The sequence below is a fragment of the Diabrotica virgifera genome, chromosome 10 (genome assembly GCF_917563875.1).
Source record: "Diabrotica virgifera virgifera chromosome 10, PGI_DIABVI_V3a".
NCBI classification, from domain to species: Eukaryota; Metazoa; Arthropoda; class Insecta; order Coleoptera; family Chrysomelidae; genus Diabrotica; species Diabrotica virgifera.
The window spans coordinates 15,227,869-15,366,663 of record NC_065452.1 but is presented as its reverse complement, the minus strand read 5'-3'; the positions used below and the strand labels follow the sequence as shown (position 1 = coordinate 15,366,663).

General features: G+C 33.0%; 1 protein-coding gene across 1 annotated transcript; it reads left to right on the top strand.

The window, feature by feature from the left end:
• Positions 1-52,255: 52,255 nt before the first annotated feature.
• LOC114336531 (membrane-associated tyrosine- and threonine-specific cdc2-inhibitory kinase-like) lies at positions 52,256-104,833 on the top strand. The gene is made up of 6 exons (XM_050641411.1): positions 52,256-52,291; positions 72,867-72,981; positions 77,179-77,666; positions 99,004-99,184; positions 104,490-104,632; positions 104,696-104,833. The coding sequence occupies exons 1-6, from the start codon at positions 52,256-52,258 to the stop codon at positions 104,831-104,833; spliced, it is 1,101 nt and encodes a 366-aa protein (XP_050497368.1).
• Positions 104,834-138,795: the final 33,962 nt, after the last annotated feature.

The following is a 138,795-nucleotide window of genomic DNA, read 5'->3' as shown; positions in this document are numbered from 1 at the left end:
GTTCAGCTGGACATAGGGAACATACATTGTATATATTTAGATACATAAATACATACATTGTTTTATATTGAGATACTTGTGGCAACTGAGCTCTCTCGATGACAATATAGTTTTTAGCATTAAGGGGCATTAACCTCAAAATTGACAACTCATTTCGACTGACACAAATAAACGTCAAAATATGACAATGTAGTAGCTAAATATTTTTGGCCTAAGCAAATGAGAAAACTGTTTAGTTTTGAAATTAGTTTTTAAATAAAAAATACTTTGAAAATTAAAGTAAAACTACCTATTAACTCATTAATCATAAACTTTGTTTTTGATTTATTTATGGACAGCCTTGCTTCAAAAGTCACTCATTCTATTCGTTCTAACAGCTCTATTGCACTAAAAACTCGTACTCGAACAGAAGCTTCAACTAACACAGGTTAGCGCAGTTGCCACAATTCTCTCAATGTATATTCCCTATGTCCAGCTGAACGATTTACGTACTGTTTATCATACCTACTAGTGACGTCATTAATCTGGGCGTGATAACGTAATTGATGATTTTTTACATGAGGATAGGTATCGTGTGATAGATCATTTGAAACGTTATTTAATTCTCTATTTAGTGATACAAACACAAACGTTAATATAATTATTTATACAGGGTGTCCAAAAATTTGTTTTGAATTCAATTAATTGAGACAAAAAGAAGAATGTATTGTTGTGGTTTGGTCAAATGTAATAAATTAAATAAAATTAAAATCAAATTAAAGAAATCAATTGAAGAAATTAATATGATATCTCAGGGCTCTTTTACTAATCACAAACAAACTTGGCTTCAAAGTATTTTTTGCTAGTTGCCTTTGAGGAAAAGGGATAGACAATAGGAAAATAAATTTACAACAAATTTATGAAATTATAAAGCAAAAGTTATATTTTAAACTCAATCAAATATTAAAAGTAAAAATTTTGGATAAACAAGCACCATATACAATGATTAGCATAATAAAATTTCAAACATCCATCAAATCATACATCCAAAATTATCAATTCAAATTAATTAAACTTATATCCAAATTAAAGATATCTTAATTTTTGTGCTTCACAATAAATTATCATTTATTTTAATTCTCAATAAAACCAACAAAATTAATAACTCTAATTTAATCTAAATAGGTGGTCGTGATTGATAATCTCTGTTTACTAAAATGACGAAACTAACCTTTGTCTCCAAAATTGATGACTTCCTCTCACTCTCCTTTGATTGTGTCCTGTCCACCTTGCTCGTACTTTTCAGTTTCTCCGAATACTCCTGCCAATTCCTATGCTCCAAATCTTGACTACATAAATAAACCCCTTTCTCTCCAGCCACAAGGATGTCTCAACTAATCGACTGGGTCCAGTATAAAACGATACATCTGTTTATTACTTACAGCATGTCCGTTATTTCTTCTATCTGCTACCACAGTTGGAACTCCTTCCACCACACACAAATACAACTTTTCACAACATATACTTTTTTTCAAAACTTGGCAAGTTAGTACCGTCGTCTCCGCAGACTCTGTAGTGTACTCCTCCGGTATTCAATTCACAATGATCTTTCTCGCTCATGCTCATGGCAAAACTCTATCAACTTCAAATCTCCCACTTCGTTTTTTCCCTCACCCAATCAGCAGGTATCTCTATCCACACCACTTTTACTGTCCTCTCAAAAAACCCAACTTTCACCATCAAATAATTCGTAAGCAATTCTCAATAAAGACAAATTAACATTTTCAAATTCTACGGAAAAAAGGATAATTACCTATTCTCCCCGACCATTTACTAAACCTATTCTTTTGCTTTTGTGTAATCTTTTCATTGTTTCGTGGTATGCCGTACAATAGAAAGTTCAACGTCAAATGTTTACAAATGTCTTATCTAACTAAACGGTAGAAAAACCAATATATTGTTTCATTCTCTTCGGGGAATGTCTTTAAACCGAATACGATTTACTAATTCCGAAAAACACTTTCTAAATCTAATGCTTAAATAGTATAATATACAGGGTGTTGCGATTTCTGTTGGTCGGTGATTTGATTTTTGTCTTGATATTTTCTATTTTATTTTTGAAAAATTTGGAAACCTCAATAGTATGTAGTTCATTTAATTCCCAATACATTTTAGTGCTCTCAGAAAATAGAAAGAAATGTTTATTTGACAAATAAATATTGTTTTTTGCTTACTGCCATCCACCTGTCTCTTAGCAGTTTGAACATTGAATTTAAGCGAAAAGCAATGTTTATTTATGAAATAAACATTTTTACCTGTTTTCTGACAGCAGTAAAATGTATTTTGAATTAAATAAATTACTTACATTCTTCGTTTTGTGACAATTAATTTAATCAAATTTTTTTGAACACCCTGTATAAATAACTATGTTAATGTTTATATTACTGAATAGAGAATTGAATACCGTTTCAAATGAGCTAGCACACGACTCCTATCCTATTTAAAAAACTGACGTCACTAGTATGATATACTTGCCAAAAACTCATAATCCAAAAATAAAAATCGACCTGTTTCGGGATTTATTCCCAAAGTCGCCAATTCTCGAGAAAATTAATTTATTCCAACCTAAACGTCCTCAATGTATTTATGTACAGATATTTTATTGATTGGTATTTAAAATACTCTCCAACCAATCAAATCGTGTGAATATACATGTCGTTCTAAGTTCTGTCTAGGATGACTTTGACATTAGACGCCTTATGTCAAAGTCATCCTGGATAGGATTTACAGCGTAGTAGTTAAAAATTAGGAATTACCATTCTAAACGAGACCTACAAAATACTGGCCTACATTCTTTACGATTGACGGTGCCGTGGCAGTTAGTAGTCATTCGCATCGGGTAAAAATTTTTGGAAAATATGAAAATATACATTGTTTTAAGCTATTTTCCCGAAAAAAATTTGCGGATTACTCATTCATTGAAATAAAAATCAACTTTGAAAATTGGTTTTTTCCATACATATCCTTACTAATTTCAGACATATTTTCACCAAATAGAAGTGTATATTTTATCTTTGTAGGTACTGACCTTTTATTTATATCTTATTAATGCATATTAGTGCGGTATAATTCATTATTTTTATTAGAATACTGGATTATATTGAAGATATTATAATCCAACAAAATTTTAAATTCTCTCTGCCAACATTTTTGCAATCAAGTAATCAAGTTCACAACACAAAATCACAAAATGTTTATGACATTTAGATCGACATTCGACAACGACTGTGCTAGGTTGCCAATTTTTTTCGTAGGGTTTTCTGTTTCAAATAGTGATGTAATTTAAATAAATCAAAATATCTTTGGAATTTGAAAATTTGTCAAAACAAGATTAGTTGTCATTCACGTTTAGTATCGAAAAATGGATGTAACTTCTTATTTTGATATTAATAATATCACACAAAAAAGCGATTTAGAATTAATCCAACATTTGCAAAGTGTTTGATTAATTAAAAAACAGTTTGTGCAAAGAAAGACAGTGTCGCCGTTTATGTACGGTGAGGTCAATGAAGAGATACAAATTAAACTATGTTTTGTTTATTAGGGTGGGTTGTGATTGCGCGCAGCGGTCAAATACCTCCTGCGGTTCTCTCACTCTATTACCCGTAAGTTAGGTTTGGACCGAAGGGTTAGATCTTCCTCCTTTCTGACCGCTGCGCGCAATTGCAGTCTGCCCGTTTAATTATTGTAAACTGCCATTTATTATGTAAACTGCCATTACCATTTGTCAGCTGCCAATGTCAACAAAAAAAGAAGAAAATGTCATTGTCAGCTGTCATTCTCAACAAAAACTGTCATTGTCAGCTGTCAGTGTCAACAAAAAAAGAAGAAAATGCCATTGTCAGCTGTCAATATCAACAAAAAAGACTCATTGTCAGCTGTCAATGTCAACAAAAAAAGAAGAAAATGTCACTGTCAGCTATCAAAGTCAACAAAAAAGAAGAAACTGTCATTACCATTTGTCAGCTGTCAATGTCAACAAAAAACGAAGAAACTGCAATTACCATTTGTCAGTTGTCAATGTGAACAAAAAAGAAGAAAATGTCGTTGTCAGCTGTCAATGTCAACAAAAGAAACTCATTGTCAGCTGTCAGTGTCAACAAAAAAAGAAGAAAATGTCACTGTCAGCTGTCAATGTCAAAAAAAAAGAAGAAACTATCATTACCATTTGTCAGCTGTCAATGTCAACGAAAAAACTGCCATTACCAGTTGTCAGCTGCCAATGTCAACAAAAAAAGAAGAAAATGTCATTGTCAGCTGTCAATGTCAACAAAAAAACTGTCATTGTCAGCTGTCAATATCAACAAAAAAAGAAGAAATTGCCATTGTCAGCTGTCAATGTCAACAAAAAAAACTGTCATTGCCAGCTGTCAATGTCAACAAAAAAAGAAGAAAATGTCACTGTCAGCTGTCAATGTCAACAAAAAAGAAGAAACTGTCATTACCATTTGTCAGCTGTCAATGTCAACAAAAAAAGAAGAAAATGTCATTGTCAGCTGTCAATGTTAATAAAAAATAAGAAAATGTCATTGTCAGCTGTCAATTTGTAACACAACACTAAATGCCAACAAAGTTGAAGAAAACTGTATTGTTAAATTTGAATTGTTTAATTACTGCATAGTAGTGGCACTAGCAATAAATATAAAAATTAGGTATGTCACACTTTAAAAATCCCTAGATTTCAAAGATAAATCGAGAAAAAATCCCTCCTGTACCGATGCCCGTACGGTCCAGATTTGGTTAGGTTAGGTCCATTTCCCCACAAAAATGCGTCTATATTTGTTACTTGTAAAACTAAACATTGTTATAGATTTGGCAACATCCAGCAACGTCACATGTAATTATCAATATGGCGGTCTAAAAAAGTGTATAAAATCCAATTTTCAAAGTCTTTTATTATTTAAACTAATGGATAATCCGCAAATTTTTTTTTTGAGAATAGCTTAAAATAATGTATATTTTCGTATTTTCCAAAAAATTTCTCTCATAGCGGATGACTACTAACGGCCACGGCACCCGATTGACTATTGGGATATTGTGAAAACATAATACTCACTTACCAGTGAGGGTTTCGCAAAGACAAGTCAATTATCAATCAAATATTCCTTCTAAGACAAGCTTTGGAAAAAACATATGAGTGTGGAATTGATACTCACCATTAGTTTGTAGATTTTAGATGTGTCTATGACAAGCGTAGACGGAAACGCACTATGCAAAACAATGATAGAACTTAATATCCCAATCCACTTAGTGAGATTGGTCTCTCAACAGTCGAGTGTAAGGTTAGAGTACAGAATGGAATATCAAGAACTTTCCAGATACAAATAGAATGTCGACAGGGAGATAACCTATTGTGCTTTCTATTCAATATTGCCCTAGATAAAGTTATTAGAGCGTATGTGGATGACATCGATATCATAGCAAGAAGAATGGCGGCTCTGGTCCAATCGTTCACGGCATTAAAAGAGGCATCAAAATTTACGTTAATACTAATAAAACAAAGTATATGATGGAGAAAAACAATAAGCAAGTAGCTAAACCCGAAGATCTAACGGTTCGAACATATACTTTAGAAGGGTTAAGAGAGTTCATATATCTAGGCTCACAAATCAACCAAAGTAACACAATGACTGCAGAAATCCACATACTCATATATCTAGCTTTTAACATCAGACATAGTCACAAAAAGAACGAACATAAATATTGATATACAGAACAGATAAAATCCTCAGACATATTTATAAAAGCGTGCAGGGGAACGGATTATAGCGTAGACGCTATAATTTTGAGCTTTACGGCCTTTATAGCGAACCTAGTCTTGGTAGGTCCATCAAAATAAACAGGCTACGGTGGCTAGGTTACTAAGAGAGGATGAGCGTGATAGAGTTCTCGAAACACATGTACCTATAGCCTATAACCAAAGACCGGAAGGAATGAGGAGAAGAGGCAACTCCAGAACACGATTTAAGGACCAGGTGGAAAACGACTTACGATTTAAGAGTACGAAATTGGAAAACCAAGGCGAAGGATAGGAAGAAATGGAAGTTGATTAAAGGAATTTTATTATTTATTTATTAAAAAAAACTTGCTGCCATACTTTCACCATGTGAACAAATCAAACCAGAGCTCAGACGTTACCTGAGGCATATTAGTAAAATATTTTAAACATCCATGCTTAAGTCAGCATTTTCAACTGATGTTTCCTTGACGAATTACTTGTATAGGGCTTTGACCCACATATTTTTATAAAATTATATCTTGGTGGTTAGCATGTTTTCACGTAAGCACTGATGATGATTGGTAAACTGATCGAAAACTAGTTATGTGATTGTGATGTAGCCCTTTTTATTAGGGATTTTAAATATACCTTTTATAAAGGATTTTACTGTTTTTTATTTATTAGTTAAATTTTACAAAAATTATCGTATATGACGGTTCTATCAACTGTCTGCTTCATTCATACGTTAGCAGACAGAATTATTAATGAAACAAAAAATACGTTAAAAAGGTTGGTAGAAATATATTGGCTTTTGTATTTACTACTTCATCAGTAGGTAGGTACTCAATTAAATCTTTCGCTAAATTTACAAAAACATGGGTTACTTTATTGAGAAAAATAATTTAAAACATTATCTATGTTACTTTATATTTAATTGGTTTACATGTAAGATTTTATTATTTTAAAAATGTAATTTTTAATTCTTTTGAAAGTTAGTCCTTAGTCGATTCTAAAATTTTGAAAAAAATGGGTGAAGTGACTGTAGATGGCAAGATGATTGGATCCCCGTCGCATGGCGACGGGTAAAATTACTATAGTTCATTCGCTTTCAAGATGAGCTAAGACGCCAGTTTCAGATGCCTAATTCGTGGGTTTTTCGTGTCGTCGCTGCTTGTCATTGGTTAGAAATTAATTTATAATATAGAATAAATTAATTTCTAACCAACTACACAACCAGCGACGACACAAAAAAAACCCACGAATCAGGCGTCTTAGCTCATCTTTAAAGCGAATGAACTATAGTTACTAATAAGAAGGTGAAGCAAAATTTTGCCGAATAACAAAAAATTACATTTACAGTGAAAAAGAGAAAACTGGAATACTACGGTCATAGATGAAATACAGTGCGCCGGAATAAATGTTACCCCCCCCCCTTAATAACTTATTTATTTCTAGCACATAAGCAAAACGCTCGGATAGGTCGATTTGTAAAATAATCAAAGTATATTATAACATCAATGTTTCGAACTTTACGCGATCCCTCTTCAGGTGACAGGGAAAACTTTGATTTTTTTAAATGGGAAAGTACATCATGTGATAGCTCATTTAAAAGCGTTTGAAATAGTGATTCCAAAAATGTACAATACTTTAAACCTTTTTAAGAGTGTAGGCGCAAAATTTCAATAGAATTGGTTTAAATTCGAATCCTGAAAAAACTAATAAGTATTTTTGAAAAATTGAAACGCAGAATAAAAGATTACATTGAAACCGAGGGCTGAAAGTCCCTTAGAATAAACTAAAAATTTCTTTTGAATGATATATTTGAAATTAAAAATCCGACTAAATTTTCATTTTTTTTCACCCCCGTGACTTATTAAAATAATCATTATAGAAGTTCTAAGGGACTTTTGACCCTCGGTAATACAGTAGTATTTCATTCTGCGTTTAAATTTTTCAAAAATACTTATGTATTACTTTCTCAGGATTCGAAAAAAATGAATACATTTCAAAATAATTCGACCGAAATTTTGTACCTACGGTCTCAAAAAGGATTAAAGTATTATACATTTTTGTAATCAGTCTTTCAAAAGCTTTTAAATGAGGTGTCACATGATGTACTTTCCCATTTAAAGAAATCAAAGTTATGACTGTCACCTGAAGATGGAACGCGTAAAGTTCGAAACATTGATGCTATAATATACTATAATTATTTTAAAAATCGACCTGTCCGAGCGTTTTGCTTATGTGATAAAAATAAATAAAAAGTTAGTAAGGGGGGCAACACTTATTCCAGCTCACTGTATAACAAATATGTGTCTCCAACAGAAACTTGTCTTTTTAGGTAAGTGACAAAATAAGTACAGAGAGAAGAACGTAAAACCTACCCAAATGTTTGATCTGATATGTGTGTAGAGTTACACTAGTTAATAAATACGACTCGTAATGATGATAGCCAACGTCTTCAATGGATAAGATAATAGAAGAAGAAATATGTTATTAATTAGCTGCAACCAACAGGAAGGTGGTTAAATATTTAAATATTTCTTGTATTTTATTTAATAAACATATTTTAAAATTTTTAGTTTGTTTCAATTTTTTACCATACATTTAAGGTACCTACATCAAGATCCACAGTTATATGTTGATGGTCATATAATTCAAATACCCAGTTTTAAAAAATATCTTGGTTGCCATATTATTGAATAATTAGATCCAGATGATAAAGAGATAAAATGTAGAATCGATATAGCCCGCACAAAATTTTTAAAAATGAGGTCATTCTTTTGTAATGATAACTTTAACTTCGAAAGCGTAGGATTAAATGATAAATTTGGTCAGTCCTCTTATACGGTGTCGAAGCTTGGACATTAAAAATATCCACCATTAATCGTTTGAATGCCTTTGACATGTGTCTGCACAGACGTACACTAAAAATACCATGGACGGCTATGCTGACAAATAAAGAGTCCTATAGATACAATTAACAGAGCAAATGCTACTCGCGAGCTGCTTGATAATATCAAATGTAGAAAGATGGCCTATTTTGGACACGTGGAGAGACCGATATATAATATTCTTTAACTTATGATGTGTAAAATCGAAGGACGTAGAGGGATTGGTAGAAAACCGGCCTATTGATTGAAGAATATCAGGGAGTGGACTGGCATAAAGAAAGCATAGCAACTATTTAGAATAGCTCGAGACAGAGACAGTTTCGCCATGTTAATCGCCAACATCAAGGGGACTTGATAGGGCACGTTAAGGAGAAGCGCTACTAAATGTTGCGTATAAAATACTTGCAGTAGATATATACATATATATATATATATATATATATATATATATATATATATATATATATATATATATATATATATATATATATATATATATATATAAAAGATAAAATATCAAAAAAATAGATGGCATAGGAGAATATCAATATGGATTCAGAAGATTATGCAGCACAGTAAATAAAATTTTTCTGCTGCGCTATGGGAATTTGGGAAATATAGAGTAGAAAGAGTGTGAAATTGTCATAACCATCAAAACAAAAAAATTAGAATATCTAGGACATGTAATGAGAAATCAAGAACGTTGCGGCCTTCTCCAACTGATTCTCCAATGGTAAAAGAGGACCGGGAAGAAGACGCATTTCCTGGCTTCAAAATTTATGAAAATGGTATAACACGACTACCACTGAACTGTTCCGCGCTGCGGTAAATAAAGTCAAGATAGCCATGATGATCGCCAACATCCGGAACGGATAGGCACTTTAAGAAGAAGAGTGGCCCTGTTCATTGACTTTAAAAGGCTTTTGACAGTAAACGGAAAGAAAATATACAAAGCACTGCGTGAAATGGGAATTGGTGAAATATTAGTAAGAATGCTAAAAGAAATATCAAAGCAAAAGTTTGAAATCAGCGAGGGGGTGCGACAAGGAGATCCACTGTCATCACTGTTGTTCAGCATTCTTCTTGAAATTGTCGTCAAAGAAGCCTGAATAAACAGGACATGATGTGTATATGAACGAAAATATCAACGCCTAGCATTTATTGACGATATACACATACGTTAGATCTAGAAGGTGATTCAGTGAAATGGTATGATTTCGCAACGCTGCAGATGATAAAATAGAGGAGCCACGGTCTTACGACGTAAAGTGAAGTAAACGTTGTAAATCTAGAGAATGGGAAGTAAGGGAAAAGGGAAGTTTAGTTATCATGGAAACGTGGTCGAGTGAACAACGCGCATTTGCTGTGAAAGTTTTTAAAATATTAAAGAGGTGTGAAATTCATTACACGCGAGTCGTCGCAGGGATCTTTGAGGGCTCGCGTGTAATGAATTTCGTATCGCTTCAATATTCTGTGGTGTGCGAGCATTTCTGACACTGCCACCTCTTTTTTGTGATGTTGAACCACTGCTTTCAAAGTTCCTAATCCAAGTCTTAAAGCCATGTTAGACGGAACTGCAGCGCGGAAATGGAAGTGTAAACGAAACGCTCGTTGTATACGCACAAAATTTTCACGATTTTTGTAATAAGCTTTCACAGCAAATTCGCGTTGTTCACCCGACTACGTTTCCATGGTAACTAAATTTCCAACTCTCTAAATTCACAATATTTACGTCGCAAGCCCGCGGCTCCTCTATCTTATCGTCAGCAGCGTTGTCAAATCGTACCGATTCACTGAATCACCTGTTATTTAATAAATGTCTCCATAATAGCAAGATCCCTAAAGACTGGAGCGAAAGTCTAGAAATACTCTTACACAAAAAAGGGAACAAATGTGACCTACAGAATTATAGACCTATATCGTTGCTCAGTCAAGTATGCAAACTATTTATGAGAATTATTAACAACCGGTTGACCTACAAAATGGACAATTACCAATCGGTGGAACAGGCTGGCTTCCTCAAAGGATATAGTAGGTAGGTACATGTGACCATCTGCTGACAATGAGAACATTGATAGAGAAGGCAAATGAATACCAACTACCCGTATTTCTTGCCTTCGTAGACTACGAAAAGGCATTTGATAGTATCTAGATGTGGGCCATAGAACAAGTTATTATCTAATAATTGTAGAATAGATTCGAGATATAGGCAACTAATACATAATATAGGTACCTATATGAAAATGCCACTATGATAGTACAACTAGACGAAAATAAAAATCCCATCCCCATTAAGACAGACGTGAGAAAAGGAGACGTACTATCGCCAAAGCTTTTTAACCTAGCCCTAGAAGACGTCTTCAAAACGACAAATTGGTCAACCTATGGCGTTAAAGTTAATGGCAACAAGCTAAACCACCTCAGATTCGCTGACGACATTGTGATTATAGCGAGCTAATTCGAAGAATAGCAAATTATGATGGAGGAACTTGCAGGCAGCTCCCAATACGTGCGTCGGCCTAAAAATGAACATGAGAAAAACAAAAATAATGACAAACAAAGATACCCCAGACGTATAACTATAATAAATGGCAGTGAGATAGAAAAAGTCCAGGAATATATCTACCTAGGCCAAATCTTGAAACTTGACAAAGAGAACCAAAGTGCGGAAATGACTAGGAGAGCAAGACTAGCATGGGCAGGATTTAGAAAACTTAGTTAGATACTCAAGAACCGCAAAATACCCCAATACTTGAGGAGTAAAGTGTTCAACCAGTGCATCCTTCCTATCATGGCATATGGATGTCAAACTTGGACCCTAACTAAGGCAAATATGAATTAACTAGCCACAACACAAAGAGCAATGTTAGGTATACGACTGTCGGATAAAAAGAGGAACGACTGGGTAAGATCAAAAACAAAAGTCGAGGACATAACCACAAAAGTTGCCAAACTTAAATGGAGTTTCGCAAGCCACACTGCTAGACAAAAAGACCAACGTTGGAATGCAACAATACAACACTGGAGACCTTACGAAAGTAAAAGACCGAGAGGAAGACCACATATGAGGTGGGTTGATATCAAAAGAGTAGCTGGAACAAATTGGAAATATGTTGCTCAGGATAGGGACCGATGCGATGGCAGGAGTTGTGAGAGGCATATGTCCAAACGTGGACGATAGAATTCTAAGAAGAAGATACCCATACGTTACCCAATGAAAATGCTTTCGCATTCCGTAGGGGAGACCGGGGCTAGTTGTCACAGTTTTTGGTTCTGGCTCTCTAACTCACACACTTTATTTTTTTAAACCAAACTTTCTTCAAACAATGAGTTGATATGTAGGCTACCCATTCATATTTTTTTAAAATTGTAGGTACCAGCAGTTAAAATGGTAAGGTAGTTTAACCTGCGACAGGATTTGTGTGACAACCTGCCCTTAGATGGGGCATGTTGTCACAGTACCTGGGGCAAATTGTCACAGTATTACAAAAATAAAACAAATAAGAAATAAAACGTTTTTATGCAAAGAAGAACTCACAAACTTAGAAAGAACTACATATCGTCCTCCGAGTCACAATTGTGGCACACATAAAATTGGTTTCCATTGGTGCAGTCTGTATATCCCCATTGTTTTCATGCTGTACATTAGTTCTAACTTTCAATATAAGCACTATAAACTTAAGAAGTAAGAATAATTTCTTACTTCAATAGATGTTAAACCAAAGTACATATCAGAAGCTTTTTTCAAATATTTTTCTAGTTCAATTTCTTCCCTCTCACAGAAAGCGAGTCAAGATTTTTTGTATCCCATTTAGACAGTTCTATTGGTCTCTGGCGTTCTTTTGATAAATCTTGCTAAACTCTGATAATGTATACCAAAATCTCGTTGCTGCTTTTATTTTATTTCTTATCTAATAGATATTATATATTCCTCATTTCTTACAGCTTCTGCTGCTCTCAAGAAAACATCCAAATGTGGAATAACTCGATGGGTTTTTCGCTTGTATGTTCTAACCATCTGAAAGTAATTAGGCATCAGAAGCAATAAAAATTGTTTATTACATTATTTGTGTAATATTAAGTTCTACCGAGCCGCTAACAAAAGCAGAGCCTGAGCAATAATTATGATATTTGTAACACGGATTATCGACAAAGTACCCAGACAGAGAGTGTGGAAAGTGCTAAGAGAGAAAGGAAACAATAGATCAAACACTTTCACAGTAACAGGAGGACTAAGACAAGGCGGAGCTCTTAGCCCAACGCTGTTTATATTGTTTATGGACCAAATAATTAAAAGATGCACAATAGAAAGCAGAAAATTAAATGTTGGACACAGATATCTTCGTAGAGTAGAAATATCAGAAGGAGTGTTTGCAGACGACTTGGTGTTAATTGCAAGAAGTGAAAAAGATTTACAACACAACATTGAAATATGGAACAGAGTATTCATCGAAAATGAAATGGTAATAAACAAAAGCAAGACCAAAGTACTACAGATCGGTGAAGAGAGACAGGAGCTAAGAATAGAAATTGAAGGAACACAAATTGAACAAGTGAAAACTTTCTCTTATCTAGGTGTAATAATTAACCAGGCAGGCACTCAAGATGCTGAAGTAAACAATAGAATAGACAAAACAATAAAGCTGTACCATACAATGAATAAAAAATTTATCAGTAGAAAAGAAATTTCAAGAGAAACAAAAATAAAAGTGTTCAAATCAATCTATAGACCAGTACTAACCTTCGGCAGCGAATCTTGGGTCTTAACAAACCGACAAAAAAGCAAGATCCAAGCCATGGAAATGAAGTTCCTGAGAAGAGTAAAAGGCGTCACTAAATTAGACCGACTACGGAATGTAGACATAAGAAGAGAGTTAAAAATACCATCCACATTGGAGTATATAGAGCAAAGACAATTATGTTGGTGGGGACATCTACAACGAATGAAAGAAACTAGACCAGTTCGAAGAGTATGGGAAGCAAAAATATCAAAAAATAGGAAGAGAGGAAGACCCAGACAAACATGGGATAAAGCAATAGGAGCCATTCTGCAAAAGAAAAGATCAAACTGGACAGATGCCAAAGCGATAGCACAAGACAGAAAAGAGTGGAAAAAATTTGTATATAGATAACTGATACTTTTATAGAATTAATGAAATTAATTTTAGAAATGTAGAATTAGATGTAAAAGTGTAATTTGTATATTTGTAAGTACCTATGTAAAACTAGACATGTTAATTTGGTTAATGTTGCAACCCTACACCATTGTATGGTAGAAGGGATATGATTATATATGTAACACGGATTATACTCTCAGAACGGCAACACTATCGTTGTGTAAGCAAGTAGGTACCTGTAAAACAATAATTTTAATCCTGTAGGTATTAAATCGCTTTTTCACAAATATCCACGTTTAGGTACTTTTGAAAAATCCATAAATGATGCCTACCCTGTATTCTCCACCAATCTAACTTGATTTTAATACGTTTTAAAATCATTTCAACAGATTTAAATGCTGCGGGGCAAGTTGTCACAGTGACATCTTGTCCCGTGTAATTTGTGACAACTAGCCCCACATAAGCTTCGGTAACTTAATGTCAAATCAAAAATATCATATCCAAATGAATAAATATACCTATTAAAATATGCCTACATATGTAGTCTACAAGATTGGATTTACGGGCGTTTCGCCCCCGCCGTTTCGCCCCCGCCGTTTCGTCCCCAGCCGTTTCGCCCCCGAACCGTTTCGCCCCCGAACCGTTTCGCACTGGAACCGTTTCGCCCCCGGGATTTTACCTGACAATTTTAACTAGTTGTATTGAATTATAAATACAAGGTTAGTAATACATTTACCTATTGATAATTTTTTGATTGTTTTTCTTTTTAGAAGTGCTTTGTTACACATATTTATAGTAGGTAGACAGGATTAATACATAATTTTTCTCAGAAATAATTTTACATATTTACTTGCACAAAGGATTTTGTTCTCAGAAAACTAATTTTGCCTTACTTACAATATACGGATAAAGTAAGGATTAAGATAAATTAGTATTAAGATAAATTATTATTAGGGGATTTGTAAACATAAATTTAGTAAGGGTGGGTTATTTAAATCAATTTGGTCATTCAAAAGATACTGAGAGGATTTGTTTTTTTTATTTAAAAAAATCGTCAAAATACATATAATAGTAACAGAGATACATAAAAAGAAGAAACCTCATCAAGTCAGTCAATAAATATAATATAATAAATATACATATTCCAGAATAGTTGCAACCAGAATATTTTTTGTAATTTCAAAATTCAAAGTTTTACGCAATTCCACGCAAATATAATCAATAATTTCACGATTTCCAAAATCTTCAGGTATATTTTTGACACGAGCTGATATTGCGACATACTTTTTATTTCGTCGATTTCCTTGATTTCCAGCAATCAATTGTATTATTTCGTAATTATGAATATCTTGTTGTTTCCGCAAACATCCAATAAAATGAAAAATATTTGGAAATTGCGATCCACATGTTTCTTGAAAAGCGCGGTGCCATCCTTCCACGGTGTTATTTGTGCGATGTTGGTCGTTAAGAGTGCGTTGATAAACATTCCAAAGTTGAGGTGGAAACGTTGGAATTTGACGTCCACGACGCAGTCTTCTGCCAATATATGTATCAATGATCACTAGGTAAATGTATTACTTACATTGTATTTATAATTCAATGCAACTAGTTAAAAATGTTAGGTAAAATCCCGTGGGCGAAACGGTTCGGGGGCGAAACGGCTGGGGACGAAACGGCGGGGGCGAAACGTCCGTATCCCACAAGATTGACAGTACCCATTAAAATACATTTTTCTTACTTGGTTTCACAAATTCTCTCACAGAACGAGATGATTGAATATTAAAAATTTTACATAAGAAACCTCAAAACACATTTACACAAATAAGAGAAATAATTACTGGCCAATCTCTGCAATATTTTGTGTGGAATTGGTGATGAGTAAGACGTTTCGAGTGTAGATAGCACAGCGTGTTAACTTCACAAATAAGGTAAAAATTGGCATTGTGACAACTTACCCCTGTGACAACTAGCCCCGGTCTCCCCTATCTCATACTTCACTATCAGAGTCATCATCATCTGAATGATCTATGTCTTGTATGTGAATAGTTAGAGACACATAATTGTCATACCTCATCCACAACTTTCTGTGGATGAAGTGCGACCTAGTTTATAAGGACTGAATAATTAAACCTTCCGTATGTCTAATACAATTTTCCCGTTGTTCTGTCTTTATTTGTTCCAACGATTATTTTCATAAACTAAGAACGCTAGCATCACCTGTTGTTTTGCATGCATGCTTGCCATATTGTTCCTTTTCTATATCCCAAACCAACTCAATTTAACAATGACAGTGGTAGGGTGGACGTCAAAGAACTTCATGGTGATATTTAAGAGTCATTTACCTATCTACTTATTTGTTGATATCTAACAAATGGGACAAACCCACTGCCACTGTTAAAATTATTCAAGACTACAACATCAAAGCTATGGAGCTGAATTATGGGTTTTAAGAAAGGCAGATGAAGAAAGATGGGAGAGGAAAATTCTCCGATCAATTTACGGAGGCATAAATACACAAATGGGATGGAGAAGAAGGACAAATAAAGAGTTGGAAGAGCTGTATATGGAACCAAAAATCACCGCAATAATAAAGGCGCATAGAATAAGATGGCTGGGACATGTGCAAAGATTGGAAAACCATAGAATAACCAGGATGATATTGAACAGGAAACCAGTAGGGAAAAAAAGGAGAGGAGTGGTAAGAAGAGCGCAAGAGAAATTGTAACAGAAGAATATGCCATGAATTGTAAAATGAGAGCTATATATATATATATATATATATATATACCTGAAATGGTGGATGTGTGAATTGTTCGTAAGGGGATTTTTCCACATTCTCTATTTCATTTGTTTGATTTAGTTACGTTTGGTCGGTAAACCAATAACTTAGATCTTTTGATCACTGAGTGTGTTTCAAAGATTTACATCTTTTGTTTTTTTTTGTTTTTCAAACATATATTTTACTTATAGTAATTAGGGAATTAAAACGTGAGGCTCTCATGGTCAGATTATGCGGCGTAGATATACACTCCTGCTATGTCTGGGTCTCGAATGTTGTTTTTTGATGGAATGTGTCTAAAGATATTCAACCTCTCATCTTTATTGATAAGCCCAGAGAGGTTGAAGAGGGCGAAACACATTTCTAAGAACAGGTGTTTGGATCTTTGATTCTATTCAAGAAATTTTTCCCAACCTGAAATGGTGGATGTGTGAATTGTTCGTAAGGGGATTTTTCCACATTCTCTATTTCATTTGTTTGATATATATATATATATATATATATATATATATATATATATATATATATATATATATATATTTATATGATGTATTTCTTAATAGACAAATTAATATTGTATATTGTAGATATGTACTTATAGTAAAAAAAAATGTAAGTAATTGTGTTTTTCACGCCCAGGGCCTACATGGTCTGTTGAGCAAAATAAATAAACAGCATCAAAGAAATATATCTACAATATATCTATAAAATTACAAATTAATAATAATAGTCTGCCGTTTTATACCGCTAACGCGGCTTTGGGATTATATGTAGCAGGGCAGTCTGCTATATCTAGGGTCTACGGTATAGGTAGGTACAAGGAAGGTAGCAGGGCCAGTGCTACACTTCAACAGCCTATTATTAGGTACCCGTGGTTTTACCGAAGGTAAATTTTTATTCCACAAGAAGTAGGAAACAAATTGGAACCAAAAAAGAAATACAACCTAGAAAGCTTACAACAAACAAGCATAAGAACGCTATACGAAAAGCGACTGGACGAGAAACTGAAAGGACAATATACATTTATAAATACGGACCACCTTCATACACATATAACACAATGTATACACAAAGCTGCATATGAGGCATTGGGGGAGTATAAAGACAACATAAGAAATAAACCATACTGGTGGGACTTAGAAATAGCCACCGAAATAGATGATAAGAGAGAAAAGTACCGGAAATATATGAGTACACAGAAAGATTCCGATAAGGTTTTATACAAAGAAGCACAAGCAAGAGTGCGGAAAAAAATCACACAGAAGAAAAACGAAACGTGGACAAAAAAATGCAATCAACTTAACGCCTATATAGGGGGGACAAGAAACACAGAGAGCTGGAAATTCCTTAAAACGTTGAGAACAGATACCAAAAGGGATATAATAACACCGATTACTCTGGAAAAGTGGGATGGCTATTTCAAGCAGTTACTAGTAGAAAATAGAGAAGATTTTATTAAAAACGAAGATCACGAAAGTTTCAATGTAATTGTCAGTGGCTCACCGATTCGGTTAAGACTGGAAGAAGTACGAAATGCATGCAAATCCCTAAAAAATAGAAAAGCGTCAGGGCCTGGCGACATAGCACCAGAACTGCTCAAATATGGTAGCAACACCCTGTATGAATACCTAAGAGATCTATTTAATATATGTATGAATGGCGAAGTCATACCAAAAGAATGGCAATTGTCTGTAATTTCTACAATACACAAGAAAGGCAGTAAAAATATATGCGATAATTACCGGGGAATATCTGTCACAAGCACCATCAGCAGAGTTTACGGAAAAATTATCAAAAATAAAATAGAAGAAGAATACAAGGACTTAGAGGCCGAAGAGCAAGCCGGTTTCCGCGCTGGCAGATCCACCACTGACCACCTATATTGTGTAACACAGTTAATAGACAAACAAATAGCCTACAATCAAGAACTGCATTTAGTATACATAGACTTAAAAAAAGCATACGATACTGTACCACAAAGTAAACTTTGGGAAGCCCTCGAAAAAACTAACATTAGTCTGAACCTCATTAAAACTGTAAAAAATCTATACCAACATAATATAGCAAAAGTTAAGCTAGGCAAGGAAATCTCGTCAGGATTTGAAGTGAATAAGGGTCTTAAACAGGTATTTAGAGCAAGTTTTGAAATCCTGGAAAAAGAAATGTAAGAATATGGGTATACCGCTAAATGATGATAACATGCTATACACTCTATGTCTTGCGGATGATCAGATTCTTATGGCCCAGGATTATCACGATATTGAATATATGACCCGAAAAATCATAGAAGAGTACCGGAACTGGGGTTTAGAAGTGAATACCAAGAAAACGGAATATATGTGCGTTGGAGGTATACAGCAGGATCTAGCGTTGGAAAATGAAATAACTATTAATCACTGTCAGGAATATAAATACTTGGGTCTTAAAATTACACAAGATGGAACGTTGGACAAGAATATCCAAGAAAGGTGCACACAAGGAAGGAAAGCTATCGCATTATTGAACAAAATCCTATGGGACCAAAGTATCTCCAAAGAAAATAAACATAACATCTATAACAGCATTGTTAAGAGCATTAAAACATACACCGAGAGAACAATTTCTTTTCTCCTAAAACACCGATTTCTTTGAGCAATATTTCTTAAAAGTTAACATATCCTATTAACTTAAACATACCGGTTCACATATGAAGAAACGAGTTTTTTAAACACAACTCAATAATTTCTTACAGATAATTTCTTCATTACTAAGAAATGCATTAATGGTTACATTTAATTTTCTTATCCTAAAGTTTTTATTTCTTAAATTGAAAATTGCAAATATTTTGTAGTATAAGAAATATAATGTTAAGTTAATCCATATTTATATTTGTGAACAAGAAATTTTTTTGCAGTCAAATAAATATTTTAAACCACAAGAAATAATTCTTCAGAAATACCCTCTGTAGTAACTGTGGTTATAAAATAAAAACTTTGTCATTAATGCCGAAATGTTACTTGCAAAGAGAATTTCTTCCACAAAAGAATTGCGCAGATTAACTATTTATGATTTAGGGCCGATTGTTCAATTGGAGATTATCTTCAGATTAAAAATAATCTTCAATTAAACTTAATATTGCGTTGTTCAATGCAAGTTTAACACTTAACCATCTGTTAACAAGAGATTATCTTAATCGCTCAAAAACGAAGGATTAACGGTGTTAACTAAAGATTTGTAACCTTACTTTCTGGTTTTAAATTAAATATTTTCAAGAAAATTTCAAATTGGAACAATCATAGTTATTGCACTAGCTAGGTATATGTATGTATTTTGAATTGTTCTTTCTATATATTTTCAGTCGTAAATAAGATTTGCAGTAATAATGCAGTAATAATCTATTACAATTTCGTGTCTCTAATAATAATGGCTATTTCTCTTTTATTTTGATGACAGAGATATGACAGAGGACGAATATTTCTTAGCTGTTTTTAATATAATATTTTGACTTCAAAAAAATGTGTTTCTTAAAAAATTTATATTATTATAACCCAGTGATATGCACATATAGCCAGTACAAAAATAACTTAGATCTCTCAGTGTATAGGTACTTATGCTTTCTACAAATTTATGCATGATAATTATTAATTATTTATAAATACATATTTCCAGAAGTTTGGCTTTTTTTCATTATGTGTAAAAATCAGGTAAAAACAAATTGGAAAAACTTTTAATGAAATTTTTGTGAAGGAATAGGAATTATTTTTATAAGCTAAAAAATTAACATTACTATTTAAACATGTTTTTTTACGCTGTTGTTGCTGATGTTTTTTTAAGTTAGCAGTTGTACTTTTAATACTTTCTTCCATTTTAAATATGTTTAATAATGTAAATTAAAATCTCTGTCAGTAGTAGTTGACATGTACTAAACACTAAATGTCAAAAATCATTAACTTTATAACACAGAACACATTTTTATGTACAATTTTCATGATAAAGTTTGTTCCAAGTCGTTAATTAATAACTGGCAACGTTGTCGCCGCTTCAGTACTCGGGTTTAATAAATCCGAAAGTTAACTAACATTGAACAACTTCTTAAAAAATAATCTTTAGATTAAATTTAATTACGGTTTACTTAATCCATGAGTTAACTACTGATTGAACAACTGGCCCTTAGTCGTCAGTGTTTGTCAAGATGGCGTGATATGTTCATGTTCATATAGATGGATTTTTGATTTATTGGTGTTCTTTAAAAATTAACGGATATTTTGAAGATACGTACATACATAGGTATTAAATAAAAGTAAATTGAGTAATTTAAGATATAATAATAATATTGTTGCGTATCCGAATGGTTAAAAAAGAAACATAATAGTATCTTTATATGCTTTTTAGGTATAATGATGGACGACTCTGAAATAAAGGAGCTTATTATTCTAACTGGGAAATATGCCACAATTTAAAGCTGCCAGAATGATATAATATATAGCTTCAGAACAATATTAAGAAAGGAGTTATTAACCAACTGCGGGGTCTTCCAAAAATGGTAGAACTTCATACATGTAAGTACCTTTTTAAAAATGTGTATACTTATGTATCAACTATAATAGGTTTCTTGAATGTATCGTCTTCTATAAAAATATACAATACAACGCTATATTAAACATGGCGGGTGCAACGCTGAGGATGTTTTCTGTTAATTTATTTGAGATAAAGAAATCAGTTAGTCTAAAAGAAATATATGTTTATGGTTAAGAAATGTTATTGCCGAAAACCGTGAATTAGTTAATATGTATTAAATGACTTAGATGTAAACTAAGAATACTTTCCCGTAATAAAATTTCTTAATGAATAGGTATGCTGTCTCTTTTAGTTATAAAAATTAAGAAAATTAGGTACATATTATTATGTCTGCTTCAATGTTTTACATTGTTTGTATTTTCCCTCTTGTTTTAGCTAAACAATGTTTATTGTGTGACTTAATATTATACAGATACCTAAATAATTAATACTTCATTAACAAAAAGAAAAAAATAAACAAAGATATGTAGGTTAAATTATGCCATGTTTGAAATAAATATGATTGATTATTATTAGTATTAATAGTTCTTATGTGGGGCCGTGTATTTGTTTTTTTTTATTTCCTAAATTTGTTAAAATAAATATCTATGTCTTTATAAAAAAAAATTATTAAAGTTTACTTTTTCTACATAACGATTTTGTTTTAGTGAATTGCTGATATACAAAGTGCTTTAACAAAAGAAGGAAAATTTGAGGAAGTTGGATTTGCCTCTCCATCCTTTTATTGTTGTGTAGAAGCCAGTGGTTTAAGAGTGGAGAAAATATTTGTATGTAATAATAACGTTTTATATCTTGTTTTATTAATAAATAATGATTTTACCTTAACACAATGATTTATTTTGCCGTATGTAATATCACTTTATTTTCAAGAAATATTAACTTATCTCTAAATATACGTTTATCTCTGCAAAATATATTTCTTAACATTAAATACATTAATTATTAATAGTAAAATAATAATATTCCTTACTAAGAAATATTATTGCTCAGAAAGAATAGTTTTGTTATGTGTAGAAAATATATTTTTATAACTAATAAAATTAATTAACATCAAGTCCAATTTCTTTCTGATAAATGGGTTTGAAGTTTGCCAGAAAGTGATAGTTCAATCATGTTTAAGATATATTTCTTTGGCTATAGTAGAATTTATTTGAAATATTTTAGAAAATTATATCTTACATACAAAGATATATTTCTTAGGCAATATGGCAAGTCGATCTTTCTTAAATATTAATAAACTTTCTTTATGTCAAGAATTTTTTTCTCTCGGTGTACAGCAGCGAAGTTTGGCCACTTAAAGAAAAATCCGAAAATATGCTCAGAACAACTGAAATGGACTTCTGGAGAAGATCTGCTGGTATATCAAGAATCCAAAAAATCAGAAATACAAGAATATTGGAGATAATGGATGTAAAGCATACAATAATGGACGATATAAAAACAAAGCAACTAAGATGGTTTGGCCACGTACAACGTATGGAAGACGACAGATTACCCAAGCAAGTGCTAGGATGGGCACCAAAAGGACGGCGGAAAAGAGGAAGACCTAGGAAAAGCTGGATAGAAGGAATCCATAGGGAAATCAGAGAAAGAGGCTTGAACGAAGACATGTGCTACGATCGAGAGCAATGGCGATTGGGAATCGGAAGACGTCGTAGAACGTTATAAACCGATTATATATATATATATATATATATATATATATATATATATATATATATATATATATATATATATTGATGTGATCTTGATTATTGATATGAGATAATATTCTTATTTGTCATTTAATTTAATCAATGCATTAATAATAATTTAATTAATTAACCAGATCACATATCAATATGTTTTCAATCTCAGGGCGAATTATAAAATTAATTACTTACTCTCGTGGCTTCTAAGTATTTCTCAATGGCTCCTAATCGGGATAGGAAAGAAAAGAGTAAAATAATACACACATATGGGTTACAATTATAATCAAAATATTGTTTATTTTATTTAAATGGCAATCACTGCTTAATATTTGCTAGATCTTATTATTCTTAAAACATAACATTTACAAATGGGAATCTTATTTCCTTTTGGTTTCCAATTGAAAGTTTTTATTAACATTTAACTATTAGGATTTATTAGCAACAATTCTATTTAAGTTTGATGAAGCTTTTCTGATATTATTTATTATGTTCTTCAATTTATAATGTGGTATTTAATACGAAAAACCCATACATTCATGTCCAAACAAATGAGACTGACCTTTTTCTGGTGAACTGAGAATGTCTTCACACAAGACCCGTTTCCTGCTATCCTTGGCTGCGATCAAAACCTCGTCCTGGCTTTCAGTAATGTTCTCCTTTGAAAACTAGCTCGTATAGCTCTCGTTCCTGCTTCTGTCGTGATGCTGTATTCTACCTTTTTCGAAACTGCAATCAGCTACCGGGACACTCTTGGCTCAAGGAGGTTCTTTTACTCTCAACCTGGCCTACCTCTCGTTCCACGATAGATACTCCACACTCACGGACCTACACCGGCTTTCTCACTCTCCGTACACTACCGTCTACTACTGGACTTCACTTCTCGACAGCTCAAAACATTCTGATCTCTATTTGTCATTCATTCCCCTACTTTCTAAATATCCCTTCCATATTCACAAATCAAACTTCCACCACCAACTCTCATTCGCAGTATTCCTCAAAACCAATTTTTAATCTTTCTAAATATGCTTAATGGATTTCCAAAAAAATAGTTAATTCCCATTCTAAAATTACTTTCTACTATTTACAAAATTTAATGACCTATTATCTACTTCAAATGAGTCTTATTTAGCAATGGCTAATGATCGAACCTTCCGCGAACAACGATAATGGTACGCGCCATTCACTTTGTTTATTCTCGGCGCATTGTCCCGAGTTCCGTAAGCTTTTTCTAATCACTTCTTAAAATTAAATATAACAATTTGTTGTATACAGGTTGTTCTAAATTTATATGCCCGTGGTTGAGAAAATTGAAAATATTTTATATTAAATTGAATTCTGTTTATAATTATCAAAATTTAATTTTCATATCAAATAGAAATATAACAATATATATATATATATATATATATAAAAACATGAGATGTAGATCCTTGAAACACACTCAGTGATCAAAAGATCCAAGGTTAATGGTTTGACGACCACTCGTACGAATCAAACAGATGAAATAGAGAATGTGGAAAAATCCCCTTACGAACAATTCACACATCCACCACTTCAGGTTGGAAAAAACTTTTTGAATAGAATCAAAGATCCAAACACCAGTTCTTAGAAATGTGTTTCGCCCTCTTCAACCTCTCTGGGCTTATCAATAAAGATGAGAGGTTGAATATCTTTAGACACATTCCAATCAAAAAACAACATTCGAGACCTAGACATAGAAGGTGCGTGAATCTACGGCAAGTCCGACAATGACAGTCTCAAGTTTTAATTCCCTAATTACTTAAAGTAAGTAAAATATATGTTTAAAAACATGAGATGTAGATCCTTGAAACACACTCAGTGATCAAAAGATCCAAGGTTAATGGTTTGACGACCACTCGTACGAATCAAACAGATGAAATAGAGAATGTGGAAAAATCCCCTTACGAACAATTCACACATCCACCACTTCGGGTTGGGAAAAATTTTTTGAATAGAATCAAAGATCCAAACACCAGTTCTTAGAAATGTGTTTCGCCCTCTTCAACCTCTCTGGGCTTATCAATAAAGATGAGAGGTTGAATATCTTTAGACACATTCCAATCAAAAAACAACATTCGAGACCTAGACATAGAAGGTGCGTAAATCTACGGCAAGTCCGACAATGACAGTCTCAAGTTTTAATTCCCTAATTACTTAAAGTAAGTAAAATATATGTTTAAAAACATGAGATGTAGATCCTTGAAACACACTCAGTGATCAAAAGATCCAAGGTTAATGGTTTGACGACCACTCGTACGAATCAAACAGATGAAATAGAGAATGTGGAAAAATCCCCTTACGAACAATTCACACATCCACCACTTCGGGTTGGGAAAAATATATATATATATATATATATATATATATATATATATATATATATATATATATATATATATATATATATATATATATATATATATATAAATTTTTATTCAGGCTGAGTCGACATGGGGCCTATAGACATTTAAAAATTTCTAGATGTTTTCGCCTGTGCTGGGTTTCGAACCTCGGCCTACCTGCTTGGAAGTCAGACATGCTACCGCCTGAGATACCCGGATCAATAAAATTACAAATTAAAAAAAAATATATGAATATGAATAGTTCTACTTAATTTAATTTACCACCCCCCCTCTTACTATGCTTATTTTGACATAATATTTTGCTTATTTATGCACTTTAAAAAATGCAATTATGCATTTCGACCCTTTTTTCCATATCACTTATCCAAATGGACCAAATTATGCAATATTCCATATTCCTATGATGATCCACTCGTCAAATATTTTAATAGACAATATGACTAACAGGGGCGTAACAGAGGCCCCCGCAGCGTGAAGCTTGCGGGGGGCCCCAATCGCTTAGGGGCCCCATCTTATCATCTGATATTATGTAAAAATCTGTTATTGCTATATTATTTTACGTTGTGTGTTTAAAATTAAAAACGTAAATTTCTAAATAGACGTATTTGCCAAGTGAATCATCTCATAATATCTAGAAACTTAATCCCTTCCGGCCTACCGAAATTTTATGCTAACGACAATAAACTAAGGTAGGTGTAGGTAATATGGCCATGTACGGTAATATGGCCATCTAAAAAATTTCCTACTATCTTTATGTTTAAACGATAGAAATCTTGATATTAGCATAGTAATACACATTTGGTGCCGAAATTATTAAACAGATGGTGCCACATCCTGTATACGTCTGAACAGCACGTCATTGTTGTGAAAACTCGCCATTGTAAAAGGTGGTTATTAATTCCATAACTTTTGAAAAAATCTTAACTGGTTCTAATAGGTAAGTTTTTATTATATTAATTGTATTTACGGGTTTCATAGACCTTAAAAATTATGTACATGTTCTTATTTTATTGTATAATTTTAGATTTATTATATTTTTTCTTAGACAAATATCAAAATACAGTGTTGAGTAATAAGGCCAGGTGAAAAGTAGGGTTATATGGCCATGGCCATATTTATATTCCTGTGGCCATATTACTCTACAATAAATGTTTTGCTTGCTGTATTGATTGATTTATTTTGTTACAGAAATCAAATGCCCCAGTATCAGTGCAGGGGCCTACGAGGCAACTGGACCGAAGAAAATTTGGCAGCAGCTTTAAGAGCGGTGGAAAATGGTAGGTACCGCAGTTAACACAGCTAGTCGAACATATAACATCCCAAGGCGGACACTTCGACGATATTTAGAGCAGGGAAAGCAAGTAAAGTCTTGTCTAGGGCGACAAACTATAATTACAAATGCCCAAGAAGCAGAATTAGTTCAACGCATTATCCGTCTTTCGCAAATTGGATATCCACTTACTGCAAGGGTACTGTGTAAATGTGTATATCGGTTTACAGAACTCAATAAAATCCCAAATCCTTTCCAAGACAGAAAAGGAATAGCTGGTCGTTATTGGCTACGTGGTTTTATGAAGCGCAATCCTCAAATCAGACCTAGGAAAGCACAAAACTTAAATCCGGCTAGGGCACAAAAACTTAATAAATTCATTGTAAAAGATCATTTTACTAAGCTGGAAGGTATTTTAAGACAACTGGACATAATAGATAAGCCCGAACGCATATATAATGTAGACGAGAAAGGTTGCAGGTTAACACTTCACCACCAGCAGAAAGTTTTAGCGCAAAAAGGTGCAAGAAGAGTACATGTTGTTGCAAACGAACATGGAGAAAGTGTTACCATTGTTTCGTGTGGTAATGCTCTTGGTACAGCAATCCCTCCAATGGTGCTTTTTAAGGGTAAACGTAGTAAACCAGAATGGGTTGACTCACTTCCTCCAGGTGCTGTTGTTCAAATGACTACAAAAGGCAGCATGAATATTGAAACGTTCTCAGTTTGGCTTCAACACTTTTCAAAATTTAAGATTGCTGGTCCATGTATTATCATATTTGATGGTGCAAGATGTCACTTGGATCACACTATTGTAGAAACTGCCGAAAGATACGAAATCACTCTATATTGTTTACCTAGTAATACTACTCACGAGCTCCAACCAATGGACAAAGCTGTATTTAGAGCATTTAAATATTACTGGGATGATGAAGTTATGAAATATTATTCTGTCCATAGGGATCGTGTTATTACTAAACAGAGATTTGGTGCAATTTTTTCGACTGTTTGGGACAAAACAATGACACCATCTAATATAAAATCGGGGTTTTCTTCAACAGGAATTTATCCGTTTAACCCAGAAGCTATCCCAGAGATAGCGTTTGCTCCTAGTACTATTACATACCAACATCAGGAAGATAAAGAGAATGTGGCGTTGTCAGAAACTAACGTTGATAATAAAGCAGATGATTGTATCCCCTCAACTTCAGGCATGCAACAAAAATATTACCGTAGTCATTCTACTTTGGCATTACAACCGAAAAATAGCTTAAAAGAACTATGTCTGGACACTGATAGTAGCAACTCCTGTCGTCCCTCTACTTCGGGTATTCAATCGAAAAATCGTCCGAAAAAACCCTTTCCAGACACTGATAGTAGCAACTCTGACTCATCCTTTAGTTTGCATGACTCTAGCAGCGATGAAGTTATTGATTCAGAAGACGATCAGAGTGATTCCCTAAACATCCAAAATACTTCATTCACAAGTATTCTCGAAACACCTGAAAATGCAGCAATCAAGAGCACTAACAAGAAGCCTAGAAAACTAGCAATCAATAGTCGAGCTCAAGTTGTTACTAAAGATTTATTCGGCAGCTGTATTAGAATAAGCGATTCAGAAAATATCGAAGCCAATATGCATACCATAGATGGTAAAAAAGTCTCATCAATGCTCCAAAAATTACCAAATCCAACAAAAAAATTTAAGGCCTTGCCTGCTAAGAAAAAGGGAACAAATAAACAAGATTCTTGGTTCTGCAAATTATGCAAGGAAGACAGAATGATAGATATGAGACTATATACCGTATGTAGCAGTTATGTCCACGAAGAGTGCATGGGTCTCACATCTAAAGACAAAATTGATACATTCTTATGCCCTGATTGTGAAAAATAAGATAAAATTAAGTTTCTGTACTGTATTTTCTTAACATTTAATAAACCTATTGAGAATTCTGAAACTATTTTATTGTATTACGTGTTAAGTTTCATAATTAGATATAGAAATTTACTTACTGTAAAGTGGCCATATTGCCGACACCATGTTGGTAATATGGCCAATGGTAGTATTTTTTTAATTACGTCATAAATATCGTATTTTTATCAATTTTAGAAAAATTATACAATAAATCTGTATATAGATAACTCATGTAACTATAATAACAGTTACTTTTTAAAAAACTTATATTGGGCCATAAATACAGGCAAAAGTTCTTAAGGTGGCCATATTACCTGCACATACCTTATAATGCTTTGTACGTGACTATTGCAAGATTTGAGGTTTCAATTTGCCAAAATGGGTTTTCTCTTTAATCTTTACCTACGTTTATTATTTCGATACAATTATACAGAGGCGTAACAGAGGCCCCCGCAGCATGAAGCCCCAATATGTCAAGGGCCCCATCTTGTTGTCTAATATATGTAAAAATGTTTTTTTATATTAGCTGCATACATACGTTTTTTAAGCAGTGCAGTATTGAAAATGAAGTCCATCCGAATTAATAAAATTGTAGATATATTCGCTGGTAGTAGATAGTGCACGAAGAAAGTTGTTCATCTCATAGAATAATACTAATGTAACCATTTAGTAATTTTTGTTCTACTTTATTCTATAATTCTATACCAATAAAGATGAAAAATGTAAGTCGTCATAAACAATGCATGAATAAGTACACCAATAGCTCAGTAAATGACAGTTTTGGAGTGAAATTAACAGCGTCACGACGGACGTATTTGCTTGACAATTAAGTCCAGAAATGTATAAATTGACTAATTATAAGCAACTTCTATAGAGTTTCTTTATCTGTGCTAATACTTTTCAATCATTTGTGAGTGAAAATGTTTATTAAAAAAAAAACAACGTTTTCAGACGGGTTTTTCGCAAATAACTCAAAAATAAGTATTTATCGAATTAAATATTAGATATCGAAAAAATATTTGTAGCAAAAATGTAGCTTATAAGATATGAGATTCAGAAAATGGTGTACTTATTCATGAAATCTATCGACACAGTAAAAACACAGTTGAAGCCCATGAAGAATTATTCTTATTTGTCCAATTCCAAATCGAATATTTCAACCTGAAATAACCAAAAAATTAAGCAATTTTCGGGAAAAACTCTTAAAACTTTTTTAAATGTTTCAAAAAAGCTTTATTTTTATTTTTTATAAAAGTTTCTAGCACCAAAACTATACGAGTTACGCTCAAAATAAAGTTGACCCCTTTTTTGGTAAAAAAAATCGTGAAAATCTGCCCCTATTTCGGACCCCAAATAAAATTTATCATTAGCGCTTTACCATTTACTTTAAATATTTATTGTTTATATGATCTGTAAGTTTGACCGGTTCGAAGTTTTTATTTTTGAAAAAATTTAAAAGTTTTGTTATTTTGGAAAAATGCCTTTTTTTCAAAATAACTTAAAAAGTATTAGTGATACGAAAAATCTCAAAGAGTAAAGAAATGTAGGTAGGTCTTGCTTTTATAAATATTTTGGCTTTATTTTGTTTATCTGTATGACAAGAATTGTTTAAGACATGGCTGTTTAAAATTTGCATATACTCGTGATTAGTGACTCGGTCAAGCCCTTAAACTGTAACCCTTTTAAAAATAAGCACTTTGAACCGGTGAAACTTACAGGTCGTATAAAAAAGTTAGGTAATTTGTAAAGCGATAATGATTAGTTTCATTTAGGGTGCTAAATAGGGGAGATTTTCACAATTTTTTACCAAAACATGGGATTAACTGTATTTTGAGCGTAACTGGCTTAGTCTTGATAATAGAAACTTTTGTAAAAAATAAAGTTTCTTTTAAACACTTTAAAAAAGTTCTAATGAGTTTCCCCGAACAGTATTTTATTTTTTGGTTATTTCACGTTGAAATATTCGATTTGGAATTTGACGAATAAGAAAAACTTTTCATGAGCTAAAAGTTTTCTTTTACTGAGTCGATAGACTTCATTTTTGTTTCACTTTTTTTATAAGCTAGATACGTTTTTGTTAACAATATTCTTTTCGACTGAATACGTACTCTTTGAACTATTTGCGAAAAATCGCCTAAAAACGTCGTTTTTTTGGTGAACAATAAACATTTTTATTCGTAAATAACTCGAAAAGTCTTAAGTTGACCACTTCGGTGGTGAACTGAAAATTACACGGTATCGCCATAGTTTACGTTGATTTACTGGGCTGTAACACATATAGGTATTTGTTACACATGTCGCATTGGGTAATTTTTTAAAGGGGGCCCCATTTCCAATTCTGCGGGGGCCCCGACGGAGTTTGTTACGCCACTGATGACTAATGTTTCACCTCCCGTTAAAACTTTCGCTATAAATTAACTTCCTACTTCCTAATCTTTGAAGATTTATTAGAAAAAATGTAATATTATACAGGTATACAAGGTTTTAAACAATATTTTTAAATCCTTTTTTAATTTAATATAACTAACTTTATAGCATTTATACATTCGTTATAGACAACCAACAATACACTACTGCCATGGATCCAAATGCAATAAGACAATATGACTAAGGTTTCACCTCCCGTTAATATTTTCGCTCTAAATTAACTTCCTAATCTTTGAAGATTTATTAGAAAAAATGTAGTAATTTAACTTTATAGCTATTATAGATCAAATATTGTTAAATACTGAATACAGAATATAAATAGGTATTACCAAATTGTAAAGTCGTATTTCATATGCTTTTCTTTGTATTCTAATGATTTATTTACATCCTTTTGTAAATATTTCATCTTTATCTTTTTAAAATGTTCTTGAATTCAAATAATACAAACATACAACTGAAATAATAACATTTTTATATTAGAAAACAATATGACTAATGTTTCACTCCCCGTGAAAACTTTCATTGACTGTCACTCGCGTGAAAACAAAGTAAGCTTTGAAAACAAATGAGCGTCGACCAAATGAGAACAGAACACAGAACTGCCATTCTGAATTTTAGAAAAGTTTACGTTTTAGAGGAAGGTAAGTCATTTTATTGTTGTTATTCAAAAAATTGTTGGTAAAAAGTGTGTTTTATACAATTATTTAAGTTTTTAAACATTATTTAGATATCCCTTTTCAATTTAACATAACTTTATATCATTTATAGAATACCGATATTTTGTAAATACGAAATATAATTTTACCTATTATCAAAGTATAAACTAACGCTTTTTCATAAGGCTTCTCTTGATATTCTAATTATTTTTTTACATTTTCTCCCAGATATCAGTTTCAAATAGTTTATCTCTATATTTTTAAAATATTCTGGAACATAATTATTTGTATGTTTTATTTTTCCTTAGTCATGTATAATTTCTAGTTCTTGATTATTATTTGTAGGTACAAATAGGTATATTTTTTCAGCATTTCACTCCCATTTTATAACATATCTATTCACATACATAAAGTGTACACTGTATTATTCTCTTTTTAGGCAATCACTATTCGAAACTAGTGTTCATATTAGTAATACATAATTACATAGCACTGAAATACTTACTTTGTCAAAATGGCTGACAGCAATGGCAGAAGATCTAGAAAACAGGTAAGGAACCAATATATTTAATAAATAGAAATAGGTATCTATAAAGAGCAAGATCAATATACAGGGTGTGTCATTAATAATTGTCCATATAGAAACTGGAGAAACCTTAGCACAAAATACGAAGATTTAACCTAAAACACTTATATAAAATGTGTTTCCTTACTGAGTTACAGGGCGTTTTATCTAAAAATTTAAAAACTATTTTTGCTCAGCATTTTAAAACTATTCGACGTATCCTTTTCATACTTGGCAGAAAGTGCGACTACTATACACTCTACTAAATTATGATAAACACACGTTTCTAGCTAACACCAGAGGCGTACGACAGGGGATAGTGAATGGTTGACCTTTCTCAAATTATACGCCACTGGAGGAATTACTATTTTAGTGCCATTTTTAGATTCTCCAATATTTTCTACGTAAATGATATACTCTTCATTGGTAACGATAAAGTTATTAGTTTTCGAGATATTTGAAGTTAAATATGAAACGGCACAGTTATTTTGATTTTATGATATGATTCATATCATATGAGGCGTACGACAGGGGATAGTGGCTGGTTAACCCTTCCCAAAATCTACGCCACTGACGAAATTGCTATTTTAGTGTAATTTTTTGATTTTCCAATACTTTTTATGTAAATATTATACTGTTCATTCGTAACGATAAAATGATTAGTTTTCGAGATATTTGAAATTAAAAATGGAGCGACACAATACATTAATCAAAATAACCATGTCGTTCCATTTTTAACTTCAAAGATCTCGAAAACTAATGACTTTATCGTTACGAATGAAGTATGTTATTTTGATAGAAAGTATTGGAGAATCCAAAAATTGAACTAAAATAGCAATTCCGCCAGTGGCGTAGAATTTGGAAAGGGTCAACCATTTACTTTCCCCCGTCGTACGCCTCTGGTAATAGCCAAAAACGTTTGTTTAACATAATTTAGTAGTTTGTACAGTACCTATACTTCCTGCCAAGTATGAAAAGGATAAGTCTAATAGTTTTAAAATGCTGAGCAAAAATAGTTTTAAAATTTTTAGATAAAACACCCTGTAACTCAGTAAGGAACCACATTTTATTTAAGTGTTTTAGATTAAATCTTCGTATTTTGTGCTAAGGTTTCTCCAGTTACTATATGGTCAATTATTAATGAAACACCCTGTATACCAACCTAAAATGCTTTAGCATTTATTATTTAAAAAAGTCTGATTTTTATTAAAGAACATTTTGGTATTATGTATCAATTTTTTTAATATACTTAAGCTTAAGACTACACTATATTTGAACTCTATACAGGGTGTTTCATTATTTATTTATTTATTAAGCTCAACAGGCGAACAGGCCTTGTAGGTCCAGGGCTAAAATGTTTACATTTCTGATTACATTTTACTTTAGTCTTATAAATTGTATTTAATTGAACTTCAATCTTTGTATATGTTACAGTTCAAGTTGATTATCCAAGTTGACTTTTCCTAGTTCGAGTCGACTCAAACGGCTGGTTTTAGTAAAAGTTGATTGTAAATATAAAATGAAGATTTTTATTCAACATTTACTAGTAAAAGTAGACTCCAACTAGTTAAAGTATACTCTTCCCAATGCCATTTAGTAAAAGTTGATTCACACAAACAACCGATTCTAGAAATTAAATGTTACTGTATATTATGTTCAAATCGTGATATTTATAGACCAGGCTGTATCGTCGCCCCGATAGGTAAATTATTCCAGTTCGATTTTTTTGCACAAACTTACTCAAAAAGAGGTCCTTATAACGAATCCACAGGGTGTCAGGTGGTACCGTAATCGAAAAATTGTTTAAACAATTTTTTTTAAACAAATTCACAAAAAAATTCACTTCGGACATTTTTTTACATCATTTGGGTCATTCGGAGCAAAAGAGGTCTTTTGTGATTTTTCTGTAAAATTTATTGTTCTCGAGTTATACGCGATTTAAAATTTGAAAAATGCGAAAATGACCATTTTCAAGGCTGGCTTAATAACTCAGTTAAAAATTATTATTATGAAAGGCATAAAGTCACCAATCAAATTTTAACGACCCCCCCCCCCCCTCCCCCTACAAGGTACTGAAGAAATATTTGTCATTATTGTATTACTAAGCTGTTATTTTTAATTATAAACAATGAGCGCTAGGAGCGTATTGAGGCGGCTGTCAATGTGAGTGCGACTGAGATGCACCATTGGACGCTCGGAATGGAGGGTCTTACTTGCACTCACATTGACGGCCGCCTCAATAGGCTTTTAGCGGTCATTGTTGATAATTAAAAATAACAGCTTAGTAATAAAATAATGACAAAAATTTCTTCAGGATCTTGTAGGGGGGGGGGGGCTTTAAACTTTGATTAGGTGACTTTCTGACTTTCATAATAATAGTTTTTAATCGAGTTATTAAGCCTTAAGAATGGTCATTTCGCTTTTTTCAAATTTTAAATCTCGTATAACTCAAAAAATATCAATTTTAGAGAAAAATCACAAGAGACCTTTTTTGCTCCGAATGCCCAAAATAATCTAAAAAAATTTGTCCGGAGTGAAATACTTAATTATTTATAAAACAGTTCGTGAAGTATGCTTTTTGCGCACGCACGCGATGTTTAGAGCACGAGCGGGCCGAGTGCTATACATCGCCTAATTGCGCAAAAAGTACTTCACGCACAGTTTCATACAATATTTTATTTGCCAAAAAACAAATAAAAAAACTGCAACTCTTCGTCACTGGAATACATTCCTATTTTACAATTTTTTAGAACTTTGACATTTAAAAATTAAAACTTCTGTCAAACCACAAAACTGTCAAAACTTTTTTTGTAATTTATTGCTCACATGTCATCACCATGACAAGGCGAAAGTTAAGGATATTTGAATATATGAAAGTGTGCTAAAAAACAGTGCGAAAAAGTAAATCCCATTTAAAATACATTATTACTTCAGGCACACTTTAATAAACCCTTCATGTACTGCTATCTATATTTACAATTTTCACACAATAAAAACTTATACATAATATGAGGTAGAGTAGATAAGAATTATTTTTGTGAATTTGGTTAGCAAAAATTGGTTAAACAATTTTTCGACCGCGGTACCATCTGACACTGTGTATTTGTTATAAGGATGTATTTGTTTGAGTACCTAAGTTTGTGCAAAAAAATCGAATCAGAATAATTTACCTAACGGGGGCGACGTTGCAGCCTGGACTAATAAGTAGTTGAAACGGTCAAAACAAAGAGACGCACACTCATCAAAAATGCACGTGAGATTATACTCGTATAAATTGTATAATCTACTTTTACTAACAAGAGTTAGGAAGAGTCAACTTCAACTAGTAAAAGTTGATTTAAATTTTTCAAATCAACTTTTACTGCTCGTTTCAGTTGGAGTTGACTCGAACTGGGAAAAGTCAACTCTAACTGAGAATCAACTTGAACTATAACATATACACTCTGTCGCCACCTCCCTCCGTCCATCTATTTTTGTCCAATGCTAGTTCTTTCCATCTCTCACTGTTACTTTTCTTCAGGTCTTCGTACACGTTGTTCTTCCATCTTTTTCTGGACCTGCCTTTCCTTCTCTTTTGTGTTGGTCTTCGTGAGAGTACCATTTTTGGCATTCTTTTACTTCCCCTTCTCTCGACGTGCCCCAAATATCGTATTCTCTGTGCTTTGTTCGTCGTCGTGATCGTTGGCCCTTTATATAGTTCTTCCAATTCTTTATTGGTTCTTCTACTCCACTGACCTTCTATTTTTATACTTCCATATTGCTCTTTGCATTTTTTCTCTTCCATCTTTCCAAAAAGTCTGTTTCTGACTTTTTCAGCAACCATGTTTCGCATGCGTATGTTACTGTAGGTCTGATAATACGATAATAGTCTTACAAATTCTGATTTTTGTTTTTCTTGATACATATGTGGATTTCATTAATGTGCGCAATGCTCCATACTTTTTATTTTCTTTAGGCATTCTTGCCTTTATCTCCCCTTCCCCTTCCTCATGGCTATTTTCATGTATTTTGGCTCCCAGGTAACTAATTTCATTGGCTCTTTTGAACGAGCATGTTTTTTCTCCATCTATTTGTACTATGATGTTATATTCTTTTGCTTTTTGGATCTCTTCCATTATCATATACTTTGTCTTTTCTTCATTTATTTTAATATTTCTGCTATTGCTTGGTTTTTGTTATTTTTCAGGCTCCTTATTTTGTTCTGTATTTCTTGCTCTGTGGGTATTTCTATTGCTATCTGATCATCTTCAATTTCATTGTTTGTTTCCTTTTGTACTTCGCTCTTATTTAGCATTCTGTTAAATAGTTTTGCCAGTTTCTCATTATTTTTTTCCGGCTCATTTAGCAGTATCCCTTTATCATCCCTTATGTATGGGTTGATTTACTGATGGGTGTTTCATTAATAATTGGAAATATTTTGACTGTAGATACTTGGGCTCAAAATATTAAGGTTTAACCCAAATCACCTAGTCCAAAATTGAAGCTGGGAGCTAACTCTTTGAAGATGGCGCTTTGTCATTTTTTTTAAATAAGTACCTCCAGAATGCTTCTATTTAGAAACACGAAGACTGGAACGCCTATCAATGATTTCATAAATTGGGGATTTCTAGAACACGCCATAGGCGTCCGTTTTTGGTAGGGCAACGGTTATTTTGTCGCATAGGTAACTTTTTTTTCTTTAATAAGCATTTTTGACACTGGATTAAAAAATTGTGAGGTAATCTGGTACTAAAAGGTACTCTAGCTTTAAGTCGGTAGGATATACCTCAGGTTACACCTAGGCTAATTTCTCACTTTTTTCTTTGCTGAAAGTAGGCATACATCATCTGCGTATTCAAGATCTTCTAATTGTTCAAATGTATTCCAATGTATCCCAGTTTTACCGTTGCTGCTTTTTCTTATGGGTCAGTCCATGACAATAATAAAAGATTCATAAGAATTTATCCGGTATCCCATAACTTTCTACTATTTCCCACAAGTTTTCTCTGTGTAGGATATCGAACGCCTTCCTAAAGTCAATGAAGTTTAGTTTACTTTGCCATTACACTGACTGCTCGATGATCATTCTGAGCGTGCAGATCTGGTCTATAGGTACCTACATGACTTATTTGCTCGGAATCCAGCTTGATTTGGTCTTAATTTTTGGTCTATTTTATTTTTCATTCTATTAAGCATGATGTGGGTCATTATTTTACTCGCAACACATAACAGGGTTATAGGTCTCCAGTTCTCGCACTTAAGGTGTCGCCTTTTTTCGGGATAGTGATTATAATGCTTTCTGTCCATTCTTTTGGAATTTTCTCCAATATATTTTCAAATAGTTTATACAGTAAATGTGTCATTTGTTCAGTGTTTACTTTAAACAGCTCACCTACAATATCATCTGGACCTACAACCTTTCCCTTTTGAGTTATTTTATATTCTTTATTATTTCCTCTCGGCTGAAGTTGGAGACATCAATATCTAACGGTTCCGGGTTTTCTTCTTTCTCAATATTTTCTACTGAATTCACACTGTGATTACAAGTCGGTGAAATACTCCATCCATCGTCTTACTATTTCTTTTTCTGCTGTTAGTACTTATTTGATTATCTTTATCTCTAATATGTGTGTTATGTGGAGTCCATTCCATTTCCTGGCGAGTTTTCTTGTGTTTTCATAAAGTCTCCTCATATTTATTGTCGTTTTCTTACACCAGGGAAATAAGGCAAAAATATACCATGTTCGGGACACTTGAGCAGCCAGGTTGCAAATGGGTTTTTTGGGTACTACACAAGCGCGGCTCCTCCTTAGGGTCAATTGGTCAATGACCCCCCTAAAATAATCTCATAAAAATACCAATTTTATTAAAAATATCTTTTATCTAAAACTTCACTCTGAAATATAAAATTCTCTCTCAGCAGTCTGCATTGGCAAAACAAATATAATAGATATAATAACGTCGCGCCTCGCGCTATACACAAGCCCGTGGCTGGGCCGTATTTTAAATTGTCTATATACAGTTCTTATGGCTTATGGACAAATGCATGTAAAATAGAAAAGAGACGGCAGATAGCAATTTCGTGGGCGAGAGTGGGAGTGACCTTTCCGTCGTATACCTCTAGTAGAGTCGACGGCCTCACGTTTAGTTAGTTACCGTCTGCTGACCGCACTTCACGGCAGGTCTATATCGATCGCGGCGTATTTGCGTAATTTATTTTGTTTTGTTGGATTTTTTTGTGATTGTAACAAAAACAAGATGAGTGTTGTTGACGAAATAATTGCCTTAAAATCTGCTGGAACACTAAATTATGAACGGCGGCTTGAGAAAAAAGAAAGTGGTCGACCAAAACCAAACATGAATTTAAAACAAACAACAAAGGATAGGGGTAAGGACATTCAAAGATATTTTAAAGAATCAATGTACAATTTGTGTGATTGGATTTGTGGCTGCAGTGTGAGAAATGCATTTTTTTGCTATCCGTGTTTACTGTTTTCGAATGACGCTGTATGGGCGAAAAATGGAGTAACTGACATTAAGCATTTAAAAGTGAAAATTACAAAACATGCCTCTTCAACTACTCATATAAATTCATCAATGAGTTACGCAAGTTTAGGACGTGTTAACATAAGACAGCAACTTGATAGTGTATATCGTAAATCTGTGCATGACTTTAATGAATTGGTATCTAAAAATAGGTATATTTTAAACAAACTAATCGACTGTGTAAAATTTTGTGGAGTTTTCGAAATTGCATTGCGCGGTCATGACGAAAGTGACAGCTCCAATAATCGTGGAATTTTTCTGGGCCTTATCGATTTTGTTTCTGAACTGGATTTAATGTTTAAAGAACACATTGAAAAAAGTACAGTATTTAAAGGAACATCGAAAACAATTCAGAACGATATTTTAGAATCAATGTTAGCCATTGTGCATACTCATATCATGAAGGAGATTGGCCAGACAAATTTTGTGGCCATTCAAGTAGATGAGACCACAGACAGCTCCAATAAAACGCAGATGATTATCATATTGCGATATGTATTAACTGGTATTGTACATGAAAGATTTTGGAAATTTGTTAACCCCCTAGGTACTACAGCACAACATTTAACTAATGTAATATTGGAAGAACTTCAATTATTAAAAATTAATGAAGCACCTGAAAAATTGATTGCCCAAAGTTACGATGGTGCATCAGTCATGAGCGGTAAACTGGGAGGAGTACAAACAAAAATTAAAGAAATATACCCAAATGCACACTTCATTCACTGCTATGCCCATCAATTTAATCTTATCCTCCAAAAAGCGGCGAGTCAACACAAACCGATAAAAATATTTTTTGCAAATTTACACGGATTTTCGTCCTTTTTCGGCCGATCTCCAAAACGTACGATGGTTCTGGATAGAGTGGTTAAAGTAAGGCTACCTAAAGCTGCGCCTACTCGATGGGCTTTCAATACAAAATGTGTTGAAATTGTATACACTTATAAAGATGATTTAAAATCTTGCTTAGAGGAAATTATTGATGAGGAGCAAGATGGTAACAATATAAATCAAGCAACTGGTTTAAAAAGACATTTGGAAGATGAGCATTTTTTATTTTGGTTAAATTTTTTCCATAAAATAATGCCCCATGTTGATATATTGTTTAAACAATTGCAAATGCGAGACATTGATGTTATATCTGTCAAAAATTGTATCCTGTCTTTTAACAACAATATCCAAATAATTAGAAATACTATTTTGGAATCAGAAGTACCAAGCACATCAACAGCAAAAAAAAGAAAAACTACTGCAGAGGATCCAAAGCGACGAACTGCACTTGAAATTTGTGATATTATTATATCTGAAATAAATCACAGGTTTAGTTTCAATGATCATCTCATGATTTCACAGTTATTCTACATAGAGAAATTTGAAGCATACACTACCAACTTTCCGCAAAATATTTTAAAAATGGTGACGGCTAATTATCCCACAGTGAATATTTCCAAACTAAAATCGGAACTTGAAGTCTTATATTGTCGTGAGGATTTTCGCAATAGTGCTGGTGCAGTAGCCATACTTCAGCTTTTTATTAACATGAATTTGTCTGAAACATTTTCTGAAGCAGTGAAGTTATTAAATATTTTGTGCACACTCCCTATGACAACCGTGGAAAGTGAGAGATGTTTTTCTACTTTAAAAAGAGTAAAAACATTCCTGCGTAATACGATGGGACAACCTAGACTTAGTGCCTTGTCTATGCTGAGCATCGAGAAAACGCTTGTCAAGAGCATTCCAAATTTCAATGAGAAGGTCATAGACTATTTTGCAGAACTAAAGGATAGAAGAATTGACTTAAAATATAAAAATATTTAAAGTAAGTTTCGTTTTAATAAATTTACAATTTATTATACTATAAATATTCCTATCTATATATCAGTCAATAACCTGTTCATACCATTTTTCCTATATTTTTTAAAAGATTTACTCTAAAAAAAGACAAATTTAATTTTCGGAAAACTAGGGTAAATAGTATTGAGTTTTATCTAAGTCTGTATTTTTTATCTAAAATATAAATGCTAAAAGATCTTTTAAATACTTTAAAAAATCAACAGTTTGAAGTTTTCAAACCAAAATGACCCCCCTGAAGATTGACCCACGAGCCGCCGCTGGTATATACCTATACCATTATAAATACAAAAATGCCCGTCACAGTTTGGACGAGAAATTTAGTTATTAACAAATAAGGGTCAAAATGGGATTTTTTTCGTTTAAATCGCTACAGGTAAAAAAATAGGGTATTTAAGTATCTTATTTATAATATTTTTCTTTTAGTATATGAGCCAAGGTTTAAAATAGCTCTTTTTGAATTTTGGTCCGATCATTGTTGCTTCGGATACTGCAAAATAAAACTAAAATTTCGAAAATAAAAAATTTGCTATAACTTTTGCTAAAATGAATTTAAGACTTTCATATTGCATGAGAAGTTGAGTCAAACAGTCCGCACAACGCACAAAAAATTTTAAGACGATTCGTCAATTAGTTTAAATTTTATTCAATTTGTTTATCGCAAAGAGCTTTTTTTTCGCAATGTTATTGTTCAGAAAATAATAATGATAGGTATAGCAATTCTGTGAAAAAAATATGAAAGAACAATAGTCATATTTACAACGCGTTTAAAAAAATCATTAAAAAGTCGTTTTTATCACTCAGAAAATATACCTATTACTAAAATAGAGTCATTTTTGGCTTATAAACAATTTGAATAACTTTGTTAATATTGATTGTAGGCTAAAACTACACTGGGATTTGAAAAACTGATATTTTTATACGAATTTTCAAAGAAAAACTTTTCGCCTAGGTTAATTACGGTCAAAGTTAGCCACTTTTTTTTATTTAATTGACGGCTACTTTGTTTATAATAATTAAGCAACCTAACTTGAGCTATTTTGAAGTTGAAGATATATAGTTTATAGTTTATGTCTAAAAGTTTGAGTAAACTTTGAACCTCAACAGAGTGGTTAATAAAGTTTTAAAAGTGGCTCCGAACGGAATTAATTCGTGGTCGGTGGAGGGGAATTAATAAAATCCGTGCACGCAAAAAATGAAATTGATTCTGCAAACATATGCTGAGATTAATATCGCCGGAGCTTGTTGATGAATTTTGATTATAATTTTTTTAATTTGTATGTACCTACACGTAGTCTTATAGAGTACCTACGTTATGTACACACATCCCCATCTAACATTACAAAATGTTAGGGGGAACTCCCCTTATCACTCAGGGATATGAAAAATAGATTACGACCGATTCTAAGACCTACCGAATATACATATATAATTTCATAAAAATCGGTCAAGCGGTCTCGGAGGAGCATGGAAACTAACACTGTGACAGGAGAATTTTATAGATGTAAATATATAGATGGCTATTAACAAATAGGGGTTGGTGATAAAAGAGTGAAAATTAAGGGTTGAATTTATTTTTTAATTCTACATCATATAAAATTAAGATAAATAATTTTATCCAAAAAAATAAAAAAAAATGTCAGGGGGGCCTTATAACTTATGGGTACAAAAAATAGGTTAAAACCTTTTCTCCGTCCAATAGGATATGCGTGTAAAATTTCATAAAAATCGGCCAAGCCGTTTCGGAGTAGTATGGTAACTAACACTGTAACAGGAGAATTTGATGTATATAGAAGTAACTGCGAATTAAATAATAAAAGTGGCTAACTTTGAGCCTAATTAACCTAAGCAAAAAGTTTTTTCTGAAAATTCGTGTAAAAATACCAGCTTTTGAAATCCTAAAGTAGATTTACTCCATAGTCAATATTAACAAAGCTATTCAAATTATTTATAAGTCAAAAATTACTCTATTTTGCTAAACTTTTTTCGGAGTGATAAAAACGACTTTTTAATGATTTTTTTCAACACTTTGAAAATATAACTATTTTTATTGCATGTGGTTTCCACAGAATTGTTATATCATTATTATTTTCTGAACAATAACATTGAGAAAAAAAAGCTCTTTGCGATAAACAAATTGAATAAAATTTAAACTGATTGACGAATCGTCTTAAAAATTTTTGTGCATTATATGGAATATTTGACTCAACTTTTCGTGCAATATGAAAGTCTTAAGGCCATCTTTGCAAAAGTTATAGCACATTTTTTATTTTTGAAATTTTAGTCTTATATTGTAATTTTCGAAGCAAAAAATGATCGGACCAAAATTCAAAAAGTGCCATTTTAAATCTTGGCTCATATGCTAAAATAGAAATACTCTAAATAATATATATATAATTACCCTATTTGTACCTGTAGAGATTTAAACGAAAAAACTGCGATTTTTGACCCTTATTTGTTAATAACTAAGTTTCTCGTCCGAACTGCGACGGGCATTTTTGTATTTATAATGTACTAATTAGGTATATAGTACCCAAAAAATCCATTTGCAACCTGGCTGCTCAAGTGCCCCGACAAAAACCTTGTTTCTCGGGACTATCTGTGCTACTTCGATTGATAACTTACTTTGTTCTCCTCATATCATTATTTGCCGCAGCTTGTTCGGCTTTTGTTGCTAAATTACAGTAGTATGTTCTTTTGTCTTTTCTTGAACTTTTCTTGACTTGGATGTTTTTTCTCTTGTATTCCCCTTTTAGTTCATCGTTTTTTCTTTTCTTTGTTGTTAATATTTTTTGTTTAATTTCTCTTCTTTGTACAATCTTGTCCCAAGTAGGGGAAGGGAGGGCAAGACGGAAGGCTTAACTTTATAATGTGTAAAAGAATAAAACAACGTAATACAAAACTTTCATTTTAATCATTCTTGAAAAAGACCTTATACAGTTACAAAAGTCAGCCATTAAATATTATTAATAATAAGTAGAATTTTTTTTATGACTAATTAAAAAATAATGTCAAAAATTCCATCTTGCCCTTACCCTGAGGGCAGGATGGAAAGCTTGTTCGGGCAAGATGGAATGTAGAGGAAAGCACTACATTTTACAGTTTACACACATAAAACTGCCATCTTCTGTGTCGGTACACAATTCATGTGCTGTGCTCAACCATTACATACAGGACATTGTACCCAGTCCTCTGTGGGTGGTTTCACATAACGTTCACCACATACACAGAACACATCATTTTGTGAAGACTGTTCTAAATGTTTTACAATATTTTTAACTTTTTCTGTTTTTGTCCCTTTTCCTTTACCTTTTGTTTTATTCTCGCAAGTTCCTATTTCCTTGCTTTTATTTTTGCCTAACTATTATCTTCCAACTTGCCCTAAGTTGTAATTTTCCATCTTGCCCATATGCCCCTTTCCAATAATAATATCGATATTTTAAAAATGCTTTATTATTCCTTTCGTCTCTAAGCGTCTACACTCATTAGCTGACCTGAACTGATTGAGCCGTCGTTTGTAAATGGAAGAGGTTCACCTGCATCTGTGTGAGTGTGGATCCGGGCGCTTCATTGCGCAGTTCGGGTTTTATAGGTAATTTCTATCTTGCCCTATCCTTCCATCTTACCTTCCTTTCCCCTATCCTGTGAAATCCATGGTTTATTGTTTCAGAGTGTTTTGCCAAGGACGCATTCGGCGGTATCTTTGATACCTAGCTGTCTTTAAGTTTGTCCAGGATTCTTCGATATTTTCGTTAACTATTTATTTTCCTCCTATATTATTGTCGAATTCCTCCTGGTATCTTTTTCTTGTTTCTTCATCGTCAAGCCATTGCGTGTTGTATCAATCTGATCCTATTGTTATCCTTGTGCTTCTTTTTGGCAGTTAATCTGACATTCAGTTTTGCTCGTACCTACTAGTGTGTGGTCTGTTGATGCATCTGCTCCCCCTCTACGATCTTAGATACATCTAATAATGAGCTTCTTCATCTTTTTGCTACACAAGTATGATCGATCTGATTTTGTGTTTTTCCGTCAGGGGATGTCCGTGTTGTTTTTTGTATTCTCTCATGAGAGAAAAGACTTTCACCTATAACAAACCCCTAACAGAAATCTATTAGGTATCTAATATCTAATTCTCCATTTTCATTTCTTGTACCTATGCCCTCTGTGCCCATCTCTGTTTCTATATCTTTATTTGCTTCATAAATTTTAGCGTCCCAGTCTCCCATAAGTATGAAGGTGTCTCTCTTATGTTTGTTCAGTAATTTGTCATATTGTCCTGTAAGTAGTTGTTCATAGAAAAGTTCTTTCGTTTGTAGTTCTTTCTCATTGGTGGGGGCATAAACATTTATTTATAATTGTGTTCTGAAATCTTGTGTTGAATCTTGCATAGATTATTCTATCTGATATTCCGTCCCATTCTAGTAACGCGTCAGAAGCTTCTCTATCTAGCATAAATCCTTCACCACTTTCATAATTAGATTCGTTTCCTTCTTTACCAGAGTACAAAATCGTTTCTCCAGAGTTTAATTTATATTTTTCTTTTTCCTTCCATCTTATTTCACTTAGTCCTAGTATCTAGATTTTGTATCTCTTAACTTCACTTGCTATTTGCAATGCTCTTGTTATATCTCTCATTGTGCAGACATTCCAACACCCTATAGGTACCTATATTTTGTTTTTCTCGTGTTCATTTTTCTCGCTGTGTTCGTCATCGTTTTATCCGACCTGTTTCCGAGGCCATCAGTAGATGTTTCTTTAGCGATCGTGGGATCGTGTCCTTTACGTCAGGGGTCACCAATTAGCGGACCGCGGTCCGCATCCGGACCGTGGGCTAGTCTTGTGCGGACCGCAAATAAATTCCAAACTTAAGACAGGTTGTACATTTTTTTACATAAGAAACAATTTTTTAAACAAATTCAAAATTAGATACCTTTTTCTCGAAAAATATATTTGCAGGTTTTTTGGGTGTGATTTTAAACAAAAAAGATCTCATCATTTTTCTGAAAAGTTGATAGTTTTCGAGTTATAAGCGATTTAAAGTTTTAAAAATGCGAAAATGCGTATATCTACGCATTTTTGAGGCTTGAAAACTCATGTGTAGATAATTTGGTGTTCAGGTTGGGGAGTGCCTAAATTGTAGCTTATGCATCCAATTTAAAGATTCTAACGAGAAATCGGGGCTTATTTCAATATAGACCGTTGTTTTATAACTGCTAGATAATCGTCGCGCGTCGCACGTATACCTACATATTATACGTACCTACTTACGAGAAAAATTCCCAACAAAAACTTGACATTTATTAAAATTTTATAATATATTATTGACATAGTTTTTTAATATTTAATTATTCAATTAATTATTGCCAATGTACTAATTAAATACGCCAATCATATAGTGCGATACGCAGCGTATAGTGCGACGCGCCGCCGCGACTGCTTAAGGGTCGAATATACGCGCATAATTAACAATTAAAAACAACTTGAATGTTTAAATCTCAATTTAGGCACTTGACAACCTCAAAAATAATAATTTACACATGAGTTTTCAAGCTTCGAAAATTCTTATTTTCGCATTTTTCAGATTTTAAATCACTTAAGGTGGTATCCCTGAAGATTGGTTAAAGTCCGAATTCATAACCCTACCAAAAAAACAACGCCCGAAAAACTGTAGCGACTATAGAATGATAAGCCTTATGAGCCACACCTTGAAAATCTTTCTACGTATCATCCACAGTAGAATCAGAGATAAATGTGAAGAAGACCAGGATGAAATACAATTTGGCTTCAGAAATGGACTGGGAACCCGGGACGCACTCTTTGCACTAAATATGTTATTGCAGAAATGCCGAGATCAAAGGAAAGACGTCTTTGCTGTATTTATTGACTATGAGAAGGCCTTTGATCGAGTACAACATCACAAATTAATTAAAATATTAAAGGATAAAGGAGTTGATAGTCAAGATGTACGAATCATAGAAAAATTATACTGGCGTCAAACAGCGACAGCTTGCATAAATGGAAAATCAACAGAAATATGCAAAATACAAAGAGGTGTCAGACAGGGTTGCATACTGTCCCCACTGTTGTTCAATTTGTATTCAAATAGAATATTTAAGGAAGCGCTGCATAATTTGGAATGGGGTGTGAAGGTTAATGGAATTCTGATAAATACAATCAGATATGCAGACGATACAGTTATTTTAAGTGATGATATGAATGGATTACAACACCTTTTAAATGCCATTGACACAGTGGGAAGAGAGTTTGGCCTAAATATAAACTGTTCAAAAACCAAATACATGGTATTTAGCCGTTTGGCCCATCAAGATTCACGGTTATAGTTGATGGTCATATAATTCAAAGAGTACCCAGTTTTAAATATCTTGGTTGCCATATTACTGAACAACTAGATCCAGATAAAGAGATAAAATGTAGAATCGAGATAGCCCGCACGACATTTTCAAAAATGAGGTCATTCTTCTGTAATGATACCTTGCAACTTCAACTTCGAAAGCGCATGATTAAATGCTACATTTGGTCAGTCCTCTTGTATGGTGTCGAAGCATGGACATTAAAAATATCCACCATTAACCGTTTGGAGGCCTTTGAAATGTGGCAGCACAGACGTATTCTGAAAATACCATGGACGGCTATGCTGACAAATGTGGCAGTCCTTAAGAGAGCAAATGCTACCCGCGAGCTGCTTGATAACATCAAATATAGAAAGATGGCCTATTTTGGACACGTAGTAAGGGGAGACCGGTATAATATTCTTCAACTTATTATGATGGGTAAAATCGAAGGACGCAGAGGAATTGGTAGAAAGCAGGCCTCTTGGTTGAAGAATATCCGGGAGTGGACAGGAATAAAGAAAGCAGAACACCTATTTAGAATAGCTCGAGACAGAGACAGTTTCGCCATGTTAATCGTCAACGTCAAGGGGACTTGATAGGGCACGTTAAGAAGAAGAAATCACTTAAAACTCGAAATATCAACTTTTGAGAAAAATGACAGATCCTTTTTGTTTAAGATGACCCAAAAATGCTGAAAATATGTTTACGAAGACATAAAAGGTGATGTTTTGAGTTTGTTAAAACAATTTGTTAATCAATTTCTGCCTGAAAATTTCGTCCGGCACACTATCTACTGATTTGTTTATAGGCGATATGTTTTAACAAAAATCCGCAAAGAAACCCAGTCAGAACAACCAGACACAGGTGGCATTAAATCTGGACCCCGGAAGTGTCATAGGTTTTCGAAACGGACCCTCGGTGAATATCAAATCAAATCAAATCAAATTTATTTAGTCCTTTTACGCTGTAAACATACAGATTGGACGTGTCAAAATATATAATACGTATAATATAATAATAAGTAATGAGTTAAGTTAAAACTAAGAATAAGAATAATTACTTACAATTACATGTAAATATAAAATATAGTGTGTTAACATACACAACATACACATAGTCAAAACACAGATAACAATACAAAAACACACATAACACAAAAAACAGTGATTATAAATAAATTACACTAGATACACTTAGTTCATAAGGCTGTCTTTAAATTCCTGAATGGAATAAAAACATCCATTTACCAGTAATCTTTTAAGTTTTTTCTGAAACAGAGTTGTTGAGTTTGAGCTCTTTAATTGTTCTGGTAGTATATAACGAGATACCTGAGTATAAAGGTGATTTTTTTGAAAAATTGTGGTATATTTTATTCAAATTAAAATTGTCTTTATGCCTGGTATTGTATGAATGTAGATCCGAAAATTTCAACAAATTATATCTCTTCTTAATTCTTAAACACATGAAACTAATTTACAGATGTAAATAGATGGGACTGTTAAGATTTTAAAATGTCTAAAAGTACCTCGACATGAAGTTCGGAATGGTAAGTCGAATATTAGTCGAAAAATATATAAATAATAATTTAATTAATAATTTAATAAGTCGAAAATATAATTGGTGATCCCTGCTTTACGTGATAGGGTTGCTAGCCCTACTCACAACCCTGCTCCTTTTTCAGCCGGGCTTGGGACCGTCCTAGGCGGAGTTACCTTTACTCCCAAAGTCCCAAACCAGACGGGCCACAGACGTGGATCCACAGAGTGGCTGAAACAGGCGATTTTCGGACATCTTGGATATTAGCGCACCCTAATGTGTCTGTGTAGATATTGGCATTGGATCCGACCGTCACATGTAACACCGTTGCCGTATCGTCTATTTTTTCATACTATCACGTTACAATGGGAAGACGAAGTCGATGAGGATGCCAGGAACTTCCTGGGAACGCGTTCATGGAAAAGAACAGCGGTAAATCGAAATGATTGGAGAAGCTTGTTGAAGGAGGCCAAGGCTCGATTTGGGCTGTAGTGCCATTGGATGGATGGATGGATCACGTTACAATTTTTTGTGATATTATATTTGTGTGTGAAATGTATCATTTTTGTGTATTTTATGATCCATGTGCAGTTCTTTCAACAAGTTTAATACTATTTTTCACAATGCTTCTACTGTCAGGCTTTGTTCTTCCCCTCTTTATAGATGATTTTCACTAATTATTTTTATATTCTAATAAGCGTCAATGAACTTGACAAAGTTATCACGAAGGTTGTTATTGTGTATGTATCTCAAATTTAGAGAAAGCTGTTCCACGTGGGATATGTCGGTCATTTCGTCAAATATGACAGAGTGATAATTTGCACTTTGAACCTGATTCATTATTTGTTCAATTATTTCTTCACCACAAGATGTTATCAATTGATTTTGACTGGTGCTACTAATGTATGTTGCTCGAGAAGATGATGTGGATAGGTGTTGTTTAAGAGTCTTATTTTCTGATGCAAGTTTAAACCTTAACAATTCCCCTCATTGCTAGGTACAGCATCTTCGTCTAGAAGCAGAAGGCTATCATCACGATGGCCTCTTAGAGGAATATTTTGTCGACCTAAGAACACTATAAATGCTACTATTGGTCTTTCTCTATTTTCTTGTACCTGTTTAGACCTCTTATCTGAGACTCTATCTCGTTAATGACTTACTTTTGTGGGTTGCGATAACTTTGTACAAAATCCAGCCCAATCTGAACGCACTCCTTGTGGTATGATGTTTTTTCATGGGTTTGTATGGCTCCGTACTTGACAATGAGTTTGGCGAAACATGTTAAAGCTTTCATGACAAGGCTTTGGGCTATCATCCCTTTATTGTGACCATATTTTTCGTTAGAAGAATAGAACGCAGTACTTGTAAAACAATCCCCTTTGACTGTGCGAAAGTACCAACCCATTCCTTTGTTCTAAGTGCTGGTGACCCAAGTAATGCTTCATTTCTTTTTTATTCTTTGTGTGTACAGAATATGGAAATTAATACGATTTTGGTGGCTGCCAAGGTGGTTATAAAAATTGACTCTTTATAAGAGTATCAATATTTTGATTTGCAAAACATCCTATGTTATTCTTGAAGCTTTCGTTACTGCTTTTGTTCAATTCTAGTCCAGAAAACATATTTATCTCCTGTTTTATACATATCTATATATGTGTTTGAAACTAAAAACATTTGAACTGGAAATATTTAAATTTATATTTCTTTAAATTCTCGGAGGGGGGCATGGCCCCAATGGCCGCCTCCCTGGATCCGCCCTTGTACATTGGATGAATTTGAACTAAGCAAAACAAATAGGTATATATTCACAATCTTGTTTGTTTATTTATGTTAAATAGTGGGGTCCCATTCTAGGTCAAAAAAGGATTTATTGTTTGTTGTTGAAAACAAAACGATAATATATCAATCAAAAGGGGGTTGCAAGCTAACATGTTTTTCACTTTCACTCGGTTGTATCAAACTATTTTACGGCTGTAGGATACCAGATGTACTGGTTGATTTTTGTGTGCTTCTTTCTGTGATATAGTTGTTTTTGTCTGGTTCTTTTTTTTTAAAGAAAAGTTACCGCATTTACCAACAGGTTATTAGCGGCATTACTAGATAAACAAAGGTTAACAATGATTTTTAACAAATAACAAATAGCTAGATTTGGTACAAAATATTGATTTAGATTAGATAGTAAGTCTTTCACTGGACAGTTTTCTCCTGATAAAGCTGGTAGGGTGTTTGGTAGATTGTTTATTGAACGTTCACTTTGATATTTTGGACCCTCAAATGACCAATCACTTTTTGTAAAAAAAAAAAACGTTTTGAGATCATTACATACACACTTGCGCACTAATTCAGATTCCGCACTTGATTGCTGCTTTACGAGTACTTCTGTCTGCCTCTTCATTGCCGATAATTCCTATATGTGATGGGATCCATATAAATTTCGGAGTCGTGTTGGTTTCTTGTGCAATTTGTAGTCCAGTTTTTATTAGTTTCTCTAAAGGACTTTTAGGATACAGATGCTGTATTGCAAGGAGAGAGTTGGGCGAGTCGGTGAGAAACATAAATATTTAAAAGGTTTGCATGTTTTAGGGCACGATACAGAGCAAATAGTTCGTTGAAAGTAAAAAGGAGAATATAACAATAGATAGAAACCAGCTGCTAATCTATGATGACTGTGATGCATCACTTTCTAATCCGGAGCTCACCTCTCCAAGATGAGCAAGTATTTTTTATTCAAGTTGGTCAGCCATGTTTTTATTGATCTTTCTTTTAAGTAGGGACGGATTTTCTTTAACATGTCACTGAGACCTCTCAAATCAGAAGTGAAGTCATTGATTTTGATTATGGGGTTCCATAAGCCAGCTATGCTCTCTAGGAGGTTGAATAATTGATCACAGTTCAGCGGAAATGGTGGTTCGTGATTATTGATAAAGGTTTTGGCTGGATGTAACATGCTAAAAATGGATACATTCGAATGCGTTGTTTCTTCAAGTTTAGATGTCTTTGGTTTCTTTCGAGTTGCTGTAGGTTTTGGTACTACAAATGGGTTTTTTTGAAGTGCAATATCGGTTTCTGGAGAGGCGACTTCACTTATAGAGCGTTTTAAATGAGTTTCTTTGTTTTCGGTCACTTCTGTATTTACATTTGGAAATTTTGACTCAGTATGTTGTGAAAAGGTACTTTGGTGTGATGGTGTGGTTGGAGCTTGATTAGATTCAGACGTTTCAGGTTGGTTATTCGTACTGGTAAGGGTTTGCGTAGGAATTGATGCTGTTACTGTTTCTGCAGCCGAATCGGCTACAGTTGTAGTCTTTGAAGTTATAGAACTTTGTGGAGTTTGTTATGTCGCAGATATATTTTTAGGTTCGGTGCAGGCTGCTGCCACGTGTCCTGGTTTTTTGCATTTGAAGCAGACGTTTCCATCTTGAGAAATGAATATTGTGTAGTTTGTGTTTTCGAATGCTATTGTTACGGCGCTTGGGATGGTTAAATTGTGAGGGTTAACATATACTTGCCGTCGAAAGCTTAGGATATGGCTATACTCGGGAAGATTTGCACCGATTTTTAGAAATGTTATGGGAGATACAAGATGTAGACCGATTTTTTGCAGTTCTTTTTCAAGGACATAGTGTGGAATGGACGGGCATACTTGTGACATAACAATTCTTTCGGCAGGTGTTATAAGTCGTCTAGCCTTTAAAAGTTCTCCTCGGATAGTGATTTGGCCATGGTTATCTAAAAACTCATCTAGGATATTTTTGTTCGCAAGATAAATGCAAACTCGGTTGTTGGAAAGGCGGGAGGCGAAAATGATATTTTTAGGTTGAATAATGTTACCAAGAGGGATTAGGTAGTCATGAAGTGGAGTATTTTCGATTGAACTAAAGACTAGTGCTAGCTGTCTAGACGGAAATTTAAATTCATTTGTCACTGCTGAGTAGCTTTTCGGTGAAATTTGGTTTTGTTGAGATTGTTGATCCATGCTTGCTTCGGTGGATATCGTTTTAGAAGAACAGGTATCACCCGCAAGAGTGCGGCCCTGTCCCCCTATTGGGAAAACTGACTCCAGTTTTGTCAGTATAAATCGCAATAAAATTGAAAATGTGTTTAAAATGTTACTGTTATATACAATTATTGTATATTATAATACAATGAAATATTTATTATTTCAAAAATTTACGTGAAAAGTCGATAATATGCCATATATCACTTACTGATTTTTTGTTATGTACCACTTTCACAAAAACTTAACTTGTATATAAATAAACTTTTATTTATATTTACTTGTTGAAACGATAAATTTTCTGTTAATTGCTTTTTGATAACTACCTAGCTCGTCTTCGATACGATGTTAACGGTACGAAGGTTCAAACTCTTCTCTTTGTCTGGTTCTTCTTAATTCCATTTATGGAGTTTATTTAAGTATTAAAGTTATTTAAGTATAAAATTTTATGAAATATTTAAAACTATGGACATTACAAACACTGATTTTAACGAACACCCTTTTTTTAAAAAACAATTAGCCGGCAAGTTTTTTAATCATTTGAACAAACTTTTTTTCTCACCCATTACATTACACGCCGCACCCTTCCAAACGATCCACTTCGCAGCGTAGTCGCCGGCGTTAGAAAATCGCCTGTTTCAGCAGTGGCGTAACAAACTCCGTCGGCCCCCCCCCCCGCAGAATTTGAAATGGGGCCCCTTTTAACCCGGGAGCAGTCGCGCCGTGGAAAAAATCCAACTTTTTATCATTTTCCGTGATAACTTAATGAAAAATTTTGCAACATAACTGTCAACTCGAAGAAGATTGTAGTAATGAGTAGGATTTTTTTTTAATTTTTATATTTCATTTTTATTTTTTTTTTGTGGAATTTATGGCTTTGGTGGGCACCAATTAGTTTTAAAATTGTTAGAAATAGATATTTTTGACATAACAAGCAAACAAAAATATTATAAAATTGAACTTTGTTTTAAATTCGTATTGTTAGATTTTGTTCTACGCGCGATTGCTTACGTGACAGAAGTGAGCGCGACTGCTCCCGCGGTAAACAATTACTAAATACGACTTATTTAACAAAAACTTTTTTGTGTTAGCGTTATCATTCACTGTTCATAACAACTTACATTTTTCATCTTTATTGGTATACAGACCCATTCCAAATAAACAACTTCTTTTGTTGTTTTCTGTACAACTTACCTACAATACATTTAATAACCAGCTTTAAAAATAGTAAATGTTAAAACAATTCTTTCTTGATTTCTTATACAGTGTATTTGCGTAGCTTGGAACCTATGGGAAACTTTTTTATTACATATCTATTTTACGAAAAAAAAGTTATTCTTCATAAAATGCTCTGCATGGTATAAAACTTAAGTTGCAATAATCAGATATTAAATTTTATTGATTTTATACGAGGTATATCAAAAAATATTAATTTCGCTCAATAGTACCTATACCACCTTTATATTTTACAATATTGAAAAATGTTATTATAAAAAGTTGTTCGCAATTAAAAACTATGTTTAATATGCAATTATATCATTCCAGTTGAAATATTATGAACTATAAAGGTACTTAACTCTTAGAGAGAAATTCATATTTTTCGACATACCTCGTACTTATAAAGTTGGTAAAATGTGATATAATAGGTTTGTTATAGCATGTAGTTTTGTATGGTTTGACACCAGATTATTGTACTGCTTTACTGCGCATGTTCAATCCACAAACTGGCAACAAACTGTTTTTTGCTAGAACGCTTTTTTATCGGAGTAAATACCGTGGTAAATACCAACGTCAAATTGTTTGTTTTATTTATAATTTTGAGGTTAGAGTAGAAACACATTTTTCTTATAAGTATCCAAATTTTCAAGATTTATGCTAAATACTAAAAATTAATGTTATAAACGTAAATAATGGCAAGTAACATACTCAAAACATATTACTTTAATTTAAAATTTGTAAACGTCAAACAAAGAATTCCACTGCGCAACTCACAAACTGAAAATCCTAACAAAATCCGCAAACTCTTTTGACCGTTTTAAGCCAGTTTCCGAATCAAAATTTACTTTTGTTAGAACGCTCGACTAGTAGTTTCAAACTAGTAATTTGTGTGCTTGAACGCCATTAAACACATGGGCATATTTCTGATAGTTTTTCTGATATTACGATTGAATCTTCGTTTTGAGATAATGCAGAGCTTTTTATAAAGAATCTGATAAGAATTTTATAAAAAAAATTTGCGTAAAATTAAAAAATTAATAATAAAATAGTTATTATAATTGTAATAAAATGATGTTGGTTATCGGTAATTTGAGAAATATTTGGAAAAATTAATTATTTATTTACAAGGATGTAATTACATATTAAAATTAAAATCGTATATTGTTAAATATAAAAGTACTTTATCCTTGAGTTAAATTCCTATTTTTTGACTTACCTCGTATAAAATTAATAAGCTTTGATATCTGATGGTTTATCTGGCTTATTTTGTATCTCAGATTTAAGACCATTCAGAGCATTTCATGAAGAATAACTTTTTTCGTAAAATTGATAATAAAAATGTTTCCCATATGGTTCGAAGCCACGCAGACATACTGTATAAGTGCTCAAAAAAATTTATTTTGAATTTTCAAATTGTAATGTTTGACAGGGCCGTAACTACCATTGGGGCAACCGGGGCAGTGCCTCGGGGCCCCCGCGATTGTAATCGCGTTATACTGCCTATAGGCAATATAACGCGATAAAAACCTACATTATAGCCGAAGAATGTAAGTAAAATTATATGTAGTATATTTTTTATGAAAACAGAAAAGATGTTAGATTGATGGTAAATATTTAGCTTAAAATAATGTGATTTCAAATTTTTTTTTGTGTTGGTCAACTAAAATAGCAATATGTAGGTAGGTACAGAAAACTTCAGTCATTGAGTACATTAATATGCGTTTTCAAGTGGTTAAATATTAATGTTTCCGGACTCCTTCTGCTGGGTGATTAACCCCAGACCCCCCGGTAGGGGGCCCCAGATCACGTTTGCTCCGGGTCCCCAACATCGTACTTATGGCCCTGATTTAATGACATATTCGAATTCAGCATAATCAAAAAGCAAATAGAAACATTTTTGAACAAAGTAAAATGATGAATTCACCGATGTCTTTTAAAATTATTTAATATAAAACAGTTTTATTGTTTAAAGAATTAATAAACAATTAGAGGCATCTGTGAGTAGAACTTTTCACTTTAAGATAAGTTATATAAACTAACAAAAAATGTCTTAGAAAAATATAAGCTTGTTTGATTTTCCGAAACCAAAACAATGCAAGTTTTTCTACATTGACTTCCCTAAAGCGTAAGTGTTATAATTTCCTTATTTTACCGTTTATCTGTTGAGAGATTGTCCAATGATTACACAAGAAAAGTCGTCAATAATTGTTAAATAAATGCGTACCAAACTGATGCAACTATAACCGTAAAACAACACAAACATAAATAACATTCAATGCAAACAACCAATATGAAATTACTGGCGATAGTATTGTATTGTATCGAAATACTAAAAGTAGGTAAAAAACAGAGAGAAAGAAAACCCATTTTTAGATTTAAAAATATTGTTCCTAAATTCGGCAAATTGCAATTCTAATATCTTTCAATAGTCACGTTCAAAGCATTATATAATTTATTGTCGCTGCCATAAAATTTCGGTAGGCCGGAAGGGATTAAGTTTCTATATAGATATTATGAGATGATTCACTTGGCAAATACGTCTAGTTAGAAATTTTTACGTTTTTAAATTTAAACAGACAACGTAAAAATAATATAACAATAACAGATTTTTACATAATATCAGATGACAAGATGGGGCCCTTAAGCGATTGGGGCCCCCCGCAAGCTTCATGCTGCGGGGCCCTCTATTACGCCCCTGTGTTTCAGCCACTCTGTGGATCCACAGAGTAGCGCTGCAGAGTGGTCCGTGTGGTTTGGGCGTTACTCACACACCTTTAAAAAAGTTCACATAACAATACATTTAGCAGGTATTGGTTAGTGGTATGACCAGTAATACACAAAATGATTGATTCACCAATAAAAATGTACACTTAAAACCAGTTTCACTGGCTAGTCAGCGAAAAACCTGTTTCAAATTTATTTGACTATAATACATACACCTAATAATACTGTATGTACCACCTTTTGGGTGTTATCCATATTGATTTGAACGAATCACGTTGGCAGTTACTTATTCTGGAATTATTTTATGTATCTTAAAAAGGAAACTATCTACAAATTTTTGTCAATTCAGACTTTAAAGAGGGTCAAAGTAAGTAATATGAAAATAAAGGTGAAGACCGGTAAATTATATAGAAAAGTCACAATTTTTCTGAAAAAGAAAAGAAAATCGTTTAAAATGGGGTTTGTAATGTTAATTTTGTTAATTTCTGGCTTAATTATTGCAAAAGTAGGGCAATCCCGGATTGCAACGAACGAAATGGCATAGATGCCCTAGCGGCAACTGCTAGCAAAAAGACTAAGTTTTCACTATAATGGCATACCTATAAAACAACATAATGCTATTCTACATCCCACCAGAATGAAAACAATGGAAACCTTCTCTGGATACACCTCCGAGGCTTCTACAATTTGCAAGTCATAAGGATGCTGAGACTTAGGAAGATGAATGAATTCTACAATTTACAATTCACGTCCCATCTGCTCAGCGCGGTAAAGTTCCAACGAGTGCTTGCTGCACTCTCTGATTGGACTAGAGTATGGTTCGGCTGTATTTTCGTTTTGCAACGAAATTGAAAATGTTTTAGACTAAGAGCCGCTATAGGTGAAATTTCTTAATCATTTTAGGCACGATGGGACCCTATAACTTAAATAGTAGAACCTAAAAGAAAACGTTTGAACACTGTGCCGTCACTTTTCAGTGGCACATGCGTCGACAGTGGCGCATCAAACTTTCCACTTCTGGACGGGATAAATAAATTAAAAGTTACCCTCCCTTACTAACAGAATTAATTATTTTTTATTTTTTTAAGTTCTATGTGATTAACACATAAAATTCAGCGTAATTTTAACCCACCACCCCCTTCCCCCTACCCCCACCATCAAAAACTTCATTTTTCGTTTTTATTTTTTTTTGGTGGGATGCAATCAATTTTAAAATTTCAAAAAATTCACAAGCATAGCTGAGGATTTTATAAAACATGCCTATTTTTTATAGACCCATAGGCAGAGTGTACATAACCTCAAAAAATTTAAAAAAACATTTTTTTTCAAAAAAGCGTATAACTTTTTTTGAGGAATAGCTACGGGTCTAATTTTTTCTTAATTTTGTGTGTTTTATCAAACACTATATTTTTAATTTTTTTCAGATTTTTCTGTAAGGCTCCCCACCTTCAAAAATCCGAAAAACTGTTTTTTGGGGGGTTTTGGGGGATTTTCCCTATTTTATAGACTTCATAATATATCAAATCAATTTTGTTTTTATAGGCTACATGTAACTTGAAGTAAGTGAGTCCTTTAGAATATTTAAAAATCAGAAAAACACGTTCAAACCCCCCAAAACCCCCTTAAAAAACAGTTTTTTGGATTTTTAAAGGTGACCAGCGTTACAGAAAAATCTGAAAAAAATTAGAAATATAGTGTTTGATAAAATACACAAGACTAAGAAAAAAATAGATCTGCAGCTATCCCCAAAAAAAAAGTTATATACTTTTTTCCAAAAAAAAAAATTTTTTGAGGTTATGTACACTCAACCTACAGGTTATAAAAAATAGACATGTTTTATAAAAGCCTTAACTATGCTTGTACATTTTTTGAAATTTTAAAATTGATTGCATCCCACAAAAAAAATAAAATCGAAAAATAAAGTTTTTGATGGTGGGGGCAGGGAGAAGGGGATGGTGGGTTAAAATTACGATGAATCTTATGTCTTAATCACATAGAACTTAAAAAAATGAAAAAATTAAATTCTGGTAATAAGGGAGGGTATTTTTTAATTTATGTATCCCGTCCATAAGTGGAAAGTTTGATGCGCCACTGTGACGCATGTGCCACTGAAAAGTGACGGCACAGTGCTCAAACGTTTTCTTTTAGGTTCTACTATTTAACTTATAGGGTCCCGTCGTGCCTAAAATGATTAAGAAATTTCACCTACAGCGGCTCCTAGTCTATTTATTCATTTTTGATTTACATTTACTCTGATTGGAGTACGAAGGGAACCATTCTCGTTGGAACTTTACCGCGCTGAGCAAATGGGACGTGAATTGTAAATTGTAGAATTCCCTCATCTTCCTTAGTCTCAGCATCCGTATGGCTTGCAAATTGTAGAAGCCTCGGAGGTGTAACCAGAGAAGGTTTCCATTGTTTTCATTCTGATGGGATGTAGAATAGCATTATGTTGTTTTATATGCCATTAGAGTGAAAACTTAGTCTTTTTGCTAGCAGTTGCCTCTAGGGCCTAGGGCATCTATGCCATTTCGTTCGTTGCAATCCGGGACTGCACGCTGGGGTTTGTTTTGGTTGGATCAGAGAGAGCAGCATATGTGCCTCCTGATGAGAGACTAATAAGTTTCGAAACTGGTAGAGGTGCTTGCTGCACTCTCTGATTGGACTAGAATATGGTTCGGCTGTATTTTCGTTTTGCAACGAAATTGAAAATGTTTATTCATTTTTGATTTACATTTACTCTGATTGGAGTACGAAGGGAACCATTCTCGTTGGAACTTTACCGCGCTGAGCAGATGGGACGTGAATTGTAAATTGTAGAATTCCCTCATCTTCCTTAGTCTCAGCATCCGTATGGCTTGCAAATTGTAGAAGCCTCGGAGGTGTAACCAGAGAAGGTTTCCATTGTTTTCATTCTGGTGGGATGTAGAATAGCATTATGTTGTTTTATATGCCATTAGAGTGAAAACTTAGTATTTTTGCTAGCAGTTGCCTCTAGGGCATCTATGCCATTTCGTTCGTTGCAATCCGGGACTACACGCTGGGGTTTGTTTTGGTTGGATCAGAGAGAGCAGCGTGTGTCTCTTGATGAGAGACTAATAAGTTTCGAAACCGGTAGAGGTGCTTGCTGCACTCTCTGATTGGACTAGAATATGGTTCGGCTGTATTTTCGTTTTGCAACGAAATTGAAAATGGTTATTCATTTTTGATTTACATTTACTCTGATTGGAGTACGAAGGGAACCATTCTCGTTGGAACTTTACCGCGCTGAGCAGATGGGACGTGAATTGTAAATTGTAGAATTCCCTCATCTTCCTTAGTCTCAGCATCCGTTATGGCTTGCAAATTGTAGAAGCCTCGGAGGTGTAACCAGAGAATGTTTCCATTGTTTTCATTCTAGTGGGATGTAGAATAGCATTATGTTGTTTTAAATGCCATTGAGTGAAAACTTAGTCTTTTTAAAAAAACTTTAATTCCGCGTGAGAATTGGGACAATACCTACCACCAATTTTCAGCTTTACAAATTTCAAGAAGTTTCACTTAATAGATAGATATTGCAAAATTGAAATTGTTTATCCCAGAAAGCTTTTGTCTATAACGTTATTATGCGTATCTAAACTCATAATTTAGATATTGAGTCTACATGAATTCTGAAAGCAGCAAATTTAAGATAAATTTTATATTATCAAATTAAATCATTTAACTATGTACCACTTATCTAGAGGAAAGTAACCAAATATGGAATAGTGCCCTAATATGGAATTCCTTGATTTCTCCGAAAATATAAGTTGGAAGCGCACTACAAGACCATCCTCTATTTCAGTCGCTCTCTTTATTATCGTATTCACACCTCTGTGTCAGATGCGCGAACGATACGTGTCTGACAGGCGCGTTTTGTTTTATCGTCTCGCAGAAAATTTCAAAGGTAAATATATTGAACGAGTATTATTGGTTATTATATTATTCATGAATACAGAATTGTTATGCTATTGCGTATATGAATAGTACCTTTATTTTGATATTTTATGACCTTCTGTAATTAAAACATTACGACTTGAAAAAATGTTGATATTAGTTTGAACTAATGTACAAATCCTAATATGCACAGTCGTTGGTGCCCAATTATGGAATAGTGGATTAAGTGTAAAGTGTAAGTGGGCTCATTATGATTGTGCTGGTCCAGAGTTTCGTACATGGATCTGTGATGTCTGCAAGTAAATTAAGCTACTTCTTTCATTTGTCACAATTTTCTTATTTAAATTTATTTGATCTCAGATGTTTAGGTATGTCTATTTTTGTTAATGATGGTTTATGCCTATATTCCATATATGGGTACCTATTCCATATTTGGTTACTCATTTGGGATTTTGTTTTCTTGTTCGATTTTTTTTTAATTAAGATATTTAATAGAAGGCTTTTAATTACTACATAAAAATGTATGACTGATGTGTCATAACATTAAATTGTTTTCATTTCTATAAAGGTATTATTTTATATCCCCAAAACAAAATGGTATTCCAGATTCCATAATGGCGACTTTTCTCTATTAAAAAGTTTATTAAGTTTTACAAAAGTATCTAGTGTGATTTTAATCTTATAAGTATTTTAAATAACTGTTTTCAATTTGGTGCTTTCAGAATTCATGTAGACCTAATAATTTATGCATAATAACGTACATAAAAGCTTTCTGGGATAAACAATTTCAATAGTGCAAAATATTGTGAAATTTCTTAAAATTTTTACAGCTGAATATTTATGAAATTGTTCCTATTACGAAACAAAATTAAAGTTTTTTATAAACTTTTATAAAAGTATCTATTTAATAATTTTTAAAAAATCAACTTTTGTCAATAATTCAGATTCAAATTAACAAAAATAACTTTATCAACCCTTATTTCAAACGATTTCTCCACTTTTTGAGTAAAATTTTTTACTTTTAGTAGGTCTAAATAAAATTTAATTACTAAAGATCTTCACCTTTAATATTTAAAATCAAATAGCGATCTTACATAGTTTTTATATTGTTTATTCTTAAGTAAAAAATGTTTTGATTATTACATAAGTATCTATCTATCTATTATTGTCACCAAATTTACCAAAAGCAGTTGTTAAATACTTAGATACTTATATCAAAAAGTGTCGCTTATCCACTTGTCACGAATTTCTCTGATCTATACATCTTCTTCTTCTTCGTCTAGCCATTCACGTCCACATCTGAACATAAGCCTCTTCAAGTCTTCCTTTCCATTGTTTTTTTTTGTACGCTACTTGTAGCCAATTTTTCCCGGCAGTCCTTTTCAGATCATCTGTCCATCTGATAGGAGGTCTGCTTCTGGGTCTTTTGTGTTGGTATGGTCACCAGGTTAGAATTGTTCTGTGCCATTTGTTTAGATCGCTCCTAGCTACATGTCCAGCGTATTTTAATGATTTTTGTACCACATTGGTGACTTTGGTTTTCTGTCTTATCCATGTTTATTTTCCTGTCCTTAAGTGATATGCCTAGCATTGCTCTTTCCATCGCGTGTTGAGTGACTCTGAGTATATTCATATTCTTTTTTGTGATTTGTCCATGTTTGTGCCCCATATGTTAATATCGGAACACTGAACCAAAAAAGTACGTAAATATAATGAAAAAACCATTGATTCAAAAACGGTGAGCATTAATTTTCGTCCAAAGATCAGTATCTTTGGTCCAATGTAAGTAGATACATGAACTAATGCCCAAAAACATTAACCAATAAAAAGTTCGTTAATATTACGAATCGGATACATTAACCCAAAGAATGATGTTCGTTAGATTAACGAATTAGTTCATTAATTCTATGGACATTAGTTTTTAAATTGATGAATTAGTACGTATATTCAATGTATCGGTACATTGATACAATGAAATATATGCATTATTTTAATGAATGAAATTATTGAAGTAAAAACTATTTTACATTGCTTCGTCGTGTGTGATTACGTAGCTATAATAAAATATTTACACTAAAATAATGAACGTTTACATTGATTTAATGTGTTAAGACATCGATATGATGACATGTGGTTACTGTCAAGCCATAAATAGGAAACGGAAAGTAGGAAATAGAGTTGATGAAAATAATGCTCAAAATAAGTTTTAGAAGTTTTAATATAACTATAAACAGGTAAACTGAGTAACATACAAATAGTTAATAAGTAAACAAAGTGACGACTTAATCTCTACATACCTAAGTATTACAAATAATATAGGTTGAAGCAACGATTTTTTGCAAATTCTCAAATTTTAATTAAGTATCTATAGGTTTAAAGAAAAAACACATATATTTTTAATTAATATACAACTTTTTATAATTTAATTTGGAAAAAACTGAATAACTAAATATATGTAGCAGAAATTGCTTCTTCAAGCAGAAAAACTTTCTTCAAGCAAATTTTTGTTTCTCTAAAAGTATATTGTATATAACTTGTGTAACTATTTTTCTGGATTTTCTTTCAAAGCTTCAGATCTTATACGGACATTTGGAAAAGAGCAATTACCTTGTATTAAAAAAAATATATAATATTCAATAAAATTCCAGAACATTTCTGACTCGGAAGGAAAATCCAGATTAAATAAATAAAAAATGGACACCTGATATTGTCGAAATATACATATATCCCTCTGGCAGTAATTAATAGTTGAATGTAATTTTTCTATGATTTCAAAAATGTAATAATGTCTTACACATCTTGCTGGGTCTTCCCGACGTACAAGAATGATTCCTGGGATCTCTGATGGTATATTTTATTATATTTGTTTATCCATTAAGATTTTTTTTAACCATTTTATTAGTTGGCACAAAATATCCATGTAGAACCCAAAGAAGAACTGCATGTTTGCCATCTACAATTAATATTAATAATTATTATAAAAAATAGATCTAAATAATGCAGGTACATATAGTTGTATTTTTGGGTGCCATTTTTATTACAGAAATATTTTAATTTATTCTGAAAAAAATTTATTTTGGTACTACCGACTGCGACTGCAGGAGTTAATAATATTTTTCAAGTATTTATGGTTTAATCACATAAAGATTTAATTTACTAATCTTTTATATTTATAGGATTATACCATTTAGAAATATTTTTAAATGGTTCCTATTTTCTTTTACCTATGTGTCGAATTAGCTTTTCAAAAATTTACAGAGAACAAAAATTAATTAATACTAGATAAGTATCATTGAATAATGAAATATTTACCTTCCGTAATTTCTTCATGGGTAGCCTTTTCAAATAATATTTATTTGTTTTTCCTTGATATGACTTTCACACTAAAGAAAGGAAATAATTATTTCGAAATTGCTGTCCCATCCATCAAAAGTCAATTTACATTTCCAAATGCCACTCCAAAGTCCATATCAATCTGCAAAAGTAAAAATAGAAATACAACTTTTTTACAGAAATCCAACTTAATAATTTAATAATTGTTAACAATATATGTAAATACACACCTTAGAAAAATCAACCAAATCGCAGAACTTTTCTTCTTTATTAATGTGGTCTGTGCACGTTGAACAGAAAAATTACTAGTGCCAAACCAGTCTTTGGAGTCTGCAGTGTTGATTCACTTTGTCACGTGACTTTTTGCACCAATAGAAACATTTATAACATTTCAAGAATGTACAGGTTTATGTAAAAGATTATTGCTACAATGTATTGATCACTGATTCAGGTATATTACATTAAAACAATGATCTCGCTTCATTAAATTGATGTACTTTTACATCAGTTCGGTTTACTTTAACAGAATTATATTTTATCTTAAACATTAAATCAAGAAATGCGTTCATTGATTTAATAAACGAGGTCATAATTTAAAGAACACTGTACATTAGTGCAACGTTTTATATTCATTAATTTAACCGCATCATCCTGATACAGTACAGTTTCATATATATATACAATGAACAAATTATTAGTATGTATTATGAAAAAAGTCATTGGATCGATAAAACGATTCATTGAATTAATGATTCTATTCATTATTTTTTAATGAATAGAATTACATTGTAATAATGAATATGGCCATTACTTAATGACTACGTGTTTATTGTATTAACGAAATTTTAATTGAACCAATGTAAAAAAAGTCAATGATTGGCGTTCATTGGTACTATGTACAATATTTTTTTCAGTGAATAATGCATTCATCACAAACTTTAGATCGAAGATGTAGTTGAATTTGTTGATTTCTGAGTACCTATATAGTTCAGTTTGCCGAATGCTGCCCATGCTAAATTTCTTCTTCTTTTTATTTCTTCCGTGTGAATTTTCCTATTTAGTATTATTTTTTGTTCTAAATATACAGTGATGAGCTCGTTAATAACCGTCAAAATAGCGTAAAAGATGGAAAACATAATACATTGCGAAACAAAAAGAGATGAAACTAGTGGAGGTGGAAATGATCGTTATAAACGTATAAATTAACATTACATTACATAGTTTCTCACCTTTAGACGTCTGTGACAGGAGTATTTTATAAAATTCTACTGCCACAGTGACAGTTGTCATGCACCTCTGATACGTGTAAAGGTGGGAAAGTAATGCAATTAGTTAGTGCAACTAACAAATTTAATGTTAATTTATACTAGAGATGCATCAAGTCAAACTAGTTTGATTTTACTCAACAAACTTGACTTGACTTGAAAATCAAACTTTTTGTATAAAAAAGTTTGACTTGACTTGATTTCGATATCTTTAGGTTTGACTTGAATTCAAACATCTTCAAACAGTTTGAAAAGTTTGAATATTACGCAACGTGTTTATTTGTTCAGTGGCGGATCAACGGGGGGGAGTAATGGGTGGGGGAGGGGTAGGGGAAATCCCCCAATCCCAACAAGGTCCAAAAAAATTTTTTTGACAAATTTCAATAAACAGAAATGTATTGGCTGATATGATATTTAAACCTCAGACAGACAAATAAAACCCAATAAGCGCGCCAGTTAGGATAATAATTATTAAGAAAACTTATAGCGTTTTATAGTATGATACAATTGATCCAAAGAATGGCATAAACCAGACATCCAAAGTGAAAGTTATCATTTAACACCAAATTGTTCTATATGGTCCACATAATGTTCAGAAAAAAGTCACACCATTTTGAGCGTAGGGTTTGAAGGGAAGAGGGGGGAGAAATCGGTAAATTCGTAGTTTTTTACGTTTTTCGTCAATATTTTTAAAACTATGCGATTTAGCATGAACAACCTTTTATACAAAAATGTTCTACATTCAATTTGAAATAAAAAAGGCCCATTGCATAATCCTTCTAAAATGAATGGTTCCAAAGTTACGGAGGTAGTATGTATAGTATAACTGGTCAAAAAAAGGCCTAACCCAAACATCCAAAGAAAGAGTCTTCCTCCAACACCAAATTGTTCTATATGGTCCACATATTGTGCAGTAAAAAGTTACACCATTTTGAGCGTCCGTTTTGGAGGGGAGATTGGGGAGAAATCGGTAAATTAGTATTTTTTTTTTTACGTTTTTCGTCAATATTTCTAAAGCTCTACTTTAGCGTAAACAATGTTCTATACAATTCTACATAAAATTTAAAATAAAAAAGGTCCTATATATAATTGTTATATAATCAACGCTTCCAGAGTTACGGAGAGTGAAAAGTGGAGGTTTTCGATATTTTTTGGGCAATTGATGATGATTTTGGGTGGTGAGGTTGACGTTTCTTCGAGGGCTTATCACTAACATGCCACTGAAATAGCAAATTTTATTTACAAAACACAATCCTGTTAAAGAAAATTTCTTTCATCAGTAATAATATTATAAATTTCCCAAAAAATATAAAAAGTATCGAAACTTCCACTTTTCACCCTCCGTAACTCTGGAACCGTTGATTTTATAACAAATATGTATAGGACCTTTTTGTTTTAAATTTTATGTAGAATCCTTTAGAAACCGCATAGTTTTAGAAATATTGACGAAAAACGTAAAAATCGCCGAATTTACCGATTTCTTCCTCCTCTCCCCCCAAACCCGACGCTGAAAATGGTGTGTGTGACTTTTTTCTTACCATTATGTGGACCATATAGAACAATTTGGTGTTGGAGGATAACTTTCACTTTGGGTGTCTGGGTTTGGGTCTAGTTATAAGTTATACGATACTATTAATGCATATTTATACATTAATTTTTAAAACATTTAAACCCAACATTTGTAGCCTGTCTCCGAAAGAAATTTAAATTGTAGATAAATGTAGGTAAAACCATATAGACCTGGATCCCGCGTACCAAAAAAAAGTTGATTAATAGCAAGCTGAAAATTTGTTAATAAATTAACGGTGTCTAGTCAGACAAACTTTCATGTATGGGAACACTGGAACAGGGGAAATTTTAATTGTGGAACAGGTTAAAAATTTGGAACGTCAGACTACGTAAACGTTCCATGTATTTTGTCGGATAGAACTTCCGATTGATTTGTTACCCTTTCATTAAACTCTCATGCAAAAATCAGGCTGGTGTTTATCACCAACTGGGCATTTTAATGAGTGGAACATGAAGAACATGTCAAATGACAGGAATCATGTTGGTTAGTAATAGCAGTCTGATTTTTGCATGAGAGTTTAATGAAAGGTAACAAATCAATTGGATGTTATGTCCGACAAAATACATGGGACGTTTTCGTAATCTGACGTTCCAAATTATTAAACTGTTCCACAATTAAAACTTCCACCGTTCCAGTGTTCCCGTACATCTAAGTTTGTCCGACTAGGCACCGTTAAGCTATTAACAAATTTTCGGTTTGCTATTAATCAACTTTTTTTGGTACGCAGGATCCAGGTCTAATAACCCAATGGTTAATTTTGAATTTTAAAGAAATACCAACAAATATACAGCAATACGTTTGTATTGTATTTTCGAGTGAACTAGCAGATTGGTATGTAACCAGATGTTTTTATAACTGGCCCTTAAATGCCTTTTTTTAATAAAAGAAAGTCATAAAAATTCCAAATTATTTTATTTTGAGCTGTCCATTGAGACACATGTTACTGTGCTTGACTGCTAAATACAAATTTTAAGATTTTTTCACTTGAATACTATTTTGTCCTATTGTAACATGAGCGGAGGTGAGGGAGCAATATAATACAATCCAGGGGTTCTATGTAAAATATAAACGAAAGTTGAAAAGGTGGAAGATTGTGATTCGGTAGTTTTTTTTATTTAAGTTAAAAAAACAATGTTACGTAATAGTGATGTAACGAATATTCGTATTCGTATTCGCATTTGGGAATATCCGCATCTTTTTGCATATTCGCATTCGCGTTCGCATTCGCAAAATTTGTGCGAATATTTTGCGAATATGAATATCAGAGAAGAGAAATAATAATTTGAAAATAAAGTTAGATTAATAAAATCAAAATCCATTCTCTTTCTCATCTTTTTTATTAAAAAAAGGTAACTTAACCTCGTATAATCAGATTATCAGCCTTCACGTTGTTTTATTATTTGGCATAATGTAATAAAGCTTAAGATTCAGATTGATTTACACTAAATATCAATTAACTTCTCATTACAAATTTAGAAAACATTTCAAAAATAAAAACAAATTAAAAAAACTGAGCATTCGCATTCGCATCCGCATTCGCGAATGTCGTTATTAGATATTCGCATTCGCATTCGTATTCGCAAATGTTCAAAAAATGACATTTGTTACATCACTATTACGTAATGCGCTGTTCGAACCATCCTACCCCCTCCCCGTGTAACGCGCCGTAACGTTTTACATGACTCCCCCCCCCCAACTTTCGTTACGTAATACTTGAACCTGAACGCTCCCAAAGTAGATTAAATTACACTTTGTATGATAATCCAACGAATTCTTTGTTTTAATCTAGTAACACTCAGATATAAAAAAGTTATATATGGATAAAACGAAACTTGCCAGCAAGCAGTTTAAGCATTCAGAAATCATTTTCAAGAAATTTAAATTTACGACCCTATTTTGATTATAATCGCTTCCCGTATTAAGTTACTTTTATGTGGCACTCATTGTATTATTAATTTTCTTATCTTAATTGGCAACTAACATGTCAATCTCGACAAAAAAGTATATCTACTAAATAAATTATTTTTCAAACTCTTTCAAACTAGTTTGACAAACAGTTTGAATTTTCAAACCTGTACGATTGACCAGTTTGACTTGACTTGAAATATTTGTGAAAAGGATTGACTTGAGTTTGACTTGAAATTAAGTCAAACTCAAGTCAAGTTCAAACATTCAAGTCAAACTTGTGCAACTCTAATTTATACGTTTATAACGATCCTTTCCATCTCCATTAGTTTCATCTCTTTTTGTTTCGCAATGTATTATGTTTGCCATCTTTTTGAGCTATTTTGCCAGTTATTAGCGCGCTCATCACTGTATATATTCTTTAACTTTTTTTATAACTTTGTCGTTTATTGTTGTCACGGTTTCTTCGGAGTGCATGACTTTTGTTTTGTTTAAACTCATTGTCAGTCCTATTTTAGAAGATTCGGTATGTAGTTCCTAATCTGTGGTAGTTCTAAAAGCATGTTTTGCAGTTCTTGTAGGTCAGTAGCTATCAGGATTGTGTCATCAGCAAATCGTAGATTACTGAGGTAGCGGCCATTGATGTTTATTCCCTTATATGTATTTCCAATTTAGGTTTTTAGAAACGTCCTCCAAAACTAAGGTGAACAGTTTGGGTGATAGAGAGTCTCCCTGTTTGACTCCCCTGCTTAATGGTACAGGATTCGTGTATTCATTTTTATTTAGGTAGTATGTAGCAGTAGCTTGGGTTCATAGTTTCTTTTATTAAGTTAATATATCTGCTGTCTATTCTACAATTTTTCATTGCGTTTATTACGGATGTCGGACGTGTGTTCTATGGTGTCGAAAGCTTTTTCGTAGTCTACAAATGCTATGAAAACTGGAAACTTGTATATGTTACATTTTGCTATTAATATTTTTGTGGTCTATATACCTGCTGCAAAACAACAAATTATACTGGAGATATCATAGGCTCATGAAGGACAAAAATTTATTTAGAAATTCAAAACTGAAAATATACAGAGTTGCAATCAGATCAATAATTACATATACGCAGCTAAGACAATGTGCCTCACAGAAAAATCCTCAGAATGATCCTTGAATTAAGAGACTTAATGAAGATATATTAGAGAAGTTAGATTTATTAAAGCTCAGAGACTGAGATGGCTAGGATACATGGAGAGAAGGAAAAACGAGCTACTGATAGTGTTGTCCAAATGCAAGACCAAGACGAGACTTAGAGAATGATGGTCTTGGTCTTGCGACAGTACACTTGGTCTTGGTCTTGGTCTTGCAGCAAGAGTCTTGCAAGTCTCGCAGTTGCCCATTAGCCTATTACATATCTTAGAACAACGTAACAGAGTAGGTCAATTTTAAGCTTTAATATCACAGCCATAGTAAAGACTAGCCAAATTAATAAATATTAAATAACTGACACAGGGTGGGGTTTGAACCTACGATCTAAGCGATCCGTGTCTATGTTCCAACTAACCAAAGTTTATTAGGAACTTACGTATTTTTTCGAGAATTTGCCATTGACAATATGTGATTTGAAAAGCATTCAATTCGGTGACAGATGTGCACAATATGAAGGGTCAGAGGGAAAAAAGGATGAATGTCAATTTTTGGTTATTTTGAGATTTTTGTGCAATCTGTTAGCTTAGAAAGAGTACTATCAACCTGTGAATGGACAAGGGGAAATAAATATGACAATCGTCTTAAAATCACGTCACAAGATTGGACGCAAGGGGTAAAAATAATGAATATGTAACTTTGTTTCTCATTTTACCGAAAATGCTTGCAGATATATAGACATTCATCGTTCTTTCCCCTGGCCCTAAGGTGACATATTTTTAAAAAGTTTCGATACATTAATTTATGAATAGAGGGGCTATTCTCAAAACCTGGACAATTAATTTCAGAGCGAAGAATGTATGTTTGTTTATGGTATTGTTCGTAAGGCGCATAAGTCCAATTTTACAAATTTTTTTGCTTCTCATAGAGTACCTAAGAATATACCCGAACTAATATACTTCATAAAACGACCCTCAGTTCTAATTGCAAGACGCAAGAGTCTTGCAGGCTTAGTCTTGTTCTTGCTCAAATCTTGCACGGTAAGTCTTGATCTTGGTCTTGCTCAAATTAGGCAGTCTTGGTCTTGGTCTTGGTCTTGCGAAAACGCAAGAACAAGACCAATACTGATTTTGGGCAACACTAGCTACTGATTAAGAAGGTCACCCAGATGGAAGCCAGAAACTTAAACAGGGGCGTCATTTTAAATTTTGATTAGGGGAAGCAAGCATTATACAGGGTGATTGATTAGTGGGGAAGCTCAATAGATCCGCTATAGTAATAGATAGCAATAAAAGTTAATAACAAAAATTGTAGCCAACTTTAAGCTTTACATTTTAAAATTAATTAGAATGTTACAGGGTGTTCGATAACATCGTGGCAGACCAAACTTATGTTTTTTTTTAAATGGAACACCGTATATTTTACCTTATATTCGAAATTTTCTTCTCCGACTTCTCCATTACAAAAATATAAAGGTCTGTTATGTTATACATGTTATTTACAGAGTTATAGCCAATTTTATGAAAATATTAACAAGTTCAGCTCCCTGTATAAATAAAAATAAGCACAACAGCAATGGTTTATTAGTGCCATATTATTTTGTTGATTGTCAAAATTTATAAAAATGGTTGATATTGCTAATTTTCTTTATATCGAATACAGGGCGAGTCCAAACGCAATGACATTCTTTTCTCAGTCATTTTAAATAGAACACCCTGTATTTTATATCACTATTAAAAAGTACCATTATCGTGCTTTAATTTGTATATAGGTAACATTCTCTGTCTAAATTTATTAGTTTTCGAGATATTTTCATTTTTCAATGGACCAGTAGCGTGGCCACCCAGATCAAAAATAATATAAACTGGACTGAATTTTTTTGGGTTACGTTAAGAATGAAGGTTATAAAATGCCTCCAACAACAATGTATGAGATGAAAAATAGAATACAAAGTGTATTTCGAAGTGTTAATTTACACATGCTTCGTAATGTAAGTAACTCATTCATTCAACTCATTTTGAACACATTCTGTAATTAAATATACTTATAAAATATTTTACTAAAAGTAGCTTTTAATTTTTTCAAAAATGTTGTATTTTGTGTTCATGTTATTTTTGGAAAATTTTTTACTGATAATTTTTTTTCGTTCTTTATTTGTTACATTGTTACATTTACATACAAAATTAGTTTTTAATTGTGTTCACAAAATGTTTTATTTCGTGTTTGTGTTTTTTTTTGTAAAATTTAAAACTAATATATTATTATTTTTCTTTCTTTACTTGTTATATATTACATTTACATGCAAAAGTAGTTTTTAATCGGGTCAAAAATGTTGTATGTTCTGGTTGTGTTTTATTTTATAGAATTTATTACTAATAAATTATGTTTCTTTCTTTATTTGCTACATTGTTACATTGATTAGCGGATTGATAATCAGTAATCTTTAATTATCAGTTTTAAAAATTTCAGTCATGGCTTATTTAAAAGTTGGAAAAATTTAGACCCCTAATTAATAATTTGCTCTAAAAAATGAAAATATCTCGAAAACTAATAAATTTAGACTATTATATCATACAAAAATGAAAGTAAGGTAACGGTACTTTTTGATAGTGACATAAAATACAGGGTGTTCCATTTAAAATTACTGAGAAAATAATGTATTTGCGTTTTGACTCACCCTGTATTCGATATAAAGAAAATTAGCAATATCAACCATTCTTAAAAATTTTCACAATCAACAAAAAAATATGGCACCAATAAACTATTGCTGTTGTGCTTATTTTTATTTATACAGGGAGCTGAACTTGTTACGATTTTCATAGAATATTGGTTCTAACTTTGTAAATACCCTATATATCGTAACACACTTTTATATTTTTTTAATGGAAAAGTTAAGAAGATTTCGAATATAAGATAAAATATAGGGTGTTCCATTTAAAAAAACAAAAGTTTGGCCTGCCACGATGTTATCGAACACCCTGTAATATTCCAATTAATTTTAAAATATGAAGCTCAAAATTGGCTACAATTTTTGTTATTAACTTTTATTGCTATCTATTACTATAGCGGATTTATTGAGCTTTATCCCACTAATCAATCACCCTGTATATGTATATACAATACATTATATATGGTGTAATGATGAAAATTGATGTATTTTTTGTAAATTTCAGCTATTTTCAGAGTCAGGGGGCAAATGCCCCTCTGACCCTATCAAATGACGCCCCTGAACTTAAAGACCAAAGTGGAAACCAAACCAAGTAAGAGCGGCAAACACGCCATCCGGAATGAAAAGCCTTGATGATGATACATCAGGTAACCTGCAGCTAGTTAGGTCTACTGTTGAACATATGCTTCCATCAAACGTTTTTTCCTTGATATGTTTAGGTACTTACAATCTATTCGGTACATTCTGAGTATTAAAGAAATTAACTTAACCATGAAATTTAACTACCATGGAAAAAGTTACAAATTTTTTATTTTAAATTCTTGCAATTTACAATTTATTATTTATTGGTTTGTAGAGAGATGATCAGAAGAAAGATGTTCAGAAGGAAGATCTACCATCGATTCCTTCATATCATACACGAAGTATAGCCCGAGCAAGACAAGCAAGAGCCTTGTTTGTTTATGTAACTGGTAAGTTATGTTCTTTCATATTTAGTTTGTTGTACTTCTGGCAGTAGTCTAACACTAACAAGTTTAGTTGCTTTAAACTTTTTTCTGTTAATTTCTAAGAACTGGTATGAGCTACTTCATTTGTATTCCGACCATATGAGTAATCTGTATCTGTAACTGGTCCTCTATATATGATCTTTCTACATTTTCCATACCTTTTTCGACCAGGACATAATCCATTTAGTTTACGGTTTTCCCATCTGACAATCTCCATGTTCCATTTTTTTTTGCAAATTCGTAGTAGTGACAAAAGAGGGTCAATTGTTTGATTTAAAACAAAACATTCATACTGCTTAAATACTTTATACCTAAATTCTTAATTCTAATCCGTTCGTTACCATCTACTGATACTGATATTCTCCTGAACTCCATCTTGACCTGTTTTTCTTTTTTGTCTCTTCTTTTGCAATTTTTCTTAAATTCCTTTATGTTTGCTCTTCGTGTTTCGTTAAATCGTTAGTTAAAAAGATTATTTCATTCTGCGTAACTTTGCATTTATATTTATTTTTGATAATTAATTTCTGGGCCTTTTAAAGTTCTATTAGGGACGTATTTACCTTTAGTTTCACTAGGTGCTTCACAGCTTCACTGTTAAGGTCCCCATTCACGTTGAGATCGGCCGATACATTCATGTCGCAAGTATCAGTAGCGCGATACAAATCTCATGCACGATCTGCTCTTCTCATATGCCCATACCAAATTAAACGTTTTTCTTCGATGTAGGTGTAGCTGAGGATGTCTTGTTCTACTGCCATTCTTCGTTTTATCTCCTCATTTCTAATGCAATCTATTCTTGTCACTCTGCAGCTTCTCATGAACTCCATTTCAGTTTTCAGTTGCTGTCATTTTGGACCTGTATCGTTTGTTTATGACCCAATCTGCTCCATAGACCATTATACTACGTACCAGGGTGTTATATTATATTCTCTTCTTTGTATTTCTGGTAATCTGTCTATCCCACAGTACAGTGCCGGATTAACCATTAGGCAAAGTAGGCAGTTGCCTAGGGGCCTTGGACCCAAAGGGGGCCTCGTAGAGCCCAGAATGAAAAAGCAATAATTAGAAATAAATAAAAACTTAAAAATAAATAATCATATTAAGAAATTCAAATATCATGCAATACCATAAAAGTGATGGTGGACTTATCAAACTACATTACAATGCATACTTTTGTTCACATAGAAAGCCTATGTTGTGTCTGCAGGGTTTCCCTCCCTACCCTCTCCTCCACTACCCATTTTTCGCGAAATTTATCATTTAGCCGCTTATTTTTTCTTAGTTTGGTTTTGTTCTTTGGAAGAGAATGACTGTGGCCGTGTAGTTAAGTTTAGTAGTTGATCAAATACAGTCGAACCCGCTTATTGGAATAGCCTTTGTACCAGGCAAAAATATTCTTATAACCGGAATATTCTAATAACCGATCATTGGTGGCTAGTCCAAATAAGTGTATACGTAATAATATTATTTACATACTATGCCAATGTGTAGTTTTACATACTATGCCAATACGTATATCATATATGTACACCTACATAATCAGTATATTATGTAAATGGTTTTAGGTCTTTTTACGTCAATAATACAGTAGTGTAACAACTACTTATCTATGTATGTGTTAAATACCAAATTACATTATATTATATATGTGAATGAATACAGTAGCAGTAGGTAATTAATATAAAATGTATGCAATATGTATATATGTAAATATTTTCTTATTAAAATGCATATAACAAAATTACTTATTTTTTCTTGAGAAATTATCGGTAATTATAGCTTTTTGTTGTTAATCCGTGCGGTCATCCTTAATCCATTGGTTGAATGGAACTTTTATTGGCGGCAAGAAATGGATGAATTGAATTTAACAAAGCCATAAGCCTCTCTGGGTGAATTCTAAATAAACTGCTTCTAACAATTTTATAGCAGGCAACAGTGCCTTTGTGTAGACAAATAAAAATTACTTTATGACCCATGCATTTGTCGGCTAAAAATCGAATTGGTACTCGTAACAAAGTAATAAATATTTATTACCCTAATAATATCTAATCCATAATCCTTGACGACTGACCATAATAACCAAACATAATTTAAATTTTTAGTAAAATTGTAAAAAAAAAAATAGTCGTTGACCTGCAAAATATGCTAATAAGCGGTATTATCTAATTAGAACCTATTCCAATAAAAGGATAAATTTATTAAGGAGTAAATGGAAACGTTTCGGGAACTCGAATTTATATTCCATAAGCCGGGATATTCCTATAACAGGGATTCTAATAAGCGGGTTCGACTGTAGTAAGTAAGGGAACCCACCGTTGGGAAGTTATGATCAAATGCTTAAATTAAACTCAACTAAGCGATCCCATTCGCCACGATTTCTAAAGGCTAACCTTGTTGATCAAACCTTCAAATCTGCTCTTTATAACCTTGCTGAGGACACTAATCAGAAAAACAGTTCATGAGGCTAAGTGTTTGTTAAAATCAATGTCAACAAAAGAAACATTCATATTGAATGAGTTTTGGGCAACAAATTTTAGAACGCATCAATGCTGTCAGTAAATCATTGCAGAGAGATGGAAGAGATTGGACTTCAAACTCCAGTTCAACAGATAATTTTTGCTTACTACTAGAAGAAGGCCTGCGATCTACAATACTCTTAATATTCCGACGAGAATAAACGAAAACCAGCAAGAAAACTACTTTTTGATGATACTAATTCTAGTGAAGTTTTTCTACAGGATTGAGAAAAGTTAAAGGTTGAAAGGCTGATATCAAGTCAGACCATAACCCACTGATTGGCAAAATTAAGCTCAGGCTAAAGAAGGTTAGACGTAGTGTCAATCCAAAATTCGACATCAGGCTATTAAAAGACCAAAACACAGAACAGAGTGTAAGACGGTATATACAGAACAACTTGAATACCGTTATTCAATCGGATATAATGGACCAGGAGATAGAAAAGTTGCATACAGTTTCACAAGACATACGTGAGAAATTCCTCAAACCACCAAAAATAAAGAAGAAATCGTGGATGACAAACGAGATTTTAGATATGATGGAAGAGAGGCGAAAGTCCAAAGATCAGGACGTGTCATTATACAAAAGAATAGATAAAGAGATCAAAAAAGCATTTAGAATAGCTAAGGATACACGACTCAGAGAACAGTGTGCGGAAATCCAGCAATTCCAACGTAAACACGATTCATTCAATATGCACAAAAAAGTTAAAGAAGCTGCAGGCTTATACAAACCTAGAAGAGTTGGGTGTTTGGCAGATAACCAAGGCAAACCACTGTTAAGTGTGGAACAAAAACTAGACACGTGGATGAAATATGTGGAAGTAACTTTTGCAGATGAAAAGCAGAATACCATTGAAGACACTGAATACCAAACAGGACCCCCGATTACCATTGAAGAAGTCACGTCAGTTATTAAAACAACTAAAGATGGTAAAGCTGTAGGGCCTGGTTATTTAATATCATTTGCAAGCGTTAAAATAAATACGGCAATGTCTGTAGACGGCCTCACGTTATGACGTCACAAAATCGACCTTCGGATCATTAAAGAGAAGCTAATTATAATAATAATAATATTCCTCGAGGCACACTACACTTAGTGTAGTGTGCCTCACCATCTTGTACTATCACGAGCCGCCCCTGCCTCCGCTGGTCCCCCTGATTTTTTGTTCTTTAAAGTTCTTACGGCATTCTTTACTTCGATTAATGTTATCTCAATCTGCCCTTCATTCTGATTTCGTTGATTGAACATACTCTGAGTTCATACTCCGTTTTTATCCATACCACATTATTTAGCACCCATTATTTAGAATAAGCTGAGATGTGAACTTGCTCACTTGCAGAGGTCTTTTTTGTATTACCAGATCCTATGGTCTACCACCAAAGTATTTAATAAAATTAACTACATAATATTATAGTCGGTTCGTTAAACTCAGACACAACTGGCTAGTGGTTTTAGTAGGTAATTTTCGCCAATTTTGCCAAAATTGGCCAAATTAATAACTATTTAGTAATTATTAACTATTTAGTAATTATTGTTTTGCCAATTTTACTAAATTAGCAAAATTACTTACTAAAATCACTAGCCAGATGTGTCTGAGTTTTAGAGCGAACCAACTATACTTATGTTTTTTTCATATTTTAGTTGACCTGGACATTCATTATAACCCATTACTGGAACCGTCATACTATCAGCAAATATATACATCGCCTGTCAAAGTAGGCGAAGGCAGTTTTGGACAAGTCTTTAAGGCTAGAAATAGATTCACCAACATAAAATATGCGATAAAAGAATTCAGAAGAGGAATATCTACTAAAATAAAATATGCTGAAATTAGCAATAACGAGAAGGTGGGGATCCACCCAAACTGTGTGAAATTTTATATGGCATGGGAGCAGTGCGCGGAGGTGTACATGGTATTAGAGGCTTGCCAGATGAGCCTCTCGGATTTTGTAAAAAAGTATACTATAAAAGAGAATACATTGTGGGATTGTTTGCTCGACATTTGTAAGGCGTTGAATTATCTCCACGGCAAGTCTCTTATACATAGAGATGTCAAAGCTTCGAACATTATGCTCTATGGAACATCCTTCAAGCTAGCGGACTTCGGCACGTTAGTTGATCTAAATACGGTAAGTTACCAAAAATACCATGGAGCCAAGTTAACCACCAAGTTAACCATCCTTTCCACGGGAGACTTTTTTGTAACAGAAATGCACGGGTGGAGTCTATCAAGACCAATTTTAAAATTGTATTTTCTCATTATTTTTAAAGTGAAAACTTCTTTAGGGACGTTGTGCCCTTTTTAGATGGGGAAAAAGTATTGAATTAGCGACCGTCATGGCTTCGGCGAAATACATTTTTGAAGTGAAAACTTCTTTAGGGACGTTGTGCACTTTTTAGATGGGGGAAAAGTATTAAATTAGCGACCGTCATTGCTTCGACGAAATAAATTTTTGAAGTGAAAACTTATTTAGGGACGTTGCGCACTTTTTAGATAGGGAAAAAGTATTGAGCTTTCGACCGTCAAATCTTTTTCCCGAACTAAATTTCGTACGTATATACAGGGTGAGTTTTTAGTGGGGGATCGGTCGATAATTCCATAATGGTATAGAATATCGAAAAAAGTTATTAAGAAAAAATGTAGGCAATGATATTCTCCAGGCTTGGAAAATATGTTCATTTTTACAGGGTGATCAATAACTGCGTGGTATATCAAACATATAATTTTTTAAATGGGACACCCTATATATTTTTTCATATTTATATTTCTCTCATAATTCTTGTTCATATAATATAGGGTTTTTCATTACTATACAAAGTATTTAACAAGTTATGACCATTTCTATTTCGAAATCCCTATGAGATTAACACCATGTATATAAAGAAGTAATTTATAAATAATAATTTGTTTTATATAATGAGATAAACAATATACTGTAGTTTTTAAATTAAGTTTTATTGAAATCATTGACGAATATTTGTATACAGGGTGAACTATAAAACCAAATTACGATTTTTTAAATTTTTTTAAATGGATCACCCTATATTTTATTTTTTAGAAACTTAGAAAGATTATATTTATGATACTTTTTCATTTTTATATAGCATTCCCTATACTTAAACTCATTACTTTTCGAGATATTTTTAGTTTTCTTCAAATATCGGGAATACATTCAATTTTTCTAGTAGAAATAAGTTAGTATTGAGCGATAATTATACAAAATTATTTTTATTCAATAAATAACTAACACAAAATATAAACCATATCAATATGCAGTAAATGTACCAATAAAGATATTAAGAAATTATCATATTTCCCTAATATACAAGAATCGTAAACTTCATACAAATAAAAATTTATTCTGTATATAATAATATAACGAGATTATTTTTAATAAATAAATAACTTACACAAAACATAAATCAAAACAATATACAACTGATGTAACAGTTTTTAGATTGTTATATCAACAGTATTCTAAGCCAAGAAGTGTTTAGTGAAACATTCAATTTATAAGCACTTTTAAACTACAAAAAAATTATGATTTTCTCATTTTTTTTTACATAGATTAGCCTACATGTTATTTGTTAGGAATGTTGTATTTATGATTTTCTTTCATGTTTATATAGCATCTCCTATAACTAAACTTATTAGTTTCTGAGATATTTTTAGTTTTCTTTATTTGCCGGGAATACATTCAATTTTTATAAGTAGAAATAATTTAACAAATAAGTATTGTGTAATAAAATAACAAATATTTGCATTCAATAAATCACTAACAAAATATATAAACCATAACAATGTTTAATGAATGTACCAATTAATGTGATGTTAAAGATATAAATGTTGAAAATGCCCACCTTCAACGTCTATGCAATTTTGTAACCGATATTCAAACGGCCGAGCCACATTTCTTAACATTTTTGTAAGTCAATATTATTAAAAGCTCCGCCTATTCTTTTTTTCATATCATCAGGCGTTGTTGGATGCTTCTGGTATACAAGGTTTTTTATATAGCACCAGATGAAAAAATCAATTTTGGAAGAACTGGAGCACCGTCGTCGTGTAAAAACCTCAACCGTCAAAAAAATGTGGGCCAATCACATAATCGCCAACAATAGCATCTTAAGCATTTATAAATCACCTAGTTTGACTATGAGTGTTAACCAAGTACGGATTTATTGATGCATAGAATGAAAAATAGTATGAGAATTATATTATTAATAACTGCGCGCCACAATCTGCAATTAGGAATGTGTTACCAAAAACTTCTTGGCTTAGAATACTGTTGATATAACAATCTAAAAACTATTACATCAGTTGTATATTCTTTTGATTTATGTCTTGTGTGAGCTGTTTATTAAATAAAAAAAAAGAATGTGTGTGTACTTTGTACGCACGTAAGAAGTTATACTTCTATTATTATGATTTCAACGAAATTAATATACTTAACAGGTTATTTGTATTTTATTTAAATATTAAACTAACTTTCTTTACCTACCACTTTTAAAATATTTTTATTAAAACGATACCAAAACTATAAAAAAAAACAATATGAATCGTCCGGGATTTAAACCCGTGACCTCTTGATTTCCGGTCACACGCTCTACCACTGAGCTATATCCCTTTTGCTTTGACAGGTTACAAGATTTCTCATACATACTGACCAAGTGAAGTATACAAAAATACTTTAAATATACTTATTATTATTATAAAATATCTTATTCCCGAGGAAGACAAATCCGAAGACACAAAAATTCATCATCATCATCATCATCATTCTCTTTGCCTTATCCCTATGCGGGGTCGGCTTCCCTAATTGCATTTCTCCACCCAATTCTGTCTTGGGTCATATCAATGTTAATCCCCTTTACCAACATGTCCTGCCTTATCGCCTCCCCCCAGGTCTTCTTTGGTCTTCCTCTCCTACTCCTTCCAGGAATCTGCACTTCAGCTATTCTTCGTATTGGGTGATTAACGTCTCGACGTTGAACATGACCAAACCATCTTAACCTATGCTCTCTCATTTTGGCATCAATTGGTGCCACACCTAGACTTCCTCTAATATACTCATTTCTAATTTTATCCTTCTTTGTCACTCCACTCATCCATCTAAGCATTCTCATTTCCGCCACATGCATTCGTTGTTCCTCTTTCTTTTTCACTGCCCAACACTCAGTTCCGTACATCATAGCCGGTCTTATGGCTGTTTTATAGAATTTTCCCTTCAGCTTCATTGGAATTTTTCTGTCACACAACACACCACTCGCTTCTTTCCACTTCATCCATCCAGCCCTAATTCTACTGCATGCATCTCCATCTATTTCTCCATTACTCTGTAATACCGATCCTAGGTACTTAAAACTATTGCTTTTCACAATCATTTCACCATCCAAAGATACCATTTTATTTGTAGTAGCTCCATCTTTAAATGAACATTCCAAATACTCTGTTTTTGTCCTACTAAGTTTTAAACCTTTTTCCTCCAGAGCATGTCTCCACTGTTCCAGTTTTTGTTCTAAGTCTCTTTCACTATTTCCTACTAACACGACATCATCAGCATACATTAAGCACCATGGAATGTTACCCTGTAGTTTCGCTGTTATCTGGTCCAAAACTAATGAGAATAAATACGGACTAAGCACCGAGCCTTGGTGCAATCCTACTTTCACATGAAATTTATCAGTCTCTCCCACACCTGTCCTAACACTAGTCGTAACTCCCTCATACATATCCCTCACAATCTTTACATATTCACCAGGGACTCCTTTCGTATTGAGTGCCCACCACAGAATCTCTCGAGGAACTCTATCATATGCTTTCTCAAGATCAATGAATACCATATGAGCGCTTGTTTCTTTACTCCTGTATTTTTCCATCAACTGCCTTATAATGAAAATTGCATCTGTTGTTGATCTACCCTGCATAAAGCCAAATTGATTCTCGGATATTTCGGTCTCTTCACGTATCCGTCTGTCAATTACTCTTTCCCATATTTTCATGGTGTGGCTAAGCAGTTTTATAGCCCTGTAGTTTGTACATTGTTGTATATCTCCCTTGTTTTTGTAAACAGGTACCAGTATACTGCTTCTCCATTCGTCTGGCATTTGTCCGACTTCCATAATTCTATTAAATAGACCTGCTAGCCATCTTGTTCCTGTCTCTCCCAATGCTCTCCATACTTCTCCAGGAATATCATCTGGTCCTACCGCTTTTCCTTTCTTTATTTTTTGAAGCGCTTGAGCCACTTCCTCGTTGGTTATTTTGGTGACCATTGCTGCTACTGTCTCCGTTGACTCTACAGGCTGTCTGTCAAATTCTTCATTTAATAAGCTGTCAAAGTACTTTCTCCATCTCTTTTTGGCTTCCCTTTCGTGACCTAGTATTTTATTATTTTCATCTCGGATACATCTAATCTGATTAAAATCTTTTGCTTTCTTTGCTCTCTGTTTGGCTATTTTATATATCTTCGTTTCGCCTTCCCTGGTATCAAGTTGATCGTATAGGTTTGAATACGCTTCTGCTTTGGCTTTTGCTACTGCTACTTTCGCTTCCTTTTTCGCCACCATATAGTTTTGAAGATCTGTGTCGGATCTGGTTTCTTGCCACTTTTTATATAATTTTCTCTTCTCTTTTATTTTTCCTTGTACTTCGTTTGACCACCACCAAGTCTCTTTATCCTCGAACTTTTTTCCTGACGTTTTCCCAAGTATTTCAATAGCAGTCTCTCTAATACTACTGGCCATTTTTCTCCAAATTGTATTAGGGCTTCCTTTCATGTTCCAACACCGAAGACACAATCCGACACAATTTTGTTTCCGAAGACACAAAAATTATAATAAATAATACATTTACTAAGAACACTAATATAATATCCTTTTATATGATATAATATGACTTATTTGCGCTGACAGCGCTGATACATACATTGAAAGATTAGCAACGAAATACATACTGTCTGTGTGCGCATGCGCCCGGCATGTGATAAAATTTCACTCTAGATCGTAAAGAAGTATAACTTCAATAATCTTGTTATATTATTATGCACAAGACATATTTTTTTTGTAGGAATTTTACGATTCTTGTATATTAGGGAAATATGATAATTTCTTAATATCACATTTATTGGTACATTTACTGCATATTGTTATGGTTTATATTTTGTGTTAGTTATTTATTGAATAAAAATAATTTTGTATAATTATCGCTCAATACTAACTTATTTCTACTAGAAAAATTTAATGTATTCCCGATATTTGAAGAACACTAAAAATATCTCAAAAAGTAATGGGTTTAAGTATAGGGAATGCCATATGAAAATGAAAAAGTATCATAAATATAATGTTTTTAAAAAATAAAATATAGGGTAATCCATTTAAAAAAATTGACAAAATCGTAATTTAGTTTTGTAGTTCACCCTGTATACAAATATTCGTCAATGATTTCAATTAAACTAAATTTAAAAACTACAGTATATTGTTTATCTCATTATATAAAACAAATTATTATTTATGAATTACTTCTTTATATAGGGTGAGGCAGATAACTGGCCTATTAGAAATATCTCGAGAACTAAAGGCAACAGAATCATGAAAATTGGAATAAAGGGGTTTTGAAGGATGATCTATTAAATGAAAATATTTTCATCTCTTTGCAACTTCCGGTTATACCGGAAGTTGCTTATAACTTCGTTTTTTTTAATGGGATACCCTGTATATTTTTACATTTATGGATTCTCTTCGATGTCTTCTTTCTTAAAATATGAGGTTTTGTAATATTATACAGGGTATTTTAAAAGATAATTACGTTTTTTTATTAATTTCGTAGCAACATTCACACCCTGTAGAATTGTAGTAATTGGACATCTAAAACTCTACTTACGTTCAAATGATTTTTAATATACTCTTCTATTGTTAAGAATCATTAGTATAGCTAAATTTTTAATTTTAGTATACAGGGTTTGTCGAAACTCGGAATTAGTATTTTCTGAGTTTTCTTAAATGGAACACCCTGTATTTTTGTATTGTAATGAAATGATATTTCATGGTACTTTTTATTTCTTAAGCATTCCCTATACCTAACTGCTTTAATTTGAGACTTATTGGTGATTCAAGCTAAACATTAATTGCAACAAAAAATACGTAAAATTTTATTAGGTTGGCCGTGAAAATACTCAATCCCAAATAATTTTTCAGAAATAAATACATATTAATCCAGACTGATCCTAAAAATTACCAATAATGGTTTAGCTATCAAAATACCTACGTAGTTAAGATTGTTGGTGCGATTAACAATTAAGCACAAATTAAAGCAGTAAGGTATAGGGAATGCTTAAGAAATAAAAAAGTACCATAAAATATCATTTCATTACAATACCAAAATACAGGGTGTTCCATTTAAGAAAACTCAGAAAATAGTCATTCCGAGTTTCGACCAACCCTGTATACTAAAATTAAAAATTTAGCTATACTAATGATTCTTAACAATAGTAGAGTATATTAAAAATCATTTGAACGTAAGTAGAGTTTTAGATGGCAAACTACTACAATTCTACAGGGTGTGAATGTTGCTACGAAATTAATAAAAAAACGTAATTATCTTTTAAAATACCCTGTATAGTATTACAAAACCTCATATTTTAAGAAAGAAGACATCGTAGAGAATCCAAAAATGTAAAAATATACAGGGTGTCCCATTAAAAAAAAAACGAAGTTATAAGCAACTTCCGGTATACCCGGAAGTTGCAAAGAGATGAAAATATTTTCATTTAATAGATCATCCTTCAAAACCCCTTTATTCAAATTTTCATGATTCTGTTGCCTTTAGTTCTCGAGATATTTCTAATAGGCCCTTTATTTGCCTCGCCTGTATACATGGTGGTAATCTCATAGAGATTTCGAAATAAAAATGGTCATAACTTGTTAAATACTCTGTATACTAATACAAAACTCTATATTATATGAACAAGCATTATGAGAGAAATATAAATATGAAAAAATATATAGGGTGTCCCATTTAAAAAATGATATGTTTGATATACCACGCAGTTATTGATCACCCTGTAGAAATGGACATATTTTCCAAGCCTGGAGAATATCATTGACTACATTTTTTCTTAATAATTTTTTTCGATATTCTATACTCTATACCAGAGGTTCTCAATCTGTGGTACATGTACCACTGGTGGTACATATCATTATTGGCGGTGGTACAAAAAATACAGAAAAAATTAAAATAGTAGTACTTCGTAAGTATTGATAATACAATTTAAAAATATAGGTGGTACCAAAAATAATAAAAATAACTGTAGGTGGTACATCACTCAAAAAGGTTAAGAACCGCTGCTCTATACCATTATGGAATTATCGACCGATCCCGCACTAAAAACTCACCCTGTATATTATGTGTATGTACAGTCGGAAAAATGAAAGAATACCCATGAACGATCACATCAATCACTTATTTTGTATTTGCTGCCTTTTTCTATAACAAACGTTTGTTATTTATAGAAAAAGACAGCAAATACAAAATAAGTGATTGATGTGATCGTTCATAGGTATTCTTTCATTTTTTCGACTGTACATGATACTAAAAATAGCCAGATAGTATCTTCCAGTAGCCCAAATACGTCCGATTTCGCGCATGATGACGTAACTGGAGACCAATTTGAATTTGAATTCTTGTTAAAGTTAAATGGGATTTGTATGCATTCTGTCATGAAATTATTCAATTAGCAAAATAATATTAAACGACTTTTTTGTGTTATTTGTTTATAAAAGACATCTCACTTTTACAAAGATAAAATATAAAATACACTTATCCTACAACAGCGAACGATTCAAACTAATCGGACGTTACGAACCATTACGAACGTGCCGGTCTCCAGTTGCGTCACGACTCCCCTTCCCTTCAGGATGCACAATATATTATCTTCTTATTTATAGTATCATGTGTATGTATATACATAAGTAGCATCTGAACAGTGGCGACGCCTGACTTTTCTAAAGTGTTACCAAAACCAGATGCAAAAAATCTTATTTAAAAAAATGAAGATATGGCTAAATGTATATATAGCTTCAATAATATCATTTTGTATGGGACCGTTCAAGTATTACCTAACGCAGCTTGGGGGGGGGGGTAAAAATCTTCAAAAATTGCGTTACGCAATAGTTAAACTCCCATAAGAGTGCGTTACGTTGGGGGGGAGGGGTTAAAAATCTTCAAAAATCGCGTTACGTAATACTTGACCGCTCCCTATATCACTTGAAACTCTCGAAAAAACAGTTGATGTTTCTAGATGTTGGCAAAATTTTTGATTTTTTTTTGCAATTAATGTTAATTCCTTGTTATTGCCTCGATTGTCAGAGTCGTCGCCCTCAAAATGACCACGAAACGCTAATTCTTGTTTGGCCAAAAAACATACGGTATCTATTATAAGTGTGTTAAGGATATATCTATCTATTTTTTAACAAACTCATTATATTTAGCAATATTTGCTTTAAAAGCTTGGTTAAGATAACTTTCGATTCTTGTTTTGCCAAAGTGAATCAAATTGGGTATACATCTTACATGTAGGTAACGGAGAAATTTCATGTCTCCTTTTTAAAACTCTAAAACTATTTAAATCGTGAACCTGGTCCACCCATTTTTCTGTAGAAACCAGAAGACATGGCTAATAATACAGTCTATTTTTGTTGCAACTACATAACCAAGGATTTTCACTGTACCAACTAAATTTAAAATATCGAACTACTTTTTTGATTTATTTTTTAAATTGTTTAAAAAAGGTCTTTCATTTTCAATAATCTCATTTTTTCCTTCAAAATTATACAAGGAGAATTACTTTTCAAGTAGTTGATCGATTATGCAGCGACACTCATCCATGGTTAACTGCACGCACACTTTTTATAGGTACTGTAACCAAATTTAAATTTGGTAACAGGGCTAATGATATACACAGCGCGCTTACGGGCTTACGCCGTCGCTCTTTCAAAAATTTCAGACACTAGCCGGTCCCGAGTGACAGCGAGGATATATTGTAACCACAAATGAGACTGGTAACAGAGTATAATAAAGTGCAACTGAGTCACATAAACTCGCCAATATTTTCGTGTGTCTACGAGTAGTTGGCTATTTACTGAATTAGGTACTATTAACACATAATATAATAATATATTTCTATTGGTAAAAATATTGGTAAATGGAATTTATGGAATTATTCATCGTCATAAAATATTTATTTGCAAGATTTTTAACTGTTACCAATGGTAACAGTGGTTACATGGACGCTTCGCCAGTGATGGAAGGAAGTTTCTAATCCGAACCGACCATGCCGCCCTTAAATGGTTAATGCAGTTTAAGAATCCAGAGGGTCAGATAGCCAGATGGATTGAACGACTTCAAGAATATGATTTCAAGATCGAGCATCGGGCCGGAATTAGCCACAGGAACGCTGATTCTCTATCTAGAAGACCGTGCCCAGCAGAGTGTTCCCATTGCAACAAAACGGAGTCAAAGGAAGCAGCAGTACTAAGAACAACAGTGGTCAACGACGAGTGGACGCCTACCAAGATCAAGGAAGAACAAGAAAAAGATCCAGTTTTACAGAAGATTCGAAAATGGAAAGAAGAAAATCGTCGACCATCTTGGCAAGAAATATCAAGCCTAGGCTCAGTAGTTAAGACGTATTGGGCCCAGTGGGACTCATTTATCTTGGAAGACAGCTTGCTTAAACGAGTAAGGGAAAATGATGATGGTTCAGCGAGGAGAATACAATTGGTGATTCCAAAGAGCAGAGTAGCCGAAGAACTTCGTCAGTTACACGACAGTCCATCAGGAGGGCATTTTGGTGTAAAGAAAACCCTTCAGAGAATTCGGGAACGATTTTATTGGATGAATAGTTCCGACGATGTGAAGGACTGGTGTAAGAAATGTACTACCTGTGCTACAAGTAACGGACCCTACTGGAAAAGAAAGGCTCCTATGAGACAGTACAATGTTGGAAGTCCGTTTGAAAGAATAGCTTTGGATATTGCCGGGCCATTTCCAGAAAGTGACAATGGATGCAAATACATGTTGGTGGTAATGGATTACTTCACTAAGTGGGTTGAGATCTACGCAATTCCAGACCAGAAGGCCGCCACTATTGCAGATGTGTTAATCAAATACTGCATTAGCCGATTTGGAGTACCTCTGGAGATCCATAGTGACCAAGGAAGGAACTTTTAGAGCGATCTGTTTCAAGAAATTTGTGATAGACTAGGCATGAAGAAGACAAGAACCACGGCCTATCACCCGCAATCGGATGGAATGGTAGAGCGCATGAATAAGACAGTCGGCATATTGGCGGTTGGTATTTAACAAAGATGGAGTCCAATCATCAGCGAGACTGGGACCAGTACCTTCCGTTCTTCGCAATGGCCTATAGATCTGCTGTTAATGAATCAACGGGGCAAACACCAGCAAAAGTCCTATTTGGACGTGAGATGCGTCTACCCTGTGATCTAGAGTTTGGATGTCGACCTGGAGAAGATGTTGCTGGTGAGGATTACGTGAATGAATTGCGAAGAAGAATGGACGATATACATGAGTTGGTCCGTTCCCATCTTCAGATCACTAGCGACCGAATGAAGAAACGATACGATACCCAAGCCGAGAAGGGATGTTTCAAGGAGAACGACAAAGTCTGGCTTTATAATCCAAAGAAGCGAACAGGTTGTTCTCCCAAGTTGCAGCAGTTCTGGGAAGGTCCGTACGTCATTGTCAAAGAAAATTAATGACGTTATCTACCGAATAAGCAAGATTCCTAGAGGAAAGCCGATGATAGTCCACCATAACCGGTTGGCGCCATACGAGGGAGTCCTCGACGTAGCTGAAGAAGTGGAAGTCAACCAAGTTCGAGAAATACCTGACCTCACGTTTGAAGAGTTCATGGGGGCTTACGGAGGTACCGGTAAAGCGAGACATGGTGTTACCACTGAAGAAAAGCGAGATCTACTCGCACTTCCCAATGACTATTCACTGGCCCATACCATCCCGGCCAGTATCAAAGACGCACGAGGGTTGGCATCCGCCTTCCGCAGGAAGTTTGGTCGAGTTGCAGAACTTCAATGACAACTGCCAGCTCCTGGCAAAGCATTGAAACTCCAAGATGCATCATGTTACCTATTCTATCTGATAACAAAAGACACTGTCCATGACCAACCTACCTACCAAGATGTATGGGATGCATTAATTCAATTGAGAGAGCACGTGTTGGAGTCCGACGTGCAAAAGTTGGCCATGCCAAAGTTAGAATGCAGCCAATTAGACTGGAGAGTTATCCGAAATATGGTAGAAGAAATTTTCCAAGACACCGAGGTCCAGGTGTTAGTCTGTTGCAATCCGCATAGTTACTGGTGCGGAGCGAAGACCGTCCTCTGTCACTTTTATACAACTGGGAGTTGTAAAATGGGGTCCAGTTGCCGATACCAGCATCCAGTTCCAGTCCTGACAAGGTTCCAGGAGGAACCATCTTTTAAGGAGGGGGAAATGTGACGAATTTCTAACTGAGGCCGGCCCTGCCCCTAGCAGTCAACAAACAACGGCGACACGTCATCGACGAGTAATGTCTCCGCTAATCCAGAATTTTCCCGATGATAGGCGGAGACCTGCCTCAGGCGTTCCAAATGTTCTCGAAGCAGAGCCGTATCTATATAAGCGGATGATTTTTAAGCAGCAGTCAGTTAATATTATCGACGCGTGAATTTTATTGTTACGTCGTGTTCGGGTTTGAAATGTATATATTTTTAAGGTAGATAAATCGTATATTTGCAAATAAATTAAATAAGTGTAAAGTAAATTAGATATTGTTGTTAAATAAGTGTTAAATGTAAGGGTTATAAATAAACAATTTCAAGTAAGTCTTTTATTTATTTAATAATAATTAAAAGTCAATTCGCGTAACAGTATTACTAATAATTTTTAAGTTAATTCCATAAAAAATTCCATTTTTTCAAAATAAAAAAAACGTTTTATTTTAAACCCATTTTTTTTCAAAAATGACCACTTTGAACCAATGAAAGTTATAGATAATATAAACAATACATAATTAAAGTAACTTTTGAAGCGGTAACGATTAATTTTATTTGGGAAGCTAATTAGGGGGTCATTTTCGCGATTTTTTAGCAAAAAATAAAAAAGACCGGCAAAATTTTGAGCGTAACTCACTTACTTTTAATGTTAGAAGTTTTTTTAAAAAACAAATATAAATCTTTTTTTAAACACTTTAAAAAAGTTGTGATGAATTTTCTCCGAAAAGTGCTCCGTTTATTGAAATATTCGATTTGGAATTTGACGAAAAAGAACCTACTTTTCATTAGCTACAACTCTGTTTCTACTCGGTCTACAGACCTCATGCATACACCATTTTTTTTCAGTTTTTATAAGCTTTATTTTTTCTAAGAATATTATTTTCGATAAAATACTTACTTTTTGAGTTATTTGCGAAAAACCGTCCAAAAACATGTTTTTTTTTTGTTAAAAATAAACATATTCACAAGCAAATAACTCGAAAAGTATTAACTTAGTGAAAAAACTCTATAGAACAAAAGTTGCTTAGAATTAGTCATTTTATCCAATTCCGGGCCTATTTTGAACGTATATTTTTTCACTCCCGAGAAAATATTTTTCACCCTGTATTTCCCAATTTTTGTAAAATGGAGGGATGTAGAATTGTAAACTTTTTCTTATATAATAATAGACAATATCAACTACCTATTCCCAAATTTTCATCCTTTCTTTATTTTGTGGAGGTTTTCGTAAAATTTTGTGTTCCCTGATCGGCCTAATTAGAAATGATTCAGATATAGTTTCCTTCTTTAACGACACTTCTTGAATTTTTGTATATATTTGCGTTAGCATCCACATCTACTGAGACCTACTTTCCTCATTTCGTCAATGTTTGAAACAGTTTTTTCAAAGGTACCGTATCGTATGCCTTCTCCAAATCTACAAACAATAGGTGGGTAGATAGATTCCTTGCCTTCCGTTTTTCTATTATCTGCTGCAGAACGAATATATGTATTATCATTGCACGATCTTTCTGCACGAAATCCACTTTGTTCTTCCGCATGTCTTCGTATTCTGATTCTATTCTTTCTTCTATTATTCGATCATACAACCTCCCCACTGAGCTGGTAACAGTTATTCCCCTATAATTAGAGCATGTGCGTTTATCCTCTTTCTTGTATATTGAGCTGATGTATCCAACATTCCAATCATCAGGGATATTTTGCTCTTTTAAGCATTTATAAATAGTTGAACCAACATCTCATGTAATATTTTTGGCCCGTACTGTACAAATTCAATTGAGATGTCTCTAAGGTCTTGCCGATTTACCGTTTTTCGATCTTTTGAGAGCCTCGACATGAAACCCATGGAACACTTATTGACTTCGTCAGCCCCTTTCTACTTCCCTGCACGATATATGACCCGCTGAGAGCAAAAGTGTTATAAGTCAAAAAATCAAGTTCTCAGCAAGCAAGTGCTTTAGTAGGAATTCTGTACACATGAAGGTGTTTATGGAGTTTATTTTTTATTTGGACAAATAAATGTAACCTACTTATTCTTTTATCCAAACAAAAAACAAATTCCATAAACACCTTCGTGTATACAGAATTTCTACTCAAGCACTTGCTTGCTGATAACTTGATTTTTTGACTTACACCACTTTTGCTCTCAGCGGCTCATATAAACTATGGTTATTAATATCAGAAACTCCATATACCAAAATCAAATAGCCTGCTTAATATCCAGCATGCTTAGGCGATGTGAAGCTGTTATTAGAATTAGACGGAGAGCACGTTTTATTTTTAATTTAGTAGATATTGTTTCAGTTAACACACATGTTAAAGAATAAAACCGTCTATTTTCTTTGTTTTTAAATATATCAGGAAAATAAAAAAACAAAATGTCGACAAAACATGAGACTATACATACAACATGATTTTGATATAAGTATAGGTACTTACCCTTCTAAGGTAGGAAAGAAAAAGGGATTCTACAGAATGTGGAAATTATAGAGACATATCGCTGCTCTCTTCAACATTAAAAGTCTACGAAATTATCCTAGAACGGAAGCTCCAGAATTTAGTCGATCCTAGATTAGCAGATATTCAAAGTGGTTTCAGGCCAGCACACAGCGTCCAGGACCATATCTTCACTCTGCAGCAGACCATCGAAAAAGCAATACTAAAAGATGAAACAGTATATTTGGGATTCCTAGATATAAATGAGTGATATGGTGAGCAGAGAGGGAATATGGCAAAGCTTGACAAATAACAGAGTAGATATGGAACTGATAATTACAATCCAGAGTTTGTATTGTAACACCATAAATCAGGAAAAAATAGGCAATCTTATTTCTAAAAAATTTACGAATAACGACGGAGTCAGACAGGGAGGGGTATTGAGCCCACACTGTTTATCTGTATAATTGACGAAGTAATTAAAAAGTGCTGGCCAAAAACAAAAAAATGTATCATATATGATACAGAAACCTACAACAAACTAAAATAGAAGCATGTGTATTTGCAGGCGATATTGTTATTGTGACAAGGATTGAAAAACCTCTGGAAGAAAATTTAAAAATCTGGGAGACAGAATTAAAAAATTACAACCTATTTAATAATAAATATGGAAAAAACAAAAGTGAAGGCAATATTGAACAAATAAGTTAACGTAAATATTGAAATCAAAGGCAACAAAATAGAACAGGTAGAGAAATTTAAATACCTTGGAATCATTTTAAATAAGAAAGGGACACAAGAAGATGAAATTGGAAATAGAATAAAAGCAGCCACAAGAACATACCGTTCCCTATATACGAACTTATTAAATAAAAAGGAAGTAAAAAGAAAAACCAAAATGGTAATTTTTAAAACAATTTATGTACCTATCACTACATAATATGGAGCAGAGAATTGGGTATTGACGGGCAAACAAGAAAAGAGATTGCAGGCCGCTGAAATGAGGTACATAAGAAAAGTCGTGGGAGCTAAGAGAACTGCTAAAAGACGTAGCAAAGGAAGATATTAGAAGAGAATTAAAAGTAAAAACATTAAAGGAAAAAATTCATGAAAAGAAATTAAAATGGACTGGACACTTATTTAGAATGAATGAAAACAGACAACTTAAAATGACATGAGAAGCGAGGACGATAGGGAAAAACAGGAGAGGCCGACCAACGAAAACCTCGAATACAAGTTTGATGGACATATTGAAGAATAGAGGAAAATCGTGGCTGGAAGCCAAAGAATTAGCTAGAGACAGAAAAAAGTGGTGTAAGTTCGCAGAGAATAACGAGTAAAGAAGACACCTCGACATGTTCCGGTATAAGAGGAACATCGATTATGTATGTATTTACCCTTCTAGCTTGTCTTTCCTACAGGGTGTCTCAAGCTTAATATACGAAAAACATTTCCTTTCTGGCACCCGGTTTAAGGAGCTATCATAGTGTAAAAGTACGAAATTCATAAATCTTTTTGGAAGGAACATTTCAGTGATTTTTCGATACACTAGGATCCAAATTTATTGCGGGCGGTGATTACAATAGCAAACACATTTTATGGGGGTCTAGGCTTACAACAACCAAAGGTAGAGAATTGGCATCAGTGATTCAAGAAAAGCATTACGCATACCTGTCAACAGGAACTCCAACTTACTGGCCAACTGATCCTGCTAAAACTCCTGACTTGCTTGACTTTTTTGTGACAAATGGGTTACCAGCTCCTTACTTAGACGTAATACCAAGCTATGATCTTTCTTCTGACCACTCTCCGATAATAGCTTCAATAGGAACAGCAGCGTTACATAGAAAAACTCCCACAAGACTACATAATAAGAAAACAAAATGGGAAGAATATCATACCAGAATTGAAGAAAAAGTAAAATTCGACATCAGACTAAAGGAACACAATGAAGTCGAAGGGGCGATCACAACTTTTAATGACCTCCTAATAGAATCAGTACAACAAGCCACTCCTCGTCCCACCATCCAAAAGAAAGACATTTCTGTACCTAAAGAAGTGAAGGAACTCATAGCTCTAAAACGAATACAACGCACGCAAGCCCCTGTTGACAGAACAGCGTACAACCGAGCCAGTAGTCGACTAAAAGCAAAAATTAAAGAACTGCGTGAAAGTTCATTTAATGAATATTTGAAGGGTCTTAACCGAAGTGATAACTCCATCTGGAAACCATGCAAATTCAAAAACAAGCCTCAAATGCAGAATTCTCCTGTACGTGACTCCAGAAATCCTGCAGCTATATGGGCAAGAAGCGATAAAGAAAAGGCTTCACTATTTGGTGCATACTTATCCAATGTATTCACACCGAACTGTGATGTAGTTGATGACGAAATAGCTAGACATCTCTCAAATATCCCAAACAACATACCCGCAACCAAACAACTTTCTGTAAAGCAAGTTCAAAATGAACTAAACTTCCTAAATCCAAGAAAATCTCCAGGGATCGATAAAATAACCTCCAAAATGTTAAAAGAACTGCCACGCAGAGGAGTCATACTCATGATGTACATTTTCAATGCTATCCTGAGACTAAACTACTGGCCGACGCAACTCAAAACAGCAGAAATAATTTTAATACTGAAGCCAGGCAAAAACCCAAACGAAGTTTCATCTTATCGGCCAATCAGCTTATTGCCAGTTATGTCAAAACTACTAGAAAGACTCATACTTCAAAGAATAAATAAGGAAGTACTCCCTGAGGATTGGATTCCATCACACCAATTTGGTTTTCGACAAGGCCACTCAACAGTTCAGCAAATACACAGAATAACACATTCAATAAATTTAGCAATAGAACAAAAACAATACTGTCCCTCAGTATTCTTGGATGTTAGCCAAGCCTTTGACAAGGTTTGGCATGATGGACTATTATACAAAATATCTAAAATCTTTCCACTATCCTTCTATCGACTGCTCGAATCATATCTTCACGACAGGCAGTTTCTTGTAAAAGTGAATGATGAATATTCGCAAAAATTCCCAATCAAGGCCGGAGTTCCGCAAGGCAGTGTCATAGGAACCTTTGCGGATGACACCGTCATCTTAGCAGTTCACCAAGATCCAGTAGAAGCTTCCAACATCCTACAAAATGACTTAGCAAACCTAGAAAATTGGGTAAAAAAATGGAAAATTAAGATAAATGAGGCTAAATCCGTCCATGTCAACTTTACTACAAGAAAAGATCAGTGTCCATCACTATACATAAATAACAAAATTATTGCTAAAAACAACTCTTCCAAATACCTTGGCATACATCTAGATCTAGACTCTAAACTTACTTGGAAAGTGCACATAACAAAGAAGAGAAAACAAATAGACATGAAAGTCAAAGAACTCTACTGGTTGATAGGTAGAAAATCAAAACTAAGTTTGGAAAATAAACTGCTGATATACAACACCATAATCAAACCAATATGGATGTATGGTATCGAAGTCTGGGGATGTGCAAGAAAATCTAATATTGCTATCATCCAAAGGAGCCAGTCAAAAATACTACGCATGATCACAGATGCACCTTGGTTCGTGTCGAATTTAACATTACATGAAGGTCTGAAGGTTCCATTCATCACAGATGTCATTAAAGATAGGTTCAACAAACACCACGAGAAAATGGAAACACACCCCAACGCAGTATTACAGCCGCTAGTACAAGCTCCAATTGCCAGAAGGTTGAAGAGATTATGGCCAGCTGACATGAAGACTATCTAGGACTCCTTCATTGGAGGGAGTCCCTTCACGCCAATGAGGGGCCCAGCTCCCAAGCCAACACTTTAACTTATAGGATGCTAATGTATTCTGATTGTTAAATAAAGCATAAAAAAATATACCTTTTTGGGAATTTCTAAAATAAAAAGTACTGTACTAATTATTTTGAAAATTTGCATGAGCATTTATTATAAAAAGAAGTATAGGTGAAATAATTTTCATAAAAAAATATTGAAAATTAAACGATTTATGCGCTATCTACTGGCACCGTGAAAATAAAAACATAGCTCCACTGCTGCAGTGATTGGGACTAATAGAGATCCTGAAACATAAAATTTCAAAGTTATTATTGAAACATAAGTTATTTTCTATACCATAAACTAGGGGTTTTTTGATCGGATAAAAAAATTTCAATTTGGCGATTTTTCAAAATGAAAATGTTTTAGCTAATTTAAAAAAAAATTTTAACACTTCGTCATTTTTTCAAAATTTAATATTTTTAAAAAATCCTAGTTGATGGTATAGGAAATAACTTATATTTTAATAATCACTTTGAAATTTTATGTTTCAGGATTTCTATTAATTAGTCCCAATCACTGCAGCAGTTTTGTTTTTATTTTATTTTCACGGTGCCACTAGATGACAATTAAAATCGTTTAATTTTTAATACTTTTTTATAAAAAAATTTCTAAATTTCTTTTTATAATAAATAGTCATGAAAATTTTCAAAATAATTGGCACAGTACTTTTTATTTTAGGAATTCCCAAAAAAAAGTATATGAATTTTGTACTGTTACACTAGGATAGACCCTTCAGCCCAAAAAAAAGTTTGAATAACCCTTTCTCCAACAGCGTAAATTTCAAAGAAAAATCTAAAGAAATAAAAACGATTTAGTGAAATTCGTTCATCCGTTCACGAGAAAATCAATTATTAAAATGAGCATAATTTTTGATACTATGTACAAAGTTTTTGGGGTTATAGACCGATCAAATAAAATTACAATACATGTAAATCAAAATGTAATTCCGTACAGGTTGGAATAATTTTTTTATCAAAGTTTAGGTCCAAGCAAAAGATATTTTCAAGAAAGTATATGATTCATCTGAGGGGATCATTGTTTAAATAATTAAAAATAGGTAATTTTTGCACAAAATTTACTTTTTTTAGCTGCTGCGGTAATTCGTGTTTTTGTTAAGGATTTTACAATTTATTTCTGCAAAGATAATAAAACAGTCTTTTATATGAGCCTTACTAAATTAATTTTGACCCTTAATTTATTTAAATAATTGTAAATCAAAATTGAAAAACATATTTCCAAAAAAATATTATTTGCAATATAAATAAGCACTATCAAATATTTTATTTTACAGAAAAAGTTGTGCTATGATATTACTATAAATTGACAAAAAAATTGGTTGATAAATATTAAGTAGTTTATGAGATATTTAATTTGTTTATAAAAAATTAACATTTTTTCAATTGCAAAAACGCGGTTATTGCCGATACGTATACAAGTTTTTAAAGTTTCATTTGTTCTGTTTTTATATATATTTTCGATAAATGTATTGACAAATAAAAATTTCAATTAAACACCCTTTCAAAATGGCGTTTGAAAATTGGTGTAATTTGTTTAAAATTTATTTTTTTAATAATATCGCCGGGATTAAAAATTTTAAATTTTTTTTTCGATATTCGTATTCTTGGTAATTTTTGACATATTCACAAAAGCATAAAAATTTTCTAGATGCATTTTTGGCTGAGATAGCTTTTTCCAGTTTAAAAATTCATAATTTGTTTATTTATCAATGTTGACTTTTAAAAGTACGTGAGTACATCTACTATCCTTACTACTTAACTATGTCATTTACACACATAATAAAAATTGTAGAATATTTTGAAAAATGGTGATTTTCGTAGCACCTTAAATGAAAACTTTTTGTCTGAAAATTGGCGGAGGAGTAGTTTCCAATATCTCCGTTAATAATGGGCCAATTCCAATGTTTTCAACATTTTTTTCTGTTTTCTGTCAGCATTAGAATGTATTTTGAGTTAAATAAATTACATACATTCTTCTTTTTGTGTCAATTAATTTAATTCAAAATAATTTTTCTTGGACACCCTGTATAAATAATTATGTCAATGTTAATATTACTGAATAGAAAATTGAATAACCTTTCAAATGAGCTAGCCCACGATCCCCATTCTCTATTTAAAAATACGGGGTGGGGGATGTGGAAGGAAGGGGGTTGACAAATGACAGATGTATGTACCGTAAAAATGTGCCCCCCTTAGATCAAAAATCGACCTATTTCGACATTTCCTTAAAATCTAATAAATACTGCCAAATATCAAGGTGGATTGTTTTCTTTGGCTCACACTGTATATATTTTAATGTTCTACACAGAAAAAAGTCTTTAACAAATTTTTAATGCTAATTCAGTATTATTTTTTATTTTTTTTTATAAAAAATCTTTTGTCTCAATTTTTATTTATCACATCTAGAGAAAAAAAAAATGAAAGAAAATTGTTTATAACAAATTGACGAATATTTTTATTGTTAAAAGTGTCATTTACTGTGTCAGTTACTATTTTTATAAGCTACCATAAACTAAAAAAACCATTGAAATTGGTCCATTATTAACGAAGGTATTGCAAAGTACTACTGCACTCTTCATGTAGAAAGTTTTCAGTTTAAGTTGCTACGAAAAACATTATTTTTTGAAATATTCTAAAATTTTAACTCTATGTATAAATTACATTGTTAAGTAGTAGGGTTGATAGATGTACTCACGCACTTAAATGTTAATATTGATAAATAAACAAATAATGAATTTTTAAACTTGGAAAATTATCTAGAAAAACTTGTCAAAAAAAATGGATCTAGAAAATTTTTTGCTTTTTTAAATGTGTCAAAAACTACCAGGAACACGAATATAAAAAAATAATTTCAAAATTTTTTATCCCGGTGATGTTATTAAAAAAACAAGTTCTAAACAAATTACACCAATTTTCAAACGCCATTTTGAAAGGGTGTTTAATTAAAATTTTAATTAGTCAATACATTTATCGAAAATATACATAAAAGAAAAAAAAATGAGACCTTCAAAAGTTGTATACTCTATGGGCAACAATCGCGTTTTTGCAATTGAAAAAATAATAATTTTTTATAAACAAATTAAATATCTCATAAAATACTCAATATTTATCAACCAATTTTTTTACAATTTATAGTAATATCTTAGCGCAACTTTCTGTGCAAAACAAAATATTTTATAGTGCTTATTTATATTGCAAATAATATTTTTTTGGAAATTTGTTTTTTAATTTTGATTTACAATTATTTAAATAAATTAAGGGTCAAATTTAATTTAGTAAGTCTCATGTAAAAGACTGTGTCTTCATCTTTGCAGGAAAAAATTGTAAAATCCTTAATAAAAACAAGAACTGCCGCAGCAGTTAAAAAAGTAAATTTTGTGCAAAAATAACCAATTTTTAATTATTTAAACAATGATCCCCTTATATGAATCATATACTTTCTTGAAAATAACTTTTGTTTTGACCTAAACTTTGATAAAAAATTTATTCCAACCTGTACGGAATTACATTTTGATTTTATTTTATTTTATTGGGCTATTAATAGCTTACATTGTAATGTTCTGAACAACATACTTACATTTTAATTAATTTTATAGCCACCTGATAGCACAGACATATCACCAAATCTCCTAGCAAAATTAAAACCCTCACGGGACATCCTGGAGTTAGGATTAGCATTCTCAAGGTTGGTTTCTGGAGTTAGCTGGTCCTCGCCCATTACAGACGCAGCACTCGACACGTCTCCCAAAAGTAACCACAGTGCTGAATTAAAACAGTGTAAGTATTGACTATTGAAGATGATAAGTAATATAATGTGATAATCTCTTTGACTATTTAAATGTATATATATATATATATATATATATATATATATATATATATATATATATATATATATATATATATATATATATATATATAGTGACAGACAGTGTTTCCTTTCGATTCAGAGGTGGTCCACCATCCCTAGAAAGCTGTTTCTGTCTTTAGACGTCTTCAGTGGGGCTACATGAATACCTCTTATATAGGTGGTTATATATATATGTGTTATATTGTTACATTTTGCCTTATTCTATCTCGTCTCTTTTGTCAGTTAATACACATATATTTGGTTTCCTCTTCATTGACCCTTAGACTGGTTTTTTCATCTATCTCTAATTTATTGAAAGTTTCCTTTACATTGGTGACGGTGTTTCCTACAATGTCAATGTCATACCCGTATGCTAGTAGTAATTTTAGTCCATTTACTGTCGGTAGTTCTGTTCTCATGTATGTATGCTGCTATTACAACTTTCTCCGTGATTATATTAAAAAGAAAGGTGGTAGTGAGTCCCCATATTACAGATCACTATTTATTTCAAACGATTCTGAGAATGTGTTACTTATCTGTAGGCACTCTGGATATACAGCCATTTACATATAAGTACACACACCGGCAAAATTAGAGTAACACCTTAAAAATGGGACATGTTTGATGTCTCGAATCTCCTAAACCAGTTGTCCGATTTGAGTGATTTTTTTAGTATGTTGTAGCCTTATTATTTAAAAATATCGGCATAATAATATTGTTGCTAGATAGGTAAATGTCATTTTATACCGGGTGTAACAATCATACTGTGCTTTTTCCTTTAAGTTCGGAACACCCTGTGGAATATTCTAGACTATATAAAATATTTAAATTAAAACTCAATTGTAGCTTTAGGCTTTCTTCACATTTTCTTTTTTAATTCGTTGTCTTATGTAGGATAATGAAAAAGTTAGGTACTTTAACAACTAGCTATGTTCTTCATCAATACAGTGTGTTTCTAAACAAGTGCGACAAACTTTAAGGGGTAATTCTGCATGAAAAAATAATGACAGTTTACTTTATAAATGTATGTTTAATTTTTTTTGCAAACTGACGATTTATTTATTGCTCTAAAACCGGTTGAGATATGCAAATAAAATTTGGTAGGTTTTAAGAAGTAGTCATTGCGCATTTTTTGGCATACTTACAATTAGGAATTTTATATTCACCATTGGCGTGCATAGGGGTATAAAATTTTTAGATATATCCCCTATGCACGCCAGTGGTGAATATAAAATACTTAATTGTATGTCAAAAAATGCGCAATAACTACCACTTAAACCTACCAAATTTCATTTGCATATCTCAACCGGTTTTTGAGCAATAAATAAATCGTCAGTTTGCAAGAAAAAATTCAACGTCCCGTATCTCGGAAACGAAGCAATTGTGGACATATGTCTGTAAAGTAAACTATTATAATTTTTTCATGCAGAATTTCATGCCATTTCCTCACCCCTTAAAGTTTGTCACACTTATTTAGAAACACCCTGTATTGATGAAGAACATGGCTAGTTGTTAAAGTACCTAACTTTTTTATTATCCAACATAAGCAAATGAATTAAAAAGGAAAATGTTAAGAAGTCTTAAGGCTACAATAGTGTTTTATTTTTAATATTTTATATAGGCTAGAATATTCCACAGGGCGTTCCGAACTTTAAAAATGACATTTACCTGTCTAGCAACAATATTATTACACTGATATTCTTAAATAATAAGGCTACAACATACCAAAAAAATCACTCAATAAACTGGATTAGGAGATTCGAGACATCAAACATGTCCCATTTTATGGTGTTCCTTTAATTTTGCCGGTGCCGGTGTGTGTATTTTAACGAGCTGGATAAGTTTTTTGGAACTGAAAGTTCTGCCATTGCATTCGACATCTGATTCCTTTTAATGCTGTCATGTGCTTATTCGAGATCTATGAAGAGATTATGGTTAGTTCTATTGAATTTCCAGCATTTTTCAAGTAGCTACCTTAAAGTAAAAAACTGATCTATGGTTGATCTATTTTTTTCTGAATCCGGCTTGGTATTCCCCTATGAATTTTTCTTCACAATGTGTTAGTCTACTTTAGGATATTGGATAAGATTTTGTATGACGTATTAAGTAAGGATATGCCTCATGATTAGAGCACTTGGTTTTGTCTTCTTTTTTATGGATAGGGCACGAAGACCACGTAGATGGATCACGGAGACACATCGCTATATACTTATACAGGATGTTCCAAAAGTAGCGGGATGATCGAATATTTCCGATATCCGATCGAAAAATTGAAAAATACGTATTCAAAATTTTTCAAAAATCTTTCGAATCATACCAGACACGGCCTCCGACTCCACCTCCTGGAGCGGGGGGTAACTTTAAAATCTTAAATAGTAATCCCCATTTTTTATTTCAGATTGGATTCCTTGCGTAAAAATAAGCAACTTTTTCGAGACATTTTTTCGAATTGCGGGTAGATGGCGCTATAATAGTAAAAAACGATTTATCTTGACACACTAAGTAAAGAAACGGTTTTATTTTTGCGTAAGCAATCCGAATCTGCTATAATAAATGTGGGTTCCTATTTAAGATTTTAAAGTTACCCCCAATGTGTGTCTGGTATCATTCGATAGATTTTTGAAAAATATTGAACTCGTATTTTTCAGTTTTTCGATCGGATGTTCATTTCGCTAAATATTCGGCCGTCACGCTACTTTTGGGATACCCTATACAGGGTGTCCCGAAAAGATTGGTCATAAATTATACCACAGATTCTGGGGTCAAAATAGGTTGATTGAACCTCACTTACCTATGTACAATAGTGCACACAAAAAAAGTTACAGCCCGTCGAATTTACAAAATAAAAATCGATTATTTTTCATATATCGAAAACTCTTAGAGATTTTTTATTGAAAATGGACACGTGATATTCTTATGTCAGCAACATCTTAAAAAAAAATAAAGTGAAATTTGTGCACCCCATAAAAATCTTATGGGAGTTTTGTTCCCTTAAACCCTCCAAACTTTTGTGTACGTTCCAATTAAATTATTGTTGTGGCCCCATTAGTTAAACACAATGTTTTTAAAACTTTTTGCCTCTTAGTACTTTTTCGATAAGCCAGTGTTTATCGAGATATTTTGAATATTTTTCGAAGCCAGCACATCTTTGTATATGGTTAAGTAGGATTAAGAGATCTAAAAATTTATTTATAAGTTACATTTTTAGGTATATTTTGAAAAAAAACGCCACATCTAGATAAAAGGTGACTTATCAAAAAAATACTAAGAGGCAAAAAAGTTTTAAAAACACTGTGTTAATAACTAATCGTACCACAATAATAGTTTAATTGGAACGTACACAAACATTTGGGGGCAGTGCCTATTTTACCAATAGGCCCGTGAGGCATCTGCCTCGGGCCCGTGTTTTAATGGGGCCCGCCCGGAAAGATCACCAAAAAAATGTTTTCATTGCAATAACAAAATAAATTTTCCAAATTCTTTTATTTTACGAACAGGAAATGATAAATGATGACTCCACTGTTGATTTTCAAGCGACTTCACCTGTCGCATGCACATCTCCGTCATCTATAGAAAACGACAATGGCATTAACTCTTTTCCTAGCGATATAATAGGTATATTGGTGATTGGCTAAAACATTTAAATCTGGAATTACAACAATATTTTATAAATAAACGACCGAATCAATATACAGTGATGAGCGTGCTAATAACCGGCAAAATAACGCAAAAGATGGGAAACATAATACATTGTGAAGTAAAAAGAGGTGAAACTGCTAGAAGTGGAAATTATAGATATAATCGTATAAATTAATATTACATTACATAGTTTCCCCTGGAAAACTTGGAAATATTGGAAACCATCAAGACACGAAAGCTGCTGGGGCATGTTATGCGTAATGAGAGATACAACATACTTCAGTTGATTATACAGGGGAAAATCCAGGGCAAGAGAAGTGCAGGAAGGAGACGAATCTCGTGGTTGCGTAACTTGAGGGAATGGTACGGATGCACATCAACCGAACTATTCAGAGCAGCAGCATCTAAGATCAGAATAGCCATGATGATTGCCAACATCCGTCGCGGAGATGGCACGTGAAGAAGAAGACATAGTTTCCCACTTTTAGACGTATCAGATGAGTATGAAAACTGTCACTGTGACAGAAGAATTTTATAAAATACTCCTGTCACAGATGTCTAAAGGTGGGAAACTATGTAATGTAATGTTATGTTAATTTATTCGTTTATATCGATAATTTCCACCTCTACAAGTTTCATCTCTTTCTATCTCACAAGTTAATTATGTTTTCCATCGTTTGCGTTATTTTGCAGGTTATTAGCGTGCTCATCACTGTATTGATAAAACTAGTGAATGTGTTATTAATAAGTAGAAAAAAGGTATTTAGAAGAAAATAAACATTGGAGAAACGTTCCTCAATAATAGCAACCATTAAATTTTTGTCCAAGAACGATCTATCCTTTTATGGTTCATCAACCAAATTATTTACAAAAGGAAATGACATATCTACAATTTAAACAATGTTTAATTGTTTAAATATAAATATTAGTTATTGTTAATAAAAATTTAAATTTCTGGTGCAACTATATTTCTGTTAAAAAATTAATTCATTTAAAAAAGTTATTATTTTTATTATTAAATCATATTTAGGGGCCCGAAAATTGTGTAGTGCCTCGGGCCTGATTTGAAGTAAAATAGACTTTATTTGAGGGGTTTAAAGGAACAAAACCCCTAACAAATTTTTATGTAAATATGTTAAAAAAGAAGCCGCATCTCGATAAAAACTGGCTTATCGAAAAAATATTAAGAGGTAAAAAAAGTTTTAGAAACGTTTTGTTTAACTAATGGTACCACAATAATGTTTTAATTGGAACGTACACGAACATTTGGGGGGTTTAAAGGAACAAAGCCCCCATAGAATTTTTATGGGGTGGACAAATTTCATTATAATTTTGTTTTAAGATTTTCCTGCCATAAGAGTGACACATGTCCATTTTAAGTAAAAAATCTCTAATAGTTTTCGATATACATATTGAAGAAAATCGATTTTCATTTTGTAACTTCAAACGGCTGTAACTTTTTTTATGAGCACATTTGTACTAAGGTAAGTTAGGTTCAATCGAACTATTTTTGACCCCAGAATGTGTGGTATGATTTATGACCAAACTTTTCGGGACACCCTGTATATTAACGAATTTGCCTTTACTTTTTAGATGCTGCTTCATTTCAAACGGTCATCAAACGAATGATAGCCGTTGACTATTTGTTGCCACCAACAGCAGCAGAAGTTCTAGAGTTTGATGAACTGAAAGACGCCATCGAAAGATGGAATAAAAACTTAAGAACCGTTTACACTGTAAGTTTATACCAAGTTTGAACTATCTGTATTTATTTTAATATTTTTACAAATATTTTATAGACGGAGAATTTAGCGGATCTTGAGGAAAAGTTTTTTGTTTCTGCAGAACGATGGGCACAAGATGATACTGCCAGTAATCCACAACGTGACGCATCACAACTTTTAAACTTACCTCATTGTTCAAGGACATTGAAATAATCGGGAAGTAATGTGTATCCCGTTTATTCTCGCTTTCGCTTCCAGTATTGTTAGTATTTTAATTTAGCTTTTAATTCTTGTTCATTTCTAACAATCAGTACTATATCATAATATTGAAGAGTATAAATGCAAAACCAGACATTTGACATTTTTTCAAAAAATGAGTAATTTTTGAAAATTTTTGATTCCATAGTAAAAAATTGCTACGAATCCGATTTTCTGACTCTTAAGTCCATTAACAGACATTTGAATGGTTTTATTGATAGTTTAAACTTAGCCTTCGATGCAAAACCAGACATTTGTGTAAGTACACTCGTTACGTGCAAAAGCAGACATTTGCATTTAAACCAATCCGGATGCGACTTCTTAGTCACGTGACGTCATGTTTGCGGTGTTTGATATTAAATTGATAATTTCGTTTGGCTAATTAAAATTAATTTTAAAAACATTCATTAAAAGCATTATTTTTAAAATTTGTTTTTATTTTATTACGGCCGTTTTTTGTTAGTACATATTACACACGAGGCTATCAATATTATAAGAAATACAAAATCAGTTGAGGTTCATTTAAGTGCATAAGCAGACATATTCAAGTCTCACGTGCAAAACAAGACATGTCTAATTTTTAAATCAAAATATCTTTTTACTAATAAGTCTAATTTATGTGTTATTCAGTAGTAAATATCTCTTTCAAAGATAGAAAATATTGGTTAAAACGCGATGTTAATTGGTGTCAAATTACGATTTTGGTAGGTTTTTTCCATTTTACTCAAAACAACTTATACGTCAAATGTCTGGATTTGCATGTATACGCTGATGATATTATCATCAGCGAATGCTAGGCATTTGTGTTTTTGTTGATATACAAGTCTTATTCTATTGATTCCGGCTTCTTTAACGACAATTTCAAGGAGAATACTGAACAACTTTGATGACAGGTAGCCCCCTTGTCGCACCCCCTCATTGACTTCAAACTTATCTGTTTCTTTTTTTATTTATTTAAACCTATTCTCTGTTTTTCTGGGTGTCACTTTTGTCATTCTTAATAAATTTTCACTAATTTCCTGTTCACATAGTGCCTTGTATATTTCTTTTCGTTTTACTCTGTCTTAATCCACATTGATATGCTCCTATGTCGTTATCTATGTTTTAAGATATCTTACCTTTTATATGTAATGCAAGTATGTATTTTATATGCAACATTTAGTAGCGCTATTATAGTAGCTCAGTGGCGACGCGTGACTTTTTCGAAAGTGTTACCAAAATCAGATGTAAAAAAATCTTTTTTAAAAAAATTATTTTGAACCTCCCAAATACTTACAAGTTTTTGTTTTTAATCCTGTGGGATAAAATTATACAAATCACTATTCCCAAATTACTTCTACAAACAAACTAAACAGATTATTCTGCCATAAAATTAACATAAAAAAATGAACAAGTAGGTAAAAGAACATATTTTGAAAACTATTGTTTATATTTTAAGTCTTCCATTTTCAATAATCCCATTTTTTTCCTCAAAATTATATATAAAAAAAATATACAAGGAGAATGACTGTTCAAGTAGTTGATCGATTACACAATACGCAGCAACACTCTTCCATGTTTAAATGCACGCGCACTGTAATCTGTAATAGGTACTAAACTTACGTTACCAAACCAAAATATGGTTACAATACTGATATACACAACGTGCCAAAGCACCGTCCCTAGAGTCGTTGCTCCTTCAAAATTTTCAGAAACGAGCTAGTCCCGAGCGACAGCGAGTATTCTCCTGCGTTACCATACTCAAATGTGGTAACAGCATATTCTAATAACGTGCAACGGATTCACATAATCTCGCCAATATTTTCGTAAGTCTAGTTGGCTATTTACTGAATTAGGTACTATTAATAAATATTTCTGTTGGTAAAAAGTTATCTGGATCCCGCGTACAAAAAAAGTTGATTAATAGCAAGCTGAAAATTTGTTAATATCTTAAGGGCGTCTAGTCGGACAAACTTTGATATATGAGAACACTGGAACAGGGGAAGTTTTAATTGTGGAACGGGTTAAAAATTTGGAACGTCAGACTACGAAAACGTCAGATGTATTTTGTCGAACAGAACTTCCAATTGATTTGTTACCCTTTCATTAAACTCTCATGCAAAAATCAGACTGCTATTTATCACCAACTAGGCATTGTAATTAGTCCGACACGTAGAACATGTCAAATAACAGGAATTACGTTGGTGATAAATAGCAATCTGATTTTTGCATGAGAGTTTAATGAAAGGGCAACAAATCAATTTGAAGTTCTGTCCGACAAAATACATCTGACGTTTTCGTAGTCTGACGTTCCAAATTTTAACCTGTTCCACTATTAAAACTTCCCTTGTTCCAGTGTTCCCATATATCAAAGTTTGTCCGACTAGACACCGTTAAGCTATTAACAAATTTTCAGCTTGCTATTAATCAACTTTTTTTATTACGCGGGATCCAGACCTAATATAAATGGAATTATTTTATAATAGTCATAAAATATTAATTTGCAAGATTTTTAACTGTTACCAATGGTAACAGTGATTACATGGACGCTTCGCCAGTGTAGTAGCTGTAATGATGGCATAACCTTTTGTCACCTTTTTTTGTGAATTGAGCACAGTGTGACTTGAAAAATGAAACACTTTTCGGGGAAAACTCATTAAACCTTTTTTCTTTAAAAAAAGCTTCATTTTTATTTTTTATAAAAGTTTCTAGCATCAAAACTAAGCGAGTTACACTCAAAATACAGTTGATAAAAAAAATTGTGAAAATCTCCCCTATTTAGCACCCCAAATGAAACTAATTATTACCGCTTTACAAATTTCTTAATTTTTTATATGACCTGTAAGTTTTCACCGGTTCAAAGTTCTTATTTTTGAAAGGGTTCTAGATCTAGATGAAAGGGCTCGAACGAGTCACTAATCACGAGTGTATGCAAATTTTGAACAGCCATGTCTTAACCAATTTTTGTCTTACAGAAAAACAAAATAAAACCAAACTATTTATAAAAGCAAAACCTACATTTCTTTACTCTTTGTAAATAACAAAAAAATTAAATTTTTTTTTACCATACAACCAAATATTTAAAAAAATAAGAACTTCGAACCGGTCAAACGTAAAGCGCTAACGATTAATTTTATTTGGGGTGCTGAATAGGGAGAGACTTTCACGATTTTTTTTACCAAAAAAAGAGGCCAACTTAATTTTGAGTGTAACTCGCTTAGTTTTGATGCTAGAAACTTTTATAAAAACTAAAATAAAAATAAAGCTTTCTTTTAAACATTCAAAAAAGTTTGAACAAGTTTTCCATGAAAAGTGCTTCATTTTTTGGTTATTTCACGTTAAAATATTCGATTTGGAATTTGACGAATAATAACAACTTTTCATGATGCTTTTACTGTGTCGATAGATTTTATGAGTACACCATTTTTTTTTGTTTTTTTTTAAGCTACATTTTTGATAAAAATAGTTTTTTGATAATATTTAATTCGATAAAATACCTACTTATTTTTTTAGTTATTTGCGAAACACCGCCCAAAAACGTGATTTTTTTGTTGAAAAATAAATATTTTTACTCGCAAATAACTTGAAAAGTATTCACTTAGATAAAGAAACAAAAGTTTCTTATAACTATTAGTTAATTTATCCATTTCCGGAATTATTTAAAACGTATGTTTTTCACCCCCCAGGAAGGGGTGATTTTGATCCCCAAGTAAAAGCAACCAACGGCACAAGTCCATCTTTGAAGTGAAGAGTAGTAGAACCTAAATCCAAATTGTCAAGCAAATACGTGCGTCGTTACGCTGATAATTACACTCCAAATCGGTCATTTACTGGGCTATTAGTGTACTTATTCATGCACTGTTGATAGTGATACATATATATCGGATGGGCAACTTCATTTTCAATACTGCACTGCTTAAAAAACGTTGCGTATGTATGAGTAAAGTAATATAATAATAACACATTTTTACATATATTAGACGACAAGCCCCTGACATATTGTAGCCCCCGCAAGCTTTATGCTGCGGGGGCCTCTGTTACGCCTCTGCCTACTACCTTTATTCGTTTCATTTTCTCCATCCAATAATAATTCTATCATAGCCAATTCACAATTGGAAAACTTTTTAACAGAGTCATACCTGCATATTTCGAAAAAAATCGACTCAAAAGTAAAATAAGTTATAGTTTTTGATTACGTTGTTTGGCAAGTGTCTATCCACACACAATATAAATTTACAACTAAAATATTTTGAACATAAGTAATTTTTATTGCAATGACACAAATATTTATAAATTAGTAACTAAAGAACATAAGAAAGATAACTTAATATTGTATGTGAGAAAACATGTTATGAATGTCAGTCATTATTTAATGAATATAAAAGTAAATTAACATAAAATATCTGAGAAAATCAAAATTAATGCTGAGTATTTCTTCCTCTGCGTTGTATTAGACTTTCCATGCGACCTTATTAAATTTCTTACTTACTTCTGAAGAATCGTTTCCCACTCTTCATCTAATGCAGTTTTTAGCTCCGCCACTGTCACTGGTGTTATATTACGGACCCGAACTCTGCGTTTCAGCTTATCCCGTAAGTGCTCGATGGGATTTATATCCGGACTTAATAAAGGTCAGCCCATTGTTGTTTATAGGTGTTGGTCAAGTAATCTTTCGTAATCCGCGGTGTGTGGTGTGTGCCATCGAGCGTTATCACGCTTTGGCATCGAGTCGTCGCCCATGTAGCCGGTGTAGAGAACAACATTGTCTTGGAGAATATCCGTAATGTTACAATCCACTGTCAAACCACCTCCGCGACCACCAGCGAGCACGAACATAAGCTCTGTTTTGCTTCTGAAGATAAAGTGCCTCATAATTACACAAACCACCTGCATAGCTCACTGTTTCGACATTGCAGAACTGGGCAAATCGTTCTTCGCACCTCCGATAGGCGTATCGTCTTATCGTCTTCTGGGATTGCTTTACAAGCACATTCGATTCATCAGAGAATAAAGCTCTGCATAATTGGCCAAGGTCCCAATTGACGTATCCTCGGGCAAACTGAAGTCGAGCTTGTTTCTGACGTGCGGTCAAATTGGGCCGTGTGTTAGCTCGTCTGGGAATCTAAGTGGCAGCCTTAAGCCTTCTCCTGACTACCCACTGAGTGACGGTGATACCTAGAACATCCCTCGAGGCATTATTGAAGCTCAACTTCTGTCACATGCCGATTCCACGAGGCACTCAGAACAATAAATCATCCCTCTCTGTCATTACACGTCGCTGACCCAAATCTGGTCAGTAGTACTGACTGTAGCTACAGGTGTCAGGTCTCTACAGCACACAGGTCAACGTTTAAAAAGCGACTGAGACGACCACCGGTAAATTCATAGAGGTCAAAACTGCGTAGAACATGCCCTTTACAATGTTTGCTGCATTTCCTATGCCATACAGAACTAGGCAAATTTTACAACACGTTGCCAATTTCTTGTTGCCAACATGCCAAAAATTATTTTTTGGAAGCTCTATAATAGTCAATATTGTTTTGCATTAGTTGTTTTAATTCAAAGAACACAACATGAAATTACTAATCATAAACTAAAATTCATCGAGCGAGTCGTTTTTTTTTGCTCTCAAGTGTAGAATCGCATTATCATATTTTGTCATACGACTAACTGAACGTAACCTAGTGTTGCCAAAAATCAGTCTTGGTCTTGCAGTCTTGGTCTTGTTCTTGCGTTTTCGCAAGACCAAGACCAAGACTGCCTAATTTGAGCAAGACCAAGATCAAGACTTACCGTGCAAGATTTGAGCAAGAACAAGACTAAGCCTGCAAGAATCTTGCGTCTTGCAATTAGAACTGAGGGTCGTTTTATGAAGTATATTAGTTCGGGTATATTCTTAGGTACTCTATGAGAAGCAAAAAAATTTGTAAAATTGGACTTATGCGCCTTACGAACAATACCATAAACAAACATACATTCTTCGCTTTTTAATTGTTCAGGTTTTGAGAATAGCCACTCTATTCATAAATTAATGTATCGAAACTTTTTAAAAATATGTCACCTTAGGCCTTAGCAGATAAAAAATATACCTATGGTTTGTTCAACAGTAAATGGTTGAGTTCAATTAGTGCGGTTTTAAATATTATTAAATTTATCTGACCTGGCCCATTGTTAAGACCCACCCGGAGCGATAAGCCACCAAGGTAGACAGAGTTGGTCTTTTGCAATTAACACTGACTAGACGGTACTCCCATAATAAAGCCTGAAATAAATTTTACCTGAAACCGGGCCTTTTATACTATTATCGGTTAATCCAGGATGTTTATAGTGGTAACTAATTGAACTCAACCATTTACTGTTAAACATACCATACCTAATAAGTAGCTCATTTTTTTCCTTAATTAGTTTTCTAGGAATTTAAACACCACAAAAATCATATGGATATATAGAATAATAAGACTATTATGTATATTTTTTCTGCTGAGTGTGATTACGATAACGAGACAGATTAATAACAGATAATGCCGTGCCGGCTATACCGTGTAACCAAATGCCCAAATATTTAGTAACAATATACTGTCTACGAGACATTCAATAAAGAAATATTTACAGTGAAATACATGAAAAAAAAAGGACATTTATAGCAGTTTTTTCTGTAGGTAGTTAAATTAAATTGGTCATTTGTTTTATCAATCCACTGTTCTTTTGTTACTCTTTGATATACACTCTACTCCAAGAAATTAACGCACCACCTTAAAAACGGGTCAGTTTTGGTGTCTTGAATTTCCTAAACTTGCTGTCCGATTTAAGTGGTTGATAATTTGATTTTTTATTTATTTGATTTTGATGTTTGATAATAATATAGCCTTATTCTGTATAAATATCGCTGTAATAATATTGTTTCTAAAACAGGTAAATTGTTTTAGGTATTGTTTTAGACAGGTAAATTGTCATTGTATACCGGGTGTACCAATCAAACTGTATTTTTTTCTCAAAGTTCGCATCACCCTGTGGAATATTCTAGCATATATAAAATATTGAAATTAAAACCCAACTCTAGGCTCATATTTTCTTAACATTTTGTTTTTTGATTCATTCGCTTATGTTGGATAATAAAAAGTTAGGTACTTTTTTAACTAGCCATGTTTTTCATCAATACAGGGTGTTTCTAAATAAGTATGGCAAACTTTAAGGGGTAATTCTGCACGAAAAATAATTTGACAGTTTGCTTTATAAATGTATGTTCACAAATGCTTCGTTTCCAAAATAGGGGGTGTTAAAATTTATCTTACAAACTGACTATTTATTTATTGCTCTAAAACCGGTTGAGATATGCAAATGAAATTTGGTGGGTTTTAAGAGGTAGTTGTTACGCATTTTTGACATACAATTAAGAATTTAATATTCACAATTGGCGCGCATACGGGTAACATGACCCGTTTGTTTAGAATTACCCCTTAAAATTTGCCATACTTATTTAAAAACACCCTGTATTGATGAAAAACAAACATGGCTAGTTGTTAAAATACCTAACTTTACTGTTATCCAACATAAGGAATGAAAAAACTAAATGTTAAAAAAATATCAGACTGTAGTTGGTTTTAATTTCAGTATTTTATAAATGCTAGAATATTCCACAGGATGATGCTAACTTTGAGAAAAAAACACAGTTTGTTTGGTACACTCATTAGTACCGATAAGGAATCCGGTACCTATACAACGACAATTTAACTTCTAGCAACAATATTATTACAGCGATATTGTTACCGAATAAGGCTATATATCTAATATTAAAAAATCACTTAAATCAGACAACAGGTTTAGGAAATTCGAGATATCAAAAATGTCCCATTTTTAAGGAGGTGCCTTAATTTCTTGGAGAAGTATATAATTCTCTGTTTGGTATTCGGTACCAAAATGAGAACTGGCATTAACATATGAAGGGCCAGGGGAAAGAACGATGAATGTCTATCTGCAAGCATTTTCGGTAAAATGAGAAACAAAGTTACATATTCATTGTCTTTACCCCTTGCGTCCAATCTTGTGACGTGATTTTAATACGATTATTATATTTCTTTCCCCTTGTCCATTCACAGGTTGATAGTACTCTTTCTAAGCTCACAAACAGATTGCACAAAAATCTCAAAATGACCAAAAATTGACATTCATCCTTTTCCCCCTCTGACCCTTCATATTGTGCACATCTGTCACCGAATTGAATGCTTTTCAAATCACACATTGTCAATGGCAAATACTCGAAAAAATACGTAAGTTCCTAATAAACTTTGTTAGTTGGAACATAGACACGGATCGCTTAGATCGTAGGTTCAAATCCCACCCGGTGTCAGTTGCTTAATATTTATTAATTTGGCTAGTCTTTACTATGGCTGTGATATTAAAGCTTAAAATTGACCTACTCTGTTACGTTGTTCTAAGATATGTAATAGGCTAATGGGCAACTGCGAGACTTGCAAGATTCTTGCTGCAAGACCAAGACCTGGAGCGCAATACCAAGATCAAGGCCAAGACCAGGTGTACTGCCGCAAGACCAAGACCAAGATTCTTAAGTCTCGTCTTGGTCTTGCATTTGGGCAACACTAACGTAACCTGTAAATGGTGAGACAAGGTATTGTATCATTGTCGTTTTGGATAAGTCCATCTAAGTTCTAGATTTTTCCTCTCATTAGTAAATAGTGCTCTGCTATGCAATGCTCACAGTTCAGTAGATTGTATGGATTTTTTCGCTCATAAATGAAGGCAGGTATTTTAAACACAATGACTTTTATGGTTTTCGTGCTTACTGATTCAATGGGAAAAGCAAATTTCGAAAAAAGAAAAAGATTTTTAATATTTTATTTATTTTGTATAAGAATTAGACTTTTGTTATTTGTCGTATCTTAGAGGTAAAAATACTTCGATACTTGAAATTTATAAGTATATTGAATTACATATCAATGATAAATTTATCTTTAAAAATGTGCAATTTAGGAAGTAGGTAATCACTCCTATAACTCATGGATGTGCAATATATAAATTATTTTAATTTTATTTACTATCTTAAATTGTTAATTTACATTAAAGATAGTAAACAATATTAAAATAACACAAAACGTTTCAGAACAATATCAAATATTAATTTTTCCACTGATAGAAATGTTCAGATAATTTGATAGAGGAAAGTAACCAAATATGAAATAGTGCTCTAATATGGAATTCCTTGATTTCTCCGAAAATATAAGTTGGAAGCGCACTACAAGACCATCCTCTATTTCAGTCGCTCTCTTTATTATCGTATTTACACCTCTGTGTCAGATGCGCGAACGATACGTGTCTGACAGGCGCGTTTTGTTTTATCGTCTCGCAGAAAATTTCAAAGGTAAATATATTCAACGAGTATTATTGGTTATTATGCATGAATACAGACTTGTTATGTTATTGCGTATATCAATAGTACCTTTATTTTCATATTTTATGACCTTCTGTAATTAAAACATTACGACTTGAAAAAATGTTGATACTAGTTTGAACTAATGTACAAATCCAAATATGGACAGTCGTTGGTGCCTAATTATGGAATAGTGGATTCAGTGTAAGTGGGCTCATTATGATTGTGCTGGTCCATAGTTTCAAACATGAATCTGTAATGTCTGCAAGTGAATTAAGCTACTTCTTTCATTTTTCACAATTTTCTTCTTTAAATTTATTTGATCTCAGATGTTTATGTCTATTTTTGTTATTGATATGTTGGTTTATGCTTATATTCCATATATGGGTACCTATTCCATATTTGGTTACTCATTTGGGATTTTGTTTTCTTGTTCGATTTTTTTTTAATTAAGATATTTAATAGAAGGCTTTTAATTACTACATAAAAATGTATGAATGATGTGTCATAACATTAAATTGTTTTCATTTCTATAAAGGTATTATTTTATATCCCCAAAACAAAATGGTATTCCATAATTGGCGACTTTCCTCTATATTTTCTGATATTGCAGGACTTTTTGTGTTTAGTCTTCATTTCATAGTTATGGCACTCAATACGACATTTCAACATCTCTTTTTTCATATTCATATAAAAAATTAGTTTTCCATTCCATACCTTTAAGTACAAGTGACATAGCATTTTCTCTCAATATGTATTTCTTCTTTCGTATGTTTAAGATTAAGATTATGAAGTACCTACATCGACTACTATTACAGATCATACAAAATGTGTTAAAACTATTTTTGAAGTTAATCATTCTAGAAATGTAAATGTTTTTAGTTTATAAGTATTTCTGAATTTTATGATACCTAAAAAATATTATTGTTATATATATTACAAATAAATAATTTGTTTATTTTTTCCTTTTATTTTTTATTTCACACTCCAAGGTAGGTCACTGAAAACTGAATTTTAATAGAAGCAAGAACACTTTCAACGAATGGAAGTATGAACTAATAATTAAAATGTGTTAAAAAAACAAAAAGAATGAGTTCTGGGATAAATTACTAGAAGTTATAAATGATTGTACCGGGTGTCCCAATAAGAATGGCTCTCGGCCATATCTCAGGAACCGTTTATGGTAGAGCTTTTAAATAAAAAATTTTATAACAAAAGTTGCCTCAGGAAAAGCCTGGAAATTATTTTCATAATTGTGGGACCACCGCTAGAGGGCGTAATTGAATATCAAAAATTAAAAAATCTAAATTTTACAAAATTTTCCTAATAAAGGGGTACTGGAAATCCAATCGTCGTATTCTTCATAAAATTCTACGTATATTTGATTTGACAAGTTTAGGTCTACCTTTGGAAATAAGAGCTGGGGGTGAGTGGGAACCTTGTTATGAAAAACTGGCTGTGAGTCCGGTTCTGCTTAATCAAATTTTGCAAACTTGGTCTTGTTGAAGACAGATCTTTTTCTTCAATGTAAAAGTTATGATTTCGAACCAACTTACTGAGTAATATGCCAGCTAGAACGCGTTATTTAATTTTTTTAAGAAATCTAGTGTTCCTTGGAAAATATTAAATGCAAACCTGCATTTTTAATACCATATTACAAAATTAAACAAAATTAGCAACAGAATAGCGAAAACCGCATGTTAATACCTTTTTTCTGTCTCGAGATATCTTACAAAACGTGTAAATTTAAAAACATAACTGTTACTGTCACCGGTAAACGAAATTCATTAAAAGTAGTGTGCTATGGAAACATTTTCCAGCTGTCAACGTATATTAGGTCTTTTCAACGCTTCTCATTTGTTTCGAGCCTCGTTCATATCTCGTATATTAATATTATACACGGATTATACGGCATATGACAGAGGCTCGAAACAAATGAGAAGCGTTGAAAAGCCCTATTACAAAGAAATAAAAACAACTATTTAGTGATGACATAAACGTTCAAATTTTTGCCCATCATTTTCGTTGCAAACATTTACTCTTTCAAGAGTAGATTGAACAGCAGTCGCAATTTCTGCTCTCGATATGCTTTGAATGGCGTTTAGTATTCTCTGGATAATGTATTCTAGAGTAGTGTATGATGGGCAACAATTTGAATATTTAGGTCGTCACTAAGTAGTTTTTTTTTGTTCTGTGTTATATTTAATTTTAATAGTATTGTTTCTCTTTATATTGTTGTTTTAATTAATTATATTTTTATACGTTGACATCTGGAAAATGTTATTTGGTTTTTTTCCACAGCACACTACTTTTCATTAACTTAGTTTACCGGTGATAGTAACAGTTATGTATTAAATTTACACGTTTCTCGAGATATCTTGAGATAGAAAAAAGATATCGACATGCGGTTTTCGCTATTCTATTGCTAATTTAATCTAATTTTATAAAGTATGATTAAAAATACATACTTGTATTTAATATTTTCCAAAAAAACTAGATTTCTGAAAAAAATTAAATAACGCCTCTTATCTGGCTTATTACTTATTAGGATGGTTCAAAATTATCACGCTTACATTGAAGAAAAAGATCTGTCTTCAACAAGACCCAGTTTTCAAAATTTTATTTAGCAGAACCGGACTTACAGCCATTTTTTCATAACAAGGTTCCCACTCACCCCCACCACTTATTTGCAAAGGTAGAGTTAAACTTGTTAAATCAAATATGCGCAGAATTTGATGAAGAATACAATAATCGAATTTCCAGTGCCCCTTCATTAGGAAAATTTTGTAAAATTTAGATTTTTTTATTTTTGATATTCAATTACGCCCTCTAGCGGTGGACCCACAATTATGAAAATAATTTCCAGGCTTTTCCTGAGGCAACTTTTGTTATAAAATTTTTTATTTCAAAGCTCTACTATAAACGGTTCCTGAGATATGGCCGAGAGCCATTCTTATTGGGACACCCGGTACAAAATTGTGATTTTACAGGAGACATGAACAGTAGAGTGGGGAAAGAAGAAAAATGGAACAATGTCATTGGACCTTATGGGGAGGAAAAAATAAACCAAAAATGGAAAATTACTACTCGAATTGTGTCTAGACAATAACCTGGTGGTTATGAACACACTTCCAACATAAAAGGATACACAACAGCACAAGAGAAGTCAAATCAAGAGAACAATCAATTATAGACTATACTATAGTGCAAAAAACAGAAGAACCGGAAAGAGATGTAAGGGTGAAAAGGAATTATGAAATTGGCAGTGATCACTGTCTATTAGAAACCATATTTAAAAGTAAAAGAAAAGAAACAAAAAGGAAAGAGAACATAAACAGCAAACACAAAGAAATAATAAAAATTTATAAACTAAGGGAAGAATCAACGAAAATGAAATGCCCAGAGGAGCTAGAGAAAGAGATGGAGAATGAACATGAAACAACAGAAACGATAGAAGAAGAATGGAAAAGATTTAAAATTGCGATGATAAAAACAGCTAAATCAATATGTGGGACTACAAGAAATAACAACAGGGGGAAGCGAACATATTTTTGAAACGATGAAGTGAAAAGAGAAATGAAAGAAAAGAAGAAATTATGGAAAGAATATATACAAGACAAAACACAACAAGAATATGAAAATTATGAGAAACAAAGAACAAAAGTTAAAGAGATAGTTAAAAAAGAGGAAAAGAAAAGTTGGGAAAAATTCGTAAAAAAATGGAAGAAAACAGCACCGAAAACGTAAAATTATTTTATAGAACACTAAAATCCCCAAGAAGCAACAGAGAAACAAAACTGAAACAGATAATGATTAAGGAATGAACAATAATAAACAACGATAAGATAATAATGTAGGGAACAATTCGAGTTTATACTGAATGGAAAGCAAGGTAATACAATGGAAAATGAAAGCCACATCAATAGAGGATCCATGAGAAACACGAAAAATCAAGAAACTATAGAAAAAGAAGAACTGGAAGAAGCAATAAGAAAGATGAGGATTGGAAAAGCACCAGAAAGCGATGAAGTAGCACCTATATAACCTAATATGGAAGACAAAAATAATACCCAGAATGTGGACAAATGCAGTAATTATACCTATACACAAGAAATGAAACACAAGAAAGTAAGAACTATAGAGGTATGTCACTACTATTTGTATCAGCAAAAGTATACGAAACCATAATAGAAAGGAAAATCAAAAGAGAAATAGAACATAAATTAGAGGACGTACAAAGTGGATTCAGGAAAGGACATAACATACAAAACCATATATTCACCATGCAACAAGTAATAGAAAAAGCCTTAAAGAAAAATAGAGAAATATATCTGAGCTTTGTAGACATGGAAAAAGCTTTCGACTCAATCCAAAGAAAAAATATATGGGAAAGCCTAAAGAAGAAACAGGTAAGTGAAGGACTGATAGGAGCAACATGAAAACAACAAATACACTAAAAATGCTAAATGTGCAGTCAGAACCATTTGAAACAACTCAACGAGTTAGACAAAGGTGAAGTCTCAGCCCAGTACCTACTATTCATAAAAATAATGTAATAGATATAGGCCAGGGTAATAAGACAAAAATATACCCTGTTCGTGACACTTGAGCAGCCAGGGTACTGAAGCGTTTTTTCGACAAGTAATACCTATAGGAACAAATTGTAACTATTTCCTGCTTAGGATCTGGCGGCCATTTTTATTTATAAACAATTAACTGTCAAAAAATGGCATTTTTCCCTTTTTTTTTAAATCAATGGAAAACAGTGAAACTTATGATTTTTTTAGTACAAATATCTTTGAGGTTATGGAAAAAGCTTTAAAATGACATATTACAAAGTTTGATATACTCATTTATGGTTAATATAATTGCGAAAAAAGGTCGGAATTGCAAAAAAAAATATTTTCGCAATAACTGTTGTAAAAAATTAGTGTACATGTTTGAAATGTTTGTCAAATGAGGGTTTTTTTGGTGCTTAATATGTGATAAAAATTTCAAAGCGATTCATTTAATTGTTTAAATTTTATTCGAATTGTTTATCTCAGAGAGCATTTTTTTTGCAATAACATAAGTAAGAAAAAAATGACGTTAGAACCATTTCACAGAGGTCAAATGGAAGAGCATTAGCTATATTTTCAACTGGGTTTAAAAAAAGTGAATAAAACATACATTTATTAGTAATAAATAATTATGCAAAAGTGTCGTAAATCGTTCCTTATAAACTTTTTGGATAACTTTTTCCAAAAAAATTAACTTTCTTACCCTGTTTTAAGTGCACAACTACCAAGTAATGTTATTTATATCATAATTGATAAAAATTGTACTAATAAATATATATAATTTCTTATATAACAAAATAAAAAGTTTATAAGGAAAGATTTACGATACTTTTGCATAATTATTTATTACTAATAAATGCATTTTTTATCCGCTTTTTTAAACCAAGTTGAAAATATAGCTCATGCTCTTTCATTTGACCTCTGTGGAACGGTTCTAACTTCATTTTTTTCGGACTTATGTTATTGCAAAAAAATGCTCTCTAGGATAAACAATTTGAATAAAATTTAAACAATTGAATGAATGGCTTTGACATTTTTGTCACATATTAAGCACCAAAGAATCCTTATATGACAAAAATTTCAAAGTTGTACACTCATTTTTACAATAGATATTGCGAAATTAATTTTTTTGCAATTCCGACCTTTTTTCGCAATTATATTAACAATTAATGAGTATATCAAACTTTGTAATACGTCATTTTAAAGCTTTTTCCATAATCTCAAAGATATTTGTACTAAAAAAACCATAAGTTTCACTGTTTTCCATTGATTTGAAAAAAAAGGGAAAATGCCATTTTTTGACACTTAATTGTTTATAAATAAAAATGGCCGCCAGATCCTACGCAGGAAATAGTTATAATTTGCTCCTATAGGTATTACCTGTCGAAAAAACGTTTCAGTTCCCTGGCTGCTCGAGTGGCATGGGAAAAACCTTATTACCCTGGACTAATAAGATAGTGAAAGAATTTAAGAAAACTTTCAAAAAATACTACATCGGTTGGAACAGAATGCAAATGATTAAAGCTGAGATGTGTATATTTGCAGAAGGCATACTACTAATTGCGGAAACGGTAGAAAAACTTAAATATAACTTCGAGAAATGGAACATAGAAGCAAGCAAATACAACTTAAATGTAAACATAGAGAAGAACAAATAGAAGTAATGGTAGATCAACAAAAATAATATAAGTAGATAAATTCATACAAATACTTGGGAACAGTAATCAACAACAAAGGAGACATCGAGGACGATCTTAAGAAAAGAATGGAAAACACAGGAAAACTATTCCAAGCACTTAATAGAGGATTCCTTAATAATAAAGAAATATGAACAAAGACCAAGATCAAGATGACAATATACAAAACAATATATAGACCTACGGTGACATACGGAGCAGAAAACTGGATCTTAAACAAAAGACATCAGAATAGAATTCAGGCAGCAGAGATGAAATACCTCAGAAGAACGATCGGAGTCAGAAGAACAGGTAGAATAAGAAATGAGGAAATAAGAGAAAGACTCAAAATCAAACCGATACTCGACACAATTAAGGAAAAAAAATTGGCATGGTTCCGACATCTAATCCGGATGGACAATAACACCCGTGTTGAGCTGCACCCCCCCCTCCCACTAGCAAAAATGAAAAACAAATAGCCCTGATTTATGAGCTATTTATGAGCTTTCATATTCCGCAAATTAAAAATTTTGAGCTCGTTCCACTGAGCAGGAGTCAGCCCCCACCCCCACTACTTAAAAATAGGAATATTGAATCGATTTTAGCGACAGAATTACGAGCTATTTATGAGCTCTTGAAATGATATAGTTTCGATTTTTGAGCTCATCCCCTTCACCCCCAAACAACCCTTTAATTGATTTAACTTAAGAGAAAAATGCTGAGAAAACTTAAAATATATCGTATTGCGGATATAATTCCTATAGCTTATATATTCTAAGAATAAACTATTAAATCACGTGCATTTCGATTATTCAGCTACAACCCCTTCGCAAGAAAACCACCCCATCTTCCCGGCTTAAAAGAGAGTTGTACTTAAAATGCAATAAATTAATTATTTGGCGACTACATATCATTTAATAATTTATGAGCTCCCAAATTACGCGTATTTAGATCAGTAAATTGCAATTTATTTTGTATAGTGCAGTCACTGGAGATAAAAATCAACGATTACCTTCGATTTCGGTGAACCTTCATCGATTTTCACGAAAATTGATCAGTGATTAGGGCATACCTCAAGAAACAAAGGTGACATGGTACCACCTTGCGCCTTTACCCTGAGGGAAGAAAATTATTTTTTAAAAAATAACTGCACAAATCAATAACAGGGCAAATTAAAAGCAAAATTGGTTATATAAAGTTATTAAAATAAGTCAATACTTTTTAAGTTATTAAAGATCAAAGATTTTAATTATTCGTGAAAAAATGCATGTTTTGAAGCGGTTTTTCGTAAATCACTGAAAAACTGTAAGTTTTTACAAAAAAGTTAATAGTAGTTTAATTCGTATAGCTTATATTCCAAGAATAAACTCTTAAATCACGCGCATTTCGATTATTGAGCTACAACTCCTTCGCAAGAAAACCATCCCATATTCCCGGCTTAAGAGAGAGTTGTACTTAAAATAATTTAAATTAATTATTTGGCGGCCACATATCGTTTAATAATTTATGAGCTCTCAAAATATACGCATCTCAATTATTGAATTACAATTTTCTTTCTATAGTGCAGTCACTGAAGGTAAAAATCTACTATGACTTTCGATTTCGGTAAATCTCCATTCATCTTCACGAAAATTGGTGAGCGGATAGAGGATGCCTCATGAAACAAAATTAACAACTTGCGGTTTTAGCCTGGGGTATATGTCACCCCTTTCTGGGGGGTGAAAATTATTTATTAAAAATAACCCCACAAATCGAGAGATTTGTTGCGAGAGATAATGAGAGAAAGTTGTTTGAGAGAATTGAGATGCGTATATTTTGCGAGCTCATAAATTATTAAACGATATGTGGCCGCCAAATAATTAATTTAAATTATTTTAAGTACAACTCTCTCTTAAGCCGGGAATATGGGATGGTTTTCTTGCGAAGGAGTTGTAGCTCAATAATCGAAATGCGCGTGATTTAAGAGTTTATTCTTAGAATATAAGCTATACGAATAAAACTACTATTAACTTTTTTGTAAAAACTTACAGTTTTTCAGTGATTTACGAAAAACCGCTTCAAAACATGCATTTTTTTTACGAATAATTAGCATCTTTGATCTTTAATAACTTAAAAATATTGACTTATTTTAATAACTTTATATAACAAATGTTGCTTATAATTTGTCTTTTTATTGATTTGTGTAGTTATTTTTTATAAAATAATTTTCACCCCCGAGAAGGGGCGGTATCCACCCTCAGGGTAAAGGCGCAAGGTGGTGGTACCATGTCACCTTTGTTTCTTGAGGTATCCCTTAACCACTGACCAATTTTTCTGAAAATCGATGAAGGTTCACCGAAATTGAAGGTAATCGTTGATTTTTACCTTCAGTGACTGCACTATACAAAATAAATTGCAATTTACTGATCTAAATGCGGGTAATTTGGGAGCTCATAAATTAGTAAATGATATGTAGTCGCCAAATAATTAATTTAATGCATTTTAAGTACAACTCTCTCTTAAGCCGGGAAGATGGGGTGGATTTCTTGCGAAGGGGTTGTAGCTCAATAATCGAATGCACGTGATTTAATAGTTTATTCTTAGAATATATAAGCTATAGGAATTATATCCGCAGTACGATATATTTTAAGTTTTCTCAGAATTTTTCTCTTAAGTTAAATCAATTAAAGGGTTGTTTAGGGGTGAAGGGGATAAGCTGAGAAATCGAAACTATATAATATCAAGAGCTCATAAATAGCTCGTAATTCTGCCGCAAAAATCGATTCAATATTCCTATTTTTAAGTAGTGGGGGGGGGGGGCTATATAGCTCATAAATCAGGGCTATTTGTTTTTTAATTTTTGCAAGTGGGGGGGGGAGCTCAACACGGGTGACAATAACAGATAAGTGAAAAGATTGTGGGAAGCAAAACCAATAGGGAAGAGCAGAATAGGACGACCCATTAAAGAATGTAATAGTGACATCTCGCAGATACTACAAAGTAAGGGGAAACTTGGCAAGAAGCAACACAAGTGGCAACCAATAAGACAGAATGGAGAAAGTTTATTAAGAGCTAGACACAACTCACGACATTTTATAAGAGGATTGATTAAGATTGAATGAATGGCCCAACACCGAAAGGTATCAATCAATGGGTCTACTGATTAAGTAAGTATTTAGCTTTTTAATGGAAAGCAAAAATCGAAAAAATCGTGTTTTACACTAAATTGTTAATAATTAAAAAACGGCTCCGGACTCTAGGCAGGAAACAGGTAGGTTTTCATCCTATAAGTCTACAATAATTAAACAAGGTGTAAGTTACGTGGATATTTCAGTGTCCTGAGAAAATCCTTATTTCTCTGGACCAGATCAGACTATAATTACGACTTAATGCTATACCCTCACCGGCACAATTAACCGCCCACGTTGTACTTTTTTCGGTTTTGCAGAAATTGTCAATCTGGGACCATATTTTATGAAAAATACGGTGAAAACTACCTTTGAAGAAAAGAAAACAATAAAATTATTGAAAAACAGTCGTTTATTGAGGGATGCTTAACAAAAATCCAATAGTACACCGGTCTAGTTAGACTCAAAAATAGGAGTGAGGCTACAATAATTACCATCAAGCTGAAAATTGGCAGGGTTGTTCAAAAGACCATCATAAATGAAATCTAAAAAGTCCTCATAAATCCGACCCGAGCTAAAAAATTTACGCGGGGTCAAAGGTCACCAAATAAGATTTTTAGCGATTTTCAGCGAAACGGTAAGTTTTATCGTAAAATTAGTTCTAACAAAAAATGTAGATTAGATAATTATCTATAAAAAATATTTTAATACTTTTTTCCTAAGAGCCACCGTTTTTGAGATACAACGATTCAAAGAGTTGAAAAACTTCCAATCGTCATAATATGTATTAGTACACCACGTATTATACATCACTCCACTCAAGCTGTATACAAGTAAACATAATACATATTCTATCGTTTAACTTAACTTATATTACACATAATAATATAAGGTATTATAAATATGATAATGTTTTACTTATATTGCACATAATAATATAAGATATTATAAATATGATAATGTTTTTACTATACAGCTTGCGGTCTACCGAGGGATGCAATGTGTAAGCTGTATTATATTACAGTGCCAACAAAAAAATCGTTACAAAGTGAATGTAACGCGAATATATTAAGAATTATTTGAATTTTATGGCTTAATCCCAACAAAAATAGTAAATTGATATGACAAAGTATTAACTTTTAATAATTCTTTTTATTTATGCGCCTTAATTCAATTTGTAAAGATGGGTTTTGTCGGAATAAACACGTTCGTCGGCTAATCTAATCACCCTACCTATTCTTTTCTCAGAAGGGTTTGAACATAATAATGAAAGACAACTTTCTAGGCAAAATGTTTATTGCTAAGTACTAATAAATATTTCAATATGCAATAAACTTTATGCAAGTTTAGTTTGGTTACTATTATGCAAATTACACCGTAATCTTCCTGGGTGGCGAAATCCTTCAGGTAGATGACCCCCTCGAGGTATTAATTAGTCTTGAGTACTACTCCGGAGCGAAAATACGTGTTAAACCTATATTTTTTAACCTATTTCGTGTTATTTTCATTGTTATAACAAGAATGTCAGAATATTGTTTTATTTGCGCTAAAATTTTAACTGAAGGTGAAATTGTTACCGTTGAACGTGGTATAAAAACATTAATCAATGCAAGTACTGAAAGAGCTGATGAATTTTTAGAATTTCTTAAGGAGCAGAAATCTGTGACAATACATGTGTAGTGTCGTAAAAGTTATACTCTAAAGGGTTCTATTGCGGTGGCTATTAAAAGACAACATGAAAAACAAGAAGCCAGTACATCGACCAAAAGCCCTCTTACTAGAGCACGTGTAAGTGAACCAGCTTTTTGTTTTAAAAAACAGTGCTTATTTTGCGGCCAGGAATGTAATGAAGAGCGTGAAACAAAAGCCATTGGATTCTCGCCGTATAATTAAACAAGTAAGTACCCTTACCTACATTTAAAGATTCGATTCGAAAAACTAATTCAACTCCACAAGAAGTTATTTCCAATTCTTCTCTCTATGTACGGAGCGCCTAAGAACATTACATTCTAAAGGCGCATTTAAATCAAAGCAAACACGAACGAACGAACGAAGGAACGAATTCGTAGGTGTTCGCTTGGTCATTCGTTCGCTACAAAGTAGGGCCATTTACATTGAAGCGAACGTTCGCATTCGTTGATGATCCGGAGGGCATATTGCCCGCAGATGTTTATGGGTCAGCGCCAGTCACACATTGTGTTTAAGTTTATTGTCGTGTTTCGAATTCTTCAATGTGTGTTCTGTAAGGAAAAAAATATGTCATATTCATAAATATAAGTATAAATTTTGATACGACTTCAATAATTTCAGTTTGTTCTGTCTCTATTATATAATTATTTGATTTAAAAAATTATGTTTTATTTAAATCTGGCATTATTGACAAAAGTTTGAGATACATAAAACGTCCAAAAATGTCTAGCAATTATAAATTCATATTTCTTCTTCTTCTTAAGATGCCGTGCAGTTCTGCGTAGGCGTCCACCGTACATTGTCTTGTTTATAAAATATTACTGTTTTTAGCAGCATTGCAAAGCATTTCATAGCCGTGGATTCTTGTCCACTGGCGGTGGCGATTACGCAGCCTTGACATCTTTTCCCAGACCCTTCTTACCCTCTATCTTTCCGTAGAGTATCAGTTGCTGAAAAGTGTATCGTTACCCTCGTAATATGTGTCCCAAGTATGCAGTCTTCTAACTTTTAACATAATTTAAAAGTTCCCTATCCTGTAAACCTTCTCTTTTTAGTACTTAATCATTTTTGACTCTATCCGTCCATGATATTCTAAGCATTCGACGTAGGCACCACATTTCCAACACTTCAAATTTGTTAATGGAACTGGCCCTTAACGTCCATGCTTCCATTCCGCACAAGAGGACAGGTCAAACGTAACACTTTTTAGCATATAAATTACTGACAAAATATGTGTATTCATATTTCTAATAATGACAAAAGTAATGACAAAAAAAAATTATCTTCCTAAAATAATTTTGAATTCAATATATTTAGGTAGGTACCTGTAATGTGCTCCGAACTAATGAACGCAATCTGTATCAGCAGCCAGATAACAGGTATTATAGGCTGTTTGAGTAGTTTGAGGGAGCATAGAGAATAATACGTATACCTATTAAAGAACCAGCTTTCTTAAAATTCTTCCTCGAAAAAGTTGCTTGCTCTTAGTATTATGACTATATTATGTTCAAATAATAAATTGTAAAATTGGTGTATCAAAATAAATTTGCTTTTAATTAATTTGATTAGCTAGTTTTTCTGGGTTGAAATTTATCCAATAAAAACATTAGATTTTTAAAATCAAACTACTTCGAACCCACTTTTTGTCTTTCTCGTCTAAATGATGCCAGAAGCTAATTCATTTTTTTAGTTCGGAGACATCACAACCCATTCCTATAGAAATGTTAAATCAAGCATCAGTTTTTCTGTTTATTATTTTATATACTGTTATATTTCTATTTGATATGAAAATTAAATTTTGATAATTATAGACAAAATTCAATTTAATATAAAATATTTTCAATTTTCTCAACCACGGGCATATAAATTTAGAACAACCTGTATACAACAAATTGTTATATTTAATTTTAAGAAGTGATTAAAACGATACTCGGAACAATGCGCTTAAAATAAAACTAAAGTGAAATCGAAAATAGGTCATTATCGTTGTTCGCGGAAGGTTCAATCATTAGCCGATGCTAAAGAAGACTTAGTGAAAGTAGATAATAGATCATTAAATGTTGTAATTAGTAGAAAGTAATTTTAGAATGGGAATTAACTATTTTCTTTGAAATCCATTAAGCATATTTAGAAAGTTTAAAAATTGGTTTTGAGGAATACTGCGAATGAGAGTTGGTGGTGAAATTTTGATTTGTGAATCTGGAAGGGATATTTAGAAAGGAGGGGAATGAATGACAAATAGAGATCAGAATGTTTTGAGCTGGCGAGAAGAGAAGTCGAGTAGTAGACGGTAGTGTTCGAGGAGTGAGAAAGTCGTTGTAGTTCCGTGAGTGTGGAGTATCTATCGTGGAACGAGAAGTAGGCCAGGTCGAGAGTAAAAGAACCTCCTTGAGCCAAGAGTTTCCGGTAGCTGATTGCAGTTTCGAAAAAGGTAGAACACAGCATCACGACAGAAGCAGGAAACGAGAGCTATACGAGCTAGTTTCGGAGGAGAACATTACTGGAAGCCAGGACGAGGTTTTGATTGCAGCCAAGGATAGCAGGAAACGGGTCTTGTGTGAAGACATTCTCAGTGCACCAGAAAAAGGTCAGTCTCATTTGTTTGGACATGAATGTATGGGTTTTTCGTAGTAAATACCACATTTAAAATTGAAAAAACATAATCAATAATATCAGAAAAGCTTCATCAAACTTAAATAGAATTGTTGCTGATAAATCATAATAGTTAAATGTTAATAAAAACTTTCAATTGGAAATCAAAAGAAAATAAGATTCCCATGTATAAATGTTATGTTTAAGAATAATAAGATATAGCAAATATTAAGCAGTGATTGCCATTTAAATAAAATAAACAATATTTTGATTACAATTGTAACCCATATGTGTATTTTTTTTTACTCTTTTCTTTTCTATCCCGATTAGGAACCATTAAGAAATACTAGAAGCCACGAAAGTAAGTAATTAATTTATAATTCGCCCTGAGATTGAAAACATATTGATATGTGATCTGGTTAATTAATTAGATTATTATTAAAGCATTGATTAAATTAAATGACATATAAAATTATTATCTCATATCAATAATCAAGATCACAACAACTGTCGTCCAACGTGGAGGGCATTGTAAAGTATTTCTGGTGGCAAATTTGAAGGATAGAAAGAGTAAAGCCGGTATTTGAAAATTTATATGCCTGTGGTAAAAAGTGAGATACTTACATTTGATAACATAAAATTTTAGATCTCTTTAGGTACAAATTTTACATAACTGATTTAATATTTTATTTTTACGATATTACATTTGATATATTTATTGACAATTTATAATATTTGGGTGAGAAAAAGTCGTCTTGGTAACATACTAGTAAAATTTCATATTTGGCGGGGACAGTACTTCTTGAAAACAAATGTCTGTGACAAGAAGCCAAAGCAAAGACAACAAAAAACAAAAAGAACATTCAAATCAAGAGAATAATTCAGACCAAGAAGACATTTTAGACACGACAATCATGGCATCAGAACAGCAAGAATTATCAGGAATAGATAAAATATTACAAATGATGCAACTCCAGTCACAAAGAATGGAACAAAAACTGGATGAAAATCAACGTGAAACGAAACAAGCCATGGAAGAAACATCAAAGAAAATGGATAAAGTGGATCAAAAAATGGATGACAACCAAAAGGAAACAAAACAAGCAATAGAAGAGAACAATAAGAAAATAGAGGAACGCATAGAAAAGTATGAAAAGGAAATAAAAGGATGTTTGACAACAATGAAAAACGAGATAGAACAGCAAGAAATGAAAATTAAAGATCACATGCAAGAACAAGAAATTAGAATGAAGGACCACATGAAAGAACAAGAAATGATAATTCAAAACAAAATGGAGGAGTTAACGAATGGCCAGAAAAAGGAACTAGAAAATTTGGAAAATAAGTTAGAAAATGCTATTCAAGTAGACAGAGAAGAAGTGGAAAAAAGAATCACAGAAATAGAAAAACAAGTCACCGAAAACAGGACGCAACAGAATGTCGGAGAAAGAAGAGAAATGGTTATACATAGCACAGATGACGTGAAGATAAGGTTTGGCGGGGATGTAAAAAGATTACACCCAGTGCCGTTCATAAATAGCCTGAAAAAGAAAATACAGCACATCGGAAATTTCGAAACAGCAAAAGAAACTATCAGAAACCATCTCAAATATGAAGCAAGCCTATGGTTCGATAGCAAAGAAGAAGAATTCGGCAATTGGCAACAATTTGAACAAAAATTTTTGAATTATTTCTGGGGAAAGGTCCAACAATTGGAAATTAACAAGGAATTGCAAAATGGGAAATACAATGATAGGATGGGTGTATCAGAAAGGACATATGCTTTGCAAATGTACAATAATGCAAAACATTTACAATATAATTACTCATCGGAACAATTAGTCGAACTGATTGCAAGACATTTCGAGGAAACGCTGGAAGACCATATCACATTGCAAAACTACAAAGACATAGATAGTTTATGCCAATTCCTACAAATAAGAGAATCACGTCTAAGAGAAAGAAAATCAAGAAAGTCGCGAGAAGATTACAGGCCCCGAGAAACACAAGATTACAGAGATAGAAATCAAAATAGGAGGGACTATACAAGACGAGATTTTAATCCCAGAAGGGAAAACGAAAATAGAGACAACGGAAGAGGAAATTATGAACAAAGAAATAGGCAATGGAATGAGGACAGAAATCGAGAATACCAGAATAGAAACACCACACGCTCAAATCAAGAAAACAGAAATAATGGTAGACAAAATGAACAGGGATATCGAGAAAACCGAAACAGATCCGACAGACCAAGAGAAAATAGAAGAGAGATAAATAATACCCAGACAGAAGAATATGACGGAGAGAGAAATTATGACGAAAATATAAACAACAATGAGCAACCGGCGTCTTTTCACGACGGCGCTCACTAAAAACAAAAAAACAAACAGGAATCTTTTGTCACCCCAAGGAGTTTATTAAATTGGCAGGAAACAACGAAAAGAAAAATGTAATTAATTTAAAATTTGTGGATGGATTTATCAACGAGACACCAATTAAAATTATGATAGATACTGGATCGGAAATAACATTGGTCAACAGAAAACTAATAGAAGAAGTTAACTTAACAAATTTAATTTACAAAATACCTAGGGTAAATTTAGTGGGCGCAAACAAACGGACATTGGCAACTATAAATGAAGGCATACGAGTAATGGTACGACTGGGTAAGAATATGTATGCACTACAATGTGTAATAATGCCAAATCTGTCACATGACATGATAGTAGGAGTTGACGAATTGGCAGAAAAACATGTAGTGATAGATTTTAAAAATAATACGATGAAACTAACAGAAGAAAAAGAAAAGGAACAGGACAAGGAACAGGAGAAACAAAATATGGACGAATCAGGTAAAGAACAAACAGTGGAAATGAATTTGGCAGCGAAGCAAGGACAAAGAAGAAAAAGGAGAAAAGGTCAGAAAAAGATAAAAGAAAATGAAACCTGTGGCTCCTCAAAAGAAGAGTTGAGCCCAGAAGAAGAAAATTTGAGAGTATCAGAAACAAAGGAAACCTGGGATTCCTCAAAAGAAGAGACGGGCTCAGGAGAAGAAGAAATAAAGCTAAAAAATGAAAGTGAAAAGAATATGATTGAAACAGTGGTATTTGAAGAGGAGGTATATGCAAACGAGGATGCAGAATGCACGGTAAACATGTGTGAAGAATCTGAGAAAAAAGACAGAAAATTGATATGTGGAGAAGGGAAAGAAAAAGAATTGCGGTTGATGTTAAGAAACTACGAAAATTTGATCAATGAGGAAAACAGAGTGGCTAAAAAGTACGAACATTCATTTGAGGTGAAAAACTTGGGAAATTTTCGATCAAAAACTTACCCGATTCCATACAAGTATCGACAAGAGGTGAAAGAAGAAATAAATAAAATGTTGGAAACTCAAATCATCGAAAGATGTGATTCACCATATGTTAACCCGATTGTGATAGTAAAGAAAAGCAGTGGAGAATTGAGATTATGTTTAGATGCCAGGAATATCAACCAGCACACTGTATCACAATATGAATCACCTCTAAACATCGAGGCCATTTTTGGAAGAATCACCGGGTCACACATATTTTCGAAAATTGACTTAAAACATAGTTTTTGGTTGATACCGTTAGCTGAAAAGTGTAGAAACTACACCGCTTTTTCTATTGATGGTATTGTCTACCGGTTTAAGGTAGTGCCGTTTGGATTGCAGAGTGCTTGTGCTGCACTCGTCCGAGCTCTACATACCATTTTGAATCGCCACGAAGATTTCATAGTTCATTATATCGATGATTTATTAATTTTTTCACAAGATACTCAGAGTCATCTGAAACACATAGAAATAATTCTGGAAGAATTGGACACAGCGGGATTGAAATTAAACATTGAAAAATGTCAATTTTTTCAAAAAGAAGTCATTTATTTGGGTTTTCAATTGGACACCAAAACAGTAAGATTATCCGAAGATAGAGTCAAGCTCATAGATGAATACCCAAGACCAACGAATTTGAAAACATTGAGAGGTTTTCTTGGCACGATTAATTATTTTAAAAAACTGATTCCCGATTTGAGCCAAAAGGAAATCCCTCTGATAAAGTTGCTTAAAAAAGGAATAAAATGGAATTGGAAAGAAGAACAGGAGGAAGCTTTCGAAACATTAAAACGAGAATTCGCAAAAGGAACGAAAATATACCACCCCATTTACAATTTACCTTTTATACTCCGAACTGATGCGTCCATACAAAAATTTGCAGGAGTTCTGTCTCAAATACAAAACGACCAAGAAGTGCCGATATGTTTCATATCGCGAGTGACTAAAACACATGAGAGAAAATATAGTGTTACAGAATTGGAGTTTGCCAGTGTACTATATTGCGTAAACAAATTGAGGTTTTACTTATTGGGAGCAAAATTCACAATCGAAACAGACCATGCAGCTTTAGTACATATCATGAAGAACAGATTAGTAAATAATAGAATACATAGAGGCATTCTATTATTACAGGAGTATGATTTTGAGTTCCGATATATAAAAGGAAAAGACAACATAATAGCCGACGCTCTAACACGGGATGAGGACACGGGAAAAAAGGAAACAATTACTCTACAGGTGGGACTAAATAGATTAATACAAGAAGAAGGGATATATTCGTTAAATGAGATAAGGACAAACCAAGAAGACCTAGAGGAAAGAGAGAAAAGAAGAGCGGAAGTAGAAAATGACATATATTTTAAGAGAATAGACGGAAAGGAACTATATTTAGTGACACAGACATTGGCCGAAAAGATAATAAAGAAATTACATGAGGACAATGGGCATATCGGTAGCAGAAAAGTTTGGCTCGTTTTTAGGGAAAATTACATCAGCCGACAGGATTACCGCATTGCAAAGGAAATTACCCAGAAGTGCGATGTATGTCAAAAATATAAGAGTCGGAATTTCAAAAACGAAAATGTTGCCAAAAATATTGAAGCCCGAAACAAACTAGACATTGTAGCAATAGATATGTTAAGCGATCTAATTATGACCACTAAAAGGAACAAACATATTCTGGTAATGGTGGATGTGTTTTCAAAATACGTAAAATTATATAGTTGCCGCACCACAAAGGGGGAGGAAATATTAAGAAAAATCGACAATTTTATAGCCATAGTAGGAACACCAAAAAAGATTCTACTGGACAATGCAACGTATTTCCGAAATGATCGTTTCAAGGGACAACTTCGAGAACGAGGAATAGAGACAAAATTTGTCAGCATCAGGCATCCACAGAGTAATCCTTCGGAACGATTCATACAGGAAGTGACGAAATTTCTTCGCATTGCAACAGATGGTCAACATCGCCACTGGGACAGGAAAATGGCGGAAATAGAAAGGTATCTAAATACAATTCCGAGCACAGTAACAAAGGAGACCCCAGAATACATCATGAAGGGTGTAATGCCGATAAGGCCATGGGAAGACCAAGAGCCAAAAGAATATCAACAGGTGATTGAAACCGTACAGAGAAGATTACGGCGAAGCAACGAAAAATATATCCAAAGACAGGAACAAAATAGAAAAAGAAGACCAGTGACTTTCCAAAAGGGTGAAAAAGTACTCGTGAGGGCATTACGAGTATCAAATCTTCCTGGCGGCATTTGCGCAAAGTTGATGCCTGTTTTCGAAGGCCCGTACATCGTGAATAATGAAAATGGGATAAATAGTTATGAGTTGAGGCACAGGAACTCGGAAAAGATCCGAGGAATTTATAATATTCACGATGTATACAAATATCACGAATAAAAGACAGAATTACATGAAGTAGATAGTAAGTTAGGATATAAGACGTAGATTAAAGTAAGGAAATATACAGGGAGTTGGTTTTGCCTCGAGAAAATTTATTTAAAAATGCAGATAAATTTTATCGAATACAAGGCGGGGATTTGTTATATTTCTATTTGATATGAAAATTAAATTTTGATAATTATAGACAAAATTCAATTTAATATAAAATATTTTCAATTTTCTCAACCACGGGCATATAAATTTAGAACAACCTGTATACAACAAATTGTTATATTTAATTTTAAGAAGTGATTAAAACGATACTCGGAACAATGCGCTTAAAATAAAACTAAAGTGAAATCGAAAATAGGTCATTATCGTTGTTCGCGGAAGGTTCAATCATTAGCCGATGCTAAAGAAGACTTAGTGAAAGTAGATAATAGATCATTAAATGTTGTAATTAGTAGAAAGTAATTTTAGAATGGGAATTAACTATTTTCTTTGAAATCCATTAAGCATATTTAGAAAGTTTAAAAATTGGTTTTGAGGAATACTGCGAATGAGAGTTGGTGGTGAAATTTTGATTTGTGAATCTGGAAGGGATATTTAGAAAGGAGGGGAATGAATGACAAATAGAGATCAGAATGTTTTGAGCTGGCGAGAAGAGAAGTCGAGTAGTAGACGGTAGTGTTCGAGGAGTGAGAAAGTCGTTGTAGTTCCGTGAGTGTGGAGTATCTATCGTGGAACGAGAAGTAGGCCAGGTCGAGAGTAAAAGAACCTCCTTGAGCCAAGAGTTTCCGGTAGCTGATTGCAGTTTCGAAAAAGGTAGAACACAGCATCACGACAGAAGCAGGAAACGAGAGCTATACGAGCTAGTTTCGGAGGAGAACATTACTGGAAGCCAGGACGAGGTTTTGATTGCAGCCAAGGATAGCAGGAAACGGGTCTTGTGTGAAGACATTCTCAGTGCACCAGAAAAAGGTCAGTCTCATTTGTTTGGACATGAATGTATGGGTTTTTCGTAGTAAATACCACATTTAAAATTGAAAAAACATAATCAATAATATCAGAAAAGCTTCATCAAACTTAAATAGAATTGTTGCTGATAAATCATAATAGTTAAATGTTAATAAAAACTTTCAATTGGAAATCAAAAGAAAATAAGATTCCCATGTATAAATGTTATGTTTAAGAATAATAAGATATAGCAAATATTAAGCAGTGATTGCCATTTAAATAAAATAAACAATATTTTGATTACAATTGTAACCCATATGTGTATTTTTTTTTACTCTTTTCTTTTCTATCCCGATTAGGAACCATTAAGAAATACTAGAAGCCACGAAAGTAAGTAATTAATTTATAATTCGCCCTGAGATTGAAAACATATTGATATGTGATCTGGTTAATTAATTAGATTATTATTAAAGCATTGATTAAATTAAATGACATATAAAATTATTATCTCATATCAATAATCAAGATCACAACAATACATAGCTTCAATTTCGGGTTTCATAGGCATTCTTCATCTCTATATAACTCAATTAATTGAAGTATCATTTCATTGGTCCATTTCATATTGCAAAATTATGTTTTCACGACTACACAATACACAATCCTCTCCAACTAATGTTTGTAAATAAATTAAATCAGTACGTACTTCTAAACGAATTCGTTCGCTACCGTCTATCCACTGTCCACATTGAACAACGATTTCCTTTGATGATTCGCTTACTTACCGACATCGGTCGGAACATGTGCGAATGCGAACGAATTCGTTCGGTCGTGCTCGATTCGCTGTACAAATACAATAAAGTTAACGAACGAATTCGTTCGTTCGTGTTCGCTTTGATTTAAATGCGCCTTTAGATAAGTTTCGATATGCATGTTTCTTTAAAAGTACTCGAAACAAAAAACAAGTGCAGTTATCTTGTCTTCCTCCTTCCTCCAACCTCAGCGGCTGCTCATCAACATCTTTTTCGGGTATATTACCAAGTTCAAGTGTGGCTTGGTTATCAGCTAGATCCAAAAGATTGGGGATGGAAATTAGTCGACCCTAGGCGCAATTGACGCCCTAGGCAATTCTCTAGTAGCCGCCCTTCAAGCATGTACAATTTTTGCGAAAAAAAATGCAAGAATACATAAAAATTGTCATTCCAGTTCGATCACATCAGATTTCTTTCTTGATTTTTCTTTGGAAAAATCATTTATAATGTCGTCATAATTTATTGCGTTTGTTACGTCACTTTCTATGGACAAAATCGATAAATTGTTAAGACGTTCTTGCGTCATACTTGATCGGAAATTATTTTCATGACTATTTTAAATTCTTGACATTTTCGAAAATGACCTTTCAGCGGACACGTTGGTTGGCAACTGGGAGGCACAAATAAATGCGCAAAGCAATATAAAAATTAGGGAAAATATCTTTCAATCCACTCTTCTTTAAATATTTAGATATGTCAATTGGTGATTGGTGATTTTATTGCATTATCCAAATGAACCTTTAAGTGGATGCATTCATGTATGAATGATGTAGGTATTTATTAGTGCAGTTGCAGGGCCGCCCAGAGCCAGGCCGGGACCCGGGGATGAGACCCGGCCGGCCCCCCCCCCAAACCCAGTTGAACGAAAATTCCCAAAAATCTGATAACTCATAAACTGGGATATGTAATAGTGAACACTCATGCTATTGATACAGGAAGGAAGAAAATTAAAACAGTTTTAACAATTAAACTTTGTTTTTAATTATTTACAATAGAACTGTTAGTTACAACATAATTTTCTTACTTTCATATCCGCAAAGTTTTGGATCACGTGGTCGAAATCAAGAGCTTTTGCAAGTTTCGACTCTATGCTTAACAGTCCCAAATCAGATAATCGTTGTTGACCCATAGTAGATCTTAAACAATTCTTAATTCGGCTCAAAACACTAAATGATCTCTCGGCCTGAGCAACGGATACTGGTAGGCAACAGAATATGCGAAGAGCCAGGGCCGTCTCAACCCGGGGGTGCAAGGGGTGCAAGGCTCCCGGGCGCTAAGTCCAAGGGGCGCAAGCCGAAAATTTGCTAGGCTCAAACTTACGCTTTTTGTCCTTTAAAAATTTTCAAAATTCAAAAAAATACTACAAATAAAAAAAATATACATGTGCGCTTTCGGTATTTTTTACAAAGGTTATTAACTACACCTACGATATGCAAATGAAATATGAAACCCATTTAGATTATTCCAAAAATAATTTCAAAAAGGTGACTCGTAATTTTGACCAATATTTAATGTCGAATTTTACACAAGGAACAACTTACTATTGTTGTTAGGCTCGTTTATCTCAATTCGTCAACAAAGCTTGCCGAAGTTAGAGAGAATTTTCTAGGTTTTTTACCGCTTACTGATACTACCGGACAAGGATTATCTAATTATTTATTAGAATTTTTGAAATCAATGAATATTGATTTTGATGATTTACGAGGCCAAGGGTATGATAATGGGGCAAGTACGAGAGGCAAAAATATTGGCATTCAAAAAAAATTTTAGACATAAATCCTCGTGCGTTTTATGTTCCTTGTGCGGCTCACAGCCTTAATTTAGTGCTAAATGATGCTGCTAAATGATCATTGAAAATAACAATTCTTTTTCAATTGTTCAAGAAATTTATGTTTTTTTTTCGCATCAACATTACGGTGGAATGTCATAATGAATGAGATACCCACCTTTACATTAAAACCGATTTCAAATACGCGATGGGAGAGTAGAATTGACTCATTAATTAAAAATATACTTCGTTTTACGATTTACGATGCATTATACTGAATTTTTGACAACAAGTACGACAATGACACAAGAAACATTGCAAGCTCATTGATGACAAAATTAAAGAACTAAGTTTATCTGCTCTGTCGTGACTGGTAAAATATTTTAGCAACAATATTGTCAGTAAAACTTTGCAAACGCGGGATATTATTATTTTGGCAGCTATTAAGATGCTTGATCAAGTTAATAAAGATTTAACCAACAACCGCACCGACACTGCGTTTGAGCAGATATAAATTGACTCAGTACCAATTGCTAAAGAACTCGATTGCGAAACTAAATTTTCTGAAACTGTTCGTTCACTTCCCCGAAAAAGACATTTCAATTACGAGGCTGCAGACAAGCTTCTGTTAGATCCAAAACAAAATTTTAAAGTTAACTTCTATTATTATTTATTGGACATTGCCATTGCAAAATTCTTCTTCTTTGAATGCCGTCTTCTTAGCGAAGGTTAGCGATGACTTCTGCAAAGTCTTCTCTATTTTGGGCTTTTCTTATTAGACTTTGAAAGTCTAATCCTGTCCATTCTTTGATGTTGCGCAGCCAGGTCATTTGTCGTCTACCCGGACCGCGTCTTCCTTCTATTTTCCCTTCCATAATAAGTTGAAGGAAGTTATACCTGTCGTGTCTAAAGATGTGTCCAAGATAAGATGTTTTACGTCTCTTGACAATTTCTGTGAGTTCACGTTCTCTACTCATACGCCTTAAAACTTCTTCATTTCTAACGCGGTCGGTCCATGGAATTTTCAGCATACGACGAAATACCCACATCTCAAAGCTCTCTAAACGTCGTAACGAGCTGACTGTTAACGTCCAAGCTTCCACGCCGTGCAACAGTACACTATATACATAACACATTGCAAAATTAAGTGAAAGATTTTAAATGTTGAGGGAAAATAATCATAATTATCGTTCTTGGAAAATATATTGAGTTGGAGAAACTCCGAAGAAAACTTAAAAAAGACACAATGTTTAATTTACAAAAAAAACTAGCGCATGGAAATAGATCTGACATAGGTAGATGATAAAGATCTATTCCATGAGTTAGAATTGTTACCAATATTTTTTTATAAATAAAGACACAACTCCACTCGATACTTTAAGTTATATAATCTAATAATTTACTCTCCGTTTTCCCAAATATTTCGAATAATATATTTAACACTTCCAGTAACAGTAGCTGAAGGAGAAAGGCCTTTTTCTAAACTTAAATTAATCAAAAATTATCTGCGCTCAACAAGACAAACAGACAGATGAACAAACCGGGCTTTAATAAGTATAGAAAAGCAAGTAAAAAGTATCACCGAAGTAATAAAAACTTTTGCCAACTTAAAAGCTAGAACAGTTGACTTTGATATAAGAT

What these genes read in the sequence shown, in the direction of transcription:
- LOC114336531 (XM_050641411.1), top strand. Translation starts at nt 52,256, where the DNA reads ATGCTTGCTTCGGTGGATATCGTTTTAGAAGAACAG. An exon ending in ATATCGTTTTAGAAGAACAG is followed by an intron (nt 52,292 to 72,866) that starts GTATCACCCGCA and finishes ATTGGTTTGTAG; the next exon opens with AGAGATGATCAGAAGAAAGA. An exon ending in ACTTAAGAACCGTTTACACT is followed by an intron (nt 104,633 to 104,695) that starts GTAAGTTTATAC and finishes AATATTTTATAG; the next exon opens with ACGGAGAATTTAGCGGATCT.